Source organism: Micromys minutus (assembly GCF_963924665.1).
Source record: "Micromys minutus genome assembly, chromosome: 5".
NCBI classification, from domain to species: domain Eukaryota; kingdom Metazoa; phylum Chordata; class Mammalia; order Rodentia; family Muridae; genus Micromys; species Micromys minutus.
In genome coordinates, this window is record NC_137974.1 from 72,944,944 (window position 1) to 73,089,122 (window position 144,179).

A 144,179-nucleotide genomic window follows, 5' to 3' on the forward strand; every position below is an offset into this window, starting at 1 on the left:
TAATTTTTAATGCTATTTGCTGTAGTCCAAGTTGATAGTAATTTTTCACCAAATACCATGGGCAGCAAGGAAAGCAAGCATTACCCCTGATGCCCACTGTCAGTGGAACTACAGTTTCTCCACAGCCAGGAATTTACACACTGGGAACAACTTTGACTCCTAGCAAATTATTAGCAGGAAATTTATACAACTGCAAACTCTTATCTCATAATCACAAAAGAATAAATGTATTTTCTCTTTACCATAGAAGATTTACACATATCTTATTTCTAATAGAACTATAAGACTGATAATGAGATTTTTTTTTCAGGCTAAAAGAGTTTAATTTAGTAGCCAAAAGTAAAATTTCAGGATACAGGTTTCTGTTATGTATCAGAACATATGTTACAAATGAACAATATTATTCAGACTGAGCATTTAGTATTTATCTGTTTAAGAATATGTATATCAGGATGGAGAGATTTCTCAGTGGTTAAGAACACTGTATAGTCTCCCAGAGGGCTTGACACCAATTTCCAGCAACCATTGGCAGCAGGCAACTGTCTGTAATCCAGCTCCAAGTGTTTGGATTGGGCCTTTACGCAGACATATATTCAGAAAAAACACCAATACACAGAAAATAAATAAATAAATAAATAAATAAATAAATAAATAAATAAATAAAATATCTATATCCACACAAATATTATTTATATACATCGTATACAATATATGTAACAATTAATCAATGAAAAAAGTTTTTAAAGTTGAAAGAGAACCTAGAAGGATATATAGAAATGTTTGGAGAAAGGAAGAGGAAGAGGGAAATGATGCAATTTAATTACAATCTTCTAAAATAAATGAAACACTATAAAGTGCAAGGCTTAGCTATCCCACAAAAAATGATCACATATATTTTGGGATAAAGGGACTTTATTGGTTCAAATATTCAGTGTGGGAAGAAAATTTTAATCACTAAAGATGGTAGCTCAAAGGCCTTGCTAATAATAAAGAACCAGAAAGGAAGACTTCAAGTAGATTATATGAATGAACAGGAATTCATGGATAATTAGACATCACTTACTTGATTATTTTTCCTTCCAATTTACTTTTGAGATTGATCAAATAACAATGTAAGAAACCCTACTTCATGTTTCAGGACTGGTATATACAGAAAGAGTTCACTCTAAAGAGCACTGAATAATATTTAGGAAGTGTCTCATGTCTGAAGGAATGGAAAGTATTATGCCAATACGTACACTTTAACATCTGTATGGAAAAAAGTGATATCCCTTAACAATTCTTTGTTCACATATACCTTCAAACCTAATAAAAGTTACAGACTAATGGATTATTTTAAAAGTTTTGAAATATCATATATTAAATATATACTACCTAATACTAAGTAGGCAAGTATAGATTTCTCTTGTATTTGTTTAATGAAATAATTTTAAATTGAGTGTTTGTTTCTTAATTATGTAATTTAAAATGTTTGTGATGTCATTTAATATCAATATTCTAAGACAATCACATTGTGTGGAAGAACAAGACAATTGTATGCACATACATTCTTTGTTTAATCATAAAATCTATACATTATACATGTCAAACAGCATCCTTTTTTAAGTCTCTTTGTTCAGTATGTAATAACGGGCACAGGCAGGTGTTATATGGATATTGAGAGTACTCTGGCTTTTTAAACATTGGAATGCCATCTGGCTTGTTGGCAGTGTGAATAGACAATCAGCGCTTGTGGATTTAGAGAGCTTGAGAATCTGTTGCTTATTTAAGATTCATGTGAAGTTTAGGGGATTCATTCACTTCCACATAGGCACCATTGTTAAACCTGCTTAAAAATCCTCAGAACTATTCATAGAAAATAAACTAATATTGCCATCACTTTTAAATATATAATTCATTAAACTAAAATGTGTATAATATATGCCTTCCAAAAGGCTAACCAAGTGAGATGTTACTTACTATATGTGAGAAATTAACTTGTACCATTTACTTTATAGCATAATGTATTCATGATTTTGAACAGCAGCTTCAAGCAATCAATAGTTTCCAAAATAATGACTCACTAAATTTCAAACTTTTATGACTGTGCAAAACAAACATATTGAAAGAACTGAAATCTAGGAAATGGGTATTGATTAATGATGAATTTGGTGATTTGATCTGCCAGTCACTCATAAGTAATTAATATTATCATTATTTTAATTATTTCAATACTTTTATCATCTGGTAGCTAAAGTACACATGCTACTAAGAACTCCCACAGATCAAGGCTGTACTTACTAAAATGTTTGTATTGTATTTACCCATGTGATCTCTTTATTTTTCATTAATTTGTTTCTGCCCCTATGTATTAGGCAACATTGTTATATCTATAACTGTGAATTGACACACACTAGTGACCTGATTAGGATTCACCCAGGAAGATTTGAACTCATTTATTATTTTAACTCTGTGAGTTTGTGGAAGTCATTAGGTGTCACTATATTTATAAATCAAGATATTTAGATTCAATCCTAGAATTGTAGTTACAAATGTTAGTGAGACCTCCTATGTGGTTGCTGGTGCGAAATCTAGTTCTGATTAAGTGTACTAAGTGTTCTTAACTTCAGAGGCATCTTCACTGCACCAAGATAACAGATGCCACAGTAAATATTTTACACAAAAGAATGAAAGGGGTGGAGGAGTGGGTTATTTATTAAGAGCACATAGTGATTTTGTGGGCGACCTATGATTGATTCTCAGCACCCATTTCAGACAACTCATAACCACTGGCAACTCTATTTCTCAAGAGTTTCAGAGACTAAGGACACTTGCAATGAGATGTTAACTTCCACATATGAACTCATACATATGCAGATACTTAAAATAATAAAATCTTTAAAATTAAAAGAAACAAAATGATATACACTGCATTTTTGAATAATAATGCTGATTGAAATGTTTTCTTCTGAACTTCAATTGAATAGATTTTAGAGTATATATAATTGTTGATATAAATTTTAAACTCTCTTTGATCTGATTTGCTATGGGACAATTTTGCTATGGAACAAATGGTGCATCTTCAACAGATAATTTACATCCTTATGCCACTTTACACAAAATCATCAAATACATGGATGGTTGTTTTTTTTTTTTTTTTTTTTTTTGGCTACTAAGGACAGTCAAGTGTTTCAACAATATTCATGAGCTGTTATCAGTGACATTTGATATCATTGTGATTAACCTTGTATCGGTCACAGTTATCAACAAATGAGGACATATTAATACCTTGAATGTTTAATCTTAAAACAATTTGAATACATTATTTAGACAATCAACTCTAGCTAAGTATAATTGCAGGCTTGGTTCATTCTATTAAATAAGTGGCTTCTATGGTTTGTTTTTTAATTCAATTATTTTATTTATTTACATTCCAAATGCTTCTCCTTCATGGTGCCCTGTGCATAAGTTCTTCACCCTGTGAAGAACTTTGATTCTGTGAGGGTGTTCTTCCATCCATCTAACCATGCCCACCTCACCCCTGCCAGCATTAACCTTCTCTGTGGTATCAAGTTTCTATATGATTAAGCCTATCCTCTCCCACTGAGACCAGAAAAGGCAGTTCTCTGCTACATATTTGCTGGGGCCACAAATGAGCCCATGTATGCTCTTTGGTTGGTGGCTTAGTCTCAGGGAACTCTGAGGGGTTTGGGTTACTTGATACTGTTATTCTTCCTATGGGGTTGCAATTCCCTTGAGTTTCTTCAGTCCTTCCTTTAATTCTTCTGTAGGGGTAAGTATATGCTCCTGTCACAGTCAGTTGCTGATGCTCAGAAGACAGGCATGTTAGGCTCCTATCTGCAAGCACTACACAGCATTGATAATACTGCTAAGTTTTGATGCCTGTCCATGGAATGGATCACAAGTTGGGCCAGTCATTGGATGGGCTTTACTTCAGTCTGCTCCATTCTGTCCCCACATTTCCTTTAAATGGGAACAGTTTGGGGTCATACATTTTGAAGATGGGTGGATATCCCCATGCCTCAACTGGGGGCCATATCTATCTACTGAAGGGTAGGTGGCCTCTTAAGGTCATATCTACCAGCTGTTGAGTATTTCAGCTAATGTCATACCCACTGAGTACTGAAAGCCTCCCTCATCCCTTGTCTCTGGGACAGGTTCCTATGTCAGCCACCCCATACTTCTGGCTCCCATAATTTGTTTGACTGTTTTTTTAGGGGGAACCAAATTCTCTTTTAATATCTTCTAGTTGCCATCACAGTATTATAAGGTGCTTTTTTTTTTTCCTTTAGAGTATACAGTGCTAAATGGTAGTGTAAATTCAAGTAAGCCACAGCGGTATTGATTAAATAATTTTTCCAGAGTAGTTTTAAATGGCAAATAGATTCAGCATAACTACAGATTTCTGAGTATTTTGAATATTTGGAGATACTTGTCATTCTATTTCTATTATTTTTTCTTTTTAACTCCAAATTTTATTCCACTCCTGGCCCACACTTTGAGTGTAACATGTCCCATATCCCTGCCTCCCAACCTTCATTCTACATGATGTTGTCTCTATCCCATCCTCCCCATCAGACATCTAAACTCCCTGGGGACTCCAGTCTTTTGAGGGTTAGATAATTAAAATTTTAAAGCAGCCTTGTGTTTTAAATATAAGTTGTTGTTACAATCTTAATGATACAACTCATGGAAATTAACTTGCACAGGCTTAATATCTATGTTTGGAATCCAGGCAAGTTACTTCTATTTGATAGCATAAAAAGAAAAATAGACAGCTGTGTTGTGCTTAATTAAATTATGCTTTAAAATAGGTCTTGAAATGTTTCCCAGTCAGGCCTGAAACTCTAAGGGACCTTACCTCCACAGGGTCCTGGGTAGCTAGGCCAATAGCATATACCTCCACTCCAGTCTAATAACAATTTAAAGATACAAAAATGTCTCTAATAACAATTTAAAGACACATAGTGGAATGCAAATAGGGAGACTACGATTATCCCCTGCTTAAAATGATGAACTTGCAGTCATCTTTGGAGGGGGGCTTAGTCAGTAATGACATCCATCACATATGTCATTTTATCAATTCAAAAATTAATCATTCTGTTTACAATTATATATTATTTATAACTTTTTAAGTATTAAAGCTATATTTTGTTATTATAAAGCTAGGATTGTGTGTGTGTGTGTGTGTGTGTGTGTGTGTGTGTGTGTGTGTGTGTACTTGCATTTTGGCATTTGTAGTTATCAGTAGTTGATAGTGACCAGAAAGGTATAAATGAATGTGTCAGAAATAAGTAATTCATAAATGTATATCTTGTAACATCACATAATGCTCAGAGTAGTGTAATAATGTGCAGTGTACAACTGTCTTCTGTCATACTCACAAGTCACCAGCCACTTGTTTTATCCCCTGTAGCATAGACTGTATTAAGGAAAAAAATATATATAAGCATTGACACTTTGGATTGTATTAAGGAATCCAATGAGTCTTCCTATCAGAGGAGACTATTGTATTTTCATTTAAATATCACTCTAAAAACAATGTAAAGGAATATGCTGTAACTCAGTAACAGAAGAACAGACATAATATGCAGTCACTGATAACTGGATACTACCCCCAGAAAGTTCTGAATACCCCAGAAACAACTCACAGGCCATATGAAGTTTAAGAAAAACAAAGGACAAAAAGTGAAAGGCTCAGTCCCTCTAAGGAAACAAAATAAGTGTATAGCACTCTCTCAGAGTGTGGTACTCCTGGACCTTAAATCACTAATAATCCAAGAGCTAAGAATATAGCCTTGTGGCAATTTTTGGTATTCAAAAATCATTATGTTTAATCTATACACACCAAGAAAATTCTGACTGTTTCTATGTTACATTCTGTTCTACCTGTACTTTATGCTTATGGTAACTAGTAGATTTCAATGCATGCTATCAAACTTCTAAAAGAATTAAGTACTCACAAAAGTATATTCATCTAGTGTTATGCCAAAATGCCTTTAAAAATCTGTACATGTCTCTCATTTTTTAAATAAAGTTGAAAGACAAAAAAAAAAAAAAAAAAAGAAATATGACATCATTCTTTCCTTCAAAACGTTTAGATTAACTTTGCCTGTTTTTGCAAAATGAAGAATAATTTAAACTCAAACTGACATAAAATGGCTACAGCCACTAGGAACAGTTGAATCTTTACCAATGCAAATATATCAAGCTATGTTGTTTAAATTTTAGCTTTGATTATATATTCATAACCAAGTAACTGGTTAAGTTCGAAGTAGAGTTTTATTGCTTTTTAACATAGACTTCAACGATGCCATAAAATTTACTCAACATGTTTAGCTGACTGTACACATGATTTGATGATCTTTATCTATGAATAAGATGAACAGAAATGGTACATTTTATTCTATAGTGAATGTGTACTAAATAATACACATGTGTTTAAACATTTAGTTGCCTGCTTAAAAGGCAACCGGCAGAGTTTATTTCTTTGCTAAGTGACATTTGAAAGGTTTTCTGGGACTTCTGGCATTTGAGTGTGTTTTTATGCCCTTAGACGAGAAATGACCACGACCATTATATTTCCCTTGCACGCTTTGGAAAACAGTGAATCATGATGAAAAGCGATTGGAGGAAAGCTATGAAGCATGAAATTGTGCCTGGATTTCTGTTTACTTAAAAGAAGAGGAAAACATCATAAAAAGGTTAACCTAAAACCTATGTGTTCAGTGTTTGTAAATAGGGGGGGAGTCTATTCTTCAATGACAATTTTGCAATGGCTATCTGAACACATAATCCTCACAAGACTTTTAAATTTTCTAGATATGTCCTTCTTCTCCCTATCATTTTTTCTTCTAATTTTAGAAAGAGGTAAAACCAAACAAATGAAAGGATAAATTTCTGCACAAGATGCTCCTTTGTTCCTCCTCTCTTTATAAAGGTCCCAGAAATATTCTCCTGAAAGCTAACACTTTTGTCTGTTAAAACTTATGTTGTTATTAGAAGATAAAAAGTAAAGGAGATGGTATTCTAGAGGTTTTCATCTACTGTTCTCTTTGTGAAAGAAAAGGTGGATGACGTTTACAGCAAAGATTGAATCCTAGTGTATCTTAATTCTGTGAATCTGAATATTTATACTAATCTCCCTCTAACTGTGATTGATTTTCATTCCAGGATGCCTAGTAGCAAGGAAGATGTTATATGATATATTTATCATCTTTGTTACATTTTCCAGAAATTGGCCTGATATCTCTTTCTTTTCTTCATACTCTGTGAGAGAATGTTATGTTTGTACTGATTATCACTAAAATATTATATACAGCTTTGGTATACTTCAATGTTGGTAATTTTGAAATACACGAGAGGTCACATTATATTATTTTGAGTGACTATGCATCAGCCTCTTGATTTTGCACTTCATGCAACCTTTAATCTAAAACAACAACATTGTCTTTCATCTATTCTAGTCTTTAGTTTAGTCTAACACTTTTCTAATAAAATTAACTAAAAATCAAAACAAAACATGCACACTCTGGAGAAAAATCAATCTGATGAAAAAGAGTTGGTTGGTTGTTTTTTAAGCAGTTGTTAGTTTTAGCTTCCTTCTACATTAAAAAATAAACTAAGGAAATTAATCAAATATTAAATTATTTTTTCACAGATCACTTTTCCATACAATTATCCACATTTAAAAGCATTTTTGTTAAATATATTGTATATTTTCAAAACTTTTTCAATGGTAGCCCATTGATGGTTTTCATGTCTATATTGCAAATCTGCTTTATGACAATCAATGTGCCATGAATTAAAATGAAAAGTAAAAGTTACAATTATGTCCTAAAAGCTTGCATTCTTGGGTTAGTACACAGAAAATGGCATAGAGACAACTGGTGACACTGAATGACAGACAGTGTGATAAATATAAAGTGATGAAAAACACTTTACAATCAAACCAAGAAAAATACCTTGTATGAGTAACAACTGATCTGTTACGGGAAATGTTGAAAACAAAAGTTATGAACAGAGGCCTATGTATTTTATCATAAAATAACATCTTTTGTCTTTACAGAAATATGGAGGAAAAAAAAGCCCAAAAAAAGAGTATGGATGAAGAACGTATGTGTATGAGTGTATGTGAGAGAAAGACACAGAGACAGAAAGATAGAGAGATACCAGGACACACAGAGAGATTCAGAAACACACTTTCAAAGAGTAAGAGAAAGATAGAGAGATACATAGAGACACACAGAAAGAGACAGAATGAGACAGAGAGATACAGAGAGAGTATTTATGAATATGAATTAATGTTAACTGTACCTGTTTGACAAGATCAAAGAGAGTTAATGAGTGATCCAGGTATATGCAGAAGAGTGCGGGAATCCTCCGACCATTTAGAGATTAGTTTTGAAAATGAAAACAACTTTAAGGCAGTCAAGAGTAAATGAGAGCCATTTCCCCATCTTATAATTTATTTTTCATTTGAAGAATGGAATCTGATTAACAAGACTGGGAATGTAGCTCAGTTTATTACTATAGTGTATTAAAGCAGAATGTCATATTGGGAGTGGTTTGGGTATAGATGAAAGGACTACACACCTATGTTTTCATTAATGAATTTTGAATAATTGGATATGAGAATCAAGATTTTAGAAGATAACTCAACTTCTCGTGAACATGTAAACTAAACACTGTAAACTATGCATACATATATGATTACTAAATATAGAACAGGTGTAAGATAATATAATCGCATGAGGCAAAGAGGAAATATAAAGACCCAATTCTAGGAAAAATGGTTCACTTTAATGAGAAGATATTCACATGCCTATAAGTGAAAGGCAATATGTAGTTAAATTTCCACAGAAAAACCCATTAACGTTAGGTCTTTGCTAAAGTTGTAAGTACATGTTTTCAGCTGGAAAGGATGGTGTTGAAGGCATCTATTAAAAGCTTTTAGACTGCTGAAAGAATCCTTGCCCCATAGATTTTATGCTTTCTCTCCATGTGTCATTTAGCATACACACACATGAACTCCAAAACAGAATATGGGGATTTTGCTCTCAGTGTGGTTAAAGTAGAAACCAATCAAAATGCTCATTAGATATTTTAATCCCTGGGATGCCATGGAGAAGCCTGGGTGATGCACACACACACATGGACCACGAGAGGCTACATACTGAATCATGGAGGTTTGCACACTGAACCATATGGTCTATATGCAGGACATTACAGGTCTGTGGGCTGAATATCAGTTATGTCTACTGAAAAGTGGGGTCTTCAAGTGTGAATATGAGTCTAAATTATGAGCAACGAAAGCTAGTGCACTGAGTAGTGAAGAGCTGCACACTGCGTGGCAAAATCTATACCTTTATCGTTGTAAACTGGGCCAAGATCACAGGTCTTTAGGCTCACCTTTTTTTGAAAGGGTCAGGCTTTCCTCCCTGGACAAGACGATATTAATTTCTCAGAAACACGTGGAACTCTTTTGATTCACTGTCATCATGATACTCAAGACAACATCTTGTGATCCCATATGTAGTACCTTAGATTTCATTAGGAACAAACAGGCAGGAATTGCTAGCCATCTATATAAGTCTTTTAAGGTAAATGACACCAAGAAGTATTAAGAAAAATAACAACTCAGGAATCAGAAGCAACGCAGGAGGTAACTAAAAATAAAAACATTTTTAACAGCAAGGATCATAAACCTCTATGTCTCCAACTCTGATTCTGTCACTGTCTCTTTCTGTTCTGTCTGTCTCTGACACTGTCTGTCTCTCCTATCCTTTCTCTTCCTCTTCATCTCTCTGTCTCTGTCTCCTTGTGTCTCCCTGTCTCTCTGTCTTTGTCTCTTTGACTCTTTCTGTCTCTCTCTGTCTCTCTGTCTCTCTCTGTCTCTGTTTCTCTCTGTGGTGTTTTCTTGTATATATGATTTGCAACATGTGTAGGTATGTGGTGCTGGAAGACACTAAATGAATATTGTATCCCCTGAAATTGTAGTTATGATGTTTGTTATCTCTCATGAGCATGCTGAGAAATCAAACCCAGTTCCTCTGGATAAGCATCAGTATTCTCCAGTATTCTTAACCAAAGTGCCATCACTCTGTCACCTAATTAATGCTTCTTCTGCACCCCAAGCTGGTTATTGATTATTTTTTATGTGTGTGCACAGGAAACACATCCATGTCTTCTCAATTCATGTTTCAAAACTCGAAATGAAACCAGCTATATTGTCAGTTGCAAGATACAATTAAAAAATCAGTAGGCATTTATCTCTACATGTAGCTATTCTAGAAGTAACACAGGCATACACCATATTTGGGACATGTACAACTATCTTAACTCTCTAGGGTTTAAGGGTATACATTGGTGTTGATACAATTTAAATAATTAAAATTCTAATTAACTACTTGAAGGCTTTTGAGACAATTTCATTTCATGAAAATTTTTAGCTAATATGGTTATTATAATTAGAATTTATGATTTATAAAGGATGATATGAATTGTGCATTATATTAGACAGTGTTTTTTGGAAAGAATCAATCTATATCTATCTATCAGTATAATATAGTATAATATAATATATAGCCATATATATGCAATATATTATCAGATGGATTGATAGTAATCAGGCATCTGAAATCTAGTAGGTTTCCCATGGCAGAAATGGTTCAGTCAGAATTCTTTATCAAACTAAGAGACAGAAAAGACATTTTGATCAAGTTTTAAGTGCTTTAGCTTGTGATGGCAGGATGATTTGTCAATACAATAGACATTTGCGAAGAAATCATAAGAGCAAATATTTTCATTAATATAATATTTATTTGAAAATGCAAAGGCTAGTGATCAGGTTTTGGTAGTAAAATTACAAATCCATGGCAATAATGCACCCTTAGGTTTCTGATATTTTATGTAATTAGTTTTAAAAAATAATACAAAAAATAAAATACTCTTAATTGCATGGTTTGATGAAAGAGTAATGAAATCTCCAAACAGATAGACAGTGCATTTACCTAGAGTAAAAGTTATATTTTTCTTATATTCGCTAAAAATATCTTTTATACACACTGCATCATACCGAAAACTGTATTTGTATAGTACTGCAGATTGACACAAATATTTGAGTACTGCCACTATATTGTTTATGATGTAAATAGCATACCCTGTAGCTATTTCCAGAGTAATTTAAAACTCATCCTATGAAATTTCATAAGACAAGGAAATAGGAAAAGAAACTCTAGCCAGTACAATAGTTTTGCGAGATCTGTTCAAGCAATGAATTTTTAAAAGCTCTGCTTAAAGCAACAGAGTGTGTCAATTGGCAGCTGCAGTTCATATAGAAGAATTCCAGTGCATTTCCTAAGTCCAGGCAGTTAGGGGGTTTGTTCTCTATTTGATTTTATTTTTCTGGAGCCAAGTTTGATTTAGTATTTTTTGAAATTTTACAAGCAATAACAATCTACAGAGAGCTCAGTTTGCCTTATAATTTTGTAAGCTGGCAATAATAAAAGATATGCAAAATTCAGACACTATTTGTATGTACTGTTTCAAACTACCATTCCTCCTGAGAGAAAACTGTCAATGGGTGTGAAGCACACAGTAACCATTGATTATAGATCATTATGCGGAGAGCGGTTCTTTTTAAAATTGATATATTTTGCCTATAAGAAAACTATGTCTCAGGACTAGAGAGGTGGCTCAGTGTTTAAGAGCAGTAACTGATCTTTCAGGGGTCTTGAGTTCAAATCCTAGCAACTACATGGTGGCTCACAACCATCTGTAATGAGATTTGATGCCCTCTTCTGTTGTGTCTGAACACAGCTAGAGTGTACTTATATATAATAAATAAAAAAATCTTTAAACACAGAATAATATATCTCGACAGAATTAGAGTGCAGATGGGTTGAGGTGGGGTGGGTGGGTGTTAAAGCAACCTCTCAGAGATAGAGGGAAGGTGGAGCAGGATGTAGAACTCCTGGAGGGTGGACGGGGTTGTGGTGGGAGATATTTGGACTGTAAATGAATGAATGAATGAATGAATAAATGAATAAATAAATAAATAAATTCTAGCCAAGAAAAAAAAAAACATTTGCTTACAGTTTTTATGTATCTGTGATATGTTGCAATTCAATAAAAATGTTATTAACTTACTCTCATATAAAAACACTGATGCTTTGGTAAGATATTTATGTATAATAGATAACTTATGCTTCCTACAATAAATATTGTTACTCATTTCTCCCTATTAAAAACAAGATTTATGATGGTTTTAGTTTGTTATTTTATTTGTGTGGTTTTAGTTTTGTTTTATTTTATGTGCTTATTTTTTATTATTTGTATTGTACTCTTTGATTCTACTTGATTGATTTCAGCCCTAAGCTTGACTGTTTTCTGCCATTTATTCCTCCTCTCTGTGTTTGGTTCCTATTCTATAGCTTTCTGGTGAGCAGTTATGTTGCCAATATGAGGTCACTCCAATTTCTTTTGGAGAAACTTAGTACTAAGCACTTTTCTCTGAACACTCTTTTCATTGTGTTCCATAAGTTTGGATCTGTTGTGTCTTCAATTTTATTTAATCATAGAAAGCCTTTAATTTTTTTATTTTCTTTCCTGACCAATTGATCATTGAGTAGAGAGGTGTTCAGTTTCCATGATTGTGTGACCTTTCTGTTGTTTCTGATTTTGAAGTTCACATTTAATTCATGATGTAACAAAACAAAAGGGGTTGTTTCAATTTTCTTGTATCAGTTCATGCCTGATTTGTGCCTGATTATTTGGTCAATTTTGGAGAAAGTTCTGTGAGATGCTGAGAAGGTATAATCTTTTGTTTGGGGATGAAAAGTTCTGTCAACATCTGTTAAATAATCAATTTTGTTCTTTCATATGTTAGGTTCTCTGTTTATTTTCTGTTCCAATGTAAGGGTGATGTGTTGAAGTTCCCCATTATTTGTGTAGGTTTCAATGTGCAAATTGAGCTTAAGTAAAACTTCTTCTATTAATTTGGGTGCCCTTGCATTTAGGGAATAGATATTCAGAATTAAGACGTCACCATGGAGGATTTTTCCTTTGATGAGTATGACGTGTGTTTATCCATCTGTTTTAATTACTTATGATCAGGAGTCTATTTTATTAGATGTTAGAATGGCTACTCCAGCTTACTTCTTGGGTCCATTTGCTTGAAAAACCCCTTTCCAAATCCTTTCCTCTGAGGTAGTCTCAATCTTTGTTATTGAATTGAGTTTCTTGTATGCAGCAGAGTGACTTATCCTGTTTACATATACAGTTCTCTTTGCCTCTGCTTTTTTATTGGTGAATTGACTCCACTGATGTTGATAGATATTAAGGCCCAATTACTCTTAGTTCCTGTTATTTTGATACTGTGAATGTACTGTGAATGGGTGAAACTCTTCTTTTAAATTTGCTATGAGATTATTATTTTAGAGGGATTTTCTTGGATATAGTTACCTTCCATTTGTTGAAGTCTTAATTCTCGTAGAGTTCTCTGGGGCTAGATTAGCAGAACAATATTGTTTAATTTGCTTTCTCATATAATTTCTTCATTTCTTCATCGATGGTAATTTCGGGCTTTGCTGGGTCTAATATTCTGTGTTGGTTTTTGTGGTCTCTTATAGTGTGCATAATATCTACCCAGGATCTTCAGGCTTTTAGAGTTTCTGTTGAGAAAAAAAAAAGGTATAATTCTGATAGCTTTGCCTTGAATGTTACTTAATCATTTTTCTGTTAAACTTTTAATATTCTATCTTGGCTCTGTATCTTTAGTGTTTTTATTATTATGAGGCAGGAAGATTTTATTTTCTGGTCCAATCTACTTGGTGTTCTGTAAGCTCTTCATGTTTAAAATGTTTTCTGGCCCTTTGAACTAACAATCCTTACTCTCTCCTATTTCTATTATTATTAGATTTCCTAGTTGTATAGTGCCCCACAGATCGTGGATAATTTTCATTAGAAATATTTTACAATTGGCAGTTTTTTTGACTGATATACACATTTCTCCTGTAGTATAGTTTACATCTGAGATTCTGTCTTACTGTTAAGTGTGTGTGTGTGTGTGTGTGTGTGTGTGTGTGTGTGTGTGCCTGTGTATGTAATAAGCACGTGGTTGGAAAAGAGAATTAATGGAAATCAATGCATATTTATATCCATTGTTAGAATTTTCTTAAGTGTATATATGTATTATTCTAGTCATGTGTTACACTAGGTTAATGAGGCTAACAAATGTTAGTAACTTGTCCTGTAAGGCACAGGTTCTAGTGACTGAAAGTCTAACGTATTCCTCATGGTGTTCTATAACATAAACATCCTGACTCACAAGTGTCAATCTGTTCTCCTCCCTGTCCCAGTGAAAGAATCAAAGGAATGGTTTGTCTCTGGGAAAACTATGCCTCAAGATCTCAAATCCTAAAAGCCCCTTCTCATGAATCTATCATATTTTGATTTTGAAGTTTTTGAAGAGTTTTTAGAAATGGAGCAGACCTAATATAAATGCAAACTGCTTTCTTTTTTAATAATTACAAGATGGGATTGTCCACTATATGTTTTTATTGTTTCTATTTTTTATTGTTATTGTTGTTGTTGTTAAAGTTCAGATTGTAGCATTTCGACTAAACTTCACTTTCGATGTGCTGAGGCACACAGAATTTTTCAAAACTCACTATGCACTGCCGACTTAACCCAAGAAAGTGTCACCTTTTTACATTATCTGGTATGAACATGTCCAGGTTTTGAACTTGCATTAGCTCATTCAGTCTGCTTACTTGACTGGGATGTAATAGAAATGCTTTTAACCTGTAAAATGTCAGACAGGAAAATAGCAAATCATTTTAAGTACAATTTAGAATTGATGGCAAGAGAGTCATATATGAGGTCAGAACAAAACTCAAAGGATGATACATTAACAAAAACAGTAACAGAAAAAGATGGGATCAAAATGTAATATGATAACAGAGAGGTTTTGTGGTAAAATATATGAAACAAAAGATAAAATCTTGAATTTACATCTAATAGGTGAATGGTTGGTTTACTAAAAGTGTTAGGCAAAGGCCTTCAGGAATTCAATTAGAACTACAAATTTATGCAAATAACTGAGGTTCACATACACTAAAGGAAGGTAGCCTGCCACACTCATATTTGTACTCTTAGCACAACATTGTAGACCTTAAATTTGATTTCCAATTGCCTATTTTGTTACCTGAAAGTCTAAGCAAGAGTATTAAATTTTGTATGAGTATCTTTGACTACAGACTGTCATTATAGGTAGGAATACATATTAGAATCCTATCATTAAAAAATAACATATTGAAACAGTATAAAACATAAAGTTTGATAGTGAACCAATGGCAAACACTATTAGGTATTAAATAAGCAGTATGTTACCATCAGGCACTGCTGTTCATGCTGTCTTCATATAGGCCTCAGTGAATTCCCCAACTGGGAAGCTCTGAATATCCTAGTCAATGATTACTATCCCTAATCCCAACTCTGACATCATGAAGGTTGTCTCTGCCAACCTTTTTCCTCTGTAGAATTTTCTTTCTCAAAAGAAGATGTAAATTGAGCCAAAGAGAAAGTATGAAAGCAATATTTGCCTTCCGGTATGTTTCTCCAGAATCAATCTCAAGTAAGCATTAAAGGTAGCTACAAGACAATGTGATGAAATTCGAGAGTTCTTAATTATTTCCCCGACTTCTCTGTAATTTCATAAAAAATGTATAAGAGTGTTTTAATAGCAAAACATATATTAGAAGACTTTTATGGAATTTTTGTCAACATGCATATATATATATATATATACATATATGTCCTATTTATAGATAATACATGTAGTTATAATGTTTGACAATAATGAGCCTCTTTAAAGTATTTGAAAGTCAAAAATGCGTGATGATGCAGAAATTGTATATTTCTACGCAAATAAATAAAAATACACACATATCTCTTGCCAAATTCAAAAATTATCTTCATATTTATTAAAGATCATATTTTAAGATCTGAACAACATCAGTTAATTTGCACATATATATAAATATATCTTGGACATTTTTACTTGCCCTAGTCACCATTGATATTCTAAGATAAAACAAAAACCAATACTGAAAATGATATGTGGAATAAGATCATATTTATACAAAGTTGTGGAAATGGAAGTCAACATAATTCTAGAGAAATCAGTATGTAGGTTCCTCAACTATGCAAAAGTAGTGGTATTGCCTGACATCGCTGATTGGTTTGGGCTTTTGGACAAAGGGTTTAAGTCATTACCAAACCCATACTTGCATTTCTGTATGTATTGCAACAAAGTCATGGAGTCTTGTTAATTATCTGCTGATAGATTAATGAATAAACAAAATAAAAATATATACTCAGTGTAGAATTTTTTAGCCATAATTAAGAAAATTATCTTGTTTTCAGGAACATGTGAACAACAGGAAAACCTAGTATTAAGCCACATGTATCAGATAAAGAAAATGTCACATACTGTCTCCCATTTGTTAATCCTGGTTATGATATAGACTTATAGAATTTTATTAATTCATAGGCATGTCAGCAGAATACAGACTGTCAAAATGAATGGGAAGAACAGGAGTAAGAAGGGTAGAAAAGATGATGGGGTAAATGTCAGTAACATGCATGCTATACTTTATAGGAAAGTATGTTTATAAAATTCTTCACTGTATACAATAAATACAAAAGAATAGAATACCACACATTTTACAAATAAAGATTTTGTAATGTGAACAAACAAAGGAATAATTTTGGAACTCATGACCGATTCTTGAAACATAAATTTATGATTGTCAAAGGGACAGGAACAAAATGTTCCACAGCAGGGAAGATAAACCTCACAGGAAGGTGAAAACCAGTCTAGAAGCAGTTGTATTTTTAATGATAAAAGAAGCCAGATGCACAATAAAAGGACCCAGGTCCAAACTCACAAGAATTCTGGTATTTAAAATGTAGCACTGTGACAGTTCAGTTGACTGAAGTCCTCCTTGCTCTTACACAGCAAGCTTCAGGCAACAGGTTTCTGACTCCAGACAGAGCCCAGGATTGCTCTAAAGAAACAGAAGTGTGCATTGGACAGGCCTATCAGAATTCATTATAAGACTGAAAGCTGAATCATAATGAAGAAATCTTTGAGTCTCCATCATAGGACAAATAATAGAAATTCAAGGAGAGCTTAAAATTTCCATCATCTGATGGGAAGGAACAAGTAATTTAAAGGCAGGGGAAGGATGTGGCTCTTGGCCTATTTCACAATCTATATGCATTCTACCAGTGCTGCAAAGTGTGTCTTCCTTGTATGATCCCTCAGGACAATTACATGCTAATGGAACAGACAGACACATTGAAAAAACCAAGGTCAGTTGGCTGTGTATGCCAGAAACTCTCTTCAAATTCATGTTCAATAATCTTTGAAACACTACAAAATCACAGAGAGAGTTTTGAAAGAGAACATAAATATTCATATGAAAAAATATTCTTTCAAATAAAAGAATCACTGTGAGGTTGTGGGGATGGTTTCAAGAGTCAAAGGATGGGCATATAAGCATAATGACCTAAGGTCTGAACCTTAGCACCTATGTACCATCTTGATCAGGTAATACACTTTTGATAAACCTAAAGATTGGTGGGTATGAAGAAATGGGGGATATAAATAGGCCTGCCATTGTGGCTTACAAGTTATCCAGCCTTCCTGAAATGGAGAAGCCCATGTTCAGAGAGCAATCTTGTTACAAATTAAGGTAGGAAGAAATAGAGAAAGACAATTAGCATTATTCATTGACCCTTTGTACTCACAAATAGGTAGGTACGTGGTTACCCAGACACACACATTTACAAAGTATGCACATGTTATTATTAACACCAAGAAAGAATCAAACTGAAAATACCCACTATTCTCATTAAACAAAGGCTGTAGAAAAATGATGGTAAGAAAAAAATGCCTTATGAAAACACGATTGAAATAAATGAGCTTCTCATGCTATTCAAACTCTGAAAAAAAATTAAAAAACTTGAAATAAACATTGCTTTTATGAATAGTATGAGAAAATGCTATTAAACAATAACATTTTTATAGCAGTCTAAAATTCAAGAACAAAATAAAGCAATATTGCCTATGAGTATTAGGTTTATGATACAATGCACTTGAAAGTTCTGTTTGAATGTAAAAGTTGATTTGATGGAAGGAAATGAGAGCAGTTTCTTTATAAAAATTCAATAAAGTCATTTGTAATTAACAGCTAAAGAAATGCGTTTAGCAGACATGAAAAAAGGCCTACTTAGAGACGTTATTGAACAAAAACAAGGTGAGTCTGGAATTTGAAACAACTTTAGTAAATTCTCTAAGGAATAAATCTTTAGAAAAATACTTAGAAGAACTGGATAGAGTTGTAGGTCAGCACACTGTCAATTCCTGCTTAACTATGTCAGTCAATTAACCTATTCTGCTGTATACAATGAATTTCTTAGTGTTTTCCTCCCTCGTATGAAACCTAAAATATTAGCAAAACATGTAAAATTAGCCAGCTACTATGAGAATGGCTTACATGAATTACAGACAGCAACTACACAAAACAGGAATAATCACACTGAGGCACTTTTCCCGGTGTGTTGTTCTAAGTCTGATAGTTGGGATTTTCATCTTAACAAAGAATAACCTTCAATTTCCTCATTCAGTATAGATAAGCCAAGAGTATTTGTCTATGCATGTTACTTATATGTGGAATGTGCTCTATCAGTAATTTCGTAGAGAGGAGGCAAAAGAGTATATTTACAGGACTTTAGAATGAGGTCCGTTTGCAGAGACCTTGTGAAAAACCAGTATTCTATAGCTGGTTTTTCATTATTCTGTAGAGTGGAACATGCAATGAGGGGTTAGAATCCTGGTGATTAAAAGTTTAAGGTTTTCCTAAAGCTTCATACCAAGTTCAAGCCCAGCAAGGGACACATAATACTTAGATTCAAAACAAAACAAAGAAAAAAAAATAACACATTTTTAAATTTATTTTTAATGCTAATTTTATTTATTTACATTCCAAATGTTGTCCTTACCTCCAGGTTTCCCCTCAACAAACCCCTTATCCCATCTCCCTTCTCCTTGCCTTTATGAAGGTGCTCCTCTACCTGAAGCTGCATAAGAACTTAAATTACAGTTGACTGCATGCTCTAGTCACCATTGCAGCTCAGAAAGAATTTATAGAATCTACCATGCAGTGCAAAGTACAATGAGCCACATACACTTTCAGTTGTGGTGAAAGTAATTGGCAGATAGAAAATATGAAAGCCAAAACAAAAAAAAAAAAAAAAGTCTTAACTTCTCTAATATTATAGATAATGATTTTATAATTTTAAGAGATGCAATATAATTTATTCAGCTCTTCATTAATGCTTTTGGAGATAAAACATTTTCCTTATGTTTTGTTGACCTTAAATTCTGTTCTACTCTATTTTAACCCCAGCTTCAGCTGAACGACTTTTTCTACATTTTTTTCTGTTTCTTATATCCTACAATATTTTCTTGACTCAATAGTTAATAAGAATATTCATTTCTGACATTACAATAATGAATCTTTCTATTTTCATATGATGTCTAAGCTTATATAAAATGGTGTTTGTATTTACTAGATTAATAGCTATACATATAGGTAAACCATTCTGTGCAAGTCTAACCAGAAACTTATTTTAAATCTACCAATTAAAAATATACTATAGTCTTCCTTAGAAGGGAAAACAAAATACTCACAGGAAGATATATAGGGAAAAGAGTGCATCAGGGACTGAAGAATAGGTCATCTTGAGATGGTCACACGTGGTCATCCATCCCATATGCAGTCACCAAACCAGTTCACTACTGATGATGCCAAGAAGTGCTTGCTCACAGGAGCTTGATATGAATGTTTGCTGAGAAGGTCTGCCAAAGCCAGACTGAGTACAGGGACCTCAATGGATGAGCTAGAGAAAGGACTGAAGGAGGGTACTCCATAGGAAGAATAGCAAAATCAAGCAACCAACACCCCAGATCTCCCAGGGACTAAAACACCAACCAATGAGTATTCATGAAGAGACCCATGGCCCCAGTTGCATATGCGGCAGAGGATAGAATTGTCTGGCATCAATTGGAGAAGATCTTGGTCCTGTGAAGGCTCATTTCCCCAGTGTAGGGGAATGCCAGGGTGATGAGGTAGAAGTAGGTCTGTAGGAGTGAAAGCACCTTCGCAGGAGCAAGTGGAGGGGGCAGGGAGTTTGAGAGAGGTGATAACATTTGAAATGTAAATATCTATAACATCCAAAAATATTTTTTCTATGAGTAGATTATTAAAAAATTAAAAATTTTCTTATATTGAAAATAATTTTATCTCATATAACATACCTTGTTTATAGTCTCCCATTCCCTACAAATTCTAGTTCATCGTCTCCCTTCTGAATCATTTATTTTCTCTTTCTCTTTAGAAAACAAACACACTTCAAAGGATAACAAAATATAATAAGATGAACAGAAATAAGCCCCGACAGGGCACTATGAGACAATGAACTTCCACAGATTCTTTTGAATACATTTTTTGTTGGCCATCTGCTGCTGGACCTAACCTAGGAGAAGTTTCTTTTTCCAGGGAAAGTCCCTTGGAGAATAATAATGTTTCCTTTGTGAGTGCTTGTGCATTTCAGATAGCTTCTGGGTTAGGGATAACGACATGTATATACTTCTTCAGGTCCTGGACCACACCTGGTGCAGACCAGTGCAACCCTGAGCATTCTGCTTCAGTAACCCCGGGTCCATATATGCATTGATCATGTTGACATAGAGCGCCTCGTTTTCTTGGTGTTCTCAATCCCCACAGGCTCTTCCACATTTTCTACATCCTTTTCCATAGCATTGACTGAGACCTGAGGGGAATGATGTGATCATAAAAAAAGAAAAAAAAAGAAAAAAAAAAAAAACTCTTTGGACTAAGTGTTTCAACATCTCTCACTATCTGGGTGTAGGTTCTTGTATTGTTCTCATCTGCTCTAGAAAGAAATGTCTCTGATGATGCTTGAGTAAGGCACAGATCTATGGCTATCATTTTTCTACATTCATGTGTAGATGGTAAGTTATTTTAAATTTCTGGCTATTATTAATAGGACAGCAATGAAATTATCAACATTGTATCCTTGGTAGGATGAATCATGCTTTGAGCATGTGCTATTCAATGATAAAACTGGGTCTGGAGCTATAGTTAGTCCCTCTTCCTGCTGATCCCCAGCACTGATTTTAATAATGTTGGCACAAGTTTGCCGTATCACCAGGAATATATAGATATTCGCCTTAATCCACATCCTTGACAACATGAACTATCATTTTCTTTGTTAAGCATAGCCATTCTGACAGGTGGGAGAAAAAAATCTCAAAGTAGTTTTGATTTAAATTTACATGAAGATTAAGAATGTTAACAATCTTCTTTTTCTTTAACAATTTGAAGTTGCTCTCTTAAGAACTGGATTTAGTCATCATCTCAATTTTTAATTTGTTTTGTTTTGTTTTGGATATGCAGTTTGTTGAGTTCTTAAATTATTTTGAATATTAGGCCTCTATTGTTAGATTTGTATTTGCCAAAAATCAATTCCATTCTGTAGGTTTATGTTTAGACTGAATAATGGCATTCTTTGCCATGCAGAAGATTTTCAGTTTTGTGAGGTCAATTTTTTAAAATAGTTGATACTAGTGTCTGTGATAATAATCTTCTGTCCTGAAAATCTTTTCCTGTGCCAATATATTCAATTCCAGTTCCCACTTTCTATGGCATCATAATTGGTATATCTGGCTTATTTTGAGGTCTTTGATCAAGTTGGTGCTTTATGTTTTGAAAATGGATTTATATGTGTGAAAACTTTTTTTTAATTTTGATAATTATAAAGTTTATCTAATTCACATTTACTTACTTAGTGTGATCAGTTACTATAATATAGCAGGTGTTGGAGTGTTGAGCTAATGAAATAGAAACTATATGACCTGCATATTTAAAAAAATATCTTATGTAATTCAGAAATCAATTGTCAGATGATACTTACAATATCAACCAACCGCATTATCCAGAAACGTAACAAATTTATATTTATCGTATTTGTCCAATATTTTTAGGGTATAAATAAGCATCATAATCTATTTCTGTATTTCTAATTTTAGGAGCATAGACTCATTTTTGTTACCAAAATAGTTTACTTTATAAATTAGTCTTCTCCTATGTGGTTTAAAGGTAACTCTATAAGTATACTATTTTTTTTTTTTTTTTTTTTATAAAGAGATTCTGAGAAGTCATTGGATTTCCATGGGATAGTAGTGCAACTCTTATTGCCAAAGGTGGACATCCTCTGTTCTGTCTTTCTAAAATTTTGTCTACCTCTACAGTTACTGTGGTAAGTTGCATAGTTTGCTTCCACCTTCAACATTGCTATTCAGTGACTTTTCTGTGCTGTAAAATTTATGTACTGTCATACAGACAAATGTAATATAATGTGGTGGTTAATATTTTAAAAGGCACAACTGGTTCCCACTTCACCATTCTATGCTGGTCCCTGGTTCTCTTTGATCTGGGTGGTCTTTCCTTAGTGTGAGTTCCAGCACCATAGGGCCATATAGAAATAACAATTTATATCTGATTAGTATCTCTTTGAGCTGCCTCTCTCCCACAGTAGTTCTGACATTACAGCACCACATAAAACTAATACTAATTTATCTCAGCAGCTCCAAGCTGGCCCACAAGTACTCTCTGACCCAGGTGGTCCGGAGCAGTTCCAGTTCTGGCACCTCAACATGCTGCTCACTGACATTAGTTCTGACATGGGGGCGGGGTGTATGAAAGTAACAATATATTTATCTTATTGACTGCTGCCCTTTTGTTAATCTCTCTCTCTCTGTCTCCTGTCTGCCTCTCTACTAGCCAGGAACACAGTTCATATTAACTGTAGCCACCTCTGGTCCTAGCTGTGGTTACCCTCTCACAATTCCCTTGCCATTGAGTCTCTGCCTGAAGATCACACAATAAACTCTTATCCAATTGTTGTGATATAATTTGCCCACCTTGACAAGTCAAATGATTCTGTATAAATATATCCCTTATAAAACATTCATAACAACCTGTACTTATGCAGACATGCACAGAGAAGAACATCTACATCTGCTTCCATCTTGACTCCTCCTCCACCCCTTGCCTCTCCTCTCTTCCTCGTTCTAAAACTTTGTCTCACCTGTCCTTGCCCTTGTTCAGTGACAGGCCTCACTCTATCCTGTACCTTCCTTTCTGCAGTAACACAACTTACAATATATATTTTCATATTTAGTTACAATGGTGTAGCTGTGTTTCAGTGGTGGACCATGCATATTGCATGACTGTGGACATGCTAATCAAACACAGGTTTCAACAGAAAAAAATTCCTTTCATTTAGAAATATTCCAGTTTATTATATTATAATATAGTTATTATGAGGAACCTGGAAACCTATCTATATCTATTTTTTTTTCATTGACAGTGAGTTCATTATTAGATTTTGAAAAATGTGTATATGAGAGTTGTGCACATTGTACTCATAATTCAGAACCACATGAAACTCAATGTATGTTTTATTAGAATGGTGATTTTATATTTCTATCATTAACATAATTTGTATTTCATATTTAGGCAAAATGTGAAAATGTTTTATGTTTGTCTACTGAGTTGGATAAAAATATGAAACAAAAACATAAAGTTTGATCATATGCAGTGTTTTCTTGTGCAGAAATTTGTATTTCATGTAGCATGTACATAAAATTTCTGTAGAATTTATGGGCACAAATAGTGTTTGTTTGACAACCCCAATTTTGTTTTCTGTTAGACTAATGGCAGCATGGGTTCTAGAGTTGTATTACTTTTTTTTAATCAGAGTTAGTAAATGTGCCTAGCATGCATTGATTCTGCTCGAAGAAAATGTCTTCATAATTCCCTATGTTCCTGGGTCTTATGTGCATTATGAAATTTACATTACACAGCTATATTTTGATTAAGAGAGATGATGAAAATTTCATCTTTACTAAATACTTAACATGGTAATCAATGGGATGTGTGAGTGTAGCAAGAATATCAGTGACAACATTTTCTCGATATATAATAACTGATAGACTGTGTTAAATAGAGTCAATCTCTGTATATTTTAAACTTAACTTTATGGAGACTCAAGTGAATAATGTTGCTATAGAATCCTATTCAGAGCCAGCTTTATTCCGCTATCCTTATTCATGTTGATAGCATAGTACAGCACCATAACAGATTTCTGTAGATGTCAGTAACTTAGATTTAAAACATAGAAAAATAAATATGTGAAATTTGCCAGGATATACGATAGACTGGTAGGTTAGTGAAGAACATTCAAGACAGAATTTGAAAGTAGATTGACCTTTGTTTTTAATGATTGAGGGGTAAAAGGCAGGTCTCCTGTTGAAATTCCTTGGTGGAACAGTGCCTTAATGAGATTCAGTGTCACATCTAGGTGTCCCCATGGTAGCTGTAAGAAAAACAAAAAACAAAACAAAACAAACAAAAAAAAAAAAAAAACCTGACCTGGAGCGTGTTTATTCTCACAGTTGATTACCAATAGCTTCCAAGAAGAGTTGCGATATGTTGTAGTCTTCAGATCCCAGCACTTCAGGCAGCTGTATGTCCGTTCGTAGTACACAAGTAAGAGACATTCTTTAGTAAAAGAAAATAGAAAATAGATATGTGTCATAGGTAATTGGTGTTGTGCTTACCAGATAGGTACACACCATTGCATTTAATCTTTAGCACAATTAAATTAATAAAAATGAAAAGAAAAGAAAACTGACTTTGGAGTTCAATCTTTGCTATAGAGTTTATTTTCTGTGATGATGAACAAGTTCTCTGGTTTTTAATTCATTTTTCTGAATCTCTGAAAGTGAAGCACCCTTATGTATTATATGTTTTGATATAAAATATAATTGTTAATCCCTTAACTTGCCTTACACAAGTCTCCCATTTTATCTTGCTATCCTCTATGTTATTTAAATCAGATTTATATACATGAAGAATGCCTAGACAAATATGTCACAGGCAGGTTGACTTTTAATCATAAAGAATGACCTAAGAGCTTATGCTCTATGTGCTAAAATAGCTTACAGCATATTGCTCTTTTGCTGACTGAAAATAACCTCATAGGGAAAGATTTGCTCCTGAACTCTTATCAGCAAATGACTTATATTATGGTTGCATATTCATTTAAATATATTCTCATCTATTCATCATGGAGGGACCCTGAAGTCTCAATAAAACTTTCTAAGATAACTATGACATATCTCAGGAATACTTCAAATAAATGACCCTCTGACATGAATCTCTTACCAACAGTTTTATAAAAGGCCAGAAAGGTAATTGACCTTTCTAGAGGAACATGGCTTACCATCCAGTTGTGGTTCCATCATTCTTAGAAGGTTATAAAAGATAATTTGAGTTCCCCAACTTTCTAATTTTTTTATATTAAATATATCAGGCAACGTATTCAAAATTTTCTTTATTCCTTAAAAAATTTCTGAAATGTATAGAAATTCTGATTCATCTAAGATGGTACTGATTTTTTTTACAGATGACTACCAAGACAAGATTCCAGCCAGTAAAATCTATCTTCTGACTGGTATATACACTGGGTTTTCCTGTATGAGTATAGTGCCTAATCTTTCTATGGGTGGGATTTTAGACACAAACCCTACATCCTAATTTGACGCATCCCTGTTATCTAGAAGAGTTAGAACGAAGTGTAACTATAGAAGTGAAGAAAGGAATATTAGAGCATGTAGAAACTTCCTAAAACTACAGCTGTTGAATATTTATGAATTATGTTTTTGTTCTTGTTAAAAAGTACTATTTACATCCTGATTCTAAGGCTTGAATGTGACTTTCAGCGGGGTATTTGGTATATGATTGATGTTCTTCTAAAGTCTCGAGGCCTGTTTCATTATTAAAAGCATTTTGGAGAATCTTAGTAAAATTTATTAAAAAACATTAAATGATATTCTTACTATTCATATTGAAATTATTTAAACTAAATATAAAGTTTGAACAGGCTGTCACTGCTATTTTCAATTATATTTGTCAGTTTAAGCTTCTGGTAGTATTTGAAGTATTAGAATAAGTCAAAGCAAACTCTTTTACCATTATTTTTCTTTGAAGGAAAAATATTTCCAATCACAAACGAGGAAGAGGTATTTTTATATCTGTTTGAGTTACCCAAAGAATTTATCACCTATATTTTTTAAAATATGTTTTGACACATGTTGAGACTTTAATATGCCTGTACACATAAAAATGTTTGGTCTTTTTTATTCCCCCATATAGCTAAACATGGACTCTTCCTTATGAAATTTTATTTGACTTCTTCAGGCATATTTATTTCTTTTCTTCAAAATAGATTCTTTGCTCATGCAATGTAGCCTGACTATAATTTCCCTTCATTCTACTTTTCCAAGGTTTGTGAACATGTCCTTCCATTTTGGATTTCTAATGAGAAAAGAGGAGACTTCAAAAAGATAACAAGCAAACTTGACAAAGTAAAATATAATAAGATGAAGCAACAGCTATCATATCAAAAAAAAAAAAAAAGTTAGCAACTCATCGGGGGAAAAAAGGGTTCTAAGAAAATGTGTAAGAAACAGAAACTCACATATCCTCATAGTTAGGAGTGCCATACAAATATTAAGTTAACAGCTCTAATATGCATTCAGAGAACCTGGAATAAAATCATATAAGCTTTGTGCTTGCTGCTAATGGTAATGATTAGGAAAAAAATTCAAGTAAATTGACTTAAGAAGCATGTTAGTGTAGTCATTTTAGTTTAACTAACTAGACTTCTAATGAAAGCTAATCACAAGACATATGAAAGAGCTCTACATATTCAACAAAGAAAACTCTACCAACATAGAGTTTCAAATGTTAATATCTCTCCACCAAAGAATGGGGCACTCAAATTGGCAAAAGGAACACTATTACAGCTTAAAATATGTATTGCTCACACACAGAAATAGTTGGAAGCTTTTTTACCTCCACTGTTACCAATGGACAAGCTGGTTATCCAGATAAACATTGAATACAGGTTTACTGGATGAGCAGATATTATAAAACAAACTATATATATACAGTTTATTGGGTGAAATGTCTCCAATTTCTTTATGAAGACACTTAGCGCTCTAAATTTTTTTAAACGACTTTATTTTACAAAAGATAAATGTACAGATTTTAAACATTTTTTGCTTAAAATTATACATTTTTGTCTGTACTGTTTTTTCAGACATTGAAATAATTTTTACATAAAACAATGTGAATATATTTTTTTCATCAGAACTTGATTTTTTTCAAGGTCTTGACAGTATGCATTGAAAACCTAATAGTTACAATAAGTGTAAAGTACATGCAAAACAAAACGGAACATGGAAATAGTCAAAGTATTCTTGTTTTGTAAATATATGTATATTTTTTTTGTTTTCTTTATTTCTTGGACTTCATACAGTCTGTGAGTTGTTTCTGGGGGAGTGCAAGCCTCTGGGGTTAGCATCCCACTATCAGTGACTGCATATTATGTCTGTTCTTTTGTGACTGGGTTATCTCACTCAGGATGATATTCTCTAGATGCAGCCATTTTCTTAAGAATTTGGTTAAGTCATTGTTTCTGGTAGCTGAGTAGTATTCCATTGTATATATGTACCACAATTTTTGTATCCATTCATCTTCTGAGGGACATCTGGGTTCCTTCCAGCTTCTGGCTATTATAAATAGAGCCGCTATGAACATTGTGGTGCATATATTTTTGTTGTGTATTAAAGTGTCTCTGGGGTATATGCCCAGAAGTGGAATAGCTGGGTCTTCAGGTAGCACTATATCCAATTTTCTGAGGTATCATCAGTACTAAATTCATATAACATTTCACCAAAATACAAAAGAATATACTGTCTTTTCAGCACCTCACAAAATTGCTCTCAAATTTATAACATACTCCAATACAAAGCAAGTTTTACCAGATACAAGAAGAGTGAAATAATGTCCTGCATCTTATCAGACAACCATGACTTAAAGTTGGATAACATAAACAACAGAAACAATAGGAAGCTGATAAATTCATGGAAAGTAAATAACAAACTAGTGAATGAAAAATTGGCCACAACAGAAATATAAAGAAATCTAGGACATTTGAATTCAATGAGAATAAATGTACAATGTGCCCACACAATAAAATCAAAACTAAGATGAAACTTCAGAGCAGTAACTGACTTCATATGTACCAGAGGTTGGCCTTATTGAGCATCAATAAGAGAAAAGACCCTTGCTCTTGTGAAGACTCAATGCCCCAGTGTAGGGGAATGCCAGAACAGAGAGGTGGAAGGGAGTATGTGTGTGGGTTTGAGATCACTCTCATAGAGACAGGGGAAAGAGGAATGTAATAAGGAGATTCCAGAGAGGAAACCAGGAAAGGTGATGACATTTGAAATGTTAATAAAGAAAGTGTCCAGTAATAAAAATAGAAATAAAAAAATTGAAATATCTCATGCTGATAACATTACCACATACCTGAAACATTTAAAACAAAACAAAGTAATCACACCAAAGAAAAATAGATGGCAAGAAATTATCAACATGAGGGATAAAATCAATAAAAAAAAAACCCAATAAATTAATGGAGTAAAGAGTTAGTTCTTTTAGAAAATAAACAAGATAGACAAACCCTTATCCAAACTAATTTTAAAAGCCAGATAAAAATATCAAAACTAACAAAATCAGAATAAAAATAATGTACTTAGCAACAGTCATTAAAAAACCCAGAAAATCATAATGTACTGATAAAAACTTCAAGTCTTTGAAGAAAGCAATCAAAGAAGATATTAAAGGATAAAATTTTCCCATCCTACTAAAAGTGATTTAACTACTGTTTTAGTGCAGTCTCCATGAAAACACCAACAAAATTTTTTGCAGACCTGGAAAGAGCAATTTTAATTTTATATGGACAATCAAAATAAAACAGGCTAGTTATAATATTGCTAAAAACAAAAACTGTAAAGAAGACACAAAAAAGAAAACAAATAAACAAGCAAACAAAAAACCCTATTGGTATCATCATTACCCCTAATTTCAAATTCTTCTACATTGCTAGAGTAAAAAAAGTAATATTTCCAAAAAACATAGACACACTGACCAATGAAACCAAGTTAAATACTAACATAAGTTTATATATCTATAGACATGTAAATTTTGAAAAAAGAAGGCAAGATGCATATTATAAAAAAGCATATCTGCATGTAGCTATTTGTCACCATGAGTGGGGGAAAGTTCAAGTGGATCAAAGACCTCAACAATAATAAGAAAGCAGATAGTTTAAGCCTGATAGAAGAGAAATTGAGGAATAATTTTGAATACAGTGGCATAGGACACCACATTCAAAATACAATACTGATGAGCAGTAAGACTGACAATTAATAAATAGGACCTACTGAAATGGTAACATGTACAGAATCAACACTGTCAGTCACACACAGTTGAAGTCAACCAATTGCAAAATCATCTTTACCTACTCCACATGTTATATTGAAATATCATCCAACATATATAAAGAACTCAAGAAACAAGACAATAAATAATAGTAAATAGTAAATAAAGCAAAATATAGTAGAGATCTAAAAATATAATTCTCAACAGAAGAATCTCAAATGGCTGAAAAACTCTTAAGAAAATGTTCAACATCCTTAGCAATTAGGGAAATGCAAATCAAACTATTTTGAGATTCTATTTTATACCCCCTTGATGTCTAAGATCAAAACAAAAGTGATAGTTCATGCTAGCCAGAATGTAGATGGGAAGACTTTTCCATTGCTGTTAGGAGTAGAAATTTGTACAGCCAGTAAGAAAGTCAATAGGGCAATGTACATATACAATTTTTGCATCCTACTTTTTCTCAACACTCAATATTTCTTATTTTCCACCACCTATTAGAGGTACTGGAAGAGGAAAATTATTATTATATGAGGGAAGTAGACCTGTTGAGTAATAGTTCTTTGGGGGCAGGCTTGATCTTTTTTGTCAGCAGTTCAGTCTCATAGCAAACACCAAATATAAAATAGCAGTTACTGTCCAGTATTCTAGGAAGACAAACACAGAACAGGAACCAGCAGTTATAGTCTAGTCCTCCAGGATAGCAGAAACTACACATGAACCAGCATCTCTGATTCAAAACTGAAGAAACTGTAAACCTTGTGAACAAGTCCAAGATGAGCCTGCAGAAGTGGCAAGAAGCACCAGAAACCCCACCAGCAGTTTCTCTCAATCTGAGCATTACTGCAAGGGTAGTTCAATAATGCTATATAAAGCAAACCAATACATGTGTGTTCTTAGCAAAGAGCAGTGAGGTGTACAATACAAACTGATGCTCTCTTACTAAATTTATGGTCATATTTGTATTCCTATATCATGCAGCATTTCATGTGTCCACTCTAGCAAAACATCTCTTCACTTGTGCCTGGTTCAGGAAAACATTCTTTCATGTGTCTTCTTTAGCCAGATATCCTTTAAACTGTGTGCCCCAAGAAAACATTAATCACCATAACTAACTTCAAACAGACCACAAGTTTCCACTTCAACACAATTTTTCAGAATGGTGGAAATCTATCTACTTTGATACCCAAATTATGGGCATATAACAATGTTTATGTGGCTTTTTACATGATATTCATAAAATTGAACCAACCAATGTCAATAAACAGAAGAATGCATAAATAAATTATGGTACATTTACAAAATGGAGTAATACTCAGCTGTTTAAAAACTGGCATCTTATAAATTCCCAGGCATAATGGAATAACTAAAATAAAACTCATCCTGGGCAAGGAAACCTAGACTCAGAGAGACAAATATGGTATTACTCAGATATAAGGGAATACTACTTGTTAAGTTCGTGATAACCAAGCTATCATATGTAAACATAGAAACATTAGGTAAAGAAGAGTGTAGGGATCATGCAGTGATCTCCCCAAGAGGGGAACTAGAATAGATTTTATGCTATGATGTGGTTGGGTAGGGAATGAGGGCAGGCAGACCATGCTGGGAAGGAGATAGGTTGAAAGAAGAGATGTTTTGGGAAAAAACGATGGGAATTGGTTATAATTTGTCAGGTGATATGGAAACCTAGATCATTGGAAACTTCTTGGAATCTGTTGACATGTATATGATGAGGATGGTTAGTAATGGTATAAGAAGTTTCAACAAGACATTTCTTAAAACCAGGTAAGACCTCCAGTGCCTGAACTGGGCTCTGTGCAGTTGAGTTGGCCAAGAGGATCCCAAGGAAATTCCCTAAAAAGGGAGATGTTAAGACTAATTATTGTTCACTGTAAACGAAGAGTTGTGCCTAATTTCAGGAAAAAAATCCACACAATTAACTCAATATGGAGAAGTCAAAGTGGTGCCTAACTGGAGCCCTTCAAACACATATTTGAATTGGTTTGTTCAGAACAGGAACTATGAAGGGTAAAATAAGGAAAATGCGGACTCCTACACAGCCACAAAACCTTGACCAACAAGCTCTCTATCCTGGAAGATATGCTAGGGCATAGTAGTACAGGACTTTCTCAGCTTTCTATTTAAGGTTAATTGGATTTACATATACCATAAACTGTCTAAAAGCTATGTAGAAGATAAAGTGTGTTTTTTTTTTTAAATAGCTAGCATGTTCACAAGTTTGTTTTCGCCATTTATTTAATTTTTTTAGGGTAATCAGAGTGAATGAGTTTTGATGCCTTCCAAAAAAAAAAAAAAAAAAAAAAAAAAAAAAAAAAAACTGAATAAAATAGAAGAGATGGCAGAAGGGAAAAGAAAGAACAACAAATAGGAAAGAAAAGTGAGAGGGTATGAAGGGGAGGGCAGGGTCCTGAAGTTATTTTCTTTTTTTCTGGCTTAGGTTGAAATAAAATACGACTTTATCTTTTCTAGATTCCATGATTTTTTGTTAACAAAATTTGTGTTTTATTTTAACTTTAGATACCTATCAGTTTTTCAATGATAGAAAATATGTGCATCCAGATTGGAGGGAATGTCTGGAGAAATTAGGAAGATATGAGAAAAAAATAATCAGAATAAACATTATAGAAATAAAATATTTTCACCTAAGGAAAAATAATTAACACAAAAATGTTACTAAGATAGAACTTTCAATTTTTTTCTTAACTAGCGCTGTAGGGGTGACTTAAACATTCATAAAAGAGTGAGTTTAGTTTCGAGCACCTACTGGCTACTGACAATTCTGTGTAACTCTAGTTCTAAAGAGCCAAAGAACTAAATTTTCTGGTCTTGCCCCAGCACTACATGCATGTATTGTATATGTAAACATACATTGAAAATATATAGTAAATGTTTTTATAGTTTGTGCAAATCTCTGAAATGTACCATCAAATCTGAAACATACAATGGTGACTAGTTGTATGTGAACTTCACATAGAGGCTACAGTCATCGAAAGGAGGCGCTTCAATTGAGAAAGGCTCTTATTAAGATTTAGCTGTAAGTCATTTTTAACATAAGAGATTGATGGGGGCAGGACCAGTCCATTGTGGGTACTACTGAATCTCTGGACTTATGGTCCTGGGTTTTAATAAGCTAGCAGGCAGAGAAAGCCATGTGAGCAAGCTAGTCAGCAGCATCCCTTCATGGCCTCTATATCAGTTCCTTCCTCCAGGTTTCTGCCCTGTTTGAGTTGCTGTCTTGATTTCCATGATGATGAAAACAGTCTTGATCAAAATACTAAGGCTTGTATATCTGCATCAATTGTCTTATGAGGAGCAAATGATTTAATTTGTGATGAAATGGAGCTCTATTTTATATGATGCTTTTTGTGTGGTGAAGAGAGTTTTAGATTCGAAGTCTGTGGTCCCAGGGAGAGGTGCTGTAGAAGTTGTCTTATTCATATAACTTGATAACTATGAAACAAGTATGGGGTCTCGGAAACAGCTTGCTATTGCAGTGTTTGTAAGATCTCTGCTTGTGATTCCTAATACACTGGCATGAATGCTGCCCAACACTCTACCGACCTGGTTTTCAAGTTAAGAGCTTTTACAGTGAGGCTCAAGTTAACCCAGAACATAAAAATCTAAAGTGGATTGGTCTTGATTTGGTCTATGGGAAACCATGAGACATCAAGCAAGCAGGAGTGTTTTAACCATAGTTAAAGTGAAGAGCCTGAGGTTCACAACAGAGGCTTCGATCACCATATATCAGACTGATGATCTGATAAAATTATATCCAGAAAGCAAAGACAACAAACACGAAAGTTATAAAAATGCTGTTCACTCTGGAGCCCTTGATGAATGATTGGAATTTCCCTTTTATTTATAACAGTGTCACTTGCAATGTTTTAGCCTTGGGTATCTCACATTAAAGTACAGCAAGTTGTAAAAAGAAAGAAAGAAAGAAAGAAAGAAAGAAAGAAAGAAAGAAAGAAAGAAAGAAAGAAAGAAAGAAAGAAAGAAAAAAAGAAAGAAAGAAAGAAAGAAAGAAAGAAAGGTAAAAAGAAAGAAAGGTAAAAATAAAGAAAGGTAAAAAGAAAGAAAGGTAAAAAGAAAGAAAGGAAGAAAGATAAAAGGAAGGAAGGAAGGAAGGAAGGAAGGAAGGAAGGAAGGAAGAAAGAGAGAAACAGTATGGAATCACAAACTGAAGAAACTCTTTCCTGCCCTATTTCACATGATGTTTTTACATGACAACAGAAGGCCTAAGTTATATATCATTGAAGAGAGTTCGATCTTGTCAAATTTCATCACTATGAAATTTATAACTATAGTACATTTTTCATATGGGTTAAATAGATTTTTAAAGTGAATAAACACTAGTATATGTCTTAAAGATTAATCAAAACAGTGAGTTTAAATATCCCACTCAATTTCATAACACACTTAGGGAGGTGTTTTGAAAAGTCTCAAATGTTTTCTTCTGTGAATTATTTTTTCAATGTACTTATCAGATACTTTTATAAATTAATTTTCCATTTAATTTTGAGAATAATCAAATCTCAAGTAGAATAGGGAAATATATGCTAAAACTAACACCTAATGCATGCTTTCTTTCAAGGGCCATAAAACAGTGGTATTTTAAACAATATAATTATTGTGCAGGAAGAAAATTTCAGGTACCAATGAAGTATTTTTCTAGCTATGTGTGTGCATGCATGCACCCAAAGGTATGAAGATACACAAATATAAAAATAACTGTATATTTATCTGTTATATTATATGCATTTATCTGATTTTTTTTGTCAATAAAGCAAAATATAATAAAAAGGATGAATCTTGGCATTTATAAAAGGAAACAGTAGGATAAGCCCAATTTGTTGTTAAGCCAACCTTTAGAGAAACAGTACAAGCTACATCTGTCAGTTCCACCTCACAGGCTTTAAGGGAGCCCATGATTTAAGCCATGTCATAGCAGATGGCCCTGAGGTTATCAGTGAGCATAATCCTAATGTGAGAGCAGGACCCACAGAGTCAACCATGCCTTCTGGGGCTGCTTAGCCCCATGAAAAGTATTTCAGGGTATTTTTACCTTAAACTGATTATATTATAATTATGAGGTACAATATAACAGCTTGCTTACATATATGTAATCATTTCAAAATAGGCAAAAATATGCAAAGGATCATACCCATATCTTCATGTAAGATTACTTTGCATGCAATATTAAAATTCTATGCTTTTAATGACCCTTAAATATAAAATAAAACATTCATAATCCTTTTGCTATAGTTGTTTGCTATTATTTCAGATTCTACTTTGACTGGGCCTCCACTGATACTTGACATGAGAATTTTTCTTAACCCTGTGAACAAACTGAACTACCCATTACCTCTAACCTTCAAGCCACAATTTCTGCACTATTAGCCAACTGAAATTCCAGAGTGTGTGATATATTATCTTTCATTTCTAGGTCAAAAGACATTGAAATGAGACTGGAAATCAGTCCCTTTTCTCAATTATAAACCATGTATTAGTTTTTCTCCTATATCTGAGTAACCTCAAGGATGTGAAAGTGTGCTTTGAATTTCTAATGCTCTTTCTGAATTGACCTACCTCAAGAAATTTCTTTTGTTCTATTAGAGCTTTCTCTGAAGGCACAATTATGCAGATGTCCACAGTTTCATTTCTGTGGATTCAGTAATGAAGAAGTCCATTTTTTTGGCATATGTCATATTTCTTATCCAAAAAACCCAGAACCTAAAGTTTCAGGATAACAAACATTGATGAAAAAGTGGTCAAGATTTTGAGTTTTGTTTTTTTTTTTCTTTTGTTTATTTGTTTCAATTTTAGGAAAGAGATGTAAATATTCCCTTGTGTTTTATCACTATCCATTGTCCCTCTGTTGTGCTGAAACTGCATTAATTGGCTCTTAATCTGATACACAATGTATTAATGAGGCAAATGTAAGGACATGTAGGTTAACAGAATTCAGCTTTCTTCAGGAATAGAATCACACTCTGCTGGGGGATAAAAGCCCAGAATGACTCTAATTAAATAGCTTTGTGAATGCTGCTCTGTGAGACTTGTCCATAATTGACTTGTTCAGAGGTTGTGCTTTATAGATATGTCTGTGCACTAAGAAAAATGAACCAGGTACAGAAACACATGAGCTGCTCTTAGCTCCATATTTACTCCTTCCTTTAGTTGATTGAAAAAATATTATGCAGTGCTATGCATGTATTTGTAAGCCAGTATTGGACTTGATTTTACCAAACAGTTGTTCTGATAAATTTCATTACCTAATTTTTAACTCAAATCAAAATATATTCATATTTAGAATGTGCCATTTCTCAAGAAGCTAACAACAAGAAGGGATATGGGATAAATATTTTTCCACAATATTGTTAATATGTTAATAACAATAGAATATACTGTTTAGTGTGATAATAGAAGTACGGTGCATTGGAGAGGAAAAGCAGAAGATGCCCCATCCCATTTAAGGCCAAGAAAAAAAAAAAAAAAAAAAAGAGATGAAAATAGTGCTTTCTTTGAGGAGACACTGAATGCTTCCTTTAAATATAAAGAGCAACACCCTTGCTTTTTGAAGCAGAGACTTGTTCTCATAATTATTAAATATTTCAATAGAAATAGCAAAAAATGGATTGGCAGAAGAGACAGGCATGTAGCGATTTTAATGTCCCAAGAATACTGTGTTTTTAAACATCTGTGTATGCAAGGATACTGACGCATCAAATCTAAAATATAGCAGTAAGCACTGTATTGAAATAACTGCTATTTTGATATAACTACTATGTGACATGCCTGCAGAAAAAATTAATTCAGAAAATTTGCATTTTGCTGGTTATGATTTTAAGCTAACAAGCTAAAAGTTAAATCTAACTTTTTCCAAATATAATCTGAAGATTCTATTTATTATATATGAATGTGTATGCTTATGTAAGTGTATACGGATGTATGTTTTCAGATATGTTTGTGCTTGTTAGCAAACATAAACTGTAACAAGTATTTGAATTTCTCAGACCTGGAGCTATACCTCATGTTATAAATATTTTGGAATATCTAGCTTGTTGTTTGGTTGCTGAGGTACACACTCTGCACGTCCTGGTGATTGTTCCCTGAGTCTTCTTAGTAGCTGATCTAGAAGTTTCACAACTGTGATATATAATAGTACAAAAGTTTGCATAATTTTCAGAACACAAAGCATTGGTAAGCACATCTTAAATGGGTATTTTATTCTTTATTATTCACAAAGAAAAAGAGAACTGACTTTAACAAGTTGTCCTCTGGCCTACACATGTGAATTGTAGCATGTAAGAACTCTCATGCACACACACACACACACACACACACACACACACACACACTAACAATCATGTGCACAGACATGTACCCATATTTTCAAGAAAGAAATGGATGTTACTAATTGATACTTAAGACATATAAAGAAATGCTGCATTTGTAGTTTATTTACATCTTTTGCATCAAGAACTTCATCCAGGAAGATTTAGTGTGTGGCAAATAGAAGTTTCATAACTTATACTGATTTTACGCTAAATACTCTCATTTTAATAACTATTATATAATTTAATAAATATCAGTAACTCATTATTAAAATTAAACAATATTTTTTAAGATACACTTCTCTTACAAATATGTTTCTTTTTAAACTTTTGCTTAATATGGAGAGATGAAATTTTTGGGTTCAGACTCTAACTTAGAGAACCTGACTTAAGGTTAAATTCAAGTTAACTAATAGGTCAGTACCTAGCACCAGTTTCAGGTTATTCCTTTACTTCACTTCCTAACAACCACCAATCAGAAAAAAGGCAAAAGTTAAGCTTACGGGTTTCGCTCCCAGCACCATTCAATTATGGTAAAGGCCACAGTACCTCCCTAAACAGATATGTACCAGGCTAGATACCCACTTCTTGCCTCTTTAAATGCTTGCCTAAAACTAGGTTCAGGGCTCTACCTTCCTGCTGTGTCAGGGTTGGTTGGCCGGGAGCCCAAACAGTTGCATCAGAATCAGCTTCTTGGTGGTCTTTAGGGGTTTCACTAATATTTTGTAGCACAACAAATACCATGTCGGAATTGACAGTTATTCTGACAAACTTAGTAACTTGAACGTATTATCCAAGATCAAACACCATTGGAACAAACAAATAATATGGCACAAATCCTGCTCTGATCAGTGATTCATGTACACCTTATGCCTGACAAGAAAATTATTTGTTCCAACAAAGGCTAAGATTGATATTGTACACAAACGTGATCTGAAAACTGAGGGAAGAAAACATTCAATAGGTTCACAGAAAATAGAATTTGAACCATTTGTAACTGATGCTTCTTTTATGAGAATTATTGTGAAGTTGTGCAATCGTCACCTTAAGAATGAGATTGAGCATGGAAATATTTACTATTAGCAGTCCATAATCATTTTTGTTCTGTATATTTTGTAGTTCTGTAGAGACAGAGAAACAATTGACAAAAGTCAACAGAAAGACTAAGATTTAAAGTCTTCCAGAAGTGACTTCCACAATCATCAATACATGGAAAGGTAATGTTTTATAGTGTTTTCCTGTTGCCGTGTTTTTAATCTTATCATAAAGCCAAGTTAGACTCACAAGCGCCTGAAAAAAGTAGGTACCCTTCTTAAATTTTTAGGACCACAGCTCCAGATAACAGAGAAATTATTAGCTACTTCATATCAAACAAACTTGGAGTCAGTGAATACGTACAATATGAGAGAAGAAATTTGAAAACTTTTTATAAAATAATTTCTTTTCTTTATGACAAAAGAACCTCAAGTATTACAAGAATTTTAAATCATTATAAATCACATCATTGTAAACCATTATTTTGATATGGGCTTGAATGTGTTTTAACATATCCATTAATTAATATATATGGGATGAAAATATAATTTAGATGTTCATTTAATGGCATTTCTCCCCAAATTACTGTTTATAAGAATTTTTATGTAATTGGCCTAGTTTTAGATAGCCTGAGATTGACTGTGACATTTCCTTTCTAGTGTAGTTTTCTCTTGGCAAAATACAAAACAACTGAAAATTATTTAGAACTTAGCAGCTATTCTCTAAAACTGGGAGATATCATTTGAATTCCCTCATTTTTTATGATTTGCCATTAAATTCTTTTGTAAGCATGTTTTGCAATGTATTTGCTGTGATTCTTGAGCATCATTTTGACAAATAACAACTTTGTACTGCAGTGTCAAAATGTGGGCATGCCTTGTCAGTAAACAGCTTTCCTTTATTACAGAGGCTGGAACCCTGGCTCCTGCACTTAACACGCAAGTACCCCAGCATCCTGTCCTACAGAGTTAATCCTCATCTTTGTGCCTACTTTCTGTGTAAATAGAAACATTACTTCTTGGATTAATGGCTGATGGAAGAGTTTAGGAATTTTCCTTTGCTTCTGAGTTTCAGGTTTGCAAGACTAAAATCATTTATGTGATTTTTTGCTTTTAGCAAAAGCTTTCTAATGTATAGCTTTAAAAAGAAATGTGTGCTAAAGCAATATGTCACTTGGGTGCCTTCTTGAAATACATATTCATTTTGAAATTAAGTTTTTTTTAAAAAGTAAACCACAGACCAATAAGAGTCTTGTACAAACTCTAATCAACTTCAAGTAACATAGCAAAATATAAATCTGTAACACCATAAATAAATTTTCAATAATATATGGAAATACTAGTATTTTAATATGATAGAAAATCTAGAAAACTGAAGCTACTCTAAGCCATTTTATTATCAGTAATATTAAAATAGTTGCTAAGGCATTTGTTTCTCAAGACTTTGTTCCTCCTAAATCCTATCAATTGCTTATAAAGTGAAAATATATATGAATGAAGGAAAAGTGCAAAATGACCCAGTGCCTAAGATTAAACACTCCTGGGATACCAGTATGAGTCCTCCAACCTAAAGCAAAATTAAAGGCATGGTAATGTCCTGCCTGTTCCTTCTCTTCATTTAGACATGACCCCATATTTTATGTTGACTTATATAATTATATTATTGAGACTCCCGATTCCCTCGTGTCTCCTCAATACTTTTTGTTCCAGAAATCCACATATTGTACACAAACGTGGTCTGAAAACTGAGGGAAGAAAACATTCAATATGTACACAGAAAATAGAATTTGAACCATTTGTAACTGATGCTTCTTTTATGAGAATTATTGTGAAGTTGTGCAATCCTCACCTTAAGAATGAGATTGAGCATGGGAATATTTACCCTCTGGAGATCATGATAACAGATGATTTGTTTGGGACAAGCTAATCTAGCAGTGAGCCACAGTTGTTGCTCTTGCTCAGTAACGATTGTGGGATGAGTGCTGAATTTACAACAAGATTTGATTCATGAAGAAATGTTTGAATAATATGACTGACCCAGTGTGGTATTCCTAGGTTAAGGGATAGTAACTCATATTGTAGGTGCCAAAGGAAAAACAAATCAAACAGAACTTAGTGTTTTAGGAACTTTTGCATACATTAAATCCTTAGACTAATGAGAATATAGAGAATTTGGTAAGTTGGGATAAAGCAAACAATAACATTTTACACTATAGTCTCAAGAAAGGTGTGGCGACTTTAAAAAAAAAAAAAAGACGTACCTTTTTCAAAAAGCAGAGTCTGAAAGCTGTCCCATACATAATTGTATTGTCTTAATTTCCATGAGCCTTCCATTCTGCCTACTCAATGTTACTTGACTATCTTCACTTTCATCTTACCAAACCACATTACAATAGTAAAGTAACAAGTATGATATTAGTCTTTGTTTTCTGAGCATACATTTTTTAAAGATTTATTTATTTATGATATGTAAGTACACTGTAGCTGTCTTCAGACACACAGGAAGAGGGCATCAGATCTCATTACAGATGATTGTGAGGCACCAGGTTGTTCCTGGAATTTGAACACAGGACCTCTGGAAGAGGAGTCATTTCTCTTAACTGCTGAGCCATAACTTCAGCACTCACACTGGTTTGATTACTGGGGATTCATTAAATAGAACACATCTCTGGAATATGGTCCATTGTGCTTCTAATTATTTAATATATTTCTTTTTTAATAGAAGAACCTAATTTAAAAAAACAAAGATAAATGTACATATTTTAAGCATTTTTGTATAAAAGTATAAGACTACATTTTTCTCATTGCTTAACTCTTTTTTTTAAGGTTTGATAGTGTGCATTAAGATCTTACAAGTTACAATGACCATAAAGTACATGTAAAACAGGATGTAACCTGAAATTAGTCAAAGTTTTCTTGGTGTGTAAGAAGTAAACATAATGTTTTTTTTTTTTTGTTTGTTTGTTTTCTTTCTTTTTTCTTGAACTAACTCGGGATAATATACTCTAGATGCATTCATTTCTTAAGAATTTCAGAAAGTTGTTGTTTCTGATAGCTGAGTAGTACTCCATTGTGTAAATGTACCACAATTTTTGTATCCATTCATCTACTGAAGGACATTTGGGTTCTTTCCAGCTTCTGGCTATTATAAATAGAGCTGCTATGAACATTATGGTGCATGTGTCTTTGTTGTATGTTGGATTGTCTCTGGGGTAAATGCCCAGAAGTAGAATAACTGTGTCTTCAGGTAGTACTATGTCCAAGTTTCTGAAGAATTGCCAGACTGATTTCCAGAGTGGTTGTACCAGTTTACAACCCCACAAACAGTGGGAAAGTGATCCTTTTCTCCACATCCTCCCCAGCATCTGCTGTCATCTGATTTTTGATCTTGGCCAATCTGACTGGTGTAAGGTGGAATCTCAGGGTTGTTTTGATTTGCATTTCCCTGATGGCTAAGGATGTTGAGAACTTCCTTAGATGCTTCTCAGCCATTTGATATTCCTCAATTGAGAACTTTTAGTTTAGCTCTGTACGATGTAGGGAGCCGTTTGTGCCACACCCAAACATGGTGCTGGCTTCCCGCCGAGAACTCAGCAAACAGAACTGTTGCCTAGCCAAGAGACTTAATGCTCACGTGCCACATACGCCATAGCCCGCTCTCGGGGGGGGGGGGTCATACTATTGAGTTACTGGAGGGCGCACTAATCAGGTAGCGACACGTGTCTCCTGGGCATATATAAGCAATGCTTTTCTCTCCCACGTGGAGAAGTCCCCTGCTCAAAGGAGAAGTCCCCTGCTCAGGGAGATCCCCTGCTCAGAGTGTTGTACAATAAAGGTTGTTCGCAGAAGAATCTTGTTGCACGCCTTTTCCTGCCAGCGGAAAGTGGGGCGCGCGACAGTACACCATTTTTTAAATAGGGTTGTTTCATTCTCTGGTGTCTAGCTTCTAGAGTTCTTTGTGTATCTTGGATATTAGGCCTCTATCTGATGTGGGGTTGGTAAAGATCTTCAACTACTCTGTTGCCTGTTGTTTTGTTTTCTTGACATTGTCCTTAGCCTTACATAAACTTTGAAATCTCATTAAGAACCCTTTGTCAATCTTTAAACATAGAACACAAGTCATTGTTGCTCTGTTCAGGAAATATTCTCCTGTGCCTATGTGTCATAATGTTTAACCTATTTTCTTATCTAATAGTTTCAGTGTACCTCGTTTAATGTGGACATCTTTGATCCACTTGCACTTGAGCTTTGCACAAGGAAATAAGAAAGGGTCAATTTTTATTCTTCTGCATGTTGTGTGCCAGTGGGACCAACACTGTTTATTGTATAGGCTGGCCTTTTTCCACTGAAGGTTTACAGCTTCTTTGTTAAAAATCAGGTGACATATATGTGAGGGCACATTTCTGGATCTTCTATTTAATTCCATTGATCCACTTGCCTATTTCTGTACCAGTATCATGCAGTTTTTAGCACAATTGCCTTGTAATATAGCTTGAGGTCAGGGATAGTGATTCCCACAGATGTTTTCTTCTTGTTGAGGATGGATTTCACTATTGTAAGTTTTTTTGTTATTCCGGATGAAATTGCTTATTGCTCTTTCCAAATTAATGAAGAATTGAGTTGGTATTTTGATGGGGATTGCATTGAATCTGTAGATTGCATTTGGTAAGATGGCCATTTTTACAATGTTGATCCTTCCAATTCATGAGCATGGGAGATCTTTCCATTTTCTTCGATCTCCCTCAATATCTTTCTTGAGGTTTGAAGTTCTTGTCATACAAGTCCTTCACTTGCATAGTTAGAATCACATCAAGTTATTTCATATTTTTGTGACTACTGTCAATGATATCTTTTCCCTAATTTCTTTCTCCACATGTTTGTCCTTTGAGTAGAGGAAGGCTACTGATTTGTTTGAGTTAATTTTCAATAGAACCACTTTGCTGAACTTGTTTATGAGTTTTAGGAGTTCTCTAGTGGAATGTGTGGGGTCGCTTAAGTACACTATCATGTCATCTGAGAATAGTGATGTTTTTGCTTCTTCCATTCCAAATTGTATCCCTTTGATTTCCTTTTGCTGTCTAATTGCTCTGGCCAGGACTTCCAGTACTATGTTGAATAAGTAGAGGAGATTGGGCAGCCTTGTCCATTCCCTGATTTTAGTGGGATTGCTTCAAGTTTCTCACTGTTAATTTTGATATTGTCTGTTGGTTTGTTGCATATTGCCTTTATTATGTTTAGGTATGGGCCTTGGATTCCTGTTCTTTCCAACGCTTTTAACATGAAGGGGTGTTGAATGTTGTCAAATGTTTCTCAGCATCTAGTGAGATGACCATGTGTTTTTTTTTTCTCAGAGTTTGTTTATTTGGTGGGTTACATTGATGAATTTCCATATATTTAACCATCACTGCATCCCAGGGTTGAAGACTTCTTGATCATGGTGAATGATTGTTTTGATGTGTTCTTGGATTCAGTTTTCAAGGATTTTGTTGAGTATTTTTGCATCAATGTTCATAATTGAGATTGGTCTGAAGTTCACTTTCCTTGTAGGGTATTTGTGTGATTTAGGAAAGAGGGATATTGTAGTCTCAAAAAATCAGTTTGGTAGTATTCGATCTGATGCTATTATCTGGATTACTTTGGAGAGTATTGAAATTATGTCATCAATAAATGTCTGATAAAATTCTGCACTGAACCCAATTGGACCTGGGATTTTTTTAGTTGGGAGGTTTTTGATGACTGCTCCTATTTCTTTAGGTGTTATGGGATTATTTACATGATTTACCTGGTCCTGATTTAATTTTAGTACCTTGTATCTGTGTAAAAATTCATCCATTTCCTCCAGATTTTACAGCTTTGTTGAGTATAGGCTTTTGTAGTAGGATCTGATGATTTCTTGAATTTCCTCAGTTTCAGTTGTTATTTCTCCACTTTCCTTTCTGATTTTGTTAATTTGTATACTCTCTTTTTGCCCTCTAGTTAGTCTGGCTGACTGTTTATCTATTGTGTTAAGTTTTTCAAAGAATCAGCTCTTGGTTTTGTTGATTTTTTGAATGGTTCTTTTTGTTTCTATTTGGTCTATTTCTGTACTAAGTTTGATTATATCTTGCCCTCTACTACTCTTGGGTGTATCTGCTTTCTTTTGTTCTAGAGCTTTCAACTATGCTGTCAAGTTGCTGGTGTATGTTCTCTACAGTTTCTTTTTGGAAGCACTCCAAGCTATGAGTTTTCCTCTCAGTATGGCTTTCTTTGCATCCCATAGGTTTGAGTATGTTGTGTTTTCGTTTTCATTGAATTCTAGAAAATCCTTAATTTCTTTCTTTATTTCTTCTTTGACCCTGCTATCCTTTAATAGAGCATTGTTTAGTTTCCATGTGTATATGAGCGATTTGTTGTCTTTGTTGTTGTTAAAGAACATCCTCAGACCATGGTGATATGAAAGGATGCATGGGAGTATTTCAATCTTCTTATATCTATTGAGGCTCGTTTTGTGACCAAGTATGTGGTCAATTTTTGAGAAGGTGCTGTGAGGTGCTGAGAAGAAGTTGTATTCTTTTGTTTAAGGATGATATGTTCTGTAGATATCTAATAATTACAGTTGGTTCATAACCTCTACTAGTTTTACAGTGTCCTTGTTCAATTTTTGTTTCCATGATCTGTCTGTTGGTGAGAGTGGGGTATTGAGGTCTCCCACTATTATTGTGTGTGGTTAAATGTATTTTTTGAGCTTTTGTAGGGTTTCTTTTTCGAATATAGGTGCTTTTGTATTTGGAGCATATATGTTAGGGATTGAGATTTTTCTCCTGACAAATTTCCTCTGTAATGAGTAAAAAGTGTCCTTCCTTATCTTTTTTTGATAACTTTTGGTTGAAAATCTACTTTATTCATTATTAGAATGGCCACTCCAGCTTGCTTCTTGGGACCATTTGCTTGGAAGGTTTTTTCCCAACATTTTACTCTGAAATAGTGCCTGTCTTTGTCTGTGAGATGAGTTTCCTGTATGCATCAAAATGCTGGGTTTTGTTTATGTATCCATTCTGATAGCATATATCTTTTTATTGAGGAATTGAGTTCATTTATGTTAATAGATATCAGGGAATAGTGGTTTCTATTTCCTACTATTTTTGCTTTTGCAGGTTGAATTCTGCCGGTACGTCTTTCTTCTTTTGGTTTTCTTGCTTAGGAGTTTTCTTGTTTTTATTAGGATGTAGTTCCACTCGTTGTATTGGTTTTTTCCCCCTATAATTTGTTGTAGTGCTGGTTTTGTGGTCAGATATTGTGTACATTTATATTTGTCTTGGAATATCTTACTCTCTCCATCTATGTTGATTGAGAATTTCTCTGAGTATAGCAGTTCGGGCTGGCACCTGTGGTCTCTTAGGGTCTGCATGATGTCTGTCCAGGCTCTTCTAGCTTTCATAGTCTCTGTTGAGAAATCGGGTGTGTTTCTGCTTGGTCTGCCTTTATATATTACTTGGCCTTTTCCCCTTACTGCTTTTAGTATTTTTTCTTCACTTTGGGCACTTGGCATTTTGACTATTATGTGTCGGGAGGAATTTCTTTTTTTGGCCCAACCTATTTGGAGTTCTGTGGGCTTGTTTTATTCTCATGGTCATCTCACTCTAAAGGGTAGGGAAGCTTTCTTCTACAATTTTGTTGAAGATATTTACTGTGCCTCTTAGTTAACATTCTTTGCCCTTTTCTATTCCTATTATCCTTAGGTTTGGTCTTCTCGTTGTTTCTTGGATCTCCTGGACATTTTGGATTAGAAGCTTTTTGGTATTTGTATCTTCTGTGACTGTTTTTTCTATGATTTCAATGTTGTCTTTGGCCCCCGAAATTCTCTCTTGCATCTCTTGTATTCTGTTGGAATTGCTTGCATCTGTGCCTCCTAATTTCTTTTTTAGGTTTTCTACATCTAGGGTTGTCTCTTTTAGTGTTTTCTTTATTGTGTCCATTTTTATTTTAAATTCCTCCTTCCATTCCTTCATCTCTTTGGTTCTGTTTTCCTCTAGTTCTTTGAGTTCTTTGAGTGTTTTTCTTGTTTCTTCTTTAAAAGTTTCTAATTTTTATGCTTTTCCTCCCATTCTTGTTTAAGGATCTTTATCATCATCTTGAGGTATGATTTCCAGTCTGAATCTTCTTTTTCTGGTGTGTTTGGCATTCTACTGTTTGCTGTGATAGGAGAGCTTGGTTCTGGTGTTGCCAGGTTGTCTTTGTTTTCCTGGGGTATGTTCTTTTGCTTTCCTTTTGGTATCTTGTTTTCTGTGTTCATACATGGTCTTGTTGTCAGTGATTGGTTCTTGCCTCTCCCTTGTACCTGGCCTGTGTCCCTGGATTTCCACTGTTCCTGGTGGTGGATTGCCTCTATTATATTTCTTACTAAATGCTATGCCTGCAAATATATAGGGAAGACTTGATTTTACCTAGAAATTGTGGCTTTTTTTGTCATTATTAAACCATGCAATATATCCATTAGCAAATTTAAGATAATTAGTAATCACATTTGCCAATTCTCTGTTTTTTATAACATTTATTTTATTTGAAATTATGATGGTGATATGAATGGAAGGGAGTGGAGAAAAAGAGAGAAAGAGAAACAGAGTATGGGAGGGAGAGAGAGACAGACTGAGAAACAGATAGACAGAAATACAACTGGAACTGCTGGGGTCTTATCTCTAGGATAAGCTAGAAACATTTGACTGTGGAAACTCTGTGAAACATATGAGGGTAAGCATAACCCTTGGTAAGACTTCTACTCGTGGGGGGAGGAGGTATGACACACATCTCCTGTAACCAGAAAAGATTTTAGTGGAAGGACAGTCAAACCCAACCACCACAAACCTGTTTACTCATAATTTGACCTGCCTACAAGATGTACACAAGTAAAGATGGAGCAGAAATTAAGGGAACAGCCACCCAAATTCAAGCCTAGTTTAGCTTGCGGACCATGCAATGAAGGAGAGTTAACTCCTGACACTATTAGTAATATTATCTGTGCTACACAAACAAGCATAGCATAAGTGTCACCAGAGAGACTTTACCCAGCAACTGATAGAAGCAGATACAGAGACCCATAGCCAAAAATTAGGCAGAATTTGTGGAATCCTATGGAAGAAAGGGTTGAAGAATTAAAAGAGCCAGAGAGGTCATGGACACCACAAAATATCTACCTAATTAACGAGCATGGACCCATCAGTGGACCACAGACACCCAACTGCCAAACAGAGAGCATACATGTGACAGACGTAGGTCCTCTGCATACATGCAATAGTTATGCAGGTTAATCTTCATGTGGGGCCCTTAATTGTAGGAGCAGAGGCTGTCTCTAGCTCTGTTGCCTGAGGTTGGATTTCTTCCATACCTGGGCTGTCTTGTCTAGATTCAGTAGGAGAATGCATGCATAATCTTACTGCAACTTGATATGCCAAAGTCATATAAATGGGAGACCTTCTTTTCTGAGGAAAAATTGACAGGAGAGAGGGAAAAAGGAATTGAGTTAGAGGAACTTGGAAGAAGGAACAGAGAGGAATCTGCAATTTATATGTAAAATTAATAAATTAATTAATTAAAAATGAAAACTACAGAGTATATACAAGGAATCCTATGGTCCATAAATGATTTAGTAATATTTTCCTGGAAGTGGTTTGCTTACAGATCACATGCTATACTATGCTATGAATATTTTGAAAGCAACCTCAAGTGTAAATATTGAAGTTTGAGAAACAAGAATTAATGTTTCTTTGTATATGCCACCAGCTCATATTTTGCATCACTTAAGATCTGCTTCCCTCTTTGGAAGATTTTGGTTAGGCCTTCCTAAGGATGTGTGCTAGACTGGTGATGAAATGGAATGAAATCACAAAGCAGAAATCACTCTGCTTCATTTTTGCCTACACATACTGCTTCTAAACTCTAAACCCAAAAAGACAATATATTCATTACATATACCATAGATATGCATTAAATGATATACAAGTGGAATAGTTCATCAGAAAGAGAACGATGCATTTTTGACTAAGTTGACCTCTAATTTTTCACACATTGATGCTACTTTCTAGTGTCACAGTACCTGATACATTTGGAACATTTGCTCTTGTAAGACTTCTAATTGAGTATAGCATGTACTTTAGAAGTGAAGAAAATGTTTTGGATCTTAATAGAGACATGGCATAAACATTATAAATAAGTTTCCTAGATGGATATTTCAGAACAATTGATGTTGTTTTGAAAATTGTGTGCCTTTCTTGTAGTTAGGTTGGACAAAACACTTGTGCACACTAAATAGCGCACGAATAGACTATCAAAGACATGATTACAATCGAACCTAACAGTGCATACCTTAACATACTGGGGCTAAATACTGGAGTACGGATTGGAGTTAAAAGAGCTTGGTTGTCTAAAAGGCATCTCCATCTTTGACGTAATTGGCTAATGGCCTCAGGACAGATGCATTCTGGGAGCTCCCGGAACAGCATGCAAGCCAATGTCCACATCAACAATGAGCGCACTCCTCATAGAAATTGTCACTGTCTGGATAATAAGAAGGAAGAGTCTCGCAAATCTCGTGAGTTTGGAAGCCACTGGAGCTCACATTTCTTTCAGGAATCTTGTGTATTGTGTACACTCCCTCCGTCTTTTTTATTGTTTCTTTTCTTTTCCACTGTAGATTTTACTTCCCTCCAGGTCCACTCTTTGACTGTTTCACATCCCAAACATCCTCCCCACCCCCCTGTCTCCATGAGGATGTCCCCACCCCACCTACCCCACTAGACCTCTAAACTACCAGGGGCCTCCAGTCTCTTGAAGGTTAGGTGCATCTTCTCTGACCCTCCCTCACTCAGTCTTTGAGTCTCCTCCACTCTCAATGTGTCACTGGGAAGAAATAATTATAGAACCCATGAACTCTACTTAAATAAATTTAATACACTATTGTTTGGCATCTTAAAATGAAAATTTTCTTTTCACACCTTAAATCCTCACCCTACTCAGTTTTAATTAGACAATAACATATGCATATTGCCATCTACTTACAAGACACATTCTTTGCAATCCCCATTCAATCATCTCATTAAAGGTTGACATGTCTACATTCTGTATCCCAAAGCCATTATTATGATGCTCAGAAAATAACCCTGATCACACCAAGCAATTCCAAGCTGGGAGCTCTCATCTTAACTATCTTTAGAAATGTAGCAAAAGAAATGAATGTATTTAATTACACGGATTTATGATCAACCATGAAGAATAATCTACCAACGGAGAAGGGCAGTTGCTTGTGTGGCAGTTGGTCCATGGCATCTGAGGGCTCTAGTTTAGGGAAACAGTGAGGCACATGCAGAAATATGTGCTTGTCTAGATTAATTGTTATAAATTCATTCTAACGATATGACCATTCTGGTAAGAAAACACCACCAGGAGATGAGAGGACATTACTTAAGAGCTCCTGATTCCAACTTACTTTTAGTGCTCTTTAAAAAGAAAATTACCATTCTGACACGATTTTCTTTAATGCCCTTCAAACTTAAGATAAATCCACGTCTCTGCTATTCAGTGAAGGAAAACCTCGATCTTCTGATCCCCTGCATAGTGATGTGGTTGAATAATGTGAATGACACATTTCACAGGACCCTGCATTATTTGGTGCTGAAGCTCAAATCCATGGAATTATGAGTTTAAGGGACCTCTGTGCTAACTGAGAAATAGCTCTACCTAGTAGGCATATTTTAAAGAAGAACGTTGACTTTTACCTTACTGTATAGTGATGTGTGTATTGTTTTTTCACAAATACAGACTTGTAGTGACACTTGACCAAGGGATTTTTTTTAAAAACCTGCCTTTAGTCATGTCAATGACAGCCTGCTTAAGATCAAAATTATGTCCAGAATTCTCAGAAAGGTTGATCCAGGTAGTGAGCTCAACCCTCGATTGAGGGTTCTGCAAGAATATGAGAAAAGTCACAGCATATGTCAAAACCATCCAGCCCTGCCCTGGGGGGGGAGTTGTCTCAATTATAGTTCTCAGTTCAGCCTCTGGAGATCCAGAAGCTGCTAAGCAGCACAAAACAGGAGGCATCTGTTCCTGTTCGTCTTCCCTAATTTGGGATTTAAATCTCCTTTAGCTGGAAAGTTTGATTTATAGTTTAGTGGTGTGTGGCCCTTGCTGTGTTCAGCTCATTGCCTGATTATCTCTGCCAAGTGGAAATGGTTGAACGAGTTTCCACCCGGTGGCAGGCTTGCTTTATAGTTACAGTTGTTTCCAATGTGCCCTATATTTCTAAATATGAGGAAATGTGTAGCTGAGGGATAGAGTGCTTACCTAGCATGACCTGACTCCTGGTTCAATCTCTGCTGCCACAAAAATGGATCAAAATCAAAGATAAAGGGAAATGTTTATATTTATTCAGATGTTATCCATTTATCAGGACTTGTCCATAAATGTTTCTGTACTGATTGGTGAACCTGTGCCAAAATTAGAACCAGGCATCTATCTTCACACTACAGAACTGCCCTAGAATGAAAACCATATATAAGAAATTAAGTGTCTTGGCAACATTTTCCATTTCAGTGAAATTATTGAAATTATTAAGTGATCTGAGGCTTGCAGCCACCTACAGAGGACCAGATAATATGAGGTGTTGTCTGTTCTCCTTTTTAATCTTTCTTACCACAGCAATTTTGTACCAAAGAGGAAAACAACAAATCTAGTATATTTTCGGTAACCTTTGAGTTAATTAGAGGTAATATCCATATTTTCTAAAAATTCACATGCTAATTATTTGATTGTATGGGATAAGATTTCTCATTTATTGTAAAATACTGCAGTTCCTTTGAAAAACTGAACAATAATAGTTGGTGATTTTCTGCAGAGAACACTTTAAAATAAAGTGTCATACAATGGCACTCATTGATCATCAGAACTCTTTCAAAGGGTGACAGTAAATTTTCATTCTCTATAACCAAGAAAAACTGCTCTGAAATTTGCCAAATAAAGACTTTCATCTACATAATTATAGAAGTATGTGCTTTAGCCAAGGGTAGTGAAAAAAATCACTTAAATTTGCACACAAAGCCCTTTACCCTTGGGGAACTACATACATTACTTGTTATAAAACAACTTTATGAACTCTTCTAACTACCAATAAAGTTCAAATAAATTAGAGATATTTTTTTCAGAAAAAGAAATTTTGAAATAAACTTTTATAGAAAATGCTAGTCCTGTATTAAATACTCAGAAATACTATATTTAGGATCCAATTGTGTGTCACTTTTCCTTTTCTCACATAGGTGGAAGGAAATTTCAGTGAGATGATTTAGTTTCTATTTTTTCCCCTAACCTAAGCAAACAAACAAGAAAGTCTTGTATTAGAGGGAATAAAAAACAAATGACCATAAAAAAACAAACAAACAATCTCACAAAGTAATATTAGAAAAATCTATGTAATTTAGGCTTCCATATAATTAAATACAACATATTTCTAATTGAATATGCATATATCCTGATATACATCAATTCACTTTTCTCATGTATTTATCCATATGTAAATAGACCTTATAGAGATGTCAATAGCTGTAGCACCACATACCTAGACTGAGTATGTAAATGAATAAAGCAGGATCACACCTGAAACCTCATTGTTCAAGAAAATTCCATGTAAGCTGCCAATAAAAAAAACCAATTAAGCAGTCCTACTCAACTACAATCATATGAACTATGACAATTTTCAGAAAGGTAAACATGTATAAATATGTAAGAACTGGCATTCACATGTCAGTGACAACTACGAGATGTTTAATTGGACATTAGGCCCACCCAACAGGAGAGACGTTTTGCCTGATATTGGAAAACTAGCTACCTTCCCAGGGCTAGAGACTCATAAACCTTAGAAAAGAAGCTACTCTGAATACCAAAAAATAGTAGCTTCTTTTCCAATGTCTGCTTAATCTATACTCACCAAGAAAACTGTTTCCATCTAACTTTCTGTCCTACATGTACTTTATGCTTATGGTAACTAGTGGGATTTCAATGCATGCTATCAAAACTCTAAAAGAATTAAGTACTGATAAAAATATTCATATAGTGTTATGCCAAAATGCCTTTAAAATTTTGTATATGTATCCCTCTTTTTTAAAATAAAGTTGTAAGAGAAGAAAAAAAAAAGAAAGAAAACAAGCTACTACAGCTTCTTTGCTAGGCTCCATATTCAATATTAGATTTCATTGTTTTCTGACCCATGTATGCCTATTATCACTGGTTTTTGGCTTCCTTTTATTGGATGAGAAAGACTATAAAAGCAGGAGAACTGAAACCTGTCATCAGCTTCTATGAGGACTTTCTGAAGCCATAAAATTGAGGCCTCCTCATAGCACTCTGGGGAGTATTCCTTTGTAAAACTACTTTACTGAACTATGATGACTTTGTTAAAATATATACTTGTTTAATGCTTGCAATTATATGATATGGGGACAATCACTACCACTAACATAACTAGCTCGTATGCTTCTACTTGCCCTCTTAAACTATGATGGTCTCTTTGACACTGTAAGTTTACAACGTTCTATTGTTAGCTGTAGGGACTTTGTTGTATTGTGGCATTTCAAAATGTGTTTTACCTTGCTGAACCATAGTATCTTTCTGCAATTGTCTCTCCTTTGTTCTCTTATTCCCTAGGTAGGAACAAATGACATTTTGCACAATTCTTGTATGTGTTTTTGAGTTTCATTACCCAAATTTAATTAATGGGACAGGGTAGTCTCTGTGTCTAACTTCTCTCTCTGAGCATAAAATACCTGAGATCATCCATACTATGACACATAAACTGCTTTTAAATTCTTGGAGCCTGCAAAACATTGCCTGGTGTTAAGGTTCACACTCCTCTCTACCCATTCATCCGGTAATGAGAATTTAAAATCCACCATAACTTATGTGTTGTTTGCTGCAGTGACTGGAGTATCACAAAAGGCTGGAATTTGAAGACTGAAATTGCTGTCATATAGCTATTCTTAGTTTTTTTCTAATCTTTACCCCAATCCCATTCCCCCCACCTCACACTGCCTCCATGAAGGTGCTCCCTCTCGTAAACACTATCTCCCACCTCAGCACCTTGGCCTTATTGAATCAGATTAGGTTGCTTGCCCCTAACCTTCTGGCTGAGCTTAGGCACCTCAATGCAAGAGTTAGAGAAAGGACTGTAGGAGCTGAAAGGGTTTGCAACCCCATAGGAAAAACAACACTATCAACCAACCAGACAACCTCCCTCCCTGCCCCCTGAGCTCCCAGGGATAAAACCACCAACCAAAGTGTACACATGGAGAGACCTATAGCTCTAGCTGCATATGTAGCAGAGGATGCATTGTTAGACATCTATAGGAGGAGAGGCCCTTGGTCCTGTGAAGGCTTGTTTCCCCATTGTAGGGGAATGTCAGGGTGGTGAGTTTGGAGTGAGTGGGTGGGAGGGAGAGCATCCAAAGGCCTCTTCTCCCATTGATGCCAGGCAATGCTATTCTCTTCTACATATGCAACTGGAGCCATGGGACTCTCCATGTGTGTTCAATGGTTAGTGTTTTAGTCCCTAGGAATTCCAGAGTGTTTCTTTGGTTGATAATGATGTTCTTCCCATGGGGTTGCGAAACCTTTAGGCTTCTTCAGTTCTTTCTCTGGTTCCCTCATTGGTATCCAAGTGCTCAATCTGACAGTTAGCTGTAAGCATCCTCAACTGCATTTGTATGACTCTGGCAGAGCCTCTGAGGCGGCATATATATCAGGCTCCTCCCAGGAAGTACTTCTTGGCATTATAAATAATAGTGCCTGGGTTTTGCAGCTGCATATGGAGTGGATCTCCAGGTGAGGCAGTTTCTGGATTATTTCTTTAATTCCTGCTCCTCTATCCGTCCCTGCATGTCCTCATCTGTGTCTTGTGTTTTCCCTTCTAATAACGACTGAGGTATCCACATTCTGGCCTTCCCTTTTTTTTTTTTTTTTTTTTTTTTTTTTGAGTTTCATAAGGCCTATGAATTTTTTATTGGTATTGAGAGCTTTTTGGAACTATTGTCCACTTATCAATAAGTACATACCATGTGTTTTCCTTTGTGACTGGATTATATCACTAGTTCTCACTTCTAGTTCCATCAATTTCCTAGGAATTTCATGAAGTCATGGTTTCTAATAGGTGAGTGGGACTTCATTGTGTAAATGTATCACAATTTTTGTATCCATTCCTCTGTTGAAGGACACCTGGGTTATTTCCAGCTTCTGGCTATTATAAATAAGGCTGCTATGAACATGGTGGAGCTTGTGTCCTTGATATATGTTGGTGTGTCTTTTGGATATATGCCCAGGAATGGTATAGCTGGGTCGTTGGGTAGTACTATGTCCAATTTTCTGTGGAACCACCAGACTGATTTCCAGAGTCATTGAACTAGCTTGAAATCCCATCAACAGTGGAGGAGTGTTCCTTTTTCTCCAAATTCCCACCAGCATCTGCTGTCATCTGACTATTTTATCTTAGGCATTCTGACTGGTGTGAGGTGGAATCTCAGGGTTGTTTTGATTTGCATTTCCCTGATGACTAGGGATATTGAGCCCTTCTTTAGATGCTTCTCAGCCATTAGGTACTCCTCAGTTTAGAAATCTTTGTTTAGCCCAGTACCCTATTTTTAATAGGATTATTTGATTCTCTGGCATCTAACTTCTTTCATTTTCTGTATATTGGATACTAGCCCTCTATCAGACATGGGATTAGTAAGAATCTTTACCCAATGTGTCAGTTGCCATTTTGTCATCTTGACATTGTTCGTTGCCTAACAGTATAGCTTTACAATTGCATGAGGTCCTACTTATTGATTTTTGAACTTAGAACATATGCCATTGGTGTTCAGTTCTGGAAATTCCCCCTGTGCCTATGTGTTCTGGGCTCTTCCTCACTTTGTCTTCTATTAGTTCCAGTGTACCTGGTTTTATGTGGAGTTTTTTTGATCCAGTTGGACTTGAGATCTGTAAAAAGATGTATGAACTGATCAATTTTCATTCTTCTATATATCAACTGCTAGTGGAATCAGCAACATTTGTTGAAGATGTTGACCTTTATCTACTGAATGGTTTTAGCTCCAATATCAAAAACCAAGTGATCATATATATGTGGATTCATTACTGCTTTTTCAATTCTGTTCAATTAATCTACCTGCCTCTAAGAATATCATGTGCTTTTTAATCATGATTGATCTTTAATACAGCTTGAGGTCAGAGACTTTCCCCCAGAAGTTCTTGTATTGTTGAGAAAACTTTCTGCTATCCTGTATTTTTTTGTTATTCCAAATAAATTTGCAAATGTCACTTTCTAACTCTATAAAAATTGAGTTGGAATTTTGATGGGAATTGCATTAAATCTGTAGATTGTTTTTGGCCAGATGGTCATTTTTACTATGTTGATCCTTTCAATTCATGAGCATGGGAGATCTTTCTATATTCTGAGATCTCTTCAATTTCTTTCTTCAGAGACTTGAAGGTCTTGTCATACAGATCTTTCACTTACTTGGTTAAGGTCACACCAAGGTATTTTATATTATTTGGAACTATTGTGAAAGGTGTCATTTCCTAATTTCTTTCTCAGTCTGTTTATCCTTTGAGTAGAGAAAAGCTACTAATTTGAGTTAATGTTATATCCAGCCGCTGTGTTTATCAGCTGTAGGAGTTCTCTAATTGAATTTTTGGGGTTACTTAAATATACTATAATATTGTCTGCAAATACTGATATTTTAACTTCTTCTTTTCCAAATTGTATCCCCTTGACTTTTTTTTCTACTCTTTTCTTGATTTATCTGAATAGGACTTAAGGACTATATGTTAAATATGTTGGGGAATTGTGGACAGCCTTGTCTGGTCCCTGATTTTAGTGGGATTGCTTCAAGTTTGCTGTATATTGCTTTAACTATGTTTAAATTATGGACTTGAATTTCTGATGCTTCCATGACTTTTAACATGAAAGGGTATTAAATTTTTGTCAAATGCTTTCTGACGATCTAATAAGATGTCCATGATTTTTTTTTTTTTTGAGTTTGTTTATATAGTGGATTACATTGATGGATTTTCGTATATTGAACCAGCCTTGCAACCCTGGAATGAAGCCTACTTGATCATGCTGAATGATCAGTCTGATTTTTTTTTTTTTTTTTTTTTTTTTTTTTGGATTTGGTTTTCAAGAATTTTATCGAGTATTTTTCCATCAATGATCATGAGGAAAATTGGACTGAATTTAGTTTTCTTAGTAGGGTCTTTTTTTTTGGTTTAGAAATAAGCATAATTTTTGGCTTCCAAGAATGAGTTGGGTAGTGTTCCTTCTGTTTATATTTTGTGGAATAATTTTGAGAGTATTGATATTGGGTTTTCTGTGGAGGTCTGATAGAATTCTGCAGTAAACCAATCTGGTGATGGGCTTTTGTTAGTTGGTAGATTTTGAGGACTGCTTCTATTTCTTTATGGGTTATTGGACAGTTTAGATGGTTTATCTGATCCTTATTTAACTTTTGTACCTGGTATATGTCTAGAAAATTGTCAATTTCCTCCAGATTTTCCAGTTTGGCTGAGTATAGGCTTTTGCAGTAGGATTTGATGAATTCTTGAATTTCCTCAGTCTGCTTTTATGTTTCCTCTTTCATATCTGATTTTATTATTTTGGATTCTTTCTCTTTTCCTTCTAGCTACTATGGCTAAGATTTTATCAAAATAGTTGACTTTTGAAAAAAATAAACAGCTCCTTGTTTTGTTGATTCTTTTAAAAGTTATAAATTAATTAATTATAAGAGATTTATTTTTGTCATTGATTTAAAATTTTATTTATCTTCTGTTTTCTCTTTTTCTTTTTGTTTCTTTTTGAATTTGAAAGGTTTCAAAAGCTCATGACTAGATTCAAGTCTATCCTACCTATCTATCTACCTATCTATCTATCTATCTATCTATCTATCTATCTATCTATCTATCTATCTATACACACACATATCTCACTACCTCTTTGCTGTCTAAATGTCAAAATGTAAAACTCTCAGCTACTATTCCAGTCTTATATCTGTCTTCCTCCCACCATGGTGGTTTTAGAATAACTTTCTCAAACTGTGAACAAGGTTCCAGTCAAACTCATTTAAATATACCCCCTGCCTCTCTCTCTCTCTCTCTCTCTGTGTGTGTTTGTGTGTGTGTGTGTGTTTCCTTTGCTATGATGTTTCTTCACAGCAATATAAAATGTAAAATGAAAAATATTTCCCTGTGTGCTGTTTTCACATTTCATTTTCTGTTTTAGCTTATGTGCATGTTTATCTGCTGTAAGTCACAAGTTCTATGTTTCTAGATTCAGGCTATTGAACTAAATTCACATTTTACCTAGTTACTTGTTATAAAGCAACATATATTTATTTATAACAAAAGACCGGAAAATAAAACACTTATAAGATAATTCAATATGCTGAATATGTTCCTAGAAAGATATGGTTCTAAGACCTTTAGAAACTCTTCCCCTGTATGATTTTTCTGAATTGCCTCTCTTGATGACATTTTTTGTCTTCTGCTTTGATTAGTTCTGTCTCATACTCTGATATTGTTTGGAGATATATACATATCTTAAGCTCTGTGTCTAATTGGAATAGTATATGCATCTTATTAGTGATATAATGTAAAACTGTCAAATAGGGGACCCAAAGACCCCTTTTAAAACAGAGATATGTAGGAACAATAGGAAAGAAGATGCCAGTCTTAAATGAAATCATTAGAGGGAAGATGAAACGGTAACAGGTAACAATTATTAAAATGGATCAACAGAGAAAAATTTTTAAAGAAAGATGTCATAATCAAATTTCTTCAGCCTTTCTAAGAATAATTTTAATTAATCTTATTGTTGTAAACTCATAGAGTAAAATCATTAAAATTATGAAAATAATTTTATAAAATTAATACTTATTATTTTCTTTTGGTAAACTTCAAAGAATATTAATTTAAATTCATGATCATATTATAGGGTGTGTTTAGTTTCTTGATTTTTCAAAAGATGTAAATTATATTTATATATTACCTGCACAATAGCTGTTTACATTTCAATAAGGCATTGTGCTTTCAAAGACAGAACATATTCATATAAATTTAACAAATGTTGAAATACATTTTAATACATGTTAGGCTATCTCAAAATTTTAGTTGTTTACTGACATGCCATGTATTATCAGCTGTCCTTGAACTCTCAGTAATCTGATTGTTTCATCAACTTGAGTGCATCAAAAATCACTGTACCTGGTTGTAATTAAAACTTTGCCATTTTTATTCTTGAACACTAGGTTTGTTCTTGTCATATCTATTAAGTTGATTGAATGTGTCATTTATCATTGCCTATATACTCAGAAGTTAGTTTCTGAACCCTCTCAAGACTTTTGAAGTTCTTTTTGGAATTTCTCTCTGTTCCTCTGTCTCTGTCTCTGTCTGTCTCCTCTCTCTGTCTCTCTGTCTCTGTCTCTCTCTCTCTCTCTCTCTCTCTCTCTCTCTCTCTCTCTCTCTCTCTCTCTCTCTCCATTTCTCTCACACATGCATACACATACACACACAATCATATGTGCCTACAGTTTTTTGCATAATTTTACTTTTTTAAAAGTAGTATGATGGAAATGTTGAAGTTGTTTTTTTTTGGGGGGGGGGGAAATTCTCCTTTCTATTTTCCCACCCCAACCCTGCCTTCCATTGTATCCTGTCCCCTGGTTTTCATTCAATCATTACTTATTACTCATTTGTTAATTTTCCCTATATCCACCCTTGTTATTTTCATTATAACCTAATTTTAATGTTTAACTATGGTTTATAAATATTTAGACTTTAAAGATATTTATATCTCTTCACATCACATGCATTTATAAAAACATTAGATATTCTCTATGACAAAGATTTCTCAAAATATGCTTCAAAGCATCAGAAGAAAAGTCTAACTAGTCTCTCTTTTCCTTTTTTTTTTTAATTTTAAAATTTAATAGAAAATTTCATGAAGAAAAGAGCTTTGACTAAGGGAAGACTATAAATTTTTTTAACTTCAGTTTCAGTGGGTTCTGTCTGCTTATTGATAATCTGTAATCTTTTGATGTCAGGTGATAATCAAGAAAAAAATTAAAAGGGAAAATTCTAGTATTACTGTGACTAGTATCAGAGTCTGAGAGTGTTTTCATATTATATACTTTCAGGCTGTTATAGGAACAAAATATACAAATATTATACAGATTTGTAAACACCACTCTAATCACATGGAGATGAAATAAATTGAGTACCTTTCTTACTTCTGCTCCCTCTCCCCCATTTCTCCTTTAAACCCAGAGAATAAAAAGTAAAATAGAAAAAAAGAAATCAAGCAAACAAAAAAAAAAATATTGACACATGCCTGCATTCCTGTTCAGACATCTCAAGATTTTATCCTAAAACAGAAAGAAAAATTGTGACTAGGGGAATAATAGAAAGAAAAATGATCAAAGCAGGTGGATGTTCACTTAAAGACAAGCGGGTAATAAGTAGAGATTCTTCATAATAAAAGATAATCATAAAATAAAATAATTAAAAGGGCCACTTTCTGGAAAAAAGGTGACATGAGATCACCAATAACATTGAAAAGAGAAAGCAATTGAAATAAACAGAAAGTTCTTCTGCAAGCTTTCATGAAAACTTAACTATCACATAATATTACCAAATGCATAGTTCAATTATACAGAAAGAGAGTAACATTGGTTAGTAAACATTTGCTGGAAAATTGTCTACTGCATTAAAGGCCAGCCTGTCTATCAAATGACTGAGAACGATGGGGTCTGCCAGTCACATGTACAAAAGCAAGAGAGCCAGACAGGATAGACTGCAAACAAAGTCACTCATATTTGTTTGCTCATTCTTTCTCTTTAAAGCATGGCTGTCAGCCATGGCAAAGATGTAGCTAAAATATACAGTCATGACTTATCTTCTCCTTTATATAGCTTTATGTGGTCACAGCTTTCTTGTGTCCAGAGGATTTATCAGAAATCCATATTTCCCTTTCTCTTGTCTTGGATTCTTTGTCTTGTGTTGCTGAATGGAATTCACTTCCTAATTGCACTTGGAATTTGCTAAAAAATCAGTCAGCAATTCCCTACCTTGCAATTTATGATGCTGCATTGACTCTTCTAATTGTAAATATAGTCAAGCTCTTTCTTCATCTAATGAATGAAAGAAGAGCAGAAAAACTTCTCTCATAAGTAAATTCTAGAATTATTACTTTTGTTCTTTGCTACCAACAAATTGTTATGTTATTTCTATCATGATTTTTTTAAATTGTCACTGCTGTTTTCAAAAATTTTTATCGTAAATGTCTTTTCAAGCAAATCAACCCCTAACTTTCTTCCTTTTATTCTGTTTTTTTAATTGTATAGTTAATGTATTTTAATTTCAAATGTTATCCTTTTTAGTAGATACTCTGTATTTACATTTGAGATGTTATCCCTTTTCTCTGCCCCACTCATTTTCCCCATCTCCCATGTCCCCTATACCGTCTTCTATGAGGATGCTTCCTGTTCCACCCACCTTCTCTCACCTCAACACCATGACATTCCCGGACACTAGAGAAATGAGCCTTTACAGGACCAAGGGCTTCTTCTATAATTAATGCCAGAGAAGTCCACTCTTTGCTTTTCCCACTTCTTTTTTAGAATATCTTGCAATGTGTTTTGATCATATTCTCCAACCTTAAGTCTCCCCAAATTAAATTCATCTTCCCTACCCAGCCAATTCTGTATCCTTTATGAAATCTCCATTGAAGCCAAATGTGGTTTTTGCAATATTGAAAGATTTTTCTAGTCTTCCTCTAGCATTTTGTGAACTTACCTTAGCTACTTGATAGAGAACTTTCCCCCACATTCCCAGAAGCTAGTAATTGTCAATAGCTTCATTGCTTGAGGTGGGATTCTGTGCCAAACTCTTCTCCACTCTGGGATTTTGTAGAGCTTGATTTTTTTCATGCTTTGTTCAGGCTGTTGCAACAACTGTGGTTCATATGAGTTGTTTCTGTATACAGAAGATAATGTTTTCTTCTAGTCATTTACCACTGCAGGCTCAGTGTGTGTGTCCGCTCATCCACAGCGGTCCATATGATAGGAGCATTATGCAGTTTCTTATCTCTATACTTTTGCCATATCAAGATACTTGGAAATCTTCATCTTTTTCAAGTTTTCACTAATTTATTTCATCATATGTTAACTATGTCTCTGTATAATCATAATGGTGAAGAAAGCAAAGAAAGTTAGTGTTATATATCAGCAAACTTGTTTCTTACTCACGGATGGGTTAATAAAGGTTCAGCTAATTTAGATCCTGCAGAACAATGGTGACAACTTCTCCTGGACCTTTGAATAGGCTTAAGCATTATCTGTACGTGAAGAGCTTGAGGGATTGGGTGAAGTTAGTGTAAAAAGCAATCTGAAAAATATTATCATAGGTTCACCTGTTTCCAGAATTCAATATTCATTTAATTAGGGATGTCCACATGGGCCATAACATGCATATGAAGGCCAATGGACAGTTTCCATTCATCTGTTTTCCCCTTGAATACGACAGCTTTAGGGGTTAGATACATATTACAGATTTGTAGGCAACATTTACTTACTGATCAATACAACAAATCCATCCATCATATTTGCTGATGGTTGTGTTATATAAATTGGTATTTTTAACTCTATCCATTAAAACTTCTGAGACTGGATTTTCTATTTTAGATACCAAAATAATTGATCCTAAATACAAGAATCCCTACTCCAGACATACTGAGAAATGCAAAGGAAATCCCTAGAGTAGATGTGATTATGCAAAAGAGGAATACAAGGGCATCCCAACATGAGATTTTCATTATTTGGGGTTTCATTTCTCAGTTTCACAATTGCTGTGATTTTCAACTATTTTTGATGTATTAATACATTCAAATTTCAGGTTATTTCTTGCACTCAGAGCACATAAAAATTACATATAAAAATCACAATTACTTTTGTAGTTTGGTGTCCTGGTAGATAATTTCAGTAACATCAACATGTATTCCATGGCTTGGCTTCTGTTCCCTGTTTACTGACAAAATTCATTGTTTTTCTAGAAGGTAACATTTTCACAGAACACATTATGCATATTCTCTTGAAATATTTCTCTGTGAGAGAGTTTTTTTTTTATTTCTGTTATATGTGAGGGTTACCTATTGTTTGTGAAATGTTTCATTTAAAAATTTTGCTTTGAAAGCATGAAATGCAGCCTTGTGCTTCTATGGAATTTTTTCTCACATACTTTTATTTTGGCAAAATTATGTATTAAATATTATGACTAGTTTCATCTGTGTTACCTTACACACAATCCTTTAAATCTCCACACATTATCTTCACTCATGTGAAACATCTGTTAACTTCATAGAGTAAGATTAAACTTTACAAAAGAATTTTTTTCAGGGTGAGTTAGTCAAGGATGCCGTATCATATTTATCATAAATAGAGAAAAGTACTATAAAGAACATTTATAAAGAGGTTCTCTGTTAATGTATTTAAGTATCTTAGTAGAAAAAGAGAATTAGCAATCATAAATGATACACTTATGTCATTTCTACTTGCGAAAACGTACTAAGTGGTAAGGTGAATTTATCTAAATGAGAATCATACACTGCCTTCATATGTAAAAATTAGGAACTTTTATTTGACTTAATAAATATTAATCCATGCTAGGCATTGTATGGAATCTGAGGAATTAAATATGAAAAGGTATCCTCTAACTCCCAGTAGTTCATAAGCAAATATGTCAACAGATTTGATAGAACTTTGTGACATATAATAACACATTCGTAATCTGAATCTCTAGAAGAAGCAAAGCTCATAGAAGAGAAGTCAGATATGAATGGGACAAGAAGAGGCAGTCACGTATGTTAAATGAATAACCTTTACCACTTAGTGTGTTTTGTTAGGTAAATATAATACAAGTGTGTCATTTATTATTTATAATTCTTTATTTTTGCTAAGATTAAAGGTGGCTTATAGAGAATAACAGGGTAGATGTAGAGAGCCAGGGAGCTGTGAAATCAAGACTTCCTTTGAAAAGATAAGCTTCCTGAACCCTCAACATATGCTGTTGATAGTTCATGAAAATTGTTGACTTACAATATGATCCATTAATAAGTTATAAATTAAATCTAAAGGCTCAGGAGATTCGCATGCATCTATCATTGGGAGAGTGACAAGATTAGCTTGAAGTTTGATGAGATGAGCTCTCAGAAAATAAATGGAACATAATAAATGAAAGTGATGCACTGTTATTAAAGATGTGACAGAGTGGAGAGTAGACGCGCAGGATGTGGTGAAATTGGTGATGGCAATTTCTTCTGGGCTAGAAGTTCTGATGGTTGCCTGTGTTCAGTTGAGAGGAATGCCTGACTTGAATACACACCTGTTATTGAAAACAACTGAATAGGAATTGTAGAAGTAATATATGTATTTGAATATGTAAAGGTTTTGAATGCAGGTTAAACATAAGATGCTGATAAGACACCAAGCTGTTTTGTTCAGCTGTCATTTGAAATTCCAAATTTGCATCTTGGGAAGTGAGAGTCTGCAGTACTGTTACTGGTTGGACAGAGTTACAAAACTTTGAGAATAAATGATGTAACTATAAAGAACCCACTGGAAGAAAGGTTGCAAAGTAAAATGTAAGCAAGTATACATGTTTGTTTAGTGGCTCAAAAAATAATCTAGCAAAATAGAAAAATTTAAGAGCTCAGAGCAACTAGAAGACCATTTGGTAGAAAATACAATGGATAAAAAAATAACTGAATAGAGTAGAAAGAGAAGTTTACCAAAGGTTTCAGTTAAAAGTGTAACAACCTTAATAAATAGCTATGGGACAATGAAAGGAAAAATTAGATTTTTTTTATGTAATAGAAAAGTGAGTGAGTGTGTGTGTGTGTGTGTGTGTGTGTGTGTGTGTGTGTGTGTGAGCATGTGTGTTTGTTAAGGGGTATGCATGTTAGTTGCATGGGTGCAAGTGTGATTATGGCTATTAATATATGAACATATTGTGTTCAGTGTTGAGACAAATACCTGCAAAATGCAATTTCAACAGATGAAGGGCTATTTTGGATGACAGATTCTAAATTTCAACGTTTGTTCTATGACAATGGCACTCATTGTGAGTCAGAGCAGCATGATAGAGAGAGCATAAGGAAGCAGTGAAAGTGTCCTGATTCTTGTTAAAGATTCATCATCTTTGTTATCCATCAGTAATGCTATATTTTTTCAAATAAAGGTTCAAATCCAGTCAAACTTCCTGATTAAAAACTGTGCTTTTTTGCACAGATGGAAGCTTCCTTTGCATGTGTTTTGAGTGCATGTGGATTTTGGTACCTTTTTTCAGTAGATTGATTTTTTATTTATGTGCACTATGTTCACAGGTGTCTGTGGAGATTAGAAGAGGGTTATAGATGCTGTAAGCTAGAGTTATAAGCAATTGTGAGGTGGCTGATGTAAGTACAGGAAAAAGAACTCAGGTTCTCCAAAAGAGCAATATTTTTTGTTTTGCATTTCTATTGGATATTTTATTTATTTACATTTCAAATGTTATTCCCTTTCTGGGTTCCTTGTTCTTTTATCCCCTTCCCCTGCTTCTATGAGTTTGCTCCCCTGCCCATCTACCCACTCCCACATCACCACCCTGGCATTCCCCTATACTGGGGCATTGAGCATTCACAAGACCAAGGGCTTCTCCTCCTATTGGTGCCAGACAAGTACATCCTCTGCTACATATACAGTGGTAGCCATGGGCCCCTCTATGTATATTCTTTGGTTGGTGATTGAGTCCCTGGGAGCTCTGGTAAACCTGGTTGGTTGATTTTATTGTTCTTCATATGGCATTTATAACCACTGATCCATCTTGCCCAGAATTTTGTTTCTTAAAGTGATAGTGCATTAAGCATATTCTAAGTTGGGAATTTGTCAAATATGTAAGGTGACATATTTCTATTGAAATCATAAATTAAAAATTAAAATTCTGCCCAACAATTGCATGTGAAGAGCTACCCTAATTATTTTCTTTACAGCAATATGATGTCACATATGTTTGGTAGTCATTAAGGTAACAGAAGTTGGAAAGACTGTACAAAGAATTTGGTTAGTAAAAATGCATATAATAGCATTTAAGGTTTCTGCAGGGGTTGGAGCCTAAACTCACTTCAATTTTACCAACAAACCAAAAGCAAATATGTTCTCACTGCAGAAAAAAAAAAAAAAAAACAAAAACAAAAAAAAAAAAAAACATTTGCATTAGGCCTTGAAAAATAACCAAAAGCAAACTCAATGTAGATTTTGATTTGAAACAAAATGTACAACAAATAAATCTTTCGTTTTATTAGCTGATATAGTCAGATGCAAGTGGTACCATTTATTATAGTGAAAGGGGACATCAAACAACCTACCAGAGTTATAGCAGATGACATACAGCAGCACATATCCATTGGTCACAGTGTGGCAACTAGGAAGAAACTTGTGAGTCACCTCTTCAGCATAATGCTCTTCACCATTACCTAAAAACTCCCCTAAGTTTATAAGGGGACACTTGCAGTGTAACTTTGTCACACAGCTAAACTTTCAATCATGCTCAAGCCAGAGTAAAGAATCTCATTCTTCAAGGCCGACTTCAAGGAAGAAAGATATTGATTTATAGAAAATGACACTTGGTATAAAAGATAATGATACATAGATTACAGATGCCACTACAACATATGGAAGAGTTCTTGAATCAGCAAACGAGAAGGGTCAGTAATGTGAAGAGTGAGAGCTAGATTTATTAACTGGCTTTATTGCTTTGTGATTTATGAATCGACACAGATGGCAATGATGTAGCATCATATCCACAAAACGATGCAATAAAGATTATTAAAGCATCTACCAATGCCTTTTTAGTTTCACCAGGAGCTAGACATTCTTCCAAGTACACTTCTTTGATAGAAAGGAGATGTACAGTCTATTAAAAGAAAATCAGGTTGTAATTTCCCTATATCTTTCCTTATTCTGATGTGGTTTTTATAGTAGTAGTCTCATTGTTTCTCCTTCTTTTTTCTTTTTGTTACTGTATACACAACTGGCAAGGTCAACAAGAAGACAAAATCTTATTGACAGGAATCAGGAGACAACATAGAAAATTTGTATTTGTGTATGGCTTTAATGCTGTTATTCTCCTGAATATTGTTAATTATTACTGACTATTGTTAATCAACATGGTTGACTGTTTAGGAACTTCTATTGGTTCCTGTAATAGAAAATCAACTATAAAACCAGTAAATTTCGCCCTTTCAACTTTTTTTTTTATATAAACAGATACTTCTAAGGATACATTGGAGTGTATGGATTGAACAATTGAAGGTCATGTGAATTTTAATGCAACCTTGATATATTGCTTTGTGACAACTATATATAATCCAGCATAACCTTAAGTTGATAATATTGTCACTGACTAAGGAGAAGATGGGGAATCCATCTTTCCATTTATTTATTTTCAAAAAATATCACATTCTAAATTTGATTATATATATATATATATATATATATATATATATATATATATATATATATATATATATATATATATGGTTACCAATTAAAGTAACAAAGACAAAACATATTTCTGTATCTGTATAAAAACAACGCCATCAACAACAAAATAGCAGATACACTTATGTGAAAACACCTATTTTCTACAACTACTTCAGAAAAATTAGTAAAGTGTATCTCCTTCTTTTTTGTATGCAGCTAAAATTTAGTTTAACAGATGCTATACTTTAAGCTACTGCACGAAGGCATACAAATCTATACCATTACTGTTCCAAATGATTGATTTTTATTTATGAATGTTAGTTTTGATTGTTCCCCAAAGAACATACTGAAAATAATGTGTATCTATGTACAGCTTTCCCTACCTCTTTTTAGACACATCATATCTCCTCAGTTCTTTCTTTTATCAAACCTGTAAATAATCAGGCCCATCTCAATATCCTGTTGCCTGAGGGTGTATAAAATTGACTATGCATCAGCTTAGCACACATTCAATTATATTTTCTCTGTTATGCAGCCTAAGACTGTGATTTGTGAACTGTCAGATCCATCCACTTTCTTGTCAAAATACCTTTTGACTATATTATATACAGTCCAACCATCTGTCACACTGACAATTCTAACACATGCTATTTTCTTCAGATTGTCTGCATTGTTAAAATTGGACACAATGCTCTGTTTCTTTCCTACCAAATCAAATCTTTTTCCTTTTGATCACAAACTGAAGGTTTCCACTCTGGAGAATTTTCTATTATGCTATACTATTTATTATGTGAAACATTTACAGCCTAGTTGACAACATTTTACCTTTTTCCTAAATCTATAATTTATTTTATTTGTGCATCATATATTTCTATGGAAACTGTATAATGTTTGATTAAACTTGATGCATTTTCTGGCTGTTAGACTTTAAGAAATAATCTTCTTAAGACCATTCTTTTCCGAATGGTATCTGTTTCAGGGAGAGTCTTGGGATATAATAGAACCAAGCTCAAACTATCAATAGACAGACAAAAACCACAGTTTCCACGAGGCCAGTGTACAAGCCAAGTGGGAATCTACAAACCAATCAAAAAAAATTCAGCTTTTACTAATGGAGCTCTAAAGTGTGATTCTGATGTTCCTGTTATATAACTAGGAAAATATTTCCCCTGATTTCTCAGAGAAAACAGAAGAAACAAAAAAAGAGACATGATTAATGTGAAGAAATCTTAACTTTATACTTCGAATATTTGTTTCCTGGAGGAAGGGCTTTTGCTTGTGTGTTGATGCATTCTACTTGTCCATGGAAGTATTCAGCCCACTGAAAGAAAGCAATCAATAAATATGGATTGGAAGATTGAGTGTCTGTTTATAATCTCCTTTCTTTTTTTTAAGATGGTAAATGAAATGGGAACATTATCATTTTATTGGATATTCTATGTATTTGTCTTTTAAATGTTATCCACTTTTTCCCCTCTCTTACCCTCCCTTCCTCTGCCATTGCCTCCATGAAGATACTCCCACTCCCAATCACCCACTCTGTCCTCAGCACCTTGGCATTCCCAAAACTGGTAATATAAGCATTTCCTGAACCAAAGACTGAGTTCAGTCAGAGATGATGCATTTAACCCTCAAGAAACTGGAGGCCCCATGGAGTCTAGAGGTATGACACAATGGGTGGAGTGGGGACATCCTCATGAAAATAGTTTTAAAAAAATATCTACACATATATTTTAATTTTATTGCTATTGCTGCTGTCTCTCAACTGATCTAACTATCTCTGAATATAAAAACAAATTCAATATAAAAATAGATGAGGAATTTTTACACATTTCATTTTTATAATATCTCTTAACTTGTTAATTTTATAACATAATGAATATATCTACAAAACAAAGTCTTCTGTAATTTTTATTAGAGTTTCAAAAAATTATAGACTAATAGTCTTCAGAGAGTTTTAATTGTATAGTTGCTTATTGATTGAATGTTGACTTTCATTTTTAATTGAACATTATTTTTAAAAAAAACAACGATAAATATACATATTTTAAGCATTTTTGCATAAAAATATACAAATACATTTTTGTCAGTGCTTGGTTTTTTTTAAAGGTTTGACAGTGTGCATTAAGATCTTACTAGTTACAATGAGCATAAAGTATATTTAAAAAATATAACCTGGAATTAGTAAAAGTTTTCTTGGTGTCAAAATATTAGAGCATAATGTTTTTTTCTCTTCTTTCTTTCTTTCTTTCTTTCTTTTTTTTTTTCTTGAACTTCATATAGTCTGGGAGTTGTTTCTGGGTTGTTCTGAGCTTTCTGGGGTTAGTATCCAATTATCAGTGACTGCATATTATGTCTGTTCTTTTGTGACTGGGTTATCTCACTCAGGATGATATTCTCTAGATGCATCCATTTTCTTAAGAATTCCATAAAGTCATTGTTTCTGATAGCTGAGTAGTACTCCATTATGTAAATGTACCACAATTTTTGCATCCATTCATCTACTGAAGGAGATCTGGGCTCTTTCCAGCTTCTGGCTATTATAAATAGAGCTGCTATGCATATTGTGGTGCATGTGTCTTTGTTGTATGTTGGAGCATCTCTGGGGTAAATGCCCAGAAGTGGAATAACTGGATCTTTAGGTATTACTATGTCCAATTTTCTGAGGAATCACCAGACTGATTTCCAGAGTGGTTGTACCAGTTTACAACCCCACCAACAGTGGAGAAGTGTTCCTTTTTCTCTGGATCCTCACCGGCATCTGTTGTCACCTGAATTTTTTATATTAGCCGATCTGACTGGTGTGAGGTAGAATCTCAGGGTTGTTTTGATTTGCAATTCCATGATGGCTAATGATGTCGAGCACTTCCTTAGATACTTCTCAACCATTTGATATTCCTCAATTGAGAACTTTTTGTTTAGCTCTGTATGTCATTTTTAATAGGGTTGTTTGATTCTCTGGTGTCTAGCTTCTTGAGTTCTTTGTCTACATTTGATACTAGGCCTCAATCTGATGTGGGGTTGGTAATAATCTTTTCCCACTCTGTTGGCCGCCATTTTGTTTTCTTGACAGTGTCCCTAGCCTTACAGAAACTTTGCAATCTTATTAAGTCCCATTTGTCAATATTTGACCTTAGGACATGAGCCATTGGTGTTCTGTTCAGGACATTTTCTCCTGTGCCCTTGTGTTCTAAGGTTTTCCCTAGTTTCCCATCTAATAATTTCAGTGTACCTGGTTTAATGTGGAGATCTTTGATCCACTTGCACTTGAACTTTGTACAAGGAGATAAGAAAGGGTCTATTTTCATTCTTCTGCATGCTGAATGCCAGTTGGACCAACACCATTTGTTGAAGAGGCTGTCCTTTTTCCATTGAATATTTACAGCTCCTTTGTCAAAAATCAGGTTACCATATATGTGAGGGCTCATTTCTGGTTCTTCTGTTCTGATGACCTGTTTGACTTTATGCAAGTTGTAAACATTTTGTATCCAAAAGTAATTTCTTTATACATTTTTTTTCCATTTTTATCTCTTCCTGAGCCAGTGACATGCAATATTGTTCTCTCTTTCTATTGTATCTTCAAAATATCCATGTGATGACAGAAGTAAGGGATTAATTAATACAATGCTCAGTATATTGCATTTAATAATGACTTTCAGCTTTAACCTTTTTATTTTAAATGGTCTGTGGAAATACATAACATTCTAAAATAAATAGTACCTGAACAATGAACCTGCACATGCCAAAAGTTCCACCCGATTTTGTTAATTATTCAACATCCCTAAGAGTCGGTTGTTTCCAGTTTGTATAGAAAAGCACAAATATCATTGGAAATAACTTTTTGTAATGTCACATTTTGTGATAGTGCTACTTCTTTTACGGGAAATATGTATCTTATAAAAGTATTAAACTATAGTCTAAAACATCCAAAGCCCAACAAAGTAGAGAAACAAAAATCTCTAGTGCAGACATTACAGTGAGGATTATAACATCCAGCAATATTTTTGCAACATATTTTAAAAATAACAATGAAAAGTGCTAATAGTCATAGCATATCACACATGTGTGTATTCGTGAACACACACACACACATATCAGACACACACACAGACACACATATAGTAGACATCAGAAGGTAACAGCTGCATAATATTAGGCTTAGATAAAAGAGATACTTTAAATGGTATGGGAAGTCACAGACATTCATTTCCAAGACTGTGGCAGTAAAGGAGCTAAAAGAGCTGGTGTGTCCTTGAAGGCAGCTTGTCTAGACTGCCATGAATGAGTGTTAAGACATTAACCTTCTCTGTGTGAAATAAATTAGTGCAAATGTAATACAAAATTTATTTTATACATAAAATTGTATTATAGTATATTTGTTTTTCAAAGCTGGAACTAAATGCAGAAACAAGCAAAGACTACTTAGAGCACCATCTTTCCTTAATCATTCCTATCCTCGTTTTCTACCTGCCTCTTTTCTATATGCATTCATAGGAGTTAGATCGGTACAAAAAATACCAATGTCCTCATTGTGAAATTTTCTCTCTCTTGATATGTTTAAAGGTACTAACTTTTATAAAATGACCTAGGTGAAGAACGCTCATATATTCTTACCTCACACAGTAGGATTATCAGGAAATCCCCAGAGCACAATTTAAAATATCCTGCCCTTTTCTTGCAAATGCTCTTGAGTGTTTTAATAGGTAGAAGTCCATCATTCTCAAGCTCGACTGTCCTTTATTCAACTGATATTTAACACAGCTATGTACAGAGTTAGTAGGCATTTGGATCAGATGAACATTTCAAGTGTTTAATAAACACAAGGAACTTTACACCGAGTTTAATTTGCTTGCTCAGAAACTAAGCAGAACTCTGAATTAATCTGATTACTTTACAGATCCTGGAAAGGTCCCACGACCATAACCCATTCCTTCCCCCACAAAACAAAACAAAACAAAACTAAACCATGAGCTAATTAATACATCCAGTGGAAGAAAGGAAATTAATGGGAATGAGTAAAAGACAGAAAAGTGGGGAGAAAGGTAGAAGTAGGAAGGCCTATTGCACCAGGAAACATTCACTAACTTCAAAAAGGCTACCAAGAAGCTAGATTCTGAAGTAATTGAATTACTTTGGGCCTTCCTGCTATCCCTGACACAGCAGGAAGGTGGAACCCTGAGCCTAATTTTAGGCAAGCATTTAGAAGGCAAGAAGAAGGTAATTAGCCTGATAAACATCTGATTGGAGATCCATTATGGCTTTTAACATAAATGTTGGAAGCTGAACTGTAAACTTATCATCTCTATTTGTCCTGATTATTGGTTGTTAGGAAGTGAAGCTTCAGAGGCAGGCTTGTAACCTCGAGGTGCAAATTGTTGAGGCATAACGTGAAAACTACTGCTAGGTATCTGCCTAATAGTTAACTTGAATTCAACCTTAGGTCAGCTTCTCTAACATGGAGGCTGAACCTAAAAGAATGGCCTCTCAGTGCAGTTTCCTCAACATAAAATATGCATTCTACAAACAGAAACATAAAATGAAACAAGGACTTTTGACGGCAGGAGAAATAATATACCTGGGGAAAAATAAAACTCATCAATTTATTAACCATTGCCAAATGTTAAGTCCTAAAAACACACATGCAAATAACATAATGAGCAGGCTGCAGGCATGTCTTGAGGAACATGTATGCATGTGCATGTGAGTATGTGCTAGTCTCTGATCTTTGTGTATGTGTGTGTGTGTAAGAACAATTAATAAAAGAGAGGCCATAAATTTGAAAATGATGAAGCAGAGTTCTGTATGAGGGGTTGGCAATAGAAAAGGAGGAAAGGATGAAACAAATAATCATTTTTAAGGAATCTATGGTTTATATAAATATATTAAAACCTCAAACTCTTTGCCTGTTCATTTTGTGATATTGTCTTCAAAATATATCTAAAACAAAGACAAAATAAAAAAGATTCAAAGCAGTTTCTTCCATCTACTATTGTAATCCCTGCTAATTATGAGAAATAATACTCTAGTATTTGATTTTCCCCCTTTTACATTGATTATCATTATGTTCATCCAATATTTAAAGCTTCCAAACTCACTCCCATTATTCTCATATGATAATTTACTGGTATTTACTGCTTCCTAAAGGTTTTCTCCTACTCACTTAAGTCAATTTATTCACATCTAAATGTCCACTAAGGAAATAATTTTAATTTATCTGTTTCTGAAACACGAAAAAGCCCAAGATCTATGTTTCTCAAATTCACTTTTGAAAACAGCAGTTCTGAAAACTACTGTGTCACTATGAAAGCTGTCAGGAGTGAACAGAAGTAAGCCTCAGAAGATCGGTCATGACAAAGTGTCTTGGCTGGTAGGCACAGTGTTGGAAACATTTTTTTTTCCTTTTTGTATATTTTCAAGAGTGTTAGTTTTATGCAGCTTTGATAAAGTGGTATATTTGGTTCCATTTTCATGAATTCAATATAATAAAACCAGAAAAATTTCACAGCATTTTAAAGAACTTTCACAGAAAGCATTTAATAAACACATTTAGTGGCTGAGCTAGATCATTTTAGACCTCACAAGCTTTGAGAAAGTCCAGCAGGCTTTCAGTTACTCCCCTGAAAATGGAAAGCAGCCTGGCCATTCTACAAGCATGTATACAATACCTGTACCTCCATAATTCTCTTAGCTTAGCACTGTATAATTTCTAGGGACTAATGGATGAGCTACATGCAGAAGTAATCAGCCAAATATGAAAACTTCTATTAATTGCTAAGAAATATTCCCTCTTGACTGTATGGAGAAAAAAAATGGTTTAGTAGAACTGTGTTAAAAGATTATACTAAATATCACAGTTGGACAGTATGATTCTGTGAGATTCATAGCAGTCAAATTCTGGGCAGAGCAGAGACCCATGCACATGACTGCTAATGTCCACTTTCATTTCCACTGAAATTAAGAGGGAGAAAGTTCAAGGTGTGTGTGTATACACAAGTGCGCATATGTCTCTTCTCTGAATGTTTTAAAAAGAAAATACCAGAACATCTAAGAAAATGTTCTTTAAACTTTCTGAGCATCTGAAAGACTCTTTAATGCATGTTTTTGTTGTTGTTGTTGTTGTTGCCCATAAAGATGAGATTTAAGATTATGAATCTGGCTTTAGTGCATTTTTTATAACCTGGTTTAAAAAAACACATTACCTTTGGTTGCACTTTAAAAGACAGGTAGAAACATGCAAATGACTAAATCGTTTTTAGTTTGGTTCAGGAACATTTTCCTTGAAGGAATATTATTGCAATTCTCAAGTACCTGTTCTAACTGTTCTTTTGATGTGAGGATTCAAAATTTTCATGCTTTGAACAAGCTTTGCCATACTCCGCTGCCTTGGGGAACATGATTCTTTTGTTATATGGCTCCTTCTTGTTGCAACTGATAATATTTCACTTTCCTTTGCAGGTAGATGGTCATGAAATGCCTAAAACATCCCCTAACTTAGGTAAAAGAACAGGTGGCAGCATTCCTTAGTTAATTAGTACACTAGTCTTAGGTAGATCATGTCTACTTGCAACTTCTGGTATCAGAGAATTACCATAGGTAGTCATTTGCAAAGAAAGGGTTTGATGCTTTTATTTATCTTCTTCTCCCATGGATTCTTGAATTGATTTGTTGATGTTTATATGCTTTTTCTCAACTGTTCTAGTTTTTCTTTATATTTTGCATTTCTATAATCATAACTTCTACTCAATATGAAGTACTTACAAATCTCCAGCCCCCAAAAGCCTCCTCCTTAACCACTGGCAGGACCTCTATGACCTCTCCCTTGGTTTGTTAACATCGTTTCTGGGGCTCTCCAATACTGACTAATCACATTCTCATCAATCATTTCTTTATGTTAGAAGGCTTATTACTTTGTGGTAGTAAGTATTTCAGATACAATGAACACTTCAGATCACTCAGTAAGGGAAAGTAATGATGGTGACAAAGTCCAACTTGGTGAATCAGGGATGTTTTGTTTGGGTTACTAAGAGGAGAGTGCATGATGAGGATTGTGTACAGTAATAAACACATGACTCAAAAAACACCTGCATCATTAAAATCTCCCTCTGACAATGTGATGGCTGCAACCAAAGAGCTCTTTGCAAAATCTGAAGGCCAAATCAATGTCCCAGAATCTCTCTTCACACCTAAATCTCATATCTGCAGCTTGTTTCTCTTTGTTTGCATGTTTTTGCTTGTTTTTTCCTCCTTTTCCAAAGCTAGGAAAAAAAACTTTAGAGACATTTCTGTTTATACTTTCCCAGATATGTGACATTACTTTCATTTGCTTACTGTGTCATGAGACCTTCCTCCTTTCACCCTCCTCCCTTGACCCTCCTCCCTTGGCCCTCCTCTTTTCACCCTCCTTCATTCACTCTCTTCCATTCACTCCTGGTGGGAGAGTTTCAATTGGAGGAAACTGTTCCATGGCAGCTTTGTTAAAAGAGCCCAGCCTAGTCATAGAGTCTCATATGCTTCTAATCCCATGTATCTTACAGTGAGAAAATTACATATGGTTCTCGGATTTACATTCACAGATGTTTTGTCACATGCATTCACATACTATTTGATTCATTACATTAACTAGCATACTCGAAAGCATATGTATATTTTTATTTGGCTACTCAATTTCTCTTGCTTTTGTTGTTAATCCTTCCATTAACTACAACCACAGCTGCTCTGTACCTTTTTATGCTGAAAACTCAACTATAAAAGTGAATGAAATATGGTTAAGTATTCTAAACAGTTAAAAAGACTTTCAGAAAATAAAATTCTGTTATATTAATTCATTTAGTCATACATATAACCAGAAACATTGAGAAGGTTCTATCATTTTATTTAAATTATTCTCTAATATATATTGTGTATAAATGTTTTCATCCTTGCATTTTATATGTATGGAAAATTGCATTGTGATAATCATAATTCTACACAATTATTATGAACAAATTGTTGAGCTCACATGTTACATTCTTAAAATTTTCTAATGTTTTTCATAGTTTACAGTTTATTGGCTAGTTTTTATGACCATTAATTAGTCAGGTATACGTATGTTTCTGTATTCTGTGTTACTACCGGACCAAATCAGCTGCACAACCAAGAAATTACATGTATATACAATAACCAAACCAAAAAAATACAAAAATGGAGATACACAAAAGAAAAGTATATATATATGCAGTTTCAGTCAATTACAAAGAGAAAATACTTGAAAATAACTTCTTTAGAAACTTGTGTTGAGGCACCTTCTCAAAAATTGGCCATATAATTGGTCACAAAATGAGCCTCAATAGATATAAGAAGATTGAAATACTCGCATGCATACTTTCAGGTCACCATGGTCTAAGGCTGGTCTTCAATAACAACACAGACAACAAAAAGCCCTTATACACATAGAAACTAAACAATGCTCTATTAAATAATAGCAGGGTCCAAGAAGAAATAAAGAAAGAAATTATGGGTTTTCTAGAATTCAGTGAAAAGGAAAACACAACATACCCAAACCTATGGGATGTAATGAAAGTGATAATGAGAGGAAAACTTATATCTCTGAGTGCTTCCAAAAAGAAAATGGAGAGAGCTTACACTAGCAACTTGACAACACAGTTGAAAGTTCTAGAACAAAAAGAAGCAGATACACCCAAGAGGAGTAGATGGCAAGAAATAATCAAACTTAGGGCAGAAATAGACCAAATAGAAGCAAAAAGAACCAATCAAATAATCAACAAAACCAAGAGCTGGTTCTTTGAGAAAATTAACAAGATTGATAAACCCCTAGCCAGACTAACTGGAGGGCAAGTAGAAAATATCCAAATTAACAAAATCAGAAATGAAATTGGAGACATAATAACTGAAACTGTGGAAATTCTAGAAATCATCAGATCCTATACTCTACAAAGCTGGAAAATCTCGAAGAAATGGATGCATTCTTAGACAGATACCAGATACTAAAGTTAAACCAGGACCAGGTAAATCATCTAAATAATCTCATAACAACTAAAGAAATAGAAGTCGTCATCAAAATCCTCCCAACCAAAAGAAGCCCATGTCCAGATGGGTTCAGTGCAGAATTTTATCAGACATTTATTTATGACCTAATACCAATACTCTCCAAACTTTTCCACAAAACAGAATCAGATGGAACACTACCTAACTCATTTTCTGAGGCTACAATAACCCTTGTTCCTAAACCACACAAAGATCCTACAAGGAAAGAGAACTTCAGACCAATCTCACTTATGAACATTGATGCAAAAATACTCAATAAAACCCTTGCAAACAGAATTTAAGAACACACCAAAACGATAATTTACCTTGAGTAAGAAGGTAAATTCTTCCTTCTTCATCCCTGGGATACAGGGATGGTGTAATATATGGAAATCCATCAATGTAATCCACAATATAAACAAACTGAAAGAAAAAAACCACATGGTTATCTCACTAGATGCTAAGAAAGCATTTGACAAAATCCGACACACTTTCATGTTAAAAGTCTTGGAAAGAACAGGAATCCAAGGCCCATACCTAAACATAATAAAAGCAATATACATCAAACCAACAGCCAACATCAAATTTAACAGTGGGAAACATGAAACAATTCCACTAAAACCCGGGACTCGACAGGCTGCCCACTCTCCCCCTACCTATTCAACATACTACTGGAAGTCCTGGCTGTAGCAATTAGACAGCAAAATGAAATCAAAGGAATACAAATTGGAAAGGAAGAAGTAAAAATATCACTATTTGCAGATGACATGATAGTGTACTTGAGTGACCCCAAAAATTATAAGTGACCCCAGTCACTGATAATTAGATACTAACCCCAGAAAGCTCTGAACACTCCAGAAACAACTCACAGACTATATGAAGTTCAAGAAAAGAAAAGGAAAAGAAAAGAAAAGAAAAACCCATTATGCTTAATCCTTATACACCAAGAAAACTCTGACTAGTTACATCCTGTTTTAAATGTACTTTATGTTTATTGTAAGTATTAAGATCTTAATGCACACTATCAAACTTTAAAAAAAAACAAGCACTGACAAAAATATATTTGTGTACTTTTATGCAAAAATGCTTATTATTTGTACGTTTATCTTTGTTTTTTAAATTAAAGTTTTTAAAAAAATAAACTTATGTTGACTTTTTTCTGAGTGGAAAGAGAAATACATATGCATCTATGGAACAAGGAGAGCAAAGAAAAAAGATCTATCTTTTTACTACTTTCTTAAACAAATAGTTCACTGAGATTATTTATGCTATATGATTGAGAAATAGCTTACATAAGAATGAGTACTTCAAACATTTGCATGAGACAAAGCCCATTCCAGCATAAACAACCTACATCATGTGAGCTGTTGGTCACCTTGCAGGAAAATCTACTCAGAATGCAGAACTTCCTCAACCATCATTTATTGTTTACAGAAACAAAAGAGATAACTCATGAATCATGTAATATTATTGATTCAAGTTTTCTGTAAATCATGATCATTATGGTATCCTGTCTTCTTTCAGTAGATTTGTGTCAACCAAAAGTTTCATCTATTCAATACACTTGATAGCTTTTTGTCTATGTCATAGAGCAATGATTCTTAGTTAGGAATATTTGCTTGAATTCAGTTCCATTTAGGCTTTGAACATATTTTAACTCTTTAGATTTAGAAAACCACCTACAAAAAGCAAAACAGAATTGCACGGTACATAGTCTTTACATAATATTGAGCAGAGGACAGTCCTTTATCCTGCAGGGAAAAGAATACATTCAAATAGGAAAGAAGTAAAATAATCATATTATTTATTTAGAAATGAGAAAGGCTCCATTTTTCTCTTTTTACTCATTTATTCTCATCAAAATTGAATGATATTTAATGAATTTTGAATTATATTGATAGTTCATAATTAATATTCTTAGTATTTTACTTAAATATCTGTACATATTCAGCTATATTTTCAAATTTTGAATTATTTTCTAAATCTATTGTATATGTGGGTGTTTATTTTGATTATTTAAATATCTCATCTATCTCCACTCAATCTCTATCTCGATTAAAAAACAGATACCTAATGATACTAATAATATAATGTGAAATAATAGCAAACAAACTAGAATAGAACAAAACAATTATACAATCATAAAGATAAAAATAGGAGCTAAAGAATAATCTACAGGACTAAAAACACACTCAAAGCACAGATACAGTGCCAACATTCATAATACCTACACAGGTCTAAACAAATTTACAGATGGAAAGAAGACACAAGCCCTCATCCTTAAAAATTTTCTTCTAATTAATAACTGCTCTTGAAGGAAATAATACTCTTCAACATACCCTCCCTAGATACACAACTCACTTTTAAATATTGTCCTCATACTTGGCATCAGCAAATGACCAAACCAAGATGAAATCAGTGACACAGAATCCTGAACATTCCTTAGTGTTCCTGTGGTACTTTCTCTTTGTTTCAGTAGATAGAACCAAGAATCTGCAAGTTTTTCAGCCAGTGAACACAAACTATGTATCTTTGAGGAGTGTTCATTATGTAAATAATGTTAATAAACAGATCAACACATAACTAGTTAACACAATAATTCATATCCATGCACTTTGACAAATTCCTTTCCTCAAAAGTGTTAGATTTCAAGAAAGTCCCAAAAATGGAAATGCTGTGTTCAGCTCAGGCAGGACTCTGACCATGTGGGTAAACAGGGATTGCTAGCAGATAAAAACAGCGTACTCTCAACTCTCTGCATTCCTAATCGCCTTGTGAAATAAGTTCCTATAACTCAAGAACTCTTTTAGTCTCTTTTTAGCTCTAAGATGCCCACAACAGCTCCAAGTCCCCATGCTAGCTCCAAAGCAGTTTAAATTCTCCCAATACTCATGGTTTATGCTAGTTCAGAAGTTTCCCTACTCCATTGCTTACAGAAAGCAAAATGTGTTTATTGTCCCTAATTTACCTTAAAAAATAAATTATAATATGAACATCTTATGTCAAAGAACACATTGTACATGGAATATATGAAGACTTCTACACCATATGTACTTATGTTTATATATGAATATATGCATAATATACTCATTAAAATATAAAGGAACAACTATTATCTAAACTACATTTGTTTAGATTAACTTCAGCTTCTCAACTCAACAATCAATCTAAATTTCAAATGACTTTAAATGTTATAATAATGATGAAAATTTTCTGTTGTAAATTTTCCTTCAAATGAGGATGGTCATACTTACAAAAATAAAATATTTAACATGCATTTCAGGAGTGAATTTGTGACTATATTCTATATGCTCCAAAAGATCACATAGGGAAAATATCTACAGAAGAAAAAAAAACAATTATTTAATGCCAGATTGTCAACTTTAAAGATTTAATTAATTTTTTGTCTCTGAGTTTTTTATTTATTGAATGAATATTCATCATTAAATAATCATATTTCTTTCTATTGATTGTGTCAATTAATACATTTTTTCTGTTCTAATGTTCTAAATAAAATCTTTTCTTTTTGAAGTACATGTTCTACAAAATGTCCTTATTTTCTTATTGGATTTTCACGTTTTTCAATAATAATTGAAGACATCATCCACTAACACAAATTTATCATAAATCACAAGGTAAATTTCAAAATTTCTAACTAATGGTCATAAAAAAAAACAAAAAAAAACCAAAACAAAACAGTTTTGGGAACGTACCTAAAGACAGCACCAACTGCAAGATAACCATTTTGCAATAGCCACAATTTATTAAATTTTGTGTTGAAGAGTTAGAATAAATTATCTATCACATTACTGAATATGTCATATCTTAACAAGAAGAGCATATGGCCATACACTGGTCCTCTAAGACAGTTGCTCCTGCCTGGCATCTTGCTTTGACATAATACACACCTGCTCTCATTTTTGTTGTTAGTCGTATACAATTTGTATGCATTGCTGGTGTTAGTATATCCATGTCTTCAGGAACCAATAAAAGTGAATTATTTCAATCCAAAGTTGAATTATTATTATGTTTGACTGGCAAAGGTGGACTTATGCTTCTATATATGTGCAGTCTTGGTAAAGGGCAGTCACACTATGTACAACTTCCAAATTAAGCTGAAACAATGTGAGCAATCAAATATCTCCCAGTCTGCTGTATCTAAGCTTGATATTCAGTATTGTAGGTATAGCCAATATATTTTGACTTGCAATGTTTGCTAATTATGGTGGTTTTATCAGGATGTATTCCTGCATATTAAGAACCATTGATCTATATTATCACCTAGCCTCGCCTACCTGCAATGAGAGCTGAGAAACACAATCTAGGGAACCAGAAATATGCTCGGTTATGATCATCTTGAAAACAGAAAAATGCAGCTCTCTACAATGCCCTGAGTTTTCAGATCACTTTGATCTGACCTCTCTTGTTTACTCACAACCCCATAGAATTTATACATGTTCATATTTTAGTCTGCTCATAAATGGAAAATAAAAGTTATAAATGCACTTATGTTTTAAAACAATAAAGAAAGGTATAATTCTGGTCTCACTAAAGGATATATTTATAAGAAAAATAAATATGTCCAGCATTCTGAATTTTGTCAATCATAAAATGTCTATCTTTCAAGAGAAAAACAAACTAATAAACTTTTGACCAGTAAACCTTTTATTCACAAACCCCTTATTTCCCAAAAAGTGGTTTGGGGAATTCACTGTAAATATTCCTATTCTTGATAGTTTGAGCTCATGTCTTTAAATATTGATGCTGGTATTCAGAGTGCACAATACAAACTATTGCATTATGTATTCAATAAAAGTTTAGTAAATAAATAGATGAATAATGGATGTGTCTTTTGATCTTGAGTTCTTTGCATGATCCCTTGTAGCTCAACTTATAATGAATCTGCACAGCTGCTGAAAGAACCATGTAAATGTTGACACACTAGGATACCATGGCTATATCCTTTAGGTGTCTTCAACTTTTTTTCTTAAATGTAGGATCTTGACAAGATTTTGAAACTATTTTATAAACCACATAAATTGATACAGTGTATTCAACATCTGCATTGTAATTAATAACAATGTAGCCTTTAACTCTCATTTTTCTATTTAAGCAGGTCTATCCATGACTAAGAGCTTGTGTGTATGTTCCATTATCTCACTCACACATCAAGAATATTTCTAAATACTATATTGTCTATTAACATGGAAAATTGTGAGCTTGCAGCTTATAAAAGGAAAGATTGAGATGAAAGGGTCCATTTTGCTCTTTATCAATGTAGAAAGAAATGTAACTTTGTTCAGTCACAAAATATTTTCATCATTAAGAACTACAATTTTCATAGACAGTGTCCTTAGACTTACAAATGTTTCCAGTTTCATGAGGCTCCATTTTTAATTTTTGATTCTGTTTAAAAAGTTTTCTCCTATGACAATAGGTCAAAGGTTATTCTCCACTTTCTCTTCTATTAGATTCAATGTATTGGGTTTTTTGCTGGTCTTTGGTCTACCTGTTTATTCAGAATGGTATGATTTTATTTGCATTTGTCTACCACAAGACATCCAGCTAGATAAGAACACTTTGTTAAGACTTCATTTCTCCAGTGTGTACTTATGAATTCTTTATAAAAAATCAGTTGTCCTTATGTATATTGACATATGTTCATAGGTACATGGATTTTTGTTTTACTTCCATTGATCAACCTGTATGGTTTTTATACCAAAACCACATGTTTTTTTAATATGATAACTGTGCAGCACATATTGAATGTTCTCTAATGCTATGCTGATATGCTCATAGACCAAAACCTAGTCCAGTCACCATAAAGGCTCCATCCAGAAATTAATGGGAACAGATACAGAGACCAAGAGCTGAACTTTATGTAGAGCTTGGCGAATGTCTTAGAAGAGGGGGAAGGTGATTTATAGTAATCTAAAGGAATGGGGGCACCAAAACACATACTACAGTGTCACTAGTCAGGGTTAATAGGGGCTCATAAGAGGCTGAAAATGACAATCACAAAGTCTGTATAAGAATGAGCTATGTCTTTTCCTAGGTTATGGTTGTGTAGGATGATGAGTGGTTCTAGGAGAAAGCTGAAGTATGTCAGGAGAGGACTAGGAGGTATATATGAGGAGCACTGGGGAGAGTAAAGGAGAGAAAACTGTGGACACAATGTACCGTATAAATAAATCAATAAGATACCAATTTTTTTAAATTGTGGAAGGATTGTCCAAATGTGTCTGAAGCCAGTTACCATCTAAGTTATATTTGTGTTATTCTCATTGTTCTCAAATGAGAGCAGAATTTTTTTTTTAAAAAGGTCTTTTTACAATCATTATTTAAAGATAAAAGCCCCACTGTATTTGATTATAATTGCCACTTCCTGATGTATGCTGTGTTCTCAAATTTAGTATAAGAAATCTAATGCAAATTCATTAAAATTATTTTCACAAAAATTTTTCAAACGTAAAGAAATTATTTTGGAATTATAATTTTTAATTTTTAACATTAATCATTTTCCTTTATGATAAATGAAAAGAAGTATTATAAAAATATATTTGCACAAAATAATTTTAAATATTTTGTATGAGGAATATATGAATCCACATCTTTAAATACTCATTCATTTTATGAATTGTTACTTAAATTTTATGTATTATTCATTTTCTGCTTAAAAGTTTTATTTGATTTCATAAAATCTTGTAAATTATTATGGTCAATTCTGACATTAAATACAGAATAAATGGTTGAGAGTAGCCAGTTTTATATGCCTTGGAGAATGTATAGTTAATACTTTATAATGGACTATAGCATTAATCACTTGTTTTTCATGGCAACCCTAATTTAACTGAGGAAGTTTCTTTCTCAGTACAGGTCTATGACTTTTGTGAAGCATGAGTGTTACATTTCTGTATTTTCACTATTGTAATAATGTCAATATTTATTCATTTTACATATTTTTACTGGATAGTTTGTCCATTTAGATTTCAAATGTTATCCCCTTTCTTGATTCAGCCCTCTCCTATCTTTTCTACTACTGCTTCAATGAGGATGCTCCTTGTCCCACCCAAGCACTCCTACCTCAACTCCCTGGAGTTCTTCTACACTGGGCAAATGAGCCTTCACAGGACCAAGTACTTTTCCTCCTATTGATGCCAGACAGCGCCATCCTCTACTAAACAAGTAGTTGGAGCCATGAATCTCTCTGTGTGTACTCTTTGGTTGGTGGTTTATTCCCTGGAAGTTCCTCTTTACAATTTGTACCCCCGTAATCTTCTTAATTTGTCTTATTGGTCTAGCTAAAACTTCAAGTACTATATTGAGTATACAGTGTGCAACTTTGTCTTTTCTTTCTCTTTTTTTGTGAAGTTGTTTTGATTTCCTCTCCATTTAAGATCTTGTTAGCTATAGGGTTGTTGCAAATTTCCTTTATAATGTTTAGGTATGTCATTTGTGTCCATGGTTTATCTAAGATTTTATGATGAAGTGGATCTTAGATTTTTGCCAAAGGTCCTTTATGTATCTAATGAGATGAGCATGCATTTGTTCTTTCTGTTTATTCATGTGGTAGATTATGATATTTATAAACATTATCTCATATCTGAATCTTTTGAAGGAATCCTATTTGACCTCTCTCTCTCTCTCTCTCTCTCTCTCTCTATCTATCTATCTATCTCTCTCTCTCTCTCTCTCTCTCTCTCTCTCTCATTATTCTTCATTTTCTCATTCTCATTTTTTCTTTTACTATTCTTCATTGTTTCTCTGTTTTATCTCACTACACCTACTAATTTAATATCAATACTAATATAAATAAATAAGAAAATTAAGATATAAAACCATTTTTTTCCAAAATAAAAGATCATATACATAATGCAGCAAATGTTAGGGGAGTGTTAATTACTGTCATTAGTTTAAAAACATGACAGGAATCTCTCTTTAAAAATGATTTATTTCATCAGATCATTAAGTAAGTAGCCATCTCAGAGAAGCTAGCAGTAAAATTGTTAATAATATTCTAATGATTATGCAGAGATAATGTGTAATGAAACATATCCATGGTGGGAGTGGAAGAAGATATAAGAAGCTTAAAACATCAAGTAGAAACATGATTTAAAATCTAGATGCAATTCAGAGTAAAAGGCAAAAACATCTTAAAATCCCATTACTATAAAAGAATGGTATTGTCAAAACTGATACATACTGTCTAGGAGTTTGATAGATGTAATAACAAGCTAATTTACCATCTTGAGTTTGACAGGCATAGATAACAATTGAGTTTCTCACAGTCTAAGTGGGATATCAAAGGAAGGTTTCCATACCACCAACAGAGAGAACAGAGGAGACCCCATGGACACAATGAATTTGAGAAAAGTCTTATAAAATAATACAAAATTGTCCCAATGGTTTTGAGTATAATCAAGTTCTAGAATACAATTTTTTCTATGCTTGCCAATAATCAATAGAGCAACAAGAAAAAAAAAGACAAGTTTTTGTTCAGGAAAAACGTACAAAATCAACAAGAACATTTATACTTGCAATAATCCCTAATAGAGGCTGAACATATCAAGTAAATAAAAGCATGTTCAGTACCCAGACTCCACAGTGAAAGAGCCATTCTCACAGGAATGCTGACACATCTGAGAGCACAGGTGAGAGCACCACTTCTGCTCAAACTCCTGGCCCAAGAGGAACCCTCCTAAAGCCCTCAGGACACAGGAACCAAGGAGCTTTCTAAGATAGGATCTGTTCAGTTTTTGCCTGTGTCCAGAGCTGACTTTGTGATACAGCTTTCCTTACCCAGAAACTTGCTGAGAACAGTTGGTCCCACAGAAGTGCTGACACACTAGAGATCACAGGTAAGACCATTACTTCTGCTCTGAGGGACCTGCCTGGGTTTCAGGACACAGGAACCAAGAAGCAGTTTGGGACACAACACATCCAATTTCTGTCTGTTCCCAGTGCTGACCCTGTGCTACAATTCTCTGTACCCAGATCACAGCTGGTCTATCAGTAGTGTCAAAAAGCAGGCTTACAGGGTGGTTAAACTACTGTCAAAATCAACAAGACCACCTAACACCAAAAATAAGAAGGTAGCAAGAGGCAAGTCCAAGAACCTAAGCAACAGAAACCAAGGTCACTTGGTATCATTAGAACCCAATTCCCCCACCACAGCAAATCCTGGATACTCCAACACACTGGGAAAGCAAGATTCTGATTTATAGTCACAACTCATGAAGAGGTTAGCAGACATTAAGAGGGTTCTAAATAACCCCCTTAAAGAAATACAGGAAAACACAGGTAAACATGTAGAAGCTCTTAAAAAGGTAAACAAAAAACACAAAAATTCCTTAGAGAATTACAGGAAAACACGAGCAAACATGTAAAGAAATTAAGAAAAACTATCCAGGATCTAAAAATGGAAATAGAAACAATAAAGAAATCACAAAGGAAGACAACCCTGGAGATAGAACACCTAGGAAAGAGATCAGGAGTCATAGATGCAAGTATCACCAACAGAATATAAGAGATGGAAGAAAGATTCTTGGGGGTAGAAGATACTATAGAAAACATTGAAACAACAGTCAAAGAAAATGCAAAATGGAAAATGCTTTTAACCCAAAACATTCAGAAAATCCAGGATACAATGAGAAGATCAAACCTGAAGATAATAGGTATAACTGATAGGGAAGATTCCTAACATAAAGGGCCAGTACATATCTTCAACACAATTATTGGAGAAAAGTTTCCTAACCTAATGAAAGAGATGCCCATAAACACACAAGAAGCCTACAGAATTCCAGATAGATTGGACCAGAAAACAAATTCCTCATTTCACATAATAGCCAAAACACCAAATGCACCAAACAAAGAAGTAATACTAAAAGCAGTAAGGAAAAAAGGTCAAGTAGCATACAAAGGCAGACCTATCAGAATCACATCAGGCTTCTCAACCAGGACTATGAAAGCTAGAAGATACAGATCCTAAGAGAACACAAATGCCAGTCTAGGCTACAATATTCCCCAAAACTCTCAATTATCATAGATGGAGAAACCAAGATAGTCCATGAAAAACCAAATTTACCCAACATCTTTCCACAAATCTAGCGCTATGAAGGATAATAGGTGGGAACTCCAACACTAGGTGGAAAACTACATGTTAGAAAAATCACTAAAGCAATCTTTTTACAGCAACAGGTGGTGAACCAACATGTTAGGAAAGAAACCACTAGAGAGCTAAGATTATCAGCTGGAGAATTTTATTGTCTAAGTAATATGCGGCTGGGACCATGTTGAGACATATGATGTCTCAAGTACAGAAAACTTAAAAGAAGCACAGAATTAGCCTCTACTGGCAGGCTTTACGTCCCCCATTGTGAAAAGTACAGGATACCCTGGACACAAAGAGTTAGAAATTAGAAGCTGCATGATTCGTTAATAAAAATTGTTTAGAGAATATATTTAAAGAGATTGTTTATTTCTCTGAAGGGCGGTATAAAGATTCAATGCTCAAGTTTTACAGGATCACTCTTATCTGTCTAAAGTGTGCCCCACAGGAATTTTGAGTTTAAATCATAGTTAGGAAGCTGTTTGCTTCTTAATCACAGGTAGTAAAGGAAATGTGATTAAGTTTGTTTTTATAGTTAGAAGACAAGAGTACAGAGGTTATCCTAACCACATAGGGGTTTTTGACCCATGGTTCAGAACTAAGGGTAAATTAGTCACCGACTCCAAGAAGAGTGTGATATTTGCAAGTTTATAAAGTTATTAAAAATAGAAATCTGTACACTAGGCAGAGTGAATACAGACATATGCCATGAAAGTTATTAATAAATGAAATTCTGACAGTCCAGGTAGAGAGCTTGACAGATTCTTATAATTTGAGCTAAAGTCCGAGTTTGGTAAGTTGCTTACTACTTATTGATACTTGAATTGATAGAAGGTGTTTCTTTATTTTTATGAATTACCCCGCTAATTGCCATATGGCCCGTCGATGCCAGTTAGTGAGGGTTTGAGGTTATTTTTAAATTACTAGAGCAAAAGGCTCACATTCTCTTAACGTGTGCACCATGAGAATTTTGAATTGATTTCCTGACATGATAGATTATTAGAGATATAGCGATAAGATCATACAGTGTTTTAGTTTATTAATCGGTTTTATATTGTTTTAATTTTCAAAAAATGTATAATGTTGAGTTTTGTGGTTATATTATTTCTATGAGAGAGAATAAAAGATAAATGCTTTTCTGGTTGCTGACTAAGAGACATACTATTTTGGGAGAAAGGTTTGATCATTGTGTTTTTAAAAGAGGCAATTAGTCTCTGGATGCCTTCCAGGGTTATATGGATGATATTTCATAGAGAGAGTCTGCCTAAAGAAATAGATTGAAGAGAATAAAACAAAACTAAACATAATGTTATCATAACTATAGATGTATCAATTGAACTAGAACTTCATTTTGAGATTTATATATGGCAGAATGTACAGATTTTTTTTTTCATTTTTATTGGATTTTCTCTGTATTTACATTTTAAATGTTATCCCCTTTCCCCCACTTCCATCCCTCCTCCCACTCACCTTCATTCACTGAAGGTGCTCCCTTTCTCAACACACAATCCCACCTCAGCTCCTTGGCATTCCCTTACACAAGAAAAACAAGTCTTCACTGGACCAAAGGCCTCTCCTCCCCTTCATGCCAGACAATATTATCTTCTGCTACATATGCAACTGAAGCCATGGGTTTCCCCTTGTGTACACACTGATTGGTGTTTTAATCCCTAGGAGCTCTGGAAAGTTTGTTTGGTTGAGAATGTTGTTCTTCCTCTGTGGTTGGAAACCCTTTCAGCTCCTTCAGAAGGAAGGTCACACTGACGATTGTTGTAGCCTCTGATATCTGTCCTGGAATGGATCCCAAGGATTGAGTTCAAATAGGTCTTATGGTGAAACTCACCAAGAATTTACATTCTGTAGCTCCTGAAATTCAGATTTAGTGAGGATCACAGTCAGATCTATTTGAACTCTATCCTTGGGATACAGTCCAGGACAGATATTAGAGACTACAGCCATCATTGGTATGGCTTTTCTTCTTGAGGCCTAGCAGGTTTCTTAATCCCTCTAGATATATCAACACTCATTTGTAGGTTGAAGAAGCCAGTGAAAAAATAATTACCCTTATTCCCTTATTTGAGAGGCTGGAGGTGGTTATTAAGGCTGTTTTTTATGAGGAACACAGAAGTGGTAATAATTTTACATGGAGAAATTAACTAGATTGATTTTTATAGATACAATCTCATTTAGTAACTAAGTTAAAGTCACCTCTTACATTGGTAGAAATCTTTGTAATTGATAATAAGTAGGAGGTATAATCTTTACATTGGTATAAAACTTATTTGATACAAATTTAAGGTTTTTATAGGTAAATTTTTTATTGATATAAATGGAGGTTAATATTGTTAAGTTCTTATAAGCATTGTGCTATACATTTGAGAATACAATGCTTAGGTCCAGTCCTATAACTGCTATTATACACTGGTTTTAGTTGATTAAATAATACTTGCTATGGGCCAGAGAGCAAACTAATGGTTCTTAATCAACTAAATGGGTGGTTTTGAGATATTTCAATTTGAAGTGGCCAAGAATAGTCAAGGTTTAAAAGTTCAAAAATACTTTGTATAGATAGATAGTCTTCAAAGGCATCAGAAGTTCATAGAAGATGACATTTATGGACATTTCTTTTCTAAAGATCATTTGACTAGAGACCTGTCTGCTTTAGACAGCACCACTTCTTGGACTCTAAGTAGAAATTGAACATCAGTGGAGTTGCTCCAATTGTGGCAAGACAGCCACTAGGCAAAACCCTGCTTATTTCAATTACAGACAAATATTGTCCAGAAAGGGACACAGTATGTAGAAGAGTCAATGATAATCTTTGCTGAGCAAGAATTATCAGCCCTTCAAATTAGTGCACCACAAAATTCTTGTCAGCTGATCTTTGGCCAAAAGTCTGAAGATAGATGCTCCAATATTTCCAGGAATAAGGGACTGTCTAGGTGATCAGCAGTCTCTATGAATTGTCTAAGATTTGAAAGCTATGTTTTGTGATTCTCATAATTTCAGGTAATATCAGTCATTGTCAGATTTCTGGGAGTTGATGATTAATTTAGTCTTACAGCCTACCCAAGCTAAGTGACTTTGAGAAAAAAATAGTCATCTAGATGATTTTCTAATGGTAATAGTTGTGCACTGTTAATTTTGATGAAAAGGTTATTTTAATTAAACAGAAAGGGTGATGTATAGATTGAAATCTATATGCAGGTGAGGGCAGGCAATGGTTAAGTCAACGTGATACATGTATGCACAGTAGAGAGTAGGATTGGGACAAAGTTTTGGTAAGACAAGAGATAAGGAGAAGGAGAAGAATCAAGATGGAGCCAATGGAGAATGTTTTACATTCAGGTTGTCTTAATTAGTGATAGGTAGATATGATTATTTCTATGGGTTTCTATGGGTCAATTTGTTTTATTTAGGTTTGATGTTTAAGTTTGTAAAATGGTTGTAAGGTTATTGTGTGGATGTATTGTGGATTTGGTGTTTGCCCTATAAAGATAATTGCTAAATTTTTAAACAGTTAGGGAAATGACATTACTTTAGTATGACTCTAACCAAGCAAATGAAAGATCTGTATGACAAAAACTTCAATTCTCTGAAGAAAGAAACTAAAGATCTCAGAAGATGGAAAGATCTTCTATGCTCAAAGATTGGAAGGATCAACATTGTTAAAAATATGCCAAAAGTGATCCACAAGTTCAATGCAATTTCCATCAAAATTTCAACTCAATTCTTCTTAGTTAGAAAGAGCAATTTGTAGATTCATTTATAATAACAGAAAGCCCAGAATAGTGAAAACTATTCTCAGCAATAAAAGAACTTTTAGGGATATCACCATTCAGGGGAGTCAAGCTGTACTAGAGACTAATCATGATAAAAACAGCATGATATTGGTATAGAGACAGGCTGGTAAATCAATGGAACAGAATTGAAGACCCAGAAATGAACCCATACATCTGTTGTCACTTGATCTTTGGCAAGGAATCTAACACCACATATTGGAAGAAATATTGCATTTTTAACAATAAATGGTGCTGGTCCAACTGGAGGTCAGCATGTATATGGATGCAAATCAATTTTCCTGTACATAGCTCAAGTCCAAGTGGATCAAGGAATGTCACATAAAACCAGATACATTAAAACTAATAGAATAGAAAGTGGGAAAGAGCCTCAAACACATGGGCACAGGGGAATTTTTTATGAGCAAAATGCCAATAGTTGATGCTCTAAGAAGAAGAATGGACAAGTGGGACTTCAAAAATTGCAAAGCTTCTGTAAAGCAAAATACACTGATTAGGACAAAACAGCAACCAACAGAATGGGAAAGGATAATTTCCCATCCTACATCCCATACAGGGCTAATCTCCAATAAATACTAAAAACTCAAGAACTTAGACTCCAAAGAATCAAATAACTCTATTTAAAAGTGGTTACAGAGCTAAAAAAGTTTTCTTAACAGAGGACTACCAAATGTCTGAGAAGCTCTTTAAGAAATGTTCAACATCAAAGAAATGCAAATCTAAACAAACATGAGATTCCACCACATACCAGTCAGAATGGCTAAGATCAAAATGTCATGTGACAGCAGATAATGGCAAGAATGTGGAGAAAGAGGAACACTTCTCCAGTGTTGGTGGGATTGCAATCTGGTACAAACACTCTGAAAATAAGGCTATAGGTTCCTCAGAAAATTGGACATAATACTTCCTGAGGACCCAACTATATATAACACTCTTGGGTATATACCCAAAAGATTCTTCAACATATGACAAAATCATATGCTCCACTATGTTCATAGCAGCCTTATTTATGGTAGCCAGAAGCTGGAAAGAACCCAGATGTCCTTCATCAGAGAATGGATACAGAAAATGTGGTACATTTACACAATGAAGTACTAGACAGCTATTAAAAATGACTTCATGAAATTCTTAGGCAAATTATGAAACTAGAAAATATCATCCTGAGTGAGGTAACTTAACCACAGAAAAATACATGTAGTGTGCACTCACTCACAGCTTGGTATTAGTTCCAAGGCTCAGATTAAGCAAGATACAATTCACAGACCACATGAAGCTCAAGATGAAGGAAGACCATAGTGCAGATGCTTATGTTTTTTGCAGGTATTAAAACAAAAATATTCACAGGAGAAAATATGGAGACAACATTTGAAGCAGAGACTGAAGCAAAGGCACTCCAGAGACTGTCCCACTTGGAGATCCAGTTCATATACAGCTGGAACCCAGATAATATTGCAGATTCCAAGAAATACATCCTGAATGAAGCCTGATATAGCTGTCTCCTGAAGGGCTCTGCTAGATTATGCTAAAAAACAGAGGCATATGTTCATAACCAAACTTTGAACTGTGAACAGGGTCCTCGATGTAGGAGTCAGAGAAAAGACTGAAGGAGCAAAAGGAGTTTGCAACCCCATAGGAAGAACAACAATACCAATCAACCAGAGCTCAGAGAAACTAAACCACTATCCAAAGAGTATAAATGGTTGGACCTATAGCTCCAGCTGCACATGTAGCAAAGGGTGGCCTTGTTGGGCTTCAATGAGAAGAGAAGTTCATAGTCCTACCAAAGCTCAATTCTTCAGTGTAGAAAAATGTCATGGCAGAAAGGTAGAAGGAAATGGGAGGGTGGGGGCACTCTTATAGAAACAGGAATGGGATAGGGTGGTTTTTGGGGAGGAAACCAGGAAAGGAGGTAACATTTGAAATATCAATAAAATATATCCAATAAAAGCAAAATAAGAAAAAAAAGCATTTTTATCAACATGCATAACAGCAAATATATGGCCAGGCATGCAGGGCTATGAATATTCTTCTGCTTTAAGAAACACTGTGAAACAACTCAGGGTCACTGCATGGAGAAAATTACATTTACCTCATACACAATGAGTGTTTTTTCCTATTTAACTATGGAGCTTGAAATTATTAACAAAATTTCCTGCGTTCTGTTCTATCATGAAAGAAAAATTGCAGATTGCCAAAATTGAAGTATCAGTGAGTAACGACCATATGAAGTAAGAACATTCTGTCTCTTGAGCACCTATCGAACAATTTTCTACATGATGCTTCTGCTGCCCTCTTCTCTGAAGGTCAGTGTCACGAGGCTATCTGGAGTAGCATTCAACTCTGCTGAGAAAAAGTGTTAGATTAATGAATGACACTTCTGAGAATAGATTTTAAATATTTATTAAAGTTCACAGGCCTCTATGCAACTTTTATAGGACATTCTTCTATATCACTAGTCACAAAGTCTATCTACATATCTACCTTTTGATAGCTAAATGTTCATGCCCTTGAATTTTTGAGCTGCTTCATTGTGTTTCATTAGATACATCTCATTTGCTTAAGTCCTTATATTGTAGTAAGTTGTAAAACATGTATTATATTCACTACTTAATTTACATGGTAATTTACATTAAAACAAATTAATTTCTCGATGAGGATAAAGTTCTCTATTTATTTGCCTGTTTCTTTTCTATTTTTTGCTAAGTTGATTATTGCTGTAGAGCACTGTTTGAATATAGTGTAAGTAACTGTGGGAAAGATGAGAGGCAATAACCACCATTAAAACAATATTCAGATTAATGAAATAAAATTATTATCTCTGATATTTTCTGAATTTGTAAATGCCACATTCAAGAGAAGTCAATTTCTTTCTCAGGATCCAAATTTTGCATATTTTCAATGAATAGTATGAATACATATAAAATTAAAAATTTTCAATTATATGCAAAAAAGTATGTTTTCCCTGTGGGAAAGCAGAAGGAAAAGAAAATGAATAGTTGATATATTAACTTCCAAAACATTGTGGGTTCTGGGAAAACTTTAAGGTTCAAATCCTTTCAATGATAGGGCACATACATGAATCACTGTGAGAAAAGAGCTAGATTCCACACTCAGCAGTAACTAGAATGTTAATTTTCAACAATTCATGATAAAGTAGTTATTATTATAAAACACAATTACACTACAGTATTCTTACAGTGAGGGTAAAAGAAAAAGTCTATCTTCAACCGCATGTTTGTCCATTCAAGGAACCATTGCAGTGGCTTCAGTCTTGAAAATTCATTAAGTAGTCACTTTAAGGGTGGGAGAGGAAAATTATGAATCCACCAAGGTAGTATTATTTATAATACTATTCTACAACTGAAATCATGACCAAGTGTTTTAACTTTTTATTTTCTTTTTAAATTATAAATCATAAACTTGCTTGAAATAATTTATATGTACATTTTAAAGGACATAAATTAAAATCACCTTTACACATTTGGTGCATTTATAATCTTTGAGAGTTTTGCCCATGTTCATGCTACATAGTTGAGTTCATATATATATATATATATGAACTCATATATATATATATATATATATATATATATATATGAACTCATATATAATATTCATATATATATTATATATATAATAGGTAAGTCAAGTGATACAAAATAGCTATGAAATTGTGATAAAGTTTATTTGTTGATTACCATGTCATGTCAGATTATCAAGAAACTACTTGAACACATGTGATTCAAGAAAGCATTTTTTTTTCTTTTTAATTTGAACTTTCCCCACAATAGTACATCTCAAATTCCAATATAGATAATATATACCAAGGTAACAAACTATGTCACTCATGAAAAGTAATGTATCAAAGTACAGAATCTAGATTGATTATATTTGATTGATTGATTGACTGATTGAGACAGGGTTTTACTATTTAGCCCGAGGATAATACGGAATTCACTATGATCTTTAAACTGGTCCTGAACTTAAAGCAATCCTCCTGGCTCAGTTGCCCAGATGTTCTTAATAGTATCATGGAAAGCATACTAGCTGGGTATTAGTTTTTAACACTGAAAATCACTTAAAAATGCATATGGTCTCAAACAGATAACTGTTAGTTAAACTTTGGTATTTACATAAAACAGGAATAATATGTGACTATTCATATTAACAGTACATTTTTAATTTTGGAATATGCAAATTATAACATTAACTTTCCAAAATGCTACAACTTCCAAAGCAATAAATTATGCCCTGTCTTCAAAAAAAAAAAAAAAAAAAAAAAAAAAAAAAGAAAGCTGAAACTCATGTTACTATATGAACTATTTCCCTGTTTGGCTATATATCAAAAAATAAGATTAACAAAAAAAATAAGGTGTGTGTGTGTGTGTGTGTGTGTGTGTGTGTGTATACTATTCTGATAAGGAAGTTTATACCTATAAATGTTTATGCATATAAGCAAGTTATGTGAACAGCCATGTTTATTGCAGCACTATTCTCAGTAGTCAAGGAATGGTATTAATATATGTTTTTATCAACAGATGGATGGACAAAGATTTTAGAAAGTACACATACACATAGATAAATAGATGAGAGAGAGAGATAGATGGAGGAGGGAGGGAGGGAGGGAGGGAGGGGAAGTGAGAGAGAGAGGGAGAACAAGGATTCAGATCTCTCAATTCACAATGCATATGACAATAACTCTTATAATTCCATTTCCAAAGCATCCAATCTATGCTTCTCATTCTTGTACCCACTTTCAGAACCAGGATACACACATAAACATACACGAACACATACATACACACACACATACACACACACAGGGGAAGAGTAAATAGCATAAATTTTGCCAGTGAACTGGAGGTGGTTGAGGATGAGCACAGGAGGAAATAGGTATGTGGGGAGGTGGAGGGAGAGATTAAAGGGAGAGACAACTGAATTCACAGGGCATTAGAGGCGTTAGATAGAAAATTAATACAACAGAGACGTTAAGGAATGAGGATATACATAACAAAGGCACACAAAGGCACCAGTAATGGTGGATACAGAGCCTGAACCCACCATCTTCTGTAAAAAGGCAAGCCTTTTAGTGTAGTGATTGGATTACCAACCCAGACACAAATCCGTTAATCTGCCATCAGTACTGCCTGAAAGGTATGTTTGGGTAAAGGTGGCACAGAATTTGTGGGAGTGGCCAACCGATGACTAGTCCAGCTTGAGACCAATGCCACAAGAGGAAGCTCAAGCTTTACAGTTCCTAGAGGACCAGAAACCAGGTGCTAGATAGCCCAGACATCTAAGATTGAATCACACATGACTGGAAAAGTCAATAAATGATTCTTTCTGATATTCCACTATTCTTGTAGACAAGAGTCTAACATAGTTGTCACCAGAGAGGCTTCATCTAGCAACTAAACTGATATGTGCAGATGCAGAGACCCACAGTCAAACAGTAGGCTGAGCTCAAGGAATCTTCCCTAAGATTCTCCAGAGAATGAACTGACAATAAAGGAGACTATAAAAGTCTGACCTAGGTCTTTTGCATATGTGTTGTGTCTATAGCTTGATGCTCTTGAATGACTTCTAACAGTGGGAGTAGGGGCTGAATCTGACTCTTGTGTCTGCTCATGGGAACTTTCTCCCTATTGTATTGCCTGGACAAACCTTGATAGGAGAGAAGGTTCTTATTATGAAGTGTTATGCAAATGGTAGGTTGATATCTGTCTATTTCTGGAGGGAAATAAACAGAAGAGGATCTGGGGTAGGGGTAGAAGTAGGGGACTTAATGAGAGGAGAACAGGGAGGGGAAACTAATATCTGGATGTAATATGTGAGAAAAGAATAAAATTTAAAGGTTTTAAAAATTAAGGATACACTAACTGATTTAGTTTAAAAAAATCTAAAATTGATTAAAGCAAAATGTCTCTGCATTTACCTTTGAGTAAAATAAGTCTAAAAATAGAGAAAGATACAAATCATCCAGTAAGTGGTACAGAATATTGTTAATTTTTAAAATCAAGTCTGACATTTTTTTCCCCCGAAGTCTGGGAGCTCTTGATTTAAGAAAGCTTTAGAATGCTGTCAGTATTCTATTTCCCTGCAAGGGTGAGAGAGCAGGAACTGGGAAGTAAAGAGTTTGAGTCATTTATCTGTTTTTCAGGCCTTGGTTCAAGTTCAACCAGAGAAGTTAAATTAATGTTTTCTCTTGTTGTCAGGAAGAGTCACAGAGAAAAATGTATTACTTACAGCTTCTATCTAGTGAGCAGTTACTGAATTCAAAGACCAAGAATACCAGCATCGAAAAGCTATGTATTCAGCCATGTAGGTCTCTGGAATCCAAATTGATTGCAGAATGGGAACAATGAGGGGATAAAAGGGTGGAAATTATATATTTTAGAGGAATTTACATTAGTATGTATGCAATACAATATCCCCACAATACAGAGTAATAAAAAGTGAATGTCTCTCTGCTATTTCTTTTATGCCTCCCTTGAATATTTTAAAAGGCTTGAGGGAGGTTCAAATCCCATTATACCTAAATTAGAATCTGAGTCTGGGCAAAGAGGAACAAAGTTTAGTTTTCAAAGTCATCAAGACAAGCACAGTTCATGATAGGAAAAAAAATACAAAACAGAGGACTCAGAGAGTTTTGTTCTTCATGAACAGAATTGCTGTCTCCTGTGTGATAGGGCCATGCATTTGATTCTTGGCAGGATTCCATAGTCGGCAGGCTGCTTCACTGCTGCTGAGCAGGGTGATTTATACACGGGGCATAGATCAGGGAGTGGATGAGAGAGTAGAGCATCATTTAAATGGAAACATCATTCCAAGGCAAAAAAAAAAAAAAAGTCTAACAATCTAAAAATGAGCTGCTTACAACTGGGAGATATAGCTATAAAACGGCTTTCTCCAAAGAAGCTGCAGAAAACTCATAAGCAGAATAATAAGTTTATTTCACAAATCTTCGTGTGGGTTAGTTTACATAAAGTTACACAATTTTGGGGTATATACAACACCTCTCTCATTAGTAACACCTGCATTAGTTTATGTGTAGTGTTGAGACATGATCACAATAAGTACACACTGTGCTGATGCTGTTTAAAGATGGATGTCAATTTCTCTTAGTGACATTGAAAAAACATACTCCAGAGAAGTTTCTGGATACTGTTCAACCTGTAATTGACGAATGGACATTTGGTATTAGTTTTCTTTTTACTGTTTGTCTTTGCTGTCCTGGTATGTTAAACACAGAAGATGTATCTGATTGAGCCTTTAGTTTGCAGCTGTAGACAGGTTAACATGTTCTCTTGGATTCCTGTAACAAAAGTGCTAAGTTTACAATGGTTTATTGACATCAAAATCTGAAACTTGTTAACAGAAGATCAACTTTCCAGAAAATTCTGTGCTCAATGAGTCACCACAATACATGATGATTCACAGAGGGTTCTATACCCTCATGTGATATAGGTGGCTATTAGCTCTCCAAAGTCTCTTTTATAAGGCACCAAAGCACTTTAAAATTTTTTTCTCTCATGAGCTAATTATATCACAAGGCCACTACTTCTAGTCCCATCATTTCATTACTTGAATGTAATTTTTGAAGATTCAGACATATTCTTTTTCTATGTTTTCCTTTTGATTCACTAAGTCTTGCCTTCCTACAGACAAGTAAAATTGGAGTAAGTCTGAGGAGCTATCTCCAGTACTGAAACAAAAGAAAGTAGTTTAATTTCATGAGCAAGTAAAATCTAGAGAACCAGGGGGCAAAGGGAGCTCTTCCCAACTTTCTGAGAATTAAGTTAGAATAATGGGGTCCTCCTCTGCTTATTATCTAGTGAATGTGTTGGTAAATTAGAGGGTTGACCATTAGAGGTATCCCTTAATACACGTTTGACAGAAATATGGTAGGTCTGAGACCTGAGAATTCTTCAGTACTTTTGTGTGTGAGAAAACTACTGCATTTCTCATTCGACATGCATCAATAGTGTTGAATTCTTTGTTGTTCGGTTATGTTTCTTCAAATCATCATATCCAATATTCTTGGATGAGACCCTGGAAACATAGAAAGGTAATTCCTAATGCAAGAAAAATAGAATTTGTGACTGCCTAGTTAGCAGAGGCCTCATCGAATATTTCCTGTGAGTATTGAAAGGACTAGAGCTTTAAGAACACAAGACTATTTTAAAAGCCAAATATTCTAACTTCATTCAACAGGATGTTAACAATTTGGAAACAGGGGAAGGGGATTTTTGTACTATCAAATGAAACTTTTCTTTCGCAAACTTTGGTCAGCCCTTGTTTCATTTATAACAATCATCACATAAATATAGTTAAGCCTATGCCTAGTTCTTTGAAATATTGGATACCCTTGGTTTGTTTGTTTTAAAAGTTATTATGAGAGGATCCTTACTTACAGTGTTAATAAACTTGTTCTATCCACAAGAAGACATATTTTATGAGAAAAGACAGCTTTTAATTTGATACTGCCTATCACTTTGGCTTCTGGTCACCAACACACACTGGGTAGAAGAATCTCAGTTCAGCTGGAGGCTTTCCTTGAAAAAATATGATGCATGGGGTTTTGAGAAAAATAGTCTTGAATAATGAAACTGGCCAGTGGACTGGAAAAAAATATGCATCTGAAGATAAAGAGTTTTCAATTGCATGCTTCATGAGATAACTGTTCTATGAAAATGGAAGGCTGTGAGCCTCACATTCCCTGTGAAAGCCTCAGTCAAACTGAAGGGAATAGTAAAGTCATTTTGCTCAGTACACAAAATTAAGGGCCACAAGAGTTAGTAACACTTTGCAGAACTTATAGCTCAGGATAATTATCATTTTCACTTTTAATATAAAATCTGATTTTAAAGGTGTCTCATTCCTACTATCATTCTGCTAAGAATTAAAATAAAAAGAAATGGGATTTTAAAAACAAATAAAATGCACACAGCTTTATAAGTTCTGAGGCCCCAGTGACCAAGGCTCTGAAGAGATTTGCATTTATTAAACCATGGGCCAGTGCTCCCAAGTAATTAAAAGAGAATTGCAATATTTAATTGTATCTCTTAAAGAACATTAGTGGAGATTCATTTCATTACACACAAAATTGCCTCTTAAGTTCTCATTTCTTCTTGTTTTCCCAATTCAAAGTACTGGTCCAGGACCCCTCAGCCACTGATTCCAGAGAACCTAGTAACTCATTTATTTTTTGGTACACTTTTGCTCTTTCCTCATACTACTATACGCCACACATATGTGCTTCTCTTTGTGTGTGTGTGTGTGTGTGTGTGTGTGTGTGTGTATGCTGACATGTGTATTATTTTATTGAAAACAATTTTTCATACACTATATTTTGATCATGATTCTCTTTCACTCAATTCCTCTCAGGATCTCCCCAGCCCCAATGAAATGCCTCCATTTTCTTTTTAGAAAGCAAGTAAACTTTAAAATAATCAGAGCATAGAAAACAAGAAAAAAAAAAAACACAAGAATTATACAAACACAAAGAGAGAACCCATAATAACGCAAACTTAAAGCTAAAGAGCAGTACAAAAAATGCCCAACCAATATGAGACAAAACTCAATCAAACAATGCTATTGAGTTCTACTCCTGTTGACCACTCATTGCTGGACAGGACGTCTACCTTAAATGAGCCTTAGATACTCAGGGGGACAGTTTGAGATAACTAATATTTCCTTTGCAAATATATATAACTCAGAGGTAGATAAGTTCTTGGTTAGGGATAAGCTTGTCCTGCTTGAACCTATCTAGGTCCTGTGCATACTGCTTTGCGTTCATATATGCATTTGTCCTGCTATGTCTGAAGAACATCTTTGCCTTGTTATCCTCTTTCCCCTCTTGCTCTTACAATCTTTCTTCCTTCTCTTTCTCATTGGCATCTTGAAGGAAAGGAGTTTGGTGAAAACATCAGTTTAGGATCCAGTGCTCTAGTGTCTCTGGATCACTGTCCAAAGTAGAGTTGCAGGTCTCTGTGTTAGTTCCCATCTTCAGCAATATTTGTTATACCCATAAATCCCTTTCTTACTCAGCCATCTCTCTTTTATTACTCAAATGATGGGCATCGATATGCTTTATACATAGTATACTTAATACAGATAGAAGCCATTCTAGCTCTGTAAGCCTTTCTGTGATTCTAACCATCTTAAATGAGTCTGTCAGATAGGTACAGATTGTTTTGTTGGCAGTACCTAAATATCTGTTGCAACACTTTCTGTTTTTATTCCTGCATGCTGGGTCATTTATCTATGTTTCCAACAGAAACAAGGCAAATAGTTTTTCTTTGTTTTCTATGGAATTCAATTTTAAAGGTCTACACAATTTATCATTTTAAAATCTTATGCATCTGCACTTATTACTTGAACAAATAACGGGTTTTAATAAGACATGTCATATATAATACCCTTTGATCATCCTCTATTCTTTGCTATTGTACCTCTTGCCACTTATGATTTTGATTCCTTCAATATGGGCTTTATTATACATATATATATATATATATATATATATATATATATATATATATATTAATACTGTTTCATTTGTACATTCATATAAACAAATAAAAACAACCTGTTGACTCCATTTAGCCTTACTTCTTTGTATATGTTTAAAGCATATACACTTGGTATTGAAAAAAACAACCAAGTGTCCCATGCTTGGGGAAAAATAATTATCCCTCTCTAACAATTCACTATTTGAATGTAGATCTCCCCCACTACACCTGCATGTTAATTAATGCTTTAGTTGTTCAGGACTTGTTTATGTGATTTAAAAAATTCCACTTCCCTATCTTATACAAAAAAAGAGAATTTCTGAGAAGGCATCATGATCTATCTGGTTCTTAAAATCATTCAGGCTCCTTTTCGAAGAATTTCGATGAGCTGCAAGAGTAAGGGTCATTTTACAGAGGTGTTAATTGGAAATTTGTTCTCTTTATCTCTGCAATAATCTTCATCTTACTCCTTATCAAAGAACCCTCTTTGAAGCATATGAAGATTATTAGCTATACTGATTGGTGGATATAAAAATAATTATTTAGAATGCAGTTAGTAATTATACTGGTTTGGAAAATTGCAGAAGTAGAGTCTCCTCTAAGGCCAATGCCCTCATCAGTCATAAGGTATGTGGCTAGATGAATGTTATGAGACATTAACTTCTTCCTGCTGAGTGGACCTAAAGACCAATTAATAAACTAATGGTTTTCCCCAAGTGCCTTGCCGGGTACCTTGCAATGCTAATCAGTGCTGTGTTTCATAGACATAGCCATTCATAAACATTGATTGCTTTTCTCACTTAAAACTCACATAGTATATTTCACCACTATGATGGATAGACTTTCTTAAGATGCTTCTGGGTCAGTTCTTCTAAGTCTTATGCCCAAAATGTGTGGTTTCTTTAGCAGTAAGGACTACCTATGTGAGTCTGTCTTAAAATATGTGTGTTTCATATTGTACAGAAGACACTGTCCTGTCCGATTTACTTGAAGGCAGAAATATATGATATTAATATTTACCATCTGTGTGTAGCACAAAACACCGGAAATACATATGAAATGAAACGAAATATTTGTCAATACCATTGTATTTGTTTTATTTACTCAGTTATCCAATTATACATTTATACAATAAGTATTAACACTGTATTTGACATCAATTGAATATGAAAAATCATCATACATAGAAAATTTTTGGGCAGATATAATATAAGCAGTGTGAGAGATGAATATACAGGTTTGGAATAGGGAAAATAAGCAATAAAATAACTAATGTGATCAATAAATTAAGAAATCTCTCCATGATGAATAAAATTTGGGGCACAGAGTGGCCAGAAAAATTTGTTAAACAATAATGACTCTGAGATTGAAGATTGGGTCAGTTATAAATGAAATCTTTGCCTCCTTACTCCCTCCTACAACATGCATCACCATGTGTCTTTCCAGAGAGCATTCATTCACACTCTCACAACAAATGACAAAGCTTACTTACTGACAATGAAAATCTTACAATAACAGTGTAGCCATCTTTTATTTGTGTGTTTCTATCAGGTGTCACATATGGATGGGATACACCACTGTTTATTAACATAGTATTTTCCCAGAAAATGACATACCAGAGTATACACATTACACAATAAAATAGAATACAAAGTAAAGGAAAGATGATAGTTGAAATTTTGAAATAAGTACAAAGAGGCTCTTCCTCACAGAAATTTGAGAAATGGTGCCACTGTGAGTCATTAGCTATTCTAGGAAGGTACACCAGTGGTCTCTGCTTTTACATAAAGGTTAGCTGGAAGTCTGCTATAAGAATATAAGCAGAGTTCTACTTATTTAACAAATTTAAAAACAAACATAAGAATTTAAAAATTGAATCTATAGGTACTAATTAAAGGCATTAAGTTCTTAAAGGGTAAGAATACAGTAAATTTTCTGTGGCCACCAACACTCCATAAAACAGAAAATAGTGAACAAAGGGGATGAAAATAAATGTCCTTGTTCCCTTAAACATCAATGGTAAGATAGATACATGTTGCTTTTATACACTTTATCATTGAGTAGAATAACTCATTTCTTTTTATATATACTAATAAATGTTGATGTTTTCTTTTTGCTTCTACAATTCACCTTTGCGAAAGTTAACAGAAAGTGGAGCAAACCTAAATAAAATAATACAAGCGTTCGAGATCTTTTTCAGATTATATGGGTGAACCTGGCGTTTTGGCATAAAATATGGAAATAATCTGCTACCTAGTCCATTTAATAGATGGAATCAAGCTGAGCCGAAATAGGGCAAACTGGTCTTTATAATTCATAATGAGGATTCAATAATTTCCAAGTTTAAATATGTAGGTTGTGGGAAGTTGGGCAAGTCCAGAGCAGAATATTATTGAGAAAAACATAGTCATATAAAGGATGCCAATGCCTCAGACACCTAGAAATGGTATGGTCTTCATGGACTCTGAGTATAGATGTTCCACTAATGTTGATCTTCAGCCAAACCAGTGAAGGAGTTTGCAATCCCATAGGTATAACAATAATATCAACCAAATTAAACCTCCCCCAGTGCTTCCTGTGAATAAACCACTAAAGATTATACATGGATGGTTCCATGGTTGCAACTGCATATGTATCAGAGGATTGCCTTATCTAGCATCAATGGAATGGAAAGCCATTGATTGTGTGGAGCCTCCATGCCCCAGTGTAGGGAGATGCTAGAGCAGTGAGGTGGAAGTGAGTGGGTGGGGGAACTCCCTGATTAGGGGCAAAGGGAGGGAGTACGTGATGGAAGCTTGTGGAGCAGAGACTAGAAACAGTGACAACTTTTGAAATGTAAGTAAATGAAATAATAAATAAAAAAAACAAAGAAAGCATCAATTACAGGTTTTTCTTCCCATAGAAATATAAGCTGAGACTCTTCTCCTATAGAGTTCCTTCCTACTCAGATTAGAAAAACCTCCTTATCCTTTTCCTTCCTGACTTTCCGGGCTGTTGTTAGTGTGTCTCTTATAGAGCACTGGCCCATCTGAACGTAATACTTCTATATGTGCATCTGTTATTTCTCATTTCTGGTTATTCCACTTAAGTCAATTCCAACACCATGATGTTTGCTGTAGTAAGTAGTAACTAAAAGAATTTATGAGAGTAAACACAATGAGAAACATGAGTAGTAATTCATGGTCATATTGAATATATAAAACATTGTGTGTGGTTTGTTGTAATGGATAGTTAATGTCAATCAGTAGTTTCCACCCTGTCTTAGATCATTCAGTCCCAGTAAAGGAAATTCAACTTTTATATTTATAATAAGCATTACACACTAGGGCTCAGAACATATCTATTCTTAATGCTATTATGTTGCGTGAAATATTTAAAATGGCATCATCCCATGATGGAGTCAGCTACTCTCTGGTCCTGCTACCTCTATGACTAACCCCATGCAGGGACAGCACATCTTGTGGTTCCCTTGCTGAGGATGCTGCTCCCATTCCCAGCAATTTGCTCCCCTGTGGTTAGCTGTCAGAAATCTTTGTAATTCAGTATAATTAAAACTCTAGAGGCTTATAATTTATCAGTCAGATTTATATCAGTAAATTCTCACCCTGCAAAACATCTGTCCACACAATTAACTCAGAGCCAATTGAAATTGAAATAAACTGTCCACTAAGATAAAGTGTCCTGTAATAGTCCATCTCCTATAAGACATTTATAGCTACCTGTGGCTATTTAAAGCCACACAGAATTTGGGTTGTCTTTCTCTTTCTCCATCTTCTTTCCTTCCAAAAACTAAGTCCCTCTGTAGTCTCAGTTCTTGTCTCTAAAATTTGTAGCCTGCCTTTCCAATTCCACTGCCCAATCACAGTCTCTCACCTCATTTTGTGCCTGCATATCTCTCCTGCATATAGATAGCAATCTACACTACTAGAATCTACTTTTTTGTAAATAATCCCAATTTATAACTTTCCATGTTCTATCTAGACAGCTTTTAGTTCCAGTCAGCCAACCTTCATGGCCATGTTTTCATGTCTCCCTACACTATGGCATCTTCTCTCTCCACCTTCTATCTCCCCTCCTGGTCCTGCTTGGGAACCTGAATCCCACCTACCTTTTTAAATTCCCAACTGTAGGCTATCAGCATCTTTATTCAACCAATAGTTTTAAATTAAGAAGTAATATACGTGTGGATTCTCTAGGGCCTGGAAGCAACCATACCAGGTGTCATTGCAATACAGCATAAAAGACTAAACCTCAATAGTGGTTAGCATTTATCTTGCAATAACTTATAGAAGGGTCAATTGGAGAATATATGTCAGGTGGAAGCTAGCTTGGTCTACATTTTCCAGCCCAGTATAGCCAGAGCTATAAATTGAGATTCCTCCTGTGTCAAAAACAAAACAAAACAAAAATAACAAATAGAAAAAACAAACAAACAAGGATGAAGGAAAGAAGAAGGAGAGGAGGACAAAATAAAAGATGTAAATGGAGAAACAATAAAGAACATTGGACAGAATATATTAAGAATAAAGCAAAAATAATTTCAAGACAAGATCAATCAGTTGCACCAAATAGGACAGACAGGTTTAAAGGGCAGACTTTACTTCAGCTAACACAATTTATATGATTTTTATAGCATAAGGGGAACCTTGGAGGCAAAATTGTTGACCGTGTTTTAGGAAGAAATAGAGAATGAAGTACCATTTTTATGGTAAACTGGAATAGTAGAAGTGAGGCAGATCTATCTGAATATTTTTCATAGAACAAAGAACCTTGAATATGTTTGATGTTTAGATAGACAGAAATACCAGAGGCCTAGTTTTGAAGTTATCAAGAGCTCACATTCCTGAAAGCAGAAGGATCTAACTGCTGATAGCAAAATAATGTGGCTTTTGTAAGTGGAAGAAGTGACAGGTGAGTAAATGAAACCTTCATATTTTTAAGTAATATTGAATATAATAATGATTTGGCAATTTGATTAAAATGTATACACCAGAACTGTGCAGGCTAATTAATGAAAGTATTATACTACAATATGCTTTTAGGAAAATGAAATGTTTGGAATAGACACACACACACACTCACACATACACACACACACACAGAGACACACACCAAGAGTGACAACATTGGTAGTGAGTTGAACTAATTTTATAAGATCAGTTTCAGGAATGTAAAACACAAGCCAAAGGAGAAAGAGCCAAGGAAAGAAGACAAGAATTTTGACTCTATTAGGATAAAATTCAATTTTGACAAACCTCTCATGAAAGTCCTTACAGGGATGTCATTCTGTTCTTTCTCCATCACTACTTTCTTCATAGATTGTTCCTCCTTTCCCTACAAATGATCATTTCACTATTTATGTAAGACACATAACATGACATTGGGTTCTGCTGTGACATTATTTTTTGTTTCTTTGAAAAGAAAAAATGTGCAGATTGGAGAGGAAAATAATGTACAAGGTTATTTATGCACAAAGTATTAAATATGCTAAAATAGTATCTCCCCTCCAAAAAATCAAGATATTTGGAGCATAGAGGAAAAACCTATACCAATAATGATGTTATTAGTAGTGACTAAAACTATGTCCTTAATATGGGGGAAATGTTAGGCCAGAAAAAATACATATAACTAAAAACTACACATAATTCAAGTTTTAGAAAATTAATACATTGGACAAAGTTTCAGAAAGCTTAAGGCAATGAAAGGGTAAAGTGTGTGTTGCTGATCTACTTACATGTTCAAAGACAGGTATGTTCACTGTGCCTTGATACATAGAATGTACGCACTTGACCTCTTCTGTACGAATGGAACCCTTCATCACTTGTACACTTGACCTCTTCTGTATGAATGCAACCCTTCATCACTTGTTAGAGCATCACCTCCTATTTCCATTACTAAGAGTTTGGTGTTTAGCCAGTTTATCCCTTGAGGGTGTAAAGTCTCTGTCTGTTGCAACATCACTCACTTGGTTCTTTATTGTTAGGTGCTCCTCATCTCCGTTTTGGGCTGGGAGTGTGAATGAACTTCCTAGCTAGGTTCTTTCTGTTTCTAGAGAAAGGAGGGCAGTACTTTTAGTTGATGAATTTAATGGAAAGCATTTATATTCCTTTGAGAGACAAGAAAACATGTGTGACAATGTTGACAGTTCCATTACACATACCTTTGATGAGGACAGTCATGGGGCTCCACCAGCCACACCCAAATGGGGACAATGATAATAAATTAAGATAAATCTGTAATGGCCTTGCCACATAACCAAGGAAAGGAACCCAGTTATTCAGTGCTTTCAGTTCCAACAATACTTGTTTTCACACCATGACTTTTGTCTCCCATACACAGATCACGTATCACTTCTTTAAAAACATTAAAAAAAAAACTCATCAATCATTTGTGAAACATCTATAACGGGCATCAAATTAAAAATTAGATTTTTATGTGAGTAAACGAGAATGGAGAAACCAAGTGCTAACCCATAGTGGCAGGAACGACATGGATGTTCAAAGGTTGCACAGAACTTTCCCTGTCCCTCACTGGCTTTGGTGATCCAGAGTGCTGCTCTTGAGGGAGACCTGCACCTTCCAGGGCAGAGTCGGCCCCTAGGGCATGAGTATGGGAGAGCTGACTTTGCTACTCCTCTGCCATGAGATGGTTCAGGCAGAGAGGAGATGCTTTCCCCTCCTTCGCACCTGTCGTGGCACTAAGGTCATGAGAGTGGGAGACTATCCCTGCTCCTCACTGGCTGTAGCACTGGGAAAAGTAGGCCCTGAACCTCCACAGAGAAGCTGGCTCTGCAAATCTGGGTGCAGATGAGCCAAGCTCTGAGGATAAGAGAGCTGGTGAGATGACCAGCTTAGCTGCCACCCAGGCCCAGGTCAGAGTATAGAGCTTCTTTTTCACAACTACATATAATTGCTATGAAACCTTTGCTGCCTCAGCAACATTTTAGAGGATCACTTGTATAACTTCAGGAGGGTGACTTTATTATTTTTTGTACATTGTCTCATTTTAAAATGAAAGAATTGGCCTTTCTGGGTGAAGGGATATTGTGTATGGAACCATTTGTATTAAAAGTTATCACCACCTGGAGCAGCAGGGCCAGAGACACAGACCTGGTGATATTGCACTGTAATTAACCAAGGTGCAGAGAGGGCTAGGCAGAGCACACAGGAAAACGCTTCCATGTGGCCCACAGTGGAGCCACACATCTGGCAGAAGGACTCGGGATCTGCCCAGAAAACCAACATGCACAGACCGAATGCTTAGGCTCTTTGAAACCTAGAAAAGCTGAGACCCAGGGACACAGGCCAGGTGAGATTTAGTTGTGAATAACCAGAGCACAGAAAGGGCTGAGTGGAGCACACAGAAAATAAACCCCTGGGGCCCACAGTAGGGCCAGACCTCTGGCAGAGGGACTCTGGGTCCATCCTGAAAGACCTGGCTCACAGACTAGACACATAGGCCCACAATAAAACATAGGCCCTTGTCAGTGGGAACCCAGGTCTACCTGGGAAGGGCAGTGTTTGAAGTTCAATTCTACAGGCCCTCTTACACCTGGACCAGAGGAGAGCCTGGCATATGAACCCAGGGAGAGCACACCAGAAGATCTCAGAAAAGATAAAGTACTGTGCTATCTGAAAAAGGGTCCATTTTGGCCAAGAGAAAGAGCCAGGTTCCTGCTAGTAGAATTTGGGAGCTGTGGGTACAGGGCTGAGCTACCTGAACAGCCTCATAAAAGCTCCCACATCAGAGCCCACAAAGACAGAGCTGAGTCACTGCTACCAAAACTCACTGCTTGGCTACGAAAAGTCAAACACTCAGATGCAGTTTTCTTCCTGTGCCCTTGGGCAGTCAGGTCCACAGGAAAGACAGGTGTCAGTCACTGACAATATAACCATGTATAATCACAGACAACAAGATAGCAAGAGAAAAATGAAAGAACGTGATCAATGGAAACCAACACAACCTCCAACATCAGAACCCAGCTCTCTCACCACAACAAGCAGTGGATTGCCAAACACTACAGAAAAAGAAGACTCAGACCTGAAATTATACCTCAAGATGATGATGGAGATCTTTGAGAAGAGAATGAATAACTCCATTAAATAAGTATGGAAGGACAACCATAAACAAATAGAAGCTTTTAAAGAAGAAACAAGAAAAATCTCTAAGAACTGAAAGAACTACACGAAAACACAACCAAAGAGATGAAGGAATTAAAAAAATGGAAATAGAAACAATAAAGAAAACACAAAAATAGACAACCCTGGAGATGGAAAACCTAAAAAAGAAATCAGGAGTCACAGATGCAAGCATCTCCAACAGAATACAAGAGATGAAAGAGAGAATCTCAGGGGCTGAAGACAACATTGAAAACAGAAAAAAACATTCAGAGAAGATGCAAAATCCAAAAAGCTTCTAACCCAAAATGTCCAGGAGATTCAAAATAAGAAGACGAAACCTAAAGATAATAGGAATAGAAGAGGGTGAAGAATATCAACTAAGAAGCACAGTAAATGTCTACAACAAAATTGTAGAAGAAAAATTCCCTACCCTTAAGAATGAGATGACCATGAGCATAAAAGAAGACTACAGAACTCAAAATATATTGTTCCAGACACATAATAGTCAAAACAAAGAAATAAAACTAAAAGCAGTAAGGGTAAAACGTCATGCAACATATAAAAGAGGACTAATCATAATTACACCTGACTTCTCAACAGAGACTATGAAAGCTAGAAGATCCTGGAAAGACATCATACAGACCCTAAGAAAATACAAATGTCAGCCCAGGATACTATACCCAGCAAAACTCTCAATCACTATAGATGGAGAGACCAAGATGTTCCAGGACAAAACTAAATTTACAAAATTTCTGACCTCAAATCCAGCCCTACAAAGAATAATAGATGGAAAGCCTAATACAGGAAAGAAACAACATCCTAGAAAAAGCAAGAAAATAACTAAGCAAGAAAACCAAAGAAAAAAGACACAGACATAATTCTACCTGTAAGAGCAAAAATAGCAGGAAATAGTAACCACTATTCCTTAATATTGGACTCAATTCACCAATAAAGAGACATAGATTATCAGACCAGATATATAAACAGAATCCAGCATTTTGATGCATATAGAAAACTCATCTCAGAGACAAAGAAAGAAACTATCTCAGAGTAAAAAGCTGGGAAAATAAGCTTCCAAGCAAACCGCACCAAGAAAAAATTTGTAGTAGCCATTATAATACCGAATAAGGTAGATTTTCATCCAGAAGTTATCGAAAAAGATAACAAAGGACACTTTTTACCCATTACAGGGAAAATTATTCAGGAGGAATTTTTAATCCTTAACATATATGCTCCAAATAGAAGAACAACCATATTCATGAAAGAAATCCAACTAAAGGTCAAAACATACATTGCACAACACACAATAATAGTGGGAGATTTCAACACCTCAATATCAGTAATGGATAGATAATGAAAGCAGAAACTGAACAAGGACACAGTGAAACTAGCAAAGGTTATGAGCCAATTTGAATTCATAGACATCTACAGAACATTTCACTGTAAAACAAAATAACACACCTTCTTCTCACCAACTCACTGGAACCTTTTCCATAATTGACCACATAGTTGGTCACAAAACAAGCCTCAATTGATATAAAAAGGTTGCAATACTCCCATGCAACCTATGAGATCACCGTAGATTAAGACTGGTCTTTAATAACATCTAAAACAGCAAAAAGCCCATATACACATGGAAGCTGAACAGTGTTCTACTCAATAAAAGCATGGTCAGAAAGAAATAAATAAAAAATTAAGTATTTTCTAGAATTTAATGGAAATGAAAGGGCAACATACCCAAACCTATGGGTTGCAATGAAAGCAGAATTAAGAAGAAAACTCATAGCTCTGAGTGTCTCCAAAAAGAAACTGGAGAGAGCATATCCTAGCTACATGACAGCACAGTTGAAAGCTCTAGAACAAAAAGAAGCAGATATACCCAAGATGAGTAGATGTCAAGAAGTAATCATACTAATAGAGAGGAAGAAGTAAAAATATAACTTTTTGCAAACAATATGATAGTATACTTAAATGACCCCAAAAATTCCACCAGAGAATTTTTACAGCTGATAAACAACTTCAGCAACATGGCTGAATATAAAATTAACTCAAACAAATCAGTAGCCATCCTCTACTCAAAGGAAAAACATGCTGAGAAAGAAATTACTGAAAATATACCCTTCACAATAGTCACGAACAATATGAAATACCTTGGTGTGACTCTAAGTAACTGAACTTCAAATCTCTGAAAAAGGAAATTGAGAAAGATCTCAGAAGATGGAAAGATTTCCCATGCTCATGGATTAGAAGGATCAACATTGTAAAAAGGATCATCTTACTAAAAGAAATCTACAGATTCATTGCAATCCCCATCAAATTTCCAACTCAATTCTTCATAGAGTTGGAAAGAGCAATTTAGAAATATCTGTAAAAACAAAAAACGTAGAATATCGAAATCCATTCTCAACAAAAACAACAAAAAAATTCTGGAAATCATCATCCATGACCTCAAGTATTATTACAAGGTAATGATGTAAAAAAATCACATGGTACTGGTACAGAGATTAGCAAGTTGATCAATGGAACAGAAGAGAAGATCCAGAAATGAACTGTCATACATATCGTCACTTGATTTTTGACAAAGAAGGTGAAAACATTCAAGGGGAAAAGGACAGTCTCTTCAAAAAGTGGTGTTGGCTCAATATCTCTCAGCATGCAGAAGAATGAAAATAGACATTTTCTTATCTCATTGTACAAAGCTCACGTGCAAGTGGATCAATGATCTCCACATTAAACCAGGTACACTGAAACTATTAGAAAAGAAAGTAGGGAAAACCTTAGAACATATTGGTACAGGAGAAAATTTCCTGAACAGAACACCAATGGCTCGAGCTCTAAGACCAAGGATCGAGAAATGGGACTTAATGAGATTGCAAAGTTTCTGTAAGGCTAAGGACACTGACAAGAAAGCAAAAGGGCAGCCAACAGATTGGGAAAAGGTCTTTACCAACCCTGAATCTGGTAGAGGTCTAATATCCAATATACACAAAGAACTCAAGAAGTTATACAGTAGGCCATCAAACAATACTATTTAAAACTATGGGGTAAAGAGTTAAACAAAAAGTTCTCAATTGGGGAATATCAAATGGCTGAAAAGCATATAAGGAAGTGCTCAACATCCTTAGTCATCGGGTAAATGCAAATGTTTTGTATAGTACTCTAGCAGGGGCATGATTCTGTCAGATGAAGATAGTTTTGGTTGTAATTCTGGGAAGTGTGTGTGGGGGGGGATGGGTGAGGGGAGAAGAGGAGAGGGAAGGAGAGGTCGGAGAAGAGAGGAGGGGGATGAGGTGAAGGAGAAAGAAGATTGATGGAGAGGAAAGGAGAGGAGAGGAGAGAGGAGGGGAGCAAGGAGGAAAGAGGGGTGGAAATGGGAGGAAAGGGAAGGAGAGGAGAGGGGACAGGATGGGAAAGGTGAGGAGAGGGCAGTTGGGTAGAGGAGGGGAGGGGAAGAGAAGGGAGGGGGAGGAGAAGGGAGGGGAGAGGAGAAGGGAGGGGAGAGGAGAGAAGAGAGGACAGGGGAGAGTGGAGGAAAAGGAGAGGGGGGAGTAAAAGGGGAGAGGGAAGAAGAGAGGGGGAGGACAAGAGTGAAGATGGGAGAGAGAAAGAGAAAGCTAGAGAGCACTAATGCTGCTTATAAGGGGCAGAGTGTCACACTGATTGGGGTTTTTTGCTGTTTGTCAAGTAGTTGTAGGCAAAGTAATGAGATTAAGGAATCCCTTTGATCTCCTTTTGCTGTCTAATTGCTCTGGCCTGGACTTCCAGTACTATGTTCAATAGGTAGGGGGAGAGTCGGCAGCCTTGTCTAGTCACTGATTTTAGTGAGATTGCTTCATTTATCTTTCTCACCACCTATGCAGGACTCATGCAATTATGAAATGAACAAATCTAAAACATTTCATTCAGCTTAGAAATTAGCAAGTGAAAGTATAAAACATTAATTTTTGTCCAGAGAGCATTTCAAGAGATACATCTATACACAGTTTAATAAAGATATAGAAAATAATTTTTCTGGCATGGATACAATCCTAGTTATTATCACAACTGACAATTTATGGACTTGTTTGAATCACACCCTTCCATGAGAGATAAATGATCTTCATCTCTATTGCAAAAGATCATACAGCAAATTGAATGCAGAATTTTCAATCAGGGATCTTAATAGATGCAAATCACTGTAGCTTCCTGCTGTACAACAGTAAGTAATACTCTGATCCAGCCATTGTAACCCAACTCCAGCTGTATTCAGGCTAACAGTGCATTTGTCTATGAGCCAGAGGGCTTTCTCAAATTTCCTTCATGTAGAGCAGGCATTCTCAGGAACTCCCCCTGTCTTCATCATCTCTCTAAACACACCAGTCAGTTTGCTGGGTTGTTTGTTTGAATGGTTTGCCCAGAGAACAGTCTATAATATTTTTTATTGATATTTGTCTAAATAAGGCAAATTTTATTTTCTGCCTTTTAATCCCTCATTCAACTTCAGTGTTATCTATAGCATCCCAAACCTAAACTAATATCCTATGTGGTTAGTCTGCTTCTAAAGAGCCCCACTTAAAGTTATCTAACTGTTGGAAGTTCATAGAATCTACAATATCTTCCATCAAATAATCTGGAGAAATTGGCTTAATATCTCAGGTGCCTAGTTATAGTCTAATGTTCTCATATAATTGTCAGTTCTGGTCTAGTTAATATAAAAAGAACAGCAGAGTGGTTTTCTCCCTAAAGCCCACTCATTAAAACATATTTTATCTCTTAATACATCTTTTTAAATCTAAGATGGCAACCATTATTTTATGTGTTTATATTTTATAGAATAGTTAGGAAAGTGTTGTGCCCAAACTTACATTACAATATCTACTTCAGTTTCATATATAAACTGATTGCAGTTTTCACTGTAGAATGTAATATATATATATATGTATCTTTATTACTTCCTTAATTTAAAAGACCTATCTTTCATAATGATGAAATTTATTTGTATTGTTATCAAACAGCAGAATAATATCTCAAGGCAGATTTTAATTTGTGGCTTTATGAGCTAAGCTTTCTTAGAGAAGCCCACACATGCCTTTGTTGATGGCTTACTACCTCCCCCTTTCTTTCTCTGTCATTTCTTCTTAAGAATTTCACAAATTATACCTGGTAAATATTTACCCTTTACCCCAATTTCTCCCAGATTTATACACCCTCATTCTATAATACCCAACTCTATGTCCTTTAAAATTATGTGCAGTCTAATTAATATTGGTCATATATTCTTAAGTGTCTAATCATTCACCAGACCATGGTCAAACTGTCAGGGGACATGATTTTTAATTAACTATCCCTTTCTTGACAGATGCCATTTACTCCTCAGCTGGAAGTGTGACTTCAGTACAACCTCCCCACTCTGTGCTGAGATTTTTGTCAGCTTGAGCTTTTATAGATCTTCCACATGCTACCAGCGATAATTGTAGTACTAAGGGAAAAAAGAGTACAAGAGCCAGGGGCAGTGACTGAATAAAAAGAAGCAATGTCTTCCAAACACAGCAAGACTGCTATAGAAGTGATCTCACAATTGTTATAAATGCATTTCAAAGACCTGGCTAAGACCAAGCCAGACAAAAGGCCAGAAAACAGGGAGGGAGATAGAGAAAACTCCCATCCCTATCTGAAAAGCTATTGGCACTTCTGGGAAGGGGAAGACTAATGCAATTCTTAAATATCAATATAAAAGTGTTTTTTTCAATAGACAGTGGTTAGTTAGAGACAATTGGTCAAGATTAAGAGGAAAAGAGACTTAAAAGTTGTAAGCCTAAATTGGGACATTCATAAGAACCCATCCTGCCTACGTTCAGACGTTACTGCAGAAACAATAGAAATATGGGAAGAGCCAAGGTAGAGGATGACTACAGAAAAAATGTGCTTTTCCTGGATACATCAGGGCTATTTCACAAATGTGACTATTTTTTTTTTAATAAAATACTCAGTTGTAGGATTAAGAGTTGTAAGAAACCAATTTACTTGTGCAAAAATAAATCCTTTTAATTCTAAGTTGCTAAGGTATCTTTTCAGTGCCTACTGTAAGGATGTCGAACACAGTACAAAGGTGGTTTCTTCTTATGATTACATAATTATAACTTTTCAAGGTGGCCCTTCACAACTGATGTTTAAATGTTACAATGTTGATGTTTAAATGCTGTTTATTTTTCTATTATTTTCTTAAATAAACAAAAATGCATGAAAACCAAAGTAAAGCTTACTTCTTACAGTATCAACTTTGACGATTTGGAAATAGACAAAGGGAGTATTTTTTTTTAACAATAATTCATCTCTACCATAATGTCTTACATGTCTAATTCAATATAAAACTCAGTTTAAGTGGTTTGTCACAATGTTCATTTGATATTTTTATATTAGTCCAAACTATTTGATAGAGTTTTGTTGATTGTTACAATTTAAAAATGAATTCTTTTTGCATGCTTAATATATATAATTGTGTCATAAGGAACTAAAGCAGTTGTAATTAAGCATTTACATTAAAATATATAACATGGAAGCTTACACTTAATGAATTATTTTTACAAGTTATATTATAAAATATTTTATAATAATTTCATTAACAGGCTAAAATGTTATATCCCAACAATATTCAAATCAAACATATCATGTGTTGATCATTTAAATGAATTATTGATAATAAAGTTGGCCACTTTCTGGAAGCAAAGATTGATATCTTGATAAAATTATTGGACCTTAAGCAGAAGCAGTTTCAAATGCATATTTTAAAGTATGAAACCTACTTATTTTATCAAAATAAAAATACGATGCTAAAATCAATCATCTACCTTAATGTGGTTCAGCAAGGTCATCTCTCCTAGGTATTAATGTAATGTAAAAAAATCATCTAGTGTAAAAAAATATTGCTGGCAACTCCAAGATGCTAGCACTTTACAGCTGTCCTTGCTCCCTGTTCTTGGAGCAAAGATGGGTGTAAAGAGAGCTGCAGGTGAGCATTGATTAAATGAATGATGGATCGATTTCTTTCCCATTTTTAATTTAGAAGGTAAAACTTTCCATCACCGTTTAAGTTAAAAATTATGGCTGAGATAATAGAGGTCTGAGTCCATTGCAAGTTAAAGAGGGAAAAGTTGCTGCTCAAATGTCAAGATATCTTGTGGCCCAAGATGATTAAAACTAAACTGTTTGCTATATGAATCCCAAGGTGCAGCTATATCTCAGGTTTGGTGACATTTAGCTAGTGACTTTTCATAGCTTGTTAATAATGTAGACCTGTCCCTATATAAATTTTCCCTGACAGAATGGCCATTTAAAGTGTAGTAGTTAATGAGATTTATTCTTGTCAGATAACACACGTTTGAAAAATATTTTTAAAAATCAAGATCGTTGACAAAAGATTTTATGTATTTAACAGGCAGTGGTATCAACATACATTTTGATTGCTTTTTTCTACTGTTTCTTCTACACTTTCAAATTAAAGTAACATCTTTTTACCTTCCCCTTTTACCCTCTGAAATATTCCATGTAACCACCCTTTCTCTAAAATTTGTATGCCTGTTTTTTTTTTTCAAAAAGTGTGTTGTCATACACACATGCATATATAAATTCATATATATTCATCAATACATAGATAAACATGGTTAAATATATATGATTTCAGGACATAACAATTGGAATAGGCCAAGTAATCAATGTTCTCTTCCCCAGAGAAGACTATTTCTCACACTCTAAGTATTGTCTATACTTTTGGACACAGGGTTACAGCCATCTGGGATGTCTTTCATCTATTTTTTCTATGTCTATTGTAATGGTTCAGCTCATATTTATGCAGTCCTGTTGGTGAGACTTTCTTGGTATAGTTTCTAACATTATTAAAAGATGGAGGTTCACCGAAAACTCCCTGCTCCTCTGGCTCTAATAGCCATTGTGTTCTCTCTTACTCAGTGATCTCTGAGCCTTAGGTGGGGAAATGGTTTGTGGATCCATTGAGAATAGGTTGCCCAACTGTTCACTTTGATTAGATGTAGCTTTCTGTAATGGTCTCACTCTGTTGGAAAGAGAAGTTTGCTTAGTTAGGGGTAAAATGTACACTTATCTGTAGTTACAAGGGTGAATATTTACCCTTAGGCATTATGTTGATTGAGTAAAGATATGGGTTTAGGTTCTTCTCCAAATTCATAAATCTTTTGGAAGCTGGTCATGTTTCTAGTAGTAGGCATGATTCCTTCTTGTTGAGAAAATCTTAAGTCCTATTAGAGAGCTTTGGTTACCCATGTGTGCCGTTACTTAGTGTTATCATGGTTGTTGGTGTGGTTCCTAGTGATATTAGCTGTGTCAGACTATTGTTGTTTTCTCCTTGTAAATCATGCCTGGACCCTTCTGTGTCATAGAATCTAGTCCTCATGGAGAGCACATTAAGTTCTGTTCCAGCTGAAGAGTTTCTGTACCCTAATTCTAAACAGCAAGTTATGTTAAGCAATAGAGACTTGTTTTCCACTAAATGATGGGGTAATGAAAGGAAATAGTCTATTTTGGTAGTCTCTTATACAATCTTTTCCAACAACTCAAAAGACAGTTTTCATGCCTGCTGTGTGGTTGCTTATTTTCTGAGACTATGACAAAGAATTTGGTTCTTTGACATTGGCAGTTCAGATGAGAAATTTTATTTATACTATATTATAATTTACATACAGACATTGCTGTACTAAAGGAGTTTTACAGGATATTTAATATTATAACACCTGATGATTTTTTTAAGATATACTGGCTGTTATTTGACCAGCATTTCTTCTTTTGTATATATTTTCTGCATCCATCCCTAACTATAGCACACCTCCATTTACAGAGTAAAAAAGTAGTAAAAGTGCCCCCTGGCTATAAAACATAATTATTTTAAAAAATATAAAATTTTTATGTTGTGTTACTATTTTAGCTAATGCTTCAAGCAGTATATTGAATAAGAACTCAGAGAGTTCCCTTATTCCAGATTTTTAGAGAAAATACTTTAATTTTTCTCCCATGATGATTATAAGTTTTGTCATGATAGCCTTTATTATCGTGGGGCATATTCCATGTCTGGTTATTTCTTCATTCTTTTCCAAAAGAATGACAAAAACAAAACATGGAACAGAGACTGAATGAAAGTTTATCCAGAGACAGCCCCACCTAGGAATCTATTCCATCTGCAGACACAAAACCCCAACACTATTGCTAATAACAAAAAGTGCTTACTGATAGGAGCCTAATATGACAGTTCCCTGAGAGGTTCTACCAGGACCTGAGCAAGAAAGATGCAGATACATACAGCCAAACATCAGATAAGCCTCAGGACCATAAGTAAAAAGCTAGGGGAAGGATTGAAGGAGCTGAAGGAGATTGCAATGCCCTAAAGAGAACAATTTCAACTAACTGCACCACCGAGAACTTCCAGGGACTAAGCCACTAACCAGAGAGTATACATAAAGGGAGCCAGGACACCAGATACATATGTAGCAGAGGATGATCTTATCTGACATCAATGAGTGGGAGGAGGTTTGATGCCCCAACAAAGGATGCTAGAGGAGTGAAGCAAGAATAGGTGAATGAGTGGAAGAACAACCTCACAGAGGCTAAGGAAAGTGGGGAGAAGGGGGAAAGATGAAGGGGTTCACACCTAAGAAAATGCTCGAAATCCATAGTCATCAAGGAAATGCAATTCAAAACAACCCTGAGATTCCAACTCACAGAAGTCAGAATGGCTAAGATCAAAAACTCAGATGACAGCAGATGCTGGCAAGGATGCGGAGAAAGAGAAACACTCCTTCACTATTGGTGGGGTTGTAAATTGGTACAACTACCCTCGAAATCAGTCTGGCAGTTCCTCAGAAATGCGTACATAGTACCAACTGAAGACCCAGTTATTCCACTTCTGGGCATATACCCCAGAGGTGCTCCAACATATTATAAGGACACATGCTCTACCATGTTCATAGCAGCCTTATTTATAATAGCCAGAAGCTGGAAAGATCCCAGATGTCCTTCAGTAGATGAATGGATAAAAATTGTGATACATTTACACAATGGATTACCACTCAGCTATAAGAAACAATGAGTTTATGAAATTCCTAGGCAAATGGATGGATCTAGAGAATGTCATCCTGAGTGATGTAACCCAGTCACAAAACAAAAAAAAAAAAAAAAAACAGATATAATATGCAGACACTGATAAATGGATACTAGCTCCAGAAAGCTCTGAATACCCAAGAAACAACTCACAGAGTATATGAATCTCAAAAATGAAGAAAGCCAAACTCTGCAAGTCTCAGGCCTTCTTAGAAAAAAATAATAAGTGCATAGCACCCTCTCAGAGTGGGGTATACCTAGAACTTAAATGATTAATAATTAAAGAGCTAAGAATGTAGCCTTGTGACAATTCTTGGTAATTAAAAATCATTACGTTTAATGTTTACAGACTCAGGAATCTTGGACTATTTCCATGTTACATTTTGTTTTATATGTACTTTATGCTCATTGTAACTAGTAAGATTTCAATGCATACTATCAAACCTTTAAAAAATCAAATACTGACAAAAACATGTTCATACAGTTTTATAAAAAATGCTTTTAAAATCTGTACATTTATCTCTGTGTTTTAAAATAAACTTGTTTAATAAAAAATGGAATATAAAAAATATGAGGGGGTTGGTAGATGGGTAAATAGAAAGGGGAATATCATTTGAAAGGTAAACAACTAAAATGTTTATCAGCTGTAAAAGTTCTCTGGTGGAATCTTTGGGATCACTTAAATATACTGTCATATCATCTGCAAATAGTAATATGCTGATTTCTTCCTTTCCAATATCTATCCCATTTACTTCTTTTGTTGTCTAATTGCTCTGGCCAGGACTTCCAGTACTATATTAAATAGGTAAAGGGGAAATGGGGAGCCTTGTCTAGTCCTTGATTTTAATGGGATTGATTTAAGTTTTTCATCATTTAGTTTGTTGTTGACTACTGGTTTGTTGTATATTACTTTTACTATGCTTAAGTATGGACCCTCATTTCCTGATCTTTCCCAGACCTTTACCATGTAGGGGTGCTAAATTTTGTCAAATGTTTTCTCAGCATTTAGTTAGATGATCATGTTTGTTTATATGGTGGATTATATTGATGGATTTCTGCATATTGAACCATCCCTGCATCCCTGGGATAAAGCCTACTTGATCATGGTGGATGGTTGTTTTGGTGTGTTCTTGGATTGAGTTTGCAAGAATTTTATTGAGATCGATGTTCATGAGAAAAATTGGTCTGAAGTTATCTTTCTTTTTAGTGTCTTTGTGTGGATTAGGTATGAACGTAATTCTGGCTTCGAAGAACAAGTTGGCTAGTGTTCTTTCTGTTTAAAACACCAACCTATGAGCAAATATTTAGAGATCTATTGATCCAGTTCCATATGTAGCAGAAGATACCAGTGTCTGGCATCAATGTGAGAGGATGCTTTAGGTTCAGTGAAGGGAATGACAAGGCAATTGGGTGGAGAGGGTGATTAGAAGGCAATGCATCTTTGGGAAGGCAAATGGAAGGGGATAGGGAGGGGAGTGAGGAAGGGCAAAGAGATAACATCTCAAATGTAAATGCAGAGTATCTAATAAAAATGAAAAATAAATAAATAAAAGTAAAATAAAATGATTAATAAAAATTTGTTTTGTAAAATATAAAATTTTATAATTAATAAATAAAGTAAAAGGGTAGAAATAAATAAAGGAAGCAGAAGATTGCCAAACTTTTATAAAGTCAGTAATTCTCTAATACTAAAACAAGAGGAAGTCATAAAAACAGAGAAGAAAACTACATGATAATATTGCTGATAAATATAGACAGAATAATTATCAGCAAAAAAAAATAACTGGCAAAAAGAATTCAGAATACACCAAGATATTCTCATTACTACATTGCTTGAATGCAGGCATGGTTAAAATTATACCAGTCAATAAAAATAATAAACATTAAAAATAGACAATGAAAATATTACATAATAATCTCAGTAGACCAAGCAAAATCATTTGAAGATATTATCATAATAAGTGTTCCAAAGAATTCAATGCTAGATGGACTATACCCTAACATAATAAAAGCTACACATGAGAAAACAGCAGTCAACACCAATGTGAATAGAGAAATCTTGAAGCAATCCTATGGAAGTAAGAATAAAGACAAAGATATCTGTTATACTTTCTCAGTATTTTACTTGGAATAATAGATGGAAAAATAATGCAAAAGAAGAAAATTCAAGAAAAGCAAGGAATGAAGATAGCAAGCAATTTCTATTTACAGTTATCTATACACCAACAAGAGATAGAAAGAAGGATATCATAGAAACACACCAATTAAAAATATCCAAAAGAATATAAACCTTACCAAGGAAATAAAACACCTTTAAAATAAAAATTTAAAGCTTAAAAAAGATATAAAATAATAGAAAATGGAAAGACAACCAATGTTCAGATGCTAGTAAAATTAATACTGTGGGGAGAAAACTCATTTAGCAAAAGTTATTACAGATTCAATGCACGTTCAATCAAAATGCTTATCTCATTCTTCACAGAAATGGAAAAAAAATGTGATATTCACATGAAACCACAAATGTCCCAGCATCCTGAGTAAGAAAAGAAAATTGGTGGAGTCATTGTCATTCTGGATTTAAGGTATGTTACAGATCCATTGTAAGGTAAATAATACAAGACAGGTAAAAAACCCAGCATAGAACCTATGGAGCAAAACCAGAGACAAAATATAAGTACGCCTAACTTTGTCCATTTCACAGTTGACAAAGATGCCAAAAACATAAACTAAAGAACAGAAAGCATCTTCTTCAAAAGCTGAGGGGAAATAAAAACTGCCTCACATTGTAGATTCAATTTTAGCTTTTGAGAATTCTCTATAGATTTCTATAGCAGCTATACTGGTTTGAAATTCAAAAAGACTGAAGGAAGGTTCCATTTCCAGCCCCATCTCTCCAGCAGTTGTTATTGGTTGTTGATCATTCATATGCTGACTGGAGTAAGAGGGTCACTCAAATTTGCTTTAATCTGCATATCCCTAATTGGTGGTGATAATACAAATTTTCTGTGATATTTCTTAATTCTTAAAATGTTGAGAATACTGCTGAAATCTCAGGCCCACTTTTGCATGGGTCATTTTTATAGACTATGAAATTTTTATTTATTTATATACTATAAATATTAATGCTCTGTCATGTGTATACATAACAATGATTCTCTCATATTAGCCAAGTACTGTTTTCAGCTAGTTGATTGTTTCTTTAGTTATGAAAACGAGTTTTTTTTTTTTTGAAGTCTCCCTTGTCAAGTATTGATCTTAATTATTGGACAAATGGGTCATAATAATAAAGTTCTTCACTATAACTTTATTATATAGGATATACTTAATTTTTTAATAGTGTGACCAAACATTGGATTAGATTTTGATGGCTAGCTCTAGGAATTAATCTAAGTTTAGCAAGGCAGAGGGAAGAACAAGGCCTGCCAGGCCATGTTTGCAATGCTCAGACCTACTAGAGCCCTTCACTGTTGATTTTGTTTTGTAAAAAGAATACATATTTATCATGAGGATCAAAATTATGTGCAAGTGACATATATGCATGTATAATGTCATCAGGTACTGACAACTAAATTGAAACCCTCTGTCACAGGTTCCAAGAAAATGGGATATTTGCTATCAATTTCCCTTCACTCCCACCCATCAACATGTGATTTCAGAAACATCTATAATGGGTACTGATGGAGCCTGACACTATTCTTGTTCATAACTTCTATTGTGTGACCAAACCTTTTCTGGAGGAAGACAAGACACATATGCACTTAACCTGGACAGAGGACTCACAACTAAACACATGGACAGTATCAAAATCCAATAGGGTGAACAATACGTATTATTATGGTTACTTACAGGAATGTGGATGAGGGGTTCCTTACTGACAGGAGCAGAAAGGAGGCAAAGATAACTGCATCACCAAAGCTTGTCACAGATTGAATGGGGGACATGTCACAAAAGCTGGAAAACTGGAGCACATGGCAGAGTATGAACACAGCTTAAAGTTACAGTGTCCTTTCCAGGCCTCTTTTGATCTAAACTAGATCATAACCAGGACAACAATAGAAATATCTAAATAAATGTGACAATCCCAGAAGCCTCAACTAAACAAAGAACTGTAGGCAACTGAAATGTACTTATCCTGGGAGAAATGGTCTTCTTTAGGGAATGCACCCCAATTGATTAATCACTATCAATTGCAAACTCAAATCAGAAAACATACATAGAATTATTCAGACTTTGCAGGTTATATTTAGTAATATGTTCGTGTGTGTGTGTGTGTGTGTGTGTGTGTGTGTGTGTGTGTGTGTGTTTATAATAACAATGAAAAGAGTGTTAATTTCAAAGACAGCAGATTTTAAAGACAGCAAGGAGGGTTATATGGAGAAGTGTAATGGAGAAAATGAATAATGTCAGTGATATCAATATGTAAACAAAGAATGGGGCTGGAGAGATAGCTCAGGAGTTAACAGCACTCCTGAGTTCAATTCCCAGCAAAAACATAGTGGCACACAACCATCTTAATAGGATCTGTGTCTGAAGACAGCTACAGTGGACTCATATACACAAAATAAATAAATGAATCTTTTTTAAAAAGAAAAACAAAGAACGAACGTGATGTTTTCTTCTCATCTACTGAGGTCTTATATATTTCATCACATAAGTATTTAATTGTTATAATAATAAATGTTCATTTTCAAACCACACATAAAAAATTTATCAGCTGTAATCTACATAGAAATGTCAGCATAGTATGAAAAAAACAATCACTTACTTCCAATGAGTTTATGTGTAAAGAGCTATCTCCACAAGCTGACAAATTTACATTGTATAGTTTACAAAGTGTCACAGCTCTTGTCCTACCTCTTGTTATTATTCTTCTTTGTCTGTTTTTGTGGTAAAATGTTCTTGCAAAAGTAGCTGAACAAGGAAAGTTTTTATTCTAGTTATTCTTTCCAGAGGGATATAATTCAATACAGTTGAGAATGCATGGTTAGCCATCCATCAGGAAGCAGGGAGACAAAAGGAAGTGGGGTTAGCCTACAAATCCTCAAAACTCTTCCTTATAGAAGTTTCTCTGTAGTAAAGAAAACAAACTTTCTGTCAGGAACCATCTAAGAAAGCTAATGTCTAGAGATGGTCTTGATTTCACTATGGACTTTGGACTGCTGTGAATCAGCCCTTGCTTGCAAGGGCCAAGCGACAACACTTTTTGGGTTTGATTCCTGCTATTTTTTATGCCTCTCCTGTCATTATTAAATTAAGTAATATTCCCTGGGCATTAACCTATGGTACTGGCCAGATTTTCTGCAGTTCAATGAAGATGTTCTGTCTTCTAGTGTGGATATACAGACAAATAGATGATTCCTTAACTCCTAATGATAATTCCACAAGAATTCCTAAAATTAAAATACTAATTTTTAAACCCTTTATAATAGGACTCCAGTTAAAACCCTTTCTGATATGAGAACTATAATTAGAATCCTGCCAGTCTCGTGACTTAATTGCTTCTGAGGTAGGAAGCAAGCATTTACAACGCAAAATAGTTTTCTCAGTACTGAAAAATAATTAGCCAAAGATAATAAAGGGGAACAAACTATTTGTTGTAGGTACACAGTCAGAATATAAACTATTAACTAGGCTTATGTGTACAAAACTTTCAATGCTAATTTAGACACAAGAATTATAGTCTGAGCCTCTTGAACAACGTATGGAGCCAGTGACAAATAATGAATGACCAACTACATAACTAGTGACAGATAATGGATATATAGCTAGACAATTAGTCTTCATGAAAACACATGTGAACCAAACATCTCTACTATAAATTCCCACTTCAATTTTCTTACTTGAATTTACATTTAGATTTGTGGTGAACTTTCGATAATTGGAATACCATGTTACCATATGTCCTCGGAAGAGGGGAGACTAAATCTAGGAACTATGGCTTTAATGGTGCAGAAAACAGAATGCAGGGAGAGAATAAGAACGACCGAATGTAGAAGCCAGAAGTAAAATAGAGAGAATGTAGGACAACAGAAGCATTAAAGAAGCACCGCAGAGAAGAGGATCTGAGGAAAGAAGGAAAGAGCAGAATGAATAAAAAAGGAGGAGAGGAGAAGAGATGTAGAAGAGAAGAGGTAGCAGAACATAGCAGAATGTAATACAACATCAGAGAGACAATGAAGACTCCATGGAGACAGCATAAATATCAGGCAGGCTTGCCTTTACCTTGGGATGAAAGAGGTGATTACTTTTTTTTATTATTTTTTAAAATAATTTTTATTGGATATTCTCTGCTTTTACATTTCAAATGTTATCCTCTTTTCCCCCCTCCCCTTCTCCTCCTCTTCCACTTGCTTCCATGGAAGTGCACCCCCTCCAACCCCCCTCTCCACCTCAGTGCCTTGGCATTCCCCTACACTGGGAAAATGTCTTTTCACTGGACCAAAGGCCTCCCCATTGATGCCAGACAATGCCATTCTCTGCTACATATACACCTGGAGCCATGGGTCTCTCCATGTGTGCTCATTGGTTGGTGTTTTAGTCCCTGGGAGTTCTGGGGGGGGTATGAATGGTTGATAATATCAAGTTAGGCTTAGTCTGACTAAAGAAATCGGTCCTTTTAGTCTTACACACTTGGGTTCAATCCACTTAGCAACAAAAGGGTAAAGTTGAAGCTCATTCGTCATCAGGAGCAAGTGAGTTCTTTCTGTGCTGGCACATGGGTTTTCACTGCACATGCATATGTATTTAAGTATAAGTGTGTCTGTGTAAGAAAGTAAGCGGATTAGACTGATTATTGGGCCTAACACTTTAGTAGGTGATAAAAAATGTGTATGTATGAATGTATGTATGTTTATACATATTTACTTCTATATGCATTTTTTTCCTTCTGCAACTGTGACTTTTTCCTTTTATTCAATAAAAGTTCTTTGTTTTAGCCCACTCTCTAATGTGCCAAGTAAGTGGAGAGGTGAGGCTTCTGAGCAAGAGAGGTAAAAACAGCCCTAGCAATGAAGTAATCTTTTACTTAATCCCTAGTTGTTAAATAACAGGGGTTGTTTGCCCAAGCCAGCAGATTTTTCTTGTTCTTTGGGTAGTGGATTTTGCTTTGTTTTTAAATTGGATATATTATTTATTTACATTTGAAATTTACATTTCCTGGTTTCCCCTCTGGAAACCTGCTATCCAAGACCCCCTAATCTGCTTCTATGAGGGTGCTCCCACACACCCACTTCCACTCCCTGCCCTGGAATGCTCCTATACTGTGGCAACAAGTCTTTACTGGAACAAGGGCCTCCCCTTCCATTGATGTCAAACACTGCCATCCTTTGCTACATGTGCATCTTGAGCCATGGGTCCCTCCATGTGTACCCTTTTGTTGGTAGTTTAGTCCCTGGGAGCTCTGGGGAGTCTGGTTGGTTGATATTGTTGTTCTTCCTACAGGGTTGCAAACCCCTTCACCCCCTTCAGTCCTTTCTCTAACTTCTCTATTTGGGACCCAGTTCTCAATCCTATGGTTGGCTGCAAGTATCTACCTCTGTATTTGTCAGGCTCTGGCCAAGCCACTCAGGAGACAGCGATATCAGGCTCCTGTCAGCAAGCACTTTTTGGCATCCACAGATTAAGCAAGAAAGTTTTAGAATGTTTTAAAAGCCAACAGCTTCAGCACTCGGCATAGTTAGAGAGTTTAAAGGTCAGAGACTATTAGTCTTCAGCCCTATGTCCCTCACTGTTCCACATCAGGCTACTCCAGGCCGGGCAAGCTCCAGGCAGCTTTCCAACATCATCACCAGCTGTGGAACAGGTGTTCAAATATATAGAGCCCTGTGGTGTGATTTCACCTTCAGATCACTTAATATTAATAATGAACCAGCTCCCCAGAACTAACCATCTTTAGAACAATGACTTCACTCTGTACTGCAGATTAACTCACTTTTACAATTTACTTCTCTGTCTTTTTTGTCTTTTTTCTTCTCATTTCATGTACACAAATATACACATATATGTACATATGTAGGAAAACTACTTGGGGCATTAATTTTGATTCTTTTAAACCTCTTTTTATTTGTACTTATAGATAAAATATATTTGCAGAAATACATTATATAATAATATAGTACCTGAAAGACAGACATGGCATCAGGATGATTAATTAATAAATTTCCATGTGTTCTGTTTAAACTTTTATCAGTGACCAGTCCATATTACTAGAACACATGGTAAATAATACAATTTAAATAGACTATGTAGAATCTATACTAATAAAAATTATATCTAGAGAATATCATCCTGAGTGAGGTAACCCAGTGACAGAACAGACATAATATGCAATCACTGATAATTGGATACTAGCCCCAGAATACTCTGAATACCTCAGAAACAACTCACAGGCCATATGAAGCTCAAGAGTAATAAAAGTCAAATAATAAAAGCCTCAGTTCTTCTTAGGAAAAAACAATAAGTGTATAGCACTCTCTCAGAGTGTGGTACACCTAGACCTTAAATCATTAATAATCCAAGAGCTAGGAATATAGCCTTGTGGCAATTTTTGGTATTGAAAGATTATTATGTTTAATCTATACACACCAAGAAATCTCTGTTTTCATGTTAAGTTCTGTTCTACTTGTACTTTATGCTTATGGTAACTAGTAGGATTTCAATGCATGCTATCAAACCTCTAAAGGAATTGCCAAAATGCTTTTAAAAATCTGTACATATATCTCACTTCTTTAAATAAATTTCTAAGAAAAAAAGTGTAAGTGAGCTAGTTGAAAAAAATTTGAAATATTATTCGCTATAGGCTCTTTGATTGGCAATCTCTATGATAAATAACTTTCTCAAGCATCAACCAGCAAGCAGCACAGTTTGGTGATGTTTGATAGTTATGCTTATGAGGAATAATGGAACTTAGCATTTATAAATAACATGCTTTCAAACGTTCCAGTATCAGCATCCAATAACCTTCCTAGATTTCAGTTGCTAAAACAAATTGTTACATTTTAAGAGAAATAATGATACAATAAAATTTGTGGCATTTAATGAACTAAAAGCTCTTGATAATTTTAGAGGTTTTAATTTTATGAAGTTTGCTTTTTGTCATCTCAACATTGTATCCTCTTAATATAAAAATATGAACATATTAAATAGAACCAAGCAATAATATTAGAAGCTATAGAAATACCTAACACTTATTATTATGTCTTAAATAATTCCCTCCTTCTTTTCCCCCAGTGCCCTGCCTAAGTATTTTATCTTTTTTTGCTGAAGATTTTGATAATTCCTGCACCCAAGTAATCCTCCAAGCCATAAGTTATTTTCCAAACTATTCTAATGAGGGCAATTTTTATTATCTTGAAATCATAATTTAATGTAAGTTAATCTAAACAAAACCTTCTTATTTATCATCCCATATAAGCCAGAAGTTGTAAATGAACAATCTAATAGATACCTAAGGTTGGAATATGTGTATTACTTAACAAGGTTGGTAATCCAGCATCTGACAAATGTATTCATTATTATGTCAAGTATTCTAAAATCCTAACTTTATAATATACTCAAACAACATATTGTTTATCTTTGTACCTATTAAATGATAATAATAATAATAATAATAATAATAATAATATGTTCTTCTACAGTACTTTTTTAATTGAACAACTTTATTTTAAAAAAGATAAATGTATACATTTTAAGCATTTTTGCATAAAAGTGTACGAATAAATTTTTGTCAGTACTTGAATTCTTTAAAGGTTTCATAGTGTGCATTAAGATCTTACTAGTTACAATGAGCATAAAGTACATGTAAAACAAGATGTAATCTGGGATTAGTCAAAGTTTTCTTGGTGTGTAAACATTAAGCATAATGATTTTTCATTTTCTTTTTTTCTTCTTTTCTTTTTTCCCTTGAATTTTATATAGGCTGTGAGTTGTTTCTGGGGTGCTCAGAGCTTTCAGGAGTTAGTATGCAATTATCAGTGGCTGCACATTATGTCTGTTCTTTTTGACTGGGTTATCTCATTCAGGAAGATATTCTCTAGATGCATGCATATTCTTAAGAATTTCATAAAGTCATTGTTTCTGATAGCTGAGTAGTACTCCATTGTGTAAATATACCACAATTTTTTTATCCATTCATCTACTGAAGGACATATGGATTCTTTCCAACTTCTGGCTATTATAAATAGAGCTGCTATGAACATGGTAGTGCATGTGTCTTTCTTGTATGTTGGAGCTTCTCTGGGGTATATGCTCAGAAGTGGAATAACTGGGTCTTCAGGTAGTAAGATGTCCAATTTTCTGAGGAATCACCAGACTGATTTCCGGAATGGTTGTACCAGTTTACAACCCTATCAACAGTGGAGAAGTGTCCCTCTTTCTCCACATCCTTGTCAGCATCTGCTGTCATCTCAATTTTTGATCTTAGCCATTCTGACTGGTGTGAGGTAGAATCTCAGAGTTGTTTTGATTTGCATTTTCCTGATGGCTAGTGATGTAGAGCTTCCTTAGAAGCTTCTCAGCCATTTGATATTCCTCAATTGAGAACTTTTTGTTTAGCTCTGTACCCCATTTTTAATAGGGTTGTTTAATTCTCTGATGTCTAGCTTTTTGAGTTTTCTGTCTACCTTGGATATTAAGCCTCTATCTGATGTGGAGTTGGTAAATATCATTTCCCACTCTCTTGACTGCCTTTTTGTTTTCTTGACAGTGTCCTTAGCCTTATAGAAACTTTGCAATCTCATTAAGTCCCATTTGTCAATATTTGACCTTAGAGCACAAGCCATTGGTGTTCTGTTCAGGAAATTTTCTCCTGTGCCTATGTATTCTAAGCTTTTCTCTACTTTATCTTCTAATAGTTTCAATGTACCCTGTTTAATATGGAGATCTTTGATCCACTTGCACTTGAGCTTTGTACCATGAAATAAGAAAGGGACTATTTTCAATTTTCTGCATGCTGCTTGCCAGTTGAAGCAGCACCATTTGTTGAATAGGCTGTCTATTCTCCAAAGAATTTTATAATAATAATATGTCCTTAAACAGTACTTTTTATGATCTCAGTTTTCGACTTATTATTGATACAAGACTTTTGTGCCAGTAAGGGCTCAACGTGTCAGCAATAGTTCACCATTCAAATTGTTATGCCTCTGCTTTATTTGGTCTTCTGACTTATCTTGATGTTTCCTTGTTCAGCTAATGTGCTATTCATTATAAATTGCTTAACAAGTTAATGGTCAGCCTGTGCTTCATCAAAATGTAAGTTTTTTTTTTCTAGTAACTGAGTGGAAAGGAAAAAAAAAAATTGGTGATATTTATTCCCCAAGCCAGTCCAGCTAGTTGGTGAGTCTATTTAGTTGATAGAAATTAATGTTTTGATGAATGTACTCAACAGTGATTTCTCATTGTGTACTCTTTAAATGAGATTAGGATTTTAAATCAACAGCAAATCTTTACATAGAGAACTACAACCAACAGTCATTTGGGCAGCTGAAATGCTCGAGCTACAATCTGTGGTTCGCACATAGATATTTTTTGTCAAGTAAATATTCACTGTTTTGATTCAGAGCAATTTGGCACGGTAAATGTTTGTCCTTAAGCTGGAAAGATGAGATGAGCTCAGATGATGGTGCCATCTGGGGACATCAATGGGGCTTTGAGAAGGTTGAAGGCTTTAGATCATGAGCAATCTCTTTCCAGGCCTCTCATACTTTCTCTCCATCCATCTCTCTCAATCTCTCTCTCTCTCTCTCTCTCTCTCTCTCTCTCTCTCTCTCTCTCTCTCTCTCTCTCTCTCTCTCTGTTTCTCCTTTCTCTATCTATCTATCTTGTCCTTGTCTTCCTCTCTACCTTCCCCCTCCCCCTTTCCTTTCCTGTCTCTCCATGTGTGTCTCTCTCTGTATGTCTCTCTGTTTCTGTGTATGTGTATGCCTTCTCTCTCTTCTTTTTCTCAAGTTCATGATGTCTTCATTTAATTTTACTATATATCTTTTACTATAGTAAGTTTTGCCAACATCCCACAACAAGCTCATTAGGCAATTCCTTGATATCCTGAGCAAAACTATTTCTTAACTTCATTGTTTGAGGTAATATGTCACATAAACTGAAACCTATCTAGAGAGGTGATGGTAGAGTGATTTTGTATAAACATTACACCAAGAACTTTAACACTTTTATCCATAAGACCCAGTCTATGTTAATTAAACTCTGAATCAAAGATCCCAAAATTTTTCAAAGTACATATCTTAATGTTCAAAATTTCTCTACAAGACATTGTTGCTGCAGAAATTAAAAGACTGATTTTTAAATATTAAGAATGATTCCCAGGTCCATTCATTTGGTAATTTTTTTATGGGTGAATATGATCTCACAGAGTATGCATGGCACATTTTTCTTGTCAATTCATCATATAGTTTCCATTTATTATTTATTTGTATTCCTCTGTAGTGTGAATAGATTGTTTTTCAGAATTTTGTGGCTACAGGATGTGAATTCATTTTGTAATCTAAAAATTTACAAGTAAAATGTTTGATTTTTTTTTTAAGACAGGGTCACACTCTCTCGCCCACAATCACTTAGAACTCACAGTGTTACCCAGGCTACCCTCTAATCAAGCTCTAATTACTCTCTTACTTTCTCAGGGATTTCAGGATTGGACAATCAAGTCTGGCTCTTGAATAATCTCCTAACACATAAGTATTGTTTGAAAAAATGTGTTTACTTTAAGTCAAATATCACATATACCAACATGATATCTATGCATGAATGCATACATAAATTTGAAACATACCTGATAGAGTCATATATATGCATAATTTCACAAGTTAATTAAATACTAAAATATGTCTGAAGGTGTATTTCTGTGATAATATGCTTTTTAAACACTTTCAAGGTGTAATTTTGTCCCTCCCTAACATAATAAAATTATAGTAATGATGATAATGATTATGATGTTGCATTTTAACATATACAAACAACAGTTGATATATTTTATTCTTAAAATATACTTTCCTGATTTCATAAATGTGAATTCAGTAAAACAGATTCTCTGACATGTTAAAAACCCTATTTTTGAAGTGTGTTAAGTTGGGCCTGTCAGCAAACCATAGCTGGTGATGTACATTGCCAGAGAATTCCCTGCTTTCTCTGTCAAGGGATATATCTAGAACTAGTTGTGAAAGTGTGCAACATCATCAATGAATCCATAAGCAGCCGTCTACTATAGTACCCACTGAGTCTGTCTAGGGTTGGTCAGATACATGAGGACAGCTTTTTAGATGAGTAGCCCATGCTCTCTAGTCTAGTGTTTGAGAGAGCCAACCTGGCTTTCAGTTGTTGTTGTTCATAATCACTCGTAATAATACACACACACACACACACACACACAAACACCAACACACACACACACACACACACACACACACATGACTCCTTTCAGGGAGCCAAAGTTAGACAACACTGCCTCTTCCATGCCATTAATCCCAACTCGCTGACAATATGTTAGCATGATGACCCTCACCATAACTCTCCTCTTAGTAGCAGAGGTTAGGTTATATGGGTTGGTTAAGACCCCACAGATTCTTTCCAGTACATCCTCTAACCATTTGCCTGCATCAACAGCCACATTTATGTTTTTTTAGATGTTGCTATAATTCTAAATTAGTACAGTTTCTTGCAAAGTGCCATTGGTCATTAACAACTCAGCATCTATCCTAACTCCCTCCTGCTAAAGATACCACTACCAAGTGAGTAGAGAAAGTGGGTTTCATATAGGTGCATCAGCATATAGGATTTCATGTCTTGTAGCTGGGTCTAAAAGCTATGAGGTCTTGCTAACTGGATGTATAAATATATACTCCTAGAGGAGTTCCTCATGTTATTACTGGGTATTAAGTTATTGTTCATGGTTTCAGTGGAAGAAGTTGTTATCCCAAATGACATAACTTCATTAATATTCATATCTCTGTCTCTAAATCTATATCATCCTCTATCTTTATGTTCCTGTCCATATTCCTATGTATGCATGTATGTATGCTATTTAACTATCTATCTAAATATCTATCTATCTAGATATCTATCTAACTAAATATCTATGTATTTAAATATCTATTTATCTATCTATCTATCTCTTTATCTATCTATCTATCTGGGAGGTTCTCAGTTTTTTCTGATTATATGTTTATATCTGAATATCTGGACCAGAACAGTAGATTAGAGAGAACATACTGTATTACTCTGGAAAAATGTCAATAGAAACATTCCTCAGTTTTCATCTTGAACAAAACACTATTTCTTGATGATCATAGATCTTTGATAGGTTCTGATAGGTTTAGAAGGTTTTTTTTTTTTTTTTTTTTTTTTTTTTTTTTTTTAGGCTCATGCACAAGCTATTTACTTCTGTATAAGAAATTATTTCCATGATGAAATGACTTCAAATAGCAGCATTTACTCTTAATTATATATGAGTCTGGACCTGTTCGTGGCTTACCTGGGAGGTGCTGCCTCAGAGTTTTCAAGTGATTTCAGTGAACATGGTAGGAGGGCTAAAGACATAGGAGAATTTGCAAGGGGTATACACTTGGTTTTTCCTAGGGCTGACAACAAGATCCTCTTTTTGTTTGTTCCTAGAATTTGACTGTTATTGTCCATTTCTTCTCCACATGGGACTGTCTAATTATATTATGTCTTAGTGACAACTAGCTGGACCATGTGCCATCAAATGAAAAGAAGGCAAACACAATTCTACCCTAGTCTACTATGAAGCATTAAGTGTAGCAGCCTACATCCTGTCTGGGAAAGGAAATGTCATGTTTCAAAGCTGTGAAGTCTGTTTGATCACTTTAGCTATCCTGAGCATCAATTTCCTCACAGGCTATTGCTAAATCATCACTAGGTGTAAACTGTTCTTTCCACCACACTTCCCTGAATTCTTTCTACTCTATTGTTACTATTCATTTAGATTTTCTTATAAATAAGCAAAGTGCACATGTTCACCTGCAGGTATTGAAATTTAACAGTACAAAATAACCTTTCACAATGAAATTTCAATAATCTCAGGATAAAAAAAATACTCAAAACTTTGCCGAAAATAGGTAGAAAAATAATAATTCGTGTAAAAATGGATAATTTATTTTGAGTTACATTCACTCATAATCACCAGAACACTTTTGTGCCATTTCCTTTTTGTCAGTAATTTTATTGCCTGTGCTAAAGTAAAAGCTTTAGCATTTATTTGGAAAAGACAATGATCTATGGGGTCAATAAAAGTTATATTACAAAAATTTCATTCTGAAAATATTATACTTAATTCTTCATTCATACGTAATTGTCCTGACCAGAGAATTAATGAGAAAAAAGTTACAAATACAAAATTAAAATATCTTTTAGTGTTTAATGAATAAGCAATTTTAATAAAAGTATCTACTTTACATATCAATTAGAACTACACTGTGCATGATTTTCTTAAAGCAATAATGAAATTAATTTTATGTTTGAAATACCTATATTAATTCAGGTTTTATTTTTATCACAATTTCTGAAACAAACAAATCAAAAGACTATAAATATATATATTTTGAAATTGAGGAAGGCATGCAATACTCACTTGAACAATGCAGAAAAGACAGACACTGGTGATAGTAACCTTGACAGTGAACTAGTCATAAAGGCACTCTGGGTCAGATCAACTGCTTTGCCTAACTGTTAGGACAGTCTTGCCTTATAAACCTGCCATATAAACCTGCCATAACTATTAATACATCAATAATATCAAGTCAACTGCAGAAACAATCATGAAAATATGCTCCAAATCTCAGTGAGGAAAAATAAATGGATCTGACTGTCTAGGTAAAATGTTTTATCATTTCAGTTCCTGGTTGATTTCAGAGTGAGTCACTCAAGAAAATAGAGTGCTAGCATACAGTGGCAAACAGAGAGAAAGTCACTGTGTTTGTGGTATATTGTCTATTGCTTATTCTGAGAACTGTGGCTACTCACATAAATATGGCTCAAAATTCTCATTGAAGTGAATGTTTTCATAAACTGAGTACATGAATAAAACAATAAATACAAGGTATGTCCTATGTGATAGCTTCTTACTCATGGCTAATATCTACTTACTACTTTTAATTCATGGGTAACAAGTTTGAATTTGTTCTTTAATGTTGTGTTCTCGTGAAAAAAATATGAAAATTCTCTCAATTCAATTACATACTCAAAGCCAAATAAACAAATATGTTAGTGATTGCAACTTGCTGCATTTAAATATATAGCAGATATTCCAAAAGCCAATAAGAATTTAGCACGTGTAAGTAGTAAGCAGCACTAAGTCCCATTTAAGTTAAATTGTTAGCCATTTAAACTAAAAACAGGGAAACATTTCTGAATAGACTTGATTATGCAGAGTGGAAACTCTCTGTTTGAATATTTCATACTCTTTTCCATTCAATTCTATATTGCCAACCCTGTCTACTTCATTTGGTGTATTGTGTGAAAATTTGTCTATTACAGGCCTTGTAATTTATCTTGAGAGCTTAACTGAGTGATGATTTTGATGTAGGAGAATTCAATATGATCTAAATGGGTAGCAAAGCCAGCAGAAGATAAGGTCTAAGGGAAGAGGATCAAGCCAATAATGTAATAGAAAATAACTATCAGGGTTTTAGTTCTAATCCGAAGTGAAAACACACATATCACAGAAGCAGCCTCAGTGCCAACAGTGAAGGCTGAGTAAAACTAAAATGATTTAGAAATATGGTGCCTAAGATTTGAGGGTTGGTGATTTATAAAGTTACTGACCATGTACAATAATTATTACTAATCTACTGTATAAAACAATAAGCAAAAGAATGTTTTTTTTTTTTCTACAATCATTTGAGAGCCACTCATGATATCTGTGAATAGCAGTTTAGGTCAAACTGTCTTTACAAAGGCCTAAATGAAGCTGAATTAGGGCTTCTGCTACAGAAAACTTGCTTTGAGTATCTGTTTCACTGATATCTTCATAAAAGTTACAAGTGCTGGGTAGAACAGCATGACCAAAATAACTTGGGTAGAAAAGTGTTTATTCAGTTTAGACTTCCATAGAAGAGTCTGTTACCAAAATAAGTCATAATAGGGTGTCAAAAAGGGCAGGAACCTGGAGCCAGGAGCTGATGCAGAGGCCATGGAGGAGTGCTACTTACTGGTTTGTTCCCTCTGGCATGATGAGCCTGCTTTCTTATGAACCCAGGACTCTCATCTCAGATGGAACTGAAAGGAAATTAAATTCACAGTCTGAAAACTCATGTAAGTTGGGGCAAAAAGGGTAGTATGTAACATTAGAGGCCTAGGACTGAGAACATTATAAAACAAGTCCAGGCATGTCCAGCTAAGCCCATTGTTAAGACATTCCTGAGGCTAGGTTAACCACCAACCATAAAGATAAGATAGGAATGCAGAAGCTTATCCAGGCTGTCTTTTACAACTGAGTTGTTGGTCAAATGAGCCCCTCCTGAGTCTATTTAAAAGTTACATGTTAACCACAGGTTTTCCTGACTTAGATAAGTGTCCACTCCACCAGTCTCCTGACTTCCTGACTGCATGTACTCTTCTGCTGATGCATAGTCATGCTGTGGGTGAACCTTGTACTCGAGGTAATTCTTCCCAGCCCCTGACCCTCTCCCTATAAAACCCCCAGCTTTTGAGTCTCAGAGTCGATACCTCTATGTCCTGCGTGAGATACCTATCGGCCCGGAGCTCCATCATTAAACTACCTCGTGCTTTTGCAGCAAGAAGGTCTCTCGAGTTTCATTGGGTAACCCCATGTCCTAAGACTCAAATGGGGGACCCCAAAAGGGGGTCCTACAGAACCTCTGACAATGACACCACAGACAATAGGTTTGCCCCTCATCCTAATTCATAAATTAAGAAAATGCCCTAGGATTATGCCTCTATCCAATCTTATAAAGGCATCTACCTAATTGTAGCTTTCTCCTCTGCAATGATTTCAGCTTGTTTCAAGTTGACATAAAACTGTCCAGAACAGCTGGAAACATTTTATTCAGCACAATTTACCCCAAAATAACCATCTCCAAATTGACTTGGCTTTCCATACCTATCAATACATCATGAACTGGCCTTGGTTGTCTTTGTCAGCACTAGCAGAAATATAGGTGTAGCTATGGGCTTCTTCTCTTGAGAATTTTACAAGTGATTCTTGCTGACCACTTTGAGGTCAGTCTCTAGTGTATTTGTAACCAGGTGGCAGGCAGGATCTTGGGAAGTAGTTTGAGTTAATCAAAGAGATAATAACTACTCTTGCTTATAAGATACCACTAGAAAAATTCCCAAGCAAAGGATTCTGCTATGTAGACTCAATAGAACAGAGTCTCTATTGCATACAAGTTATGGCTATTTGAGCATGTTGACTTCCTTTAAAACATGTATGTAAATGGCACTCTGGCTCTCATTAGGTAGCATCCTGACTAAAACTAGAAAATCCAAGGCCATTGCTGTAAAAGAAAACCTTTTATTTTCATAGTATTTACACTTCTTTTATATTCTTTTTTATTGGATATTCTCTGCATTAACATTTCAAATGTTATTCCCTTTTCCCCCACTCTCATCCCCCCCTCATTGCTTCCATGAAGGTGCTCCTCCCAACTATCCTCTCCCCCCTCAGCTCCTTAGCATTCCCCTACATTGGTAAAACAAGTCTTCATTGAATCAAAGCCTCTCCACCCATTAATCCCAGAGAATGCTAACCTCTGCTGCATATGCACCTGGAGACATGGGTCTCTCCATGAAAATTCATTGGTTGGTGTTTTAGTCCTTGGAAGCTGTAGTAAGTTTCATTAGTTGATAATTTTGCTCTTCCCATGGGATTGCAGATCCTTTCAGCTCCTTCAGTACTTTCTCTCCTTCATAGGGATCCATGTGTTCAGTCTGATGGTTAGCTGCAAGCATCCTTCTCTGTATCAGTATGGCTCTAGCAGAGTCTCCGAGGAGGCATCCATATCCGACTCCTGCCAGTAAGCACTACTTGTCATCAGCAATAGTGTGTGGGTTTAGTGGCTGCAAATGGGATGGATCTCCAGGTGAGGTAGTCTCTAGATAATCTTTTCTCCAAACTCTGCTCCTGAATTAGACCATTTCTTTCATCCCATGAGTGTTTTTTTCTCCCTTCTAAGAAGGTCTGAGGCATCTACCTTCTGGCTTTCTCTTTGAGCTTCATAATTTGTGAATTGTTTCTTGGATATTCGGAGACTTTGGGCTAGAATCCATTTATGAGTGAGTACATACCATGAATGTTCTTTTGTGACTGGGTTACCTTATTCAGGATGATAGCTTCAAGTTCCATCCATTTGCCTAGGAGTTTCATGAAGTAATTGTTTTTAATAGCTGAGTAAACTCCATTCTGTAAATGTACCCAAATTTCTGTATCCATTGCTCTGTTGAAAACATCTAGGTTCTTTCCAGCTTCTGACTATTATAAATAAGGCTGTTATGAACTCAAATCAGTAGCCTTTCTCTACTCAAAGGCTAAACAGTCTGAAAAAAAATTAGAGAATTGACAACCTTCACAATAGTCACAAATAATATAAAATACACTGGTGTGGCCCTAACCAAGCAAGTGAAGGATCTGTATGACAAGAACTTCAAGTTTCTGAAGAAGGAAATTGAAGAAGATCTCAGAAGGTGGGAAGACTTTCCATGGATGGGAAGGAACAACATATTAAAAATGGCCATTTTGCTTAAAGCAATCTTCAGATTCAATGCAATCCCTTTCAAAATTTCAACTCAATTCTTCATAGAATTAGAAAGAGCAATTTGCAAATTCATTTAGAATAATAAAAAACCCAGGATAGCATAAAACATTCTCAACAATTAAAAAAGAAAAAAAAAATAAAACCTTCTGGGAAAATCATCATCCCTGACCTTAGTTGTATTACAGATCAATTCTCATTTAAAACTGCATGGTATTGGTACAGCTATAGGCAGGTAGATCAATGGAATAGAATCAAAGACCCAGAAATGAACCCACACACCTATAGTCACTTGTTTTTTGAGAAAGAGCTAAAACCATCCAGTAAAAAAAGAACAGCCTCTTCAACAAATAATGGTGGTTCAACTTGTAGTCAGCATGCAGAAAAATGCAAATTGATTCTTTCCTATCTCCTTGTAAAAAGCTTAAGTCCAAGTGAATCAGAGACCCCCACATAAAACCCAGTACACTGAAACTACTAGAACAGAAAGTGGGACAGATCTTAGAACACATAGGCACAGGGGAATGTTATTTGAATAGAACACCAATTGCTTATGCTCTAAGATCAAGAAACTTCAAATGGGACCTAATGAAATTGCAAAGCTTTTGTAAGGTAAAGGACACTGTCAAGAGGATGAAATGACAACCAACAGATTGGCAAAGAACTTTAATATAAAATATATTTAAATATTGTCTTCCTCCTCCTGGATTTAGAACAAATTCTGCATTGAAATTGTAATGAGTCCTATGGAACTTTTCCAAAAACTCAGAAAATAGAATTATTTTATAATCCAGCAATTTCATTACTGTGTATATGTGCAAAGTAAGCAAAACCAGTGTATAGATAGAAGATAGCTATCTGCTGTACTGTATCCTTGTTGGATATTTGAAATGAGCTGACAAGGAATTACAGCATGTATATATTGATGTATGCATAAAAAAATGACAGAAGCTCTCTCTCTCTCTCTCTCACACACACACACACACAAACACACATATACATACCTCTACATACTTGTATACTTGTATTACATTGTGGAATTCTATTTATTCACAGGGAAGAAGAAATGATGTGATTTATTATTTTTACTGAATTACATTTATTTATCTGTGTCTTCATGTTCAATAGTGCACTTTTTATGAAACTGTCCCCACCAAAATTTTTATTTTAATTCTAAACATTATACATGCTTAGAGTTGTGAAGTTTTAGTTTTTTAATTGTCTCTTTTATCAGATATATTCCCTAAATATAATCAGATCTTTAAGATCCAGACACTTGGCAACCTATCGTTGAATTAAAATGTAGCTAGGCAACAAATAGATGCTTACAACTTGAAGAGTGTGTAGATGTTCCTCCAGACATTCTGACATCTAATGATTATTTAGCCTTGACTTTTCATCATGTAAACTCTCCATCTTTCCACACTTATTTAAGATTTGTTTTAAAATCATAATGATTATCCTCTACCTATCCAATTGTAGTATTTTGATAAACCCGTAGAAATTTATAACCACTGCCACAAAAGTAAGCACCTAGTCCAAAATGTGTCCGGGGAATCAACCCTTTTGTTGGATGAACAGAGATTTGACAGTATAACAACTGTGTATCACCTTTATCCTTTAAACTTAAAATTGGTCACATCTTTCTATTGCATACTGAATATGGCCTTTCAAACAAAATGAAAGAAGATTTTGGACTATACATGCTGAAGAAATAGAATAAAATGTGTTAGTTTCCTAAACTTTATGACAACCTTCAGAAAAATATGCATACCTTACTAATGCCATTTTATCAATGGAAGAAATGTCTCAGAGCTGTCTCCAATACAATAGTTTTTGTCCTGAACTTCAGTACAGGGAAGTCTAAACTGACAATGCTCAGTTTCCCCAAATGTAATAGTGCCAGATAAGTTTATTCTGAAGATCTGTCCAGTAAGCATGCTGACAGTAAACAGAACTTCCCTGAGCTTATGCATGATCATTTTATAGCAACAATCTCTAATCTATAGCCATTATGAAGGACCCATCAATAAATGCCTGCCAAAAAAGGTTTCTTACAAGTGTTTCTGATTAGACAGATCAATAGATAGATAGTAAGTAGGTGGTTAGATATGCAAATATAGGTAAAAACAAATAATTTCAAAAGATTCATAAGTACTACATGAGCACAACAAATACATCATACCCATCTCTTGCCCATGTACATATACATATATGTGTATAACTTATTAAGTCTGTTTAGCTTTACTCTTATGTACATGTATTTCAAGTTGACACTTGAGACCTGACAAAGTTTGTGGTAGCTCTTCTTTGAAGTAAACCACTTCTCCTCCTTTTCCATCACCTGTACCTCTTCATCTAGGGGTGGGAAGAGGGGAAATTTCTTCTGCCTACATTGGAATGTCAATTGGGATTGTCATTAATCTTGTGTGATTAATGATCTGTTATGAGAAGTACATTTTTTCCTCTCTTGTCTATGTGACACTGTAATAATAGTCATCATAGCTATCTGGCTCTTATGAGACTCCTTTTACAGGATTTTCTGAAAGTCTAAATTTTGGATAGCACTGCAGATATATTTGTTAGAGTTGAACAATTACAGTTACTTATACTCTGCATTTTGTTAATTTCTGTAACAGCAGGTATTCACTGCCAGAAAAAAATAAGCTTTTTGATGAGAGGCAAAGGCATTAGCTTATCATTGTGTATATGAGTATTTAGAATAAAGTTCAAAATTATATTGATGCACAATAATAATATCAGTAAGTTCTCTTTTTGAGTCTATAACCTCAGTGGCCTCAGATATATAGTACCAGACATGATTTACTTCAAGCTGAGTGGGTCTTATAACTAGTTAGCTGCTCTTTTCATATGAAATATAAGTCCTCTATACTATCACTGTGGATAAATTGTCAATCAAATCATTATTGCAGTTCACAGGCTTTACATTAGGGTAAAAGTAGTAATTGTTCCTCTCTGATGGTAACTCATACAGCAGCTTTGCCAGTAGGAAAGACGGTAAGTTACCAGTAGGAAGTTTCTAACTAAGTTTTTGTTTACTTCTTCTAAGTCTTGTGTTTGAAGTGTATTGTGTTTTTAGCAATACAGGCTGATTTTTAAATTCTGAGAGTCAACTAAAGACAACAACAGAAGACTACATTGTTTGGGAGGTTGTCTGGATTAAACTAGCCAACAACTGGGAAAGAGACATATTATAACTGTTATTAGGAATTTTGTTAAATAGGATATACCCCTTGGAGGAAGAATTATCTCATGTGGCTTAGCATCATTAAAATTATATTTATATAAGTACCTACTCATGTGCACACATGCTCCTGTATGTGTGTATGTGTATTTGTGTGTGTATATGTGTGTTTGTGTGTGTGTGTGTGTGTGTGTGTGTGTGTGTGTGTGTGTGTAATTTTGAGTCAACTTAATTCTCTATGTTATTTTCAAAGTATTCTTGGTGATACTTATTTCCCTGTCTCCCATGCACCTCCTTTTCATTTCAAACCTGATGTTCTCTTTAGGTTGTAATCATTTATAGGACACAAATTTGAAAACATAATGTCAAATTGTGGTCCCATCACAAAAAATACAGTAAAACAGATTGAAAATTAAACTGAATATATGTGTGTTAAAATTAATTATATGTGTTACTCAAAATAATGAGGTATTGTTATTTAATATAGTTAATTAACAAATTCTAGTACAGAAGTTACATTACAATGGATCTTAAGGAGTTCTCAGGACATACTATAAAAATACAATGTGTTAATGACACTATCTAGGACTGTTTAGTCACTGACAGGAAAAAGTCAGTTGTTTTTTAATAGACAGATAATATCCATGTGTTTCTTTCCCTCGGCCTACAATAGTGAGTGTTGGGGAGTGGATCATAGGATGGGTTTCAGATGCATTGCCGCCCCTTTGCATTGAACTCTCATACCAGATGAGACTTGAATATTGCTCAGAACAATACTAATCACAGATCTCACTCAACACACATTTAATGACCTCAGTGTTTAGTTTAGTCATGCTGTTGTGCCAATGCAGGGATTCAGACTGTCTTCTCAGACACTGGAATGATCTCACTTCTGTTTAAGTCTATATATCTGCTCATGACAGTCTACTACAATGTTTAACACCCCTTACGTGAGACCAGAGAGAGACCACAATGAGAAAACCAAAAATGATGGAGATCAGTCTGTGTTTTGAAGATGTGCATGCTTTGATCAGAGTTATTCCCAGTCCTTAGAGCAGTCTCTGTGCTGAAATATGTTTTGTACCCAGGAGGGGTACAGAGGTCTTTAGATAGGCGATAATACAAGCCACAGAAACACATTCTGTTTTTAAGATAGGATTACTCATTGTGAAACAGAAATGCCACAGTGTCCTTGGAGCAAAGAAAAGAAACAAACCCAGGTAGCATCTGCCAACAGTGCTCTCAGTTCTTATGCCAGTCACGGAATTTCTCTATTTAGAAAAAAAGAAATATAGAAAATTTATTTGTTTGGTTTTCTTTTTAGATCAAGATCCATGTAAATTGAATTATTTTCATATAAAGTGTATATGTAACTGTATTTCTATGATCATTTAGAAATAAAAATCAATTTTCTGCTCTAATAAATATTCGAGAGTTTCACAGAGAATATTTTATTTTACATTATTCATCTTCTAAGTAACAGGCTAACATTTTTTAGGTTTAAGTTAAATTTCTGATTATTTTTCTTTGCCTTTTAAAACAGACTTAAATTTTCTGCATATCTATTGTATAGATTTTTGTATAAATATGCACTTCTGAGTACATCAGAGGCCTTTGAGCACATGCTGCTGAAGTTTTAGGCGTTTGTAAAATTTTGGAAGTGGGTGCTGGGACCGAAACTCTGGTCCTCCAGAACACATATGTATGCTTTTGATCTTTGGACTATTTCTCCTGGACACAAGTTTTTTTATCCCTATCCTTAAGCTCATCACAAATGTATAAGTACAACCCCATGACTTCCCAACTTAGTGTAAATTATTTTAATTAAATACAACATGCTGTGGATATTTAATTAAATCAGAATGACATGTATCTGTCACATAAAAGAATGTGAAAAATGTGATTACCTGTTATTCACCATAAGACACAAATAGTTGTTCATAGTTCCAGGTCACCCTCCTTATGATGTACAACTATCTGTTCAACATACAGACGTTCTGAATTTCATACTCATTATTATGTGTTTCTTGGATTTCTATTATATATATATTTTCTCTAAATTGTTATAATTGTGTTGTGCATATACTTAG